Source organism: Chlorocebus sabaeus, chromosome X (genome assembly GCF_047675955.1).
Source record: "Chlorocebus sabaeus isolate Y175 chromosome X, mChlSab1.0.hap1, whole genome shotgun sequence".
NCBI lineage: Eukaryota > Metazoa > Chordata > Mammalia > Primates > Cercopithecidae > Chlorocebus > Chlorocebus sabaeus.
The window spans coordinates 67,625,051-67,761,633 of NC_132933.1; the positions used below are offsets into that span (position 1 = coordinate 67,625,051).

The following is a 136,583-nucleotide window of genomic DNA, read 5'->3' on the forward strand; positions in this document are numbered from 1 at the left end:
TAAATTCACATCTGCTCTACCTGGGCTGACATTTTCTAAGCCCAATATACATATAGAAGAAAATCCATATACTTTTCTCTAGCTCCACTGTAACCATGACAACTAGAATAACCTCTTAACATGGCTGCATCGTTCAGCTCCTCTACATTTCTTAGAGCCTCCAGAGTGATTTTCAAAACATGTAACAGTATTCTTTTCCTTAACTTTTCCCAAGGACTTGCCGTTTCAAACTTCTCATAGGTCTCATCTTATTTTTTATTTTTATTTTTTTTTGAGATGGAGTTTCACTCTTGTCACCCAGGCTGGAGTGTGATGGCGCAATCTTGGATCACTGCAACCATCTCTTATCACTCTCCCTTGCTAACGATTGTCCAGCCAAAGCTTGTTGTATCTCAGGTTGTTTGCATCTGCAGGTTTCTCTGCCTTGCTCTTCCACAAGATCTGGCTGGCTGCTTCTTACCACTCATATCTCAGCTTTAATGTCATGTCCTCAGTAAGAATTCCCTCTGTCCACTCACCCACAACTATCTGTTTAGGCATAGTAATTAACATGTGCCAGAATTACAGCAGGTGCTTTTATCTACCACCTTATTACTCATATGGTGGCAACACCTGGGAACTTAATAGGAATGCAGAATTGTAGGCCCACACCAAATCTATTGAATCAGAATATGCATTTCAGCAAGTTCCCTAGGTGATCTCTATAGACGTTAGATTTAAGAAGCACTGATCTAACATGTGAGGCTGATACTTCTTTTTCTGCTAGTGATTAATAATAATTAATAATTCAATTGACAAAGAGTCTTAACTAACCATGCCATATATATAGAATTCTATGAAATGCTCACTGGTTTGAACATAGAAAGTTATTTTTATGCTCATTTGTAGAAATCTTTGCCAAATACACACATCAATACTTTTCCTTTTGAATGTATATTGGGGAACATAATTAGATGTATTCACTGCTCAGGATTGTATCATTTAAGCAAGTTAAGAACTTTTAGTTTTCTCTATAATATGAAATCTAAGATCTTAAAATGGACACTTTTATTTATAGTATTTCATTATGATTTTAGCAGATAACATACATTCTTAAGAAATATGCATTACACAGTCATCATAACTGTTTAAATTCCTAGTTCATGTTGTTGTTAATGAACAAAATTCAGCAAGACATTAAAGAAAGGACCAATCTGCCTAAGATAAATCGGAAGTGAAGTATTTTAATACAAAATATTGCAACTTTAAATAAACTCATAAAACCATGAAGTGCAATAAATGCTTTTTATTGTATGCTCATTTCAATGAGTAACATTTAGAAATAATAATCCCACATAACAGTAGCGATCTTATTTTACAGCGTGTACATCATTTACAGCCACATAACACACAATTTTAGTAGATATTCCAAATTTAATATTCTGAAGTTAAGAAAGATAAAAAATTTATTCTCAAGGAACTGATTCTTATCTGGTGCAAAAACAGAAAGGTGAACATTATTTGAAACACAAAGCCACAATATAGCATGAAGTAAAATTACATTTTAATTATGGTAAACAGCTGAATGTAAACATGAAGCAACTAAAACTTAAAAGTACATATCATATGCATTACATTTATGAACAGGATTTTCATAAAATTTCCCTAAACCAGTTTTTAATATTAAGTGCCATTTTGATTTGCAGCATGCTAACACAAAGCGTTGTTAAAGGGATGCATATTTTAAGTTTATACACTGTAAACTAAATATCCACCTCCAAACTCTATTGGCAGCATATTGCTCTGTTTAAATACTGCATAAACACTGCCTCGTATTGAAAATGCATGTTAATAATATGGTATATAGATTTTAAAAATCAATTTCAATAATGGCATAAAATTGCACCTTTAAACATTAGAGCAAGTAAGACTAGAACAATCATACTTGCTAAGACTGTCCTAAAAAAACTCTAGACATTATAATATTTAAGAAAACTGTGTTCTCTCAATTTAATCTTTAGATCATTAAGAAATATAGTGCTGATTTTGTTTGCAACGCTAATGTTGCATCCAGTTTCGAAAGCCACATTTGACTCAAATATACTTTTGTCATATATGCCATACTGAACAACAATCAACTTGAACATCAGAAAAAAAGGGAACTTTAATCTTTATAGACTTCACCTTAGACCTCAGCACAGAATGCTATATTTTAATTATCCTATCCTGTGATAAAATATTAACAGCTCTGAATTCTTTTTTAATAGTACTGAATTAATCTAACCTGCTTTCCAGTTAGTTTTCTTTTAATGAATACACAAAACTTTTGTTGTTTCTGGAATTTAATTTCCAGGTACAATATAAAAGGCTCAATGACTAAGTGACTGATGAATGACCACATTTTGTCTCCCCGCCCCATTTCTAAAATTGCATAAAAGTGGGTTTGCTTGCTATAGCAAAGCATCGCTAAACTCAATTATGTATTCTCTTTTCAGAAACATTTGTATCTAACATAATCAGCCAAATAAAGTATTTGTCTTTGCTTTTCCCCTCTGTAGTTTAAGTATGCATATAATACTATTACATAGATACTTAAGAAGTTTTTCTGTGACCACTATAGTGCTTCTTAAATTCTTTAAGTAATTTTCAAAGGGCTATGGGATCCCCCATGAATTCAAATATTTTAAGATCTTTAATACAAAGAATGTAAAGTCATGGTTTAGTATCAAGCTTTGAAACCTGGTGAGACAGTTAGTGAGAGTTTTCTCCCAAGTAGCATATCATATCTCCTAAATAGCTTCTTTCTTTATATTGATCTTATTACATAAGAGCCTCTTTGTGGTGCCTCATAATATGTTGATTTTTTTCTGATGGTCTTCGGAATCCCTTCTTGCAGAATTCACACCTGTGTGGATAGTCTTTTGTATGTATCGATATCACATGTCGTTTGAAGCCAGATGCATCTGTAGTGCTGTATTCACAATACTCACATTGGTAAATCTTCCTTCCAGTATGGGTCTTCATATGTTTTTTGAGCTCATTTTGTTGTCTGAATCCTCTCTTGCACCTTTTACATTTCAATGGCTGATCTTTAGTATGAACTGAAAGGATATGGCCACTAAGAATAAATGGATCGGATGTTTTAAAGTCACAGTGCCTACACTGATGAATCTTCCTACCCTTATGGATATCACTGTGCTTTTTGAGCTCAGAAGGACGATGAAAACCTTTATCACAGACCTCACATTTGTGAGGAAAATCCTTAGTATGAACAGATATGATGTGCCGCTTAAGGTCACTTGAATTGGTGCTCTTATGGTCACAATGAGGACACTGGTGTGTCTTATGTCCTTGAAACAAATCCAGATGACGTTGAAGCTCCCTCTCATCACCAAATGCTTGGGGACAATGCTCACATTTATATGGCAAATTGTTACCATGTTTAGACTTAATGTGAGTTTTCAGATTTGATTGATCTGCACACCTGAAAATACAATACTGACACTGATATGGCTTCTCACCAGTATGGGTTCTCATATGTTTCTTGAGTTCAGAAGGATGTCGAAAACCCTTCCCACACTCAACACAAACATGAGGAAAATTCTTGCTGTGAACGGCCAACAAATGTCTGTTTAACAGTCCTTGTTCTGCAGTTTCATAGTCACAGTATTTGCACTTGTGCATCTTCGGCTCCTTGTCTCTTAAAATAAGTTTATTGGAACTCAGTGGACTAGCCTCTCTGTATCTTCGTGTGTATTCTGTAAATTCATGGGTTTTGTCGACTTTGTTTATAAGCTTATGGCTTTCTAAGTGGTTATGGAAACTCACTTTCTTGTTAGTTGTAAAGTCACAATCTGTACACTGATATTTTTTTCTCATTAAATGATCAGGATGATTCTTCATGTGTCTTTTTAAGAATCCCCTGGATTTAAACTTTTTTGTGCAAATATGGCAAGGGTACACTGTGAGGGGCTGTCCATCAGGACCTATTATAACAGCTAGATAAAGAAAAGAGAAAGTTGTGACATTTGGTCAGACTGTTTTAAAGGATTTTATAACAGAAGTGCCAAAACTAGTTGGCATTCACTATGTGAAAACTATACTAGTTGAATAAAATTCTGTAATATAACAAATACATAATAAAAGCAATTTATGCAAAGTAGCTCACTAAAATGTAATGAGCAGCACTCTACTATGAACCACTCACATGTCAAAATGCAGTATCATATATATTTTGAATACCAAAAACAGGTACCCTTTATTGTTAAACCAACATGAAAATTCTCTGTAAAAGTATCTTTGGAATAAAGAGCAAACAACCATAGTTTTATTAAGTACCAGTCACACAATATGAAAAACAAAAACCAATTATCTATAGCATACACAAACAGGTACGTGGAGAGTAGAACTGCCGTGTAAACCACAGATATTTTTCTTTGGTGACAAAAAAATACTTCCACATCTCAAATAATTATAATATTCATACAGCAAAGTATTTACCTGTTTGCCACTGCCTGGTTTCTCCCCTTCTCCTCTTCTTGGCTTTTTGTTTAAGTACTTTATTTGTATTAATGCTGTCACAAATTTGAAGGTACTGTGCTGCTGTACTACTTCTGCTTTCTAATGCTGAGTCCAAAGTATTTCCTGGAAAAAAATTGAAACATTATTAAATTACATACATTTATACTTTTTTGGTTCTGTTGGATGAGTTACTATAGATGACATGACACCAAGTTACCACTGTGGTAGTAAATTTCACAAAGTATATCCATCTTATGATTCTCTTTCTCTCTCTCACTCTTGCTCTCTCTCACTCACAAGTAAAGACATATATGTGTAAACACTTTGAATAAGATATCATGTGAAATTAACTTTAAAATATCTCAGTCTGATCATCAATTAAATTTAAAATATCTCAATTTTATCAGGAATAAACTGATAAGATGAATGTAACATAAGAAACTGGATTTGGGCTGGGCATGATGGCCCACACCTGTAATCCCAGCACTTTGGGAGGCTGAAGCAGGAGGATTGCTTGAGGTCAGGAATTTCAATCCACCCTAGGCAATATAATAAGATCCTGTCTCTACAAAAAAACAAATTAGCCAGGCATGGTGGCATGCACCTGTAGTCCCAGCTACTTAGGAGCCTGAGATGGGAGGACTGCTTGAGCCCAGGAGTTCAAGGTTGCAGTGAGCTATGATTGTGCTACAGGACACCAGCCTGGGTAACAGAGCAAGACCCTCTCTCTTCAAAAAAAAAAAAAAAAAGAAGAAGAAGAAGAAAAGAAACTGAATTTGAAACAAAATCTTGGCATCAGACCAATTTTTTTTTTTTTAAACCAATGAAGGCTGATGAAATTAATTGAAAAAGAAATGTAGATATATTAGTGAACCATTATAGTTATGGTGACTATGTGTAATGCATAAAAAAAAACAGATCTCTTATAGATATGCTTCAGAATAATGTACTTGATATAAAGAGTACTACATATTAATATTGATTTTAGGGGTTAACATATGGTAGGCAATTTATTGCAATTTCAGTATGATCAGTGCATACATTAAAAAGTACTTAATAAAATCCCAGTTCTCAAAAATCCGTTGTGGTTTTATGCAATTTAGCTAAAAAATGTAGACCTACAAAACTGTCAGGTTAACTTATATGCTGTGATCTATACATCTCATCAATTTCTCGAAATCAACACTTAAGTTTAGAGAGTCAAACACTCCCCAAGGGTAGAAACAGAACAATGACACGTTACCATAAGAAAGTATCTCCTTGCTTAAGAAAACTTAACAAGAAGATCAACTAGAGAATAACACTATATAGAGTCTATTAAAACTAAAACAAAATTAAGCTGACACATGGGTTTTATATAACAGTTATATATAAATGCACTGGTTGCCATAGAAATTAAGAAAACAGTTCTGCCCCGAAAAGAACACTAACAAGGGGTTGATATCATGAATAATTGTTACTTTTCTGTCCAAATAATTTCTATTTTATTTTTTCCATAGCAACCTGTTATGGTCCATGTGGTAAACTGCCTGATGCTTGAAGTTTGAGGGAAATCTAAATTGAACTGCATTTACAGATTAACACACATTATGTCCACATATAAATTAATTCCTCAAAGAGGCAAACTCCTATTTAACTAACTAGATTAGGTATGACTAAGCAAGTAAGAGTCCAACAAATGTGTCTGTAGACACAAACTTGTTACTTACCAAGCAGTATATAAAGTCAGACCTTTAACTCACATCTCATATACAATGCTCTCTCACCTGATGCTTGACAATCTTCATATCTTCGGGAGACTCTTCTTTCATCTCCTTAAAAAAAAAAGACTAATTAAAAACTGATATGCTAATTATAATGACTACTAGTGGATCACATCTTAATCTACAGAATCTTACTTTGCCCACCATTCCTTGGGTTAAAAAAAAATTGTTGCGTTTTTCCACTCCCATAGGTTAGATAATGTCACATACTGAAAATAAGGGCTGCTGTCAGCATCCTTGGAATTGTCAACATCTAGAACAATTTTACTTTTTAAATGAAAACTGGGTAGATATTTCTGCAGTGTACCCCCAACTTTGAAGATGCTCAATAAATGACTGTTGAATGAATGAACCTTTGGAAGAACCAAGTTTAGATAAATTAATGCATTTGAACATCAAAATTTTTCAAAGTAAAAAGTATACCTGGACCATCTTGTACATTACATAGGAATGAAATAAAATAAGACTGAAAGGGAAAAAATAAGTTGATAAATTTACCTTTCATTATATACTTTCTAAAAGAGCATACCTGGGTTTCTGTTTCTTTTTCAAAACCCCAAAACCTTATCATCTGTAGAGTTAATAAATGAAATAAGTTTTTCCAAAAGAGGAAGGATCGATTTTCAAAGGATATTCCTATTTTAGAAAAATAAAATTTTTTATGGCACTCACTTATACAGGTAGGATTTAAAATAGATCATACTGAAAAACATAATGCATTAAGCAAGATTCATTTTAAATAGTACAAGGTGTGTGGTAGGAAAATCATCTAAAGTAACTAGAGATGAATCAGTCCACAGTGTAAAACATTTTATTATATTAGCCAATTCATGGTGGCGTTCACACAGCTTATTTAATGGCCTATAGGCTGAGTAAATACATGTTATGTACTTATCAGGTGAAAAAATGCCAGTATCCTACCATATGCCGCAGCCCAGACAACAGGGACAACTGTTTTATTAACATCAGAGTCCTCAAGCTGAATCTCAGGGAGAGAAGTTCCTTCCTCTTCCCCTACAATGACTTCCATGTAAACTTCATCTGCTATTTCAGCGCAACCTAAATTTTAGAAATAATTGCTTGTTTATAACCCCAAATATTTAATAAATGGGTAAAAATTCCAAACAATGTAAATCTTTCAACTTTCAAATTTCAGTTTGGTTAATTTAAAAATTTATAAATTTAATTTCAATTTATATTAGGCACTTTTGGAGGCTAGTGCCACTAGGAGACAATCATTTACCAAAATTCTTATTCTTCTCTTAGAACCAAGTCCTATGGAAATGGCTTTTAAAAATTTTATAAAAACATGTGCGCTTGAAATATATGGAATGATCATACATTCTATCAGGCATTATACATTTATTTGCCTGACAGTCTTCTGGGACTCAGAAAATATTTCTCATAGAAATAATACTAGAAAGTGGTCCATACTATCTCATATACTATATTATAAATGAAATGCAGTACTATACATGTAATAAAAAAATCATCAAAAATACTAATTGAAAAAAATTTAAAATTAAAATTATACATGTATATAATGCTAGTGATCAAGAATATGTGGACACTCTTCAATAGGCCAGATTTTAAGAGATTCTACTGAGGAGAGAAAGCATTAATGAGTTTCATTTAACAAAACAATATTGCGGTAAGAAAAAAAATATTTAAACCTAGAGAGCCACAATATACTTTATATAAAATAATCTGTTTACATTTAACCTGTTAAATAGAAAATTGTCTTGAATTTTTGCTTTTCCTTTGATTCACATACTGGGATCCTGGATGACTACAGAAGAAATGTGGGGGAAAATATGGGAAAAAAGTATCCCTCTTCTCCCAAGTTTGTCTTCTCTCTATTAACCAAAAACAGACACTGGTCTAAGTTTCCCACATTCCCACAGAATTCTGGTATAAGTTAAGTTAAACCTCAATCTCTCATCTCCTACTGTGCCTCTTTCCTTACCAATGAATAAAAAAATAAAGAATTTAGAGACCAAATAGAAATTATTTGATTAAACTATTTTCCTATCCATCAGAATCTTCTCCACTCATTTGTTCTGGTATTTTCAGTTGTAATATATTACTCATGTTTGGGGGTGGAATTCAGCACCCTATGACTTCTAGGGAAGGAAACTTGGAGTAGGTATCAGAGTGCAGCACAGGTAAAGCCCAATATTGTCAAGTTAATGCAGTGAAATGGAGGCTCTTACCCTTCTAGGGCAAGGCAACATTGTGTTTTTCTCAGCATAGTAAGAAGACAGGAATAGCCTTAGGAAAGGGCTGCATTCCTATACTGAGGTGAGGAGAAAGTAGGCAGAGAGTAAAATGTCTTTATAAGGAAACATGTAGTATGTCAGGAAAGGAAACCTGAGGAGGTTTGATCGTCCTGTGGTACTTAGCCCCACAAAACCTTAAGCAGCAACTGCTTGGAGACCATCAACAGCATAAGAAATCAAACTCCTGGCAGCTTGGCTTGGAAGCATACTTACATAAGATAACCCCTTAGTGACAGGAGAACAAACCATCAGCCCTTCCATTGCTAAATCCAGAGAGAAGCCAACAGTGCCCACTGCCATGTGGAAAGAACACTGGCAGTGGAGTTAGATAACCATTAAAATCCTGCCCTTCACACTTAATATTGGAATGATCTTGGATAAACTGTTTTCCCTGAATCTTTTTTTTCCTTCCATAAGACAGAGAAAATATCACCTATCTCAGATATGAGTGGTAAGAATTAAATGAGATAACATCTTGCAACATATTCAGTAACGCACAGAAAGTAGGTACTCAATAATTACATATTCGTGAGCTTCACTGACGTCAGGAGCTGTATGTTGCTCATCTCTGTATTTCTAGTATAGTATATTAAGATATATTATCTAACGTTTGGTGATTTGAACAATACATGTACAAATGAATGGTCAAAAGGACCCTTCTCTTTTAAATTATTTACAGCAAAGGGTCAAAGGGTCAGGCTTATTTTATTGAACTTTGTTCCTATACAGTGCTTGTATCTCTGAGATTTTTTTTTAAAGAATGCATGATGGCTACTGATAAGTCACTACAGTGCCCTTATTTTCTTACTGATATCATCTTCTTCTTGAGAAGAATCTTTAACTGCCATGTAAACCATCTTCTCCCGCTGCATTCGGCTCTGGTCAAGCACTCCAGCTACTGAATGTCCACTGGTGTATTCACTCTCTGTGACAATTTCTGTTCCACCTTAAAAATTAAAACACATATTAAAATAGAGAAGTATCATGGAATAATCACCTAAATTAATAAGGAGAATATATAGAAATATTTCCCTTTAGAAAAAAATAAATTCCAAAATAAATTTCAAAGTGCCAAGAACATTTTCCTATAAATTACACTTTAAATTTTCAGCTATCACTGAGATAGCTGTTCATCCTTACATCAAACTTATATGCCAAGCAGTATATAAGTCTTTTATATGTATTTACCCATTTAACCCTCACAACAGCCTTACTAGGTAGCTGTTATTATTACGGGCATTTTATGGATGAGGAAACAGACAGAAGGGGGTTAAGTAACTTATCAAAGGTCACTTAGCTAAGTGGCAGGACCTATTTAAAACCCAAGCAGCCTGCCTCTAGAATCCATGCTCGTAAACACTCATTATAGTTTCTTAATCTAAACCAAATCCTCTCCAATCATTTGTTTTTGATATTTTCTGCTGTAATATTCTACTCATGTTTGAAAGAATCGAAGAATGACATATTCTGCATTCCTGCTTTACATTCATATACAATTTTTAAAAGTAGATTATCCCCAAAGAAACATATAATAAAAAACTATGCTTTGAGAATGTTTTTAAACTAGTCCTCAGAAAACAGAATAAATTATAACTCCTATTAGAGCAATAAATTAAAATTAGTATTTGTACCTATTTCAACATCATCTTCAGCCTCTGCTTTAAATATATACACTTTTATTACTTCTGAACCAAACCCATCTTCTTTAACATCTTCTTGTGAACCATCACTGCCAATTTTTAATGGTGTATTCCCCATATGCTCTAATTTCTCTCCAACATCATCCACTATAAAATATAAACAAAATTAATTCAGTCAAAAAGTACCATTGACAAAAAACAAAAGAAGAAAAATTACCACTGACATTTACTGGGTGTTAAGCTGAAAGTGTAACGTGAAATAATGTTAACCACCTACCTATTGTATTCACTTAATAACCTATTATGAAGCCATTAAAAGTGTTATGGTTCATGAATAATAGACATTGGGGACTTCAAAAAGGCGGGGGGAGGGGAGATTGTGAGGGTTGAAAATTTATCTATTGGGTACAATGTTCACTATTCAGGTGATAGGTACACTAGAAGCCCAAACCCCACCACTACACAATATTACATCCATGTAATAAACCTGTACATGTGCAACATAAATCTATAACAATAAAATTATTTTTAAAAATTAAAAAAGTGTCAAGGTTCATGAGAAACAGTATACATGATCAGTTATATTACATAATCACCATTATATAAAAACCTATTTATAGATTTCAATTAATAGATACAAAATACTTAACCATATAGCTTTAATTAAAATGGCTTCATATTTCATCACTTTCAACATTTTCAGGTAAATCCTAACACCAAATTTAATAACAGAAAAATTAAGAACATAAAACATATATTACTCATAAAATGAGTTCACATAAACAACAGGTCCCAAATTAAATAGTGGTTGTTTCTAAAACAAATTAGCATACAAGATCTAGGATTAAAAAAATAAACACAAAGAACACCTAAATGACTATAAAAAGGGCTTTTCATAAATCATGGAAATAAAATCTGAGTAAATACTCTAATTTCTGCAGGGTCAATGGAAGACAACTTCAAGCCATAAATTTTGTATATATCTAGATTTTGCAATGTATGCTTTACTTCAAAATTATATGTAAGGGAAATAAATGGGTATTTCCCCCTCTTTTGCCTTCTTAAAAGTAAATCATATATAAAGATAAGGCAACAGTATTTGGGCCTATTTCTTACATTTTAAATATACTTAAAATTTTTGATTCTCCACTATATAGTCTTTTAGGATAACACTTAAGTTTACATGAATATTATGCATGAACTATGCAATGACTAGATTAATAAACTCTGTCCTCTGACCATAAATAATATTCAAACAATATATTCCTCCTAAATATTATATGCCTATAATTTTTTATTTTAATGCTGTTCCTATAAAAACACAAATGTAATCTAAATTGAAAATCTACTCCTCATTATATATATCACAGTACTAAATATGAAACATCAAATTGTGAAGCCCCTACATACATCTAACAATTCTAGAACCATTAAAAACAGAATAAAGTGGCATTAAAAAGCTATTAATTCAGCACTCCTAAAAACAATTTTAGCAAGGTCTAAATGGGTCAAAGTCTAGATTTTCCTTACTTCAGTTTCAAACTTGATACATACAACTTCAAAAATATTCCTTAGGCCTTTCAACATAGTGGAAAACAACACATATCAAAATTTATTTTTACATTGCAGAGTTACTTTAACTTTGTGATTAAATATAAATGATTCTATCCTATTTACAAATTTTAATAGCTTATTGTCTATGAAAGAAAGCATCCAAATGATCAAAATAAAGACTACATATTTTCATTCCATCACAGCTCCTAATTATATTACTAAACTTTTGGCAACGTTTTTGACAATGGGACAAATTAAAATAAAAAAAATGATTAAGTATTTGATATCACCGGCTTAACAGCTTCTCTTATAAAATAATGTTGAATAAAAATGACATTATAGAAAAAATTATCATTAAGTTTTCAGAAAAAAACTATATTCTCATTCTTTAATTAAAAACAGATTAAAAAAACTTCAAAAAGTGTTCAAAATACAAACTTTTAGGCTGAAATAACTTATGGTAGATTAATAAAATAATAAAAATACTCTCATTTTATAAATTCTGCTTTATTATACATGAATAGTTTAAAGTGATCGCAGTTCCTTCTGGGATAAGCTGAGTTAAAACTATTATTCACAAAATTAAAGTTCATGAAATGAAAGTCACATTTTTTTCACCACTTCTCAATAGTTTTGTACCATAATTTTAGCATTAAGTATGAAATTACTAATACTATTCTCTCTGATTCTATTTCTACCTTTTCTTAAGGTTCATACTTCTAAGTTTAATGCATTAATTTTTACTTAGATTCCTCAGAATGAGAAATTTTGAAATGTACTAACTGAACTTATTCTATATTTTAAGTTCACAGAAGATGATAAAATTATTAAAGATGTTGGCATGCAGTTTTAAGAGGTAAACTATCAACTTGAACAAGATTTATTCTATATTCTTTGTTATGGAAAGTACGAAATTAACAAAGACTTAATAGGCAATCAACTGACTTTAGAAATAAATCCCCAAAGGCCCTTCTTAATGCAGATAATACTCAAAGAACTTTAAATTCAAGCTTAACTTTTTTGCTTGTTGTAAGGTATGCAACATTCAAGTCCAATAGTGTTATTTCTCAATCCAGCAATAAATGAGTAATAAAATACCCACCACAGAATTCTTCTGGTACTAAATATAATATAAGAAAGTGAGGTGCATTGTTTGCCAACACTGCAAAGTTTGATAACATTCAATTTTTTTTTTATGGCCCACTCGCACAATTTAATTAAAATTTCATTTTAGTAAAATGTACAATATAACATTCCTTTTTAAAAGTTAGGTAGGCTTTTTATTTTACTTGTTGTATGTTAGTTACATCTACCAAAATTATATGGTGAGTATGGTAAAAAAAACAAAACAAAACAAAACAAGAAACTATACAGTATACTGATATACCACAGCAATGGGATTAGGCAATATACAAAGGATCTGTATTTCACAATAGTGAAAAAGTTACCTTTATATTTCAGAGGTATGCCACTCCCAGGTATATACTCAAGAAAACTAAAAATATGTACCTACACAAAAACTTGTACACAAATGTTCATGGAGCATTATTCATAATAGCCAAAAAGTGGAAACAACCTAAATGTCCATTAACTGATGGATGAATGGATAAACAAAACGTGATAATACCCATATAATGGAACGTTATTAGTAATACTGAATGAAGTACAGTTGACCCTTGAATAACATAGGTTTGAATTGTGCAGATCCACTTATCCATGAATTTTCTTCTGCTCTGCTACCTCTGAGACACCAACCCTTCTTCTTCTCCCTCCACAGACTACTCAATGTGAAGACAATAAGGATGAGGACCTTTATGATGACCCACTTCCACTTAATGAATAGTAAATATATTTTCTTTTCCTTATGATTTTAACATTTTCTTTCCTCCAACTTACTTTATTGTAAAAATACAGTATATAATACATATAACATACAAAACTGCTACTGGTAAGGCTTCTGGTCAACAGTAGGCTGTTAGTAGTTATGTTTTTGGTAAGCTGAAAGTTACATATGGCTTTTCAACTGTGTGTATGTCGGCGGGGGGGTGGGGTTCAGCACCCCTAACCCCTGCATTGTTCAAGAGTCAAATGTACTGATATATGTGATGACATGAATGACCCTTGAAAACATTATGTGAAGTAAAAAAAGCCAGACATAAAATGCCACATATTGTATAACTCCATTTATATGAAATGTCCAGGATAGGCAAATCTATAGAGGCAACTCTGTGAATATACAAAAAACCACTTATTTGCACACTTCAAATGGGTAAATAAAATGATGTGTAAATTATATCTCAAAAAAACCACTATAGTTTCTAAAATTATAAAGGCGTTAACTTTTTTTACCCCTGAAATTAGAGAAGTTTGAATGAGATTTCCCATCATGATGTTAACAAGATATTTTGCTTCATACAAAATTATGTTCCTTAAGCAAAAATCCTCAAGAAAATACCAGTAAACTAAATTCAACAGCACATCAAAAACTTAAAACACCATGATCAACTAGGTTTCATTCCAAGGATGAAAGGTTGGTTCAACATATGCAAATCAACAAATGTGATTCACCACACAAACAGAATTAAAAGCAAAAACCATGTGATTATTGCAATAGATATGGGAAAAGCTTTTGATAAAATCAAAATGTATTAGCCCTTCATGATAAAAACTCTCAAGAAACTAGGCATCAAAGGAACGTATCTCAAAATAATAACAGCCATTTATGACAAAACCACAGCCAATATCAAACTGAATGAGCAAAAACCGGAAGCATTCTTCTTGAGAACTGGAATAAGACAAGGATGCCTACTCTCATCACTACTCTTCAGCATAGTATTAGAAATCCTAACCAGAGCAATCAGGCAAGAGAAAGAAATAAAAGACACCCAAACAGTAAAATAAGTCAAACTATCTCTCTTTGCTGATAATATGATTCTATACTTAGAAACCCTAACGACTCTGCCAAAAGGCTATTAGAAGTGATAAACAATTTTATCAAGGTTTCAGGATACAAAATCAATGTACAAAAATCTGTAGCGTTTCTACACACCAACAACATCCAAGCTGAGAGCCATATCAAGAATGCAATTACATGTACAATAGCCTCAAAAAATACCCAGGAATATATTTAACCAAGTAGGTGAAAAACCTCTACCAGGAGTACTATAAAACACTAATAAATGAAATCATAGATGACACAAACAAAGGAAAAACATACCATGCTCAGGAATTGGAAGAATCAATATCATTAAAATGGACATACCACCCAAAGCAATCTACAGATTCAATGCTATTCCTATCAAACTACTAACGTCATTTTCACAGAACTGGAAAAAACTACACTAAAATTCGTATGGAAGCAAGAAAGAAATAGCCAAAATAACCCTAAGCAAAAAGAACAAAGCCAGAGGCATCAATTACGCAACTTGAAACTACACTACAAGGCTACAGTGACATAAACAGCATGTTACTAGTACAAAAACAAACACATAGACCAAAGGAACAGAAAAGAGAACCCAGAAACAAAGCCACATAACTACAACCTACTAATCTTTGGCAAAATCAACAAGAGTAAGCAATGAGAAAGGACTCCCTATTCAATAAATGGTGCTGGGATAGCCGGGAAGCCATATCCAGAAGAATGAAACTGGACCCCTACGTTTTACCATACAAAATTTAGCCAAGACGGATCAAAGATTTAAAGATAAATCCTCTAGCCATAAGAATCCTAGAAGAAAACCTAGTAAACACTATTCTGGATATTGGCCTTGAGAAAGAATTTATGACTAAGTCCCTAAAACCAATTGCAACAAAAGCAAAAGTTGACAAGTGGGAACTAATTAAACTAAAGAGCTTCTGCACAGCAAAAGAAACTATCAACGGAGTAAACAGACATCCTACAGAATAGGAGAAAAATATCCACAAACTATGCAACTGACAAAGGTCTAATACCCAGAATCTACAAAGAACTTAAACAAATCAGCAAATAGAAAACAAGTAACTCCAATAAAAATGGGGAAAAGGCAGGAACAGACACTTCCCAAAAGAAAACATACAAGTAGTCAACAAACATAGGGAAAAATGTTCCACATCACTAATCATCAGAGAAATGCAAATGAAAACCACAATGAGACATCACCTCACACCAGTGAGAATGACATTATTATTATTATTATTATTATTATTATTATTATGCCTGTTCATACTGACAAAGCTATTTTTTAAAATGTTTTTATTTCAATAGCTTTTTGGGGAATAGGTGGTGTTTGGTTACATGAATAAGTTATTTAGTGGTGATTTATGAGATTTTAGTGCACCCATAACCCAAGCAGCATACACTGTACCCAATGTTTACTCTTTTGTCCTTCACCACCCCCAACCCTTTCTCCCAAGTCCCCAAAGTCTAACGTATCATTCTTATGCTTTGCATCCTCATAGCTTAGCTCCCATATATGAGAGAGAACATATGATACTTAGTTTTCTGTTCCTGAGTTACTTCACTTATAACAGTCTCCAATTCCATCTAGTTTGCTGCAAATGCCATTATTTCATTCCTTTTTATGGCTGAGTAGTGTTCCATAGTGTATATATACCACATTTTCTTTATTCACTCGTTGATTGATGGGCATTTGGGCTGGTTCCATATTTTTTTTGCAATTGCAAATTGTGCTGCTATAAACATGCATGTGAAAGTATCTTTTTTGTATAATGACTTATTTTCCTCTGGGTAGATGCCTAGTAGTGGGATTGCTGTATCAAACAGTAGATCTACTTTTAGTTCCTTAAGCGATCTCCACACTGTTTTCCATAATGGTTGTACTAGTTTACATTCCCACCAACAGTGTAAAAATGTTCCCTTTTCACTGCATCCATGCCAACATCTACTATTTTTTTTTTTTTATTATGGCCAGAATGGCCATTACTAAAATGTCAAAAAAAAAAGGAAAAAAAAGATATTGGTAAGGCTGTGGAGAAAAGGGGACACTTAAACACTGTTGGTGGGATGTAAATTAGTTCAGCCACTGTGGAAAGCAGTTTAGAAATTTATCAGAGAACTTAAAACAGAACTACCATTCAACTCAGCAATGCCATTCTGGGTATATATCCAAAGGAAAACAAATAATTCTACCATGAAGACATATGCACTTGTGTGTTCATCACAGCATTATTTACAATAGCAAAGACAGGGAATCAACCTAGGTGCCCATCAACAGTGGACTGGATAAAGGAAACATGATATATATACACCACAGAATACTATGCAGCAATAAGAAAAGGAGAAATCACATCCTTTGTAGTAATATGGATGCTGCTGTGGGCCATTATTCTAAGCAAATTAATGCAAGAATGGAAAATCAAATACTGCATGTTCTCACTTATAAGTGGGGTCTAAACATGGGGTCCTCATGGACATAAAGATGGCAACAACAGACATTGGGGACCCCTAGAGGTGGGAGGGAGGGAGTGGGGCGAGGACTGAAAAACTGTTGGGTACTATGCTCAGTACCTGGGAGATGGGATCATTATACCCATACAAATCTAAAATAAAAGTTGAAACCAAACAAACGAAAAAAAATAAAATTATATTCCTCAAAGGAGTCCTTATATTTGATACATGAGGTAGTTATCAAAATAATTATTCTAACTTAGAATATTCCAGAAACTTTTTAAAAAATCTTTTGCAGAATTAAATCATAGAAGATAACACAAGGTATGACTATTCACAATACATGACATCTAAATTTTGGACTACTTTAATATCAAACAGTTTAAATTAATGAATACTCTTTCAAAGACATACTGAATTTATTTTAGTATAGACTACCAACTTTTGCCACATCATTTTATATGATAACCATAACTATGTCTTTTAAAAAATGCCACATTAAGATGTAAATATGGAGTTGCTTTAGTAATCTATATCTATTTAAAAATAGGTAACAATATTTGCAGTCTTTTAGTGACTTACATCATTCTCTTAAAAACAATGTAAAAATTCACCTTCAAAAGTGTTTATATAAGAAAAAAGTTAACATGCTAAACTTCAGAATTAAATTTATAAATTAAAGAAATCTAGTTTATTTTCAGCTTTAAATTCTCTGACACACATATGCATACAATCACTTTATACACACATAACACACACACTCTACCTGGCTATTAACTTCCCAGTCAACCATTTTTGTATTTTAAAAATAAAAGAATAAAAATCTTCCCTGGAAAAGTAAAAAAAAAATTGTCTAATCTTTACTACTTGTAGCATGATCCCTTCAAATTTAATAACTAATATACCTACTCCTTTAAGCTCCATCAATAACTTATCAAGATATTTTCTATTTTTGTTGCTGCTCTCATAAACCCATCATTTAAAATGAGAACAAAATATTTCTATCTTCCCGCTTCAGATAGAATGTTTTAAGAATCTTGCAAAGCAGTCTAAAATAAACATGTTAAATGGTTTTGCATAAAATATACATGCACATATTTAGGCAAATGCAATATAAACACAGGGAGAACTGTAGGACATTATCTGAGTTTATGATTTACTTTTCAAGTATTTAATTTAAAAATCAATACAACATTTCTTAACATATTATGCTTAAGTTCCCAAGAAAAACTTAATTGACAATTCCAGTGCCTGTCATATTAAAAAAAAAAGCAGTGGCTACATAAGAAAGTTCCCATGTTGAAATATATATATTTGTCATTAAAATTTTGTATCAATGTTCTTCTTGTTGCCAAATCTATACTTCTATTTTAAGATACTAATAAACTGCATTCTTTTACTTCATTTCAGGTATGAATTTTCATTGAGTAAATTAAAAACATGAGTAAACTCAAAAGAGCATCTTAATGACACCACTTCAAAAAATTATTTTTCAAAAAGATTCCCCCATAACTTTGATTATCCCTCATCCCAGAAAACTTTTCCATATTACATAAATCAATCTCCTGAGTAATTATGGGCTTTATGTTTCACTTACAAGATATCATTAAGTAGTCTTCAGAAGTGCTCTTGACATCATCATCATCATCATCTTCGGTTTTTATAGTAACTGTAGAACCAGGAACACCTCCAGCTGCTTGAATCACAGTTTCTGTATCTGAATTAGTTACAAGAACCTCCTCTGATACCATTGTGGGAGAGTCGACTCCTGAAACACAATCTTGGACCACATGTTCTAGGTGTCCATTAGGACCAGTAACAAGGTCAGCCACGAAAACCTGCTCTGGTACCCTAACGGTTTCTGTAATTAGTTCAGAAGTCAAGATGTGATCACCATCATCTTCCTCTAAATCCTCTTCAATGGCAACATCAGCTTCAAGTACCGCTTCAGGAACAATCACACCTTCTGTTACTACATCAGTCTCTGTGATGATGTCAGGTCCATGGACAACTTCAGCTGCAAGGCCATGATCAAGAGTTATCCCATCATCTGTGACAACATCAGAAACTAATACAGCTTCAGGAACTGAAACAACGATATGGTCTCCATCGATATGTGCAGTACCAGCCATTCCAGCCACTATAATACAAACAATTATCCAAAAAAGGTAAAGTTATTTTATTAATTAGAGTACTGTATTTAATAAATCAAATGCTATAAATATTTCTGAAATATTAAGTAATCTTGGCCAAATAAATCATTTTTTTAAAATCACTGACAATTTAACTGCAATTAAAACCACCAACAAGTAGGAATTGGGTTAGAGTTGGGTGAAAACAATGTTAGTAAAATCTACATGAAGACCTTAAAATAATATACTTTATTTTCAAGTAAAACATAAAAGCCATAATGAGATATCACTACACCCCAATTAAAACAGTTAACATAAAAAACAGTGATACCACCACAGGCTGGTGAGGATGTGGAGAAACTGGATTTCTCGACTGTTACTAGTGCAAACGTAAAATAGTAGCAGCCACTCTAGAAAATAGTTTGGCGATTTCTTACGAAACTAAATATGCACTTACTATACAATCCAAACATTGCAATCTCGGGCATTTTTCCCCAGAAAAATGAAAATATGTTTATACCAAAAACTGTACAGAAATATTCCTAACAGCTCACTGTAGCTATTACTCATAGTAGCAAAAAATTAAACACAACCCAAGTGTCCTTTAGCAGGTTAATGGCTGGTTCCACCAACTCTGGCACATCCCTACTATGGAATACTACTCAGCAATAAAAATGAACACACTATTGATAAATTCAACAACCTGAATTTCCTCCAGAAAATTTTGCTGAGGGAAAAAAAGACAATCACCAAAGGTTACGATACTGTATAATGTATAAATGGAATAATTTATATAATCTCAAAACAATAAAACTGGAGAGATGGAGAACAGATTATTGGTTGCCAAGGGTGTGTGTGTGTGTGTGTGTGTCTGTGAACACACAGGGATAGCATATATATAGTGATAGAACAGCTCTGCATCTTCATTGTGGTGGTATTTACACAAATCTATATGTGGGATAAAACTGCATAGACTGTATACACTCACACACACACACACACAAATGTATGTTAAAAATGGTGAAAACTGAATTAGGTCTGTAGTCTAGTTAACAGTAATGAGTGAATGTTAATTTCCTGGTTTTTGTATTGTACTACAGTTATGTAAGATGCCACCATTACAGGAAGGTAAGTAAAGGGTACACGGAGTCTATGTACTCCTTTCCTCTATTGCTTGTGAGTCTACAATTGTTTCAAAAAATTAAAACAAAAAGGCACAAAAACATAAAAGAATACTAATATGTTAAGTAGGTTAATAAAATGTTTTACTATAAAATGTGTATTATAAACATGAAAGTGTCTGAACTTCTTTAACTTACAAGAATTACTATATCCAAAATTGGAAGGCATCTTTCAACACCTGATTTAGGGAGAAAAACTCTCTACTCATCTTAGACTAAGATTTGGTTTGATAATAGTAAATCTGTAGGAACAAAGCTTTAACATTTTTCTTGAGCAGCATGGTAAACACCAACTCCTACCTGCCCTGTAAATATTGTACGAGTGTAAAATCCCTTCACGAGGAATTCTGCTAAGTTCTGCTCCCTGAGGTGGTACAAACACAAATTAAGAGGGTTTGTGGATCTGGTTATAATAAATTATCTACAATAAATCATCTAGTACAAAACCTTTTGATCATTTTCTATAAAGTAGTACCTGAAAGAGTGTTATTTGTCATATAGTGTTCATTATTTTAAATCAATTCATTATGGAAGTTAGTTACCAAGTTAGGATGGAGACCAGTGGACACCATCAATACCCTAACACATCAAAGAACAAGGTGAAAAGGGAAAGCTGTGCTTTCAACAGAGTTTTGGGGATACTTTCCTTTCAACCCTTTTAAATCCTTCTCGCCATTCTCAAACTTTCACCTAAACCACTAAATTACCCCAAAAGGACACAGTCACAATCCTGGAAGTCTGGTACACGAAGAGAGTATGTATAAAACAAGTATTTTTAATTCAGTTGTCACTCCACTGGGCATTTCAGAGATGGGGATGAGGTGGGGGTTCAAATTTAGCATTTAATCAGACTGGAAATGTGGTTTATTAGTAAGGAAAAAATTAAAATATTAATCCTGTAAAATTAACTATACTGGAATTCTATATATCTAAACAATAAAATTACTAATTCACAAAAATCTTCTCACAAACCAAAGATTTAAAATATGGGAAATTCCATTTATTTTAGAACACTGCTGAAGATTAGTCTGGTTCCTGAAAGTAGATCATAGGGAAGGAAAGAAGGGTAGAATAATGCTAGTGCTGACCTGGGTTCAGATCAACCTGGTTGGGTGGATTCTAAGAAGATAGACTGAAGGAGCAGTGCTAGTTCACCCAGCCTCTAGCAGGAACTTACAAGTCAAAATAGATCAGATCTAAAAAAGTAAATAAATAAATCCAAATATTTTTTTTTTATCCTGAACCAAATGCTCTCAAGGATCCTAGAACAAGAACTGATTAGTCCCTCACAGGGTACCAGCAGATTACTTAAACCAAGATCCAAGATATCTCTAATTAAATTTTGCTTGTTCCTCTTATCAGTTCATCTGTTACATTCCACTGACTTTCTAAACAGTCACTTAGCTATAGATTAGCTATATTTATTGTGTACTGACTATCCAACAAGCAACCTACTAATACAAGTATCATCTCATTTAATCCTCAGAACAACTATATAAGGTGAGTGCGAGTATCCTCATTTCAAATAAGGAGGAACTATGGTTTACAGATGTTATATAAGGTTTCCACAAGGTCCTAGCTGGAAACTGAACTCATTGTTTGACTCCAGGCTACCTGTTTTCTACTTGCCTGGGAAGAGGTTAGAGTATATTTACCCTAAATACTATTTTTTAAAGAGATGGGTAAGATTAAGTGAAGCACAGCTAGAGGAATAGCTTGAGATAAAGAGTAAAATGGCCTATCACGTGGTCATTCATTTAAATTTTAAATCATTTAGTAAACAGCATTAAATTGCATTAATAATTTATCTTACTAGCTTAGAAAATTATAAACAATAAGAAAAAAATCATTTAAAAAGTATAAAATTAAATACTCAGGCAACAGTAAGAAACATGTCCTGATTTCAAGTATTTCCCATTTTATTAAAGTTATTTCATTTAAATATGAATACTTGGAACATCACCAGAATGACAGCATAAAATCTATTACATGTCAGGTCTGTCTTGGGCCACTATCTAAGGGTATTTTGCTATTTATATCCCAAAACAACACAGGCTTTTTGCAGCATTAAAATCTTAAACAACAATTAAATTCAATCTCACACTTCAAGAACAGCTATTATACTGAGACACCAGTAAGGTTATTGAACAAAGTTGTAAATTTCTAAGTCTCATACATTCTTCAAAATAAATTGGTCCAATGAATTCTGCATTAAATTAATGTTTTAGATTTTCTGTATTGTACCATCCAAGAACCTTACAGATTTTGAAGATCTTATGCCACAGTGTTCTTATTTGGTTAGCTCTGTGTATGTTAAACTCTAAGTTTCACAGATGTCAATAATTTATGGGGTTGCAAATATCTAAGTTTTGATGCTAACAGAATTTAAAGAGAATGTATCTAATTTCTAATGAAATTTTAGAATTTAGAAATTTTAACAAGGAGGTAAAATAAGCATGGGGGGCTGCTTTCAGAAGAAATCTAAGTTATCAGGGCAAAAATTTCCAAAAGTCCCCCAATAAAGTTCTTTTTAGGTTTAGGTCTGTTTGACAACCTTTGCATTTCACAAAATATCATACAAAAAATGAAAATGCCTATAAATGAAATTGTGCTTGGAACTGCATATCAAAAATAGAGTGAGAGTTACTGCCTTTTAAGAGTTCAGAATTTACCAAGGACAAATGGCAACTTAACATATTTTAGGGCAACATTATCTCTAAGCACAAATGAGTGAGCATTACCCATATTAGTTATTCTTTATCTAATAGCAAATTCAGAAAAATAGTCTCCCCAAAATGCAAAGTAATTTAATTCCCATTGATTTATATACCTTAAGAGAGCATAAAAATAAGAATGCATCATTTGAAAAAACCACTAACTCAAAATACTACCAGACAGCTAAATCATAAACAGGTATATAACAACAACAACAACAACAACAAAAAGTGCCTTTAAACTTTTTTCTGATATAAATCGGTTTACTCTATTAAATTCATTTTAGAGGGCTTTAAATGATAATATGAAAATACCAATTAAAAATTAGAAGCAGTTTGCAAACCTTTCAATTTTATTATTTCTAAAAAGGGAGAGGATAGTGAATAAAAATCTTACTTTCTACATATTTATGTGGTTATAACTGTGTATAGGTATATGTGTGTATATATATTCTCCTCGATTCAAATAAAAAAAAATTCCAAGAGGCTGTGCTATTTATTTTGCGGTTTCAGGTATGCCTTCGCATACTGTCACATGCCTCCAAAGGCACTCATACTCCAATCTAAGATGCAAAGTTTATTTTGTCAAACACAAAATATTTCTAGTGGATTAAAAATATTTCAAGAACCCAAATATCTATCAACTGATAAACCAAATGTGGTGTACTCATACAATAGAATATCATTGGCAGTGAAAATGAATGAAGTATATACTGATACATGCTATAACATGGATGACACTTAAAAACATGCTAAGTGAAAGAAGCCAGACACAACGACCATTTATTATATGATTCCACTTATACAAAATGTTCAGAATAATTAAATCCATAGACAGAAAGATTAGTGGCTGCCTAGGGCTGGTGGGGAGAGACAGAATGGGGAAGGACTGCTAATGGGTATGAGGTGTCTTTTTTTAGGATAAGAAAATGTTCTAAAACTAGGTACTAGTGATGGGTATACAATTTTGTGAATATGCTAAAAACCAGTGAGTTGTATACTTTATAAAATGGGTGAGTGGAATGGTATGTGAATTATATCTGAATAAAAAGTGAAGAAGAAAAAACACATATGTTAAGTATTTCAATATGCATATTCTAGTCCCCTAACAACTAAAAGAAAAAAAGTAGTAGATGTAATAAAGGAGTAATCAATCCTAAAGACAATGAGGATAAACAATGGAAAGGAAGGTTAAGAGGAACATTATGTAAATATTCACCAGTACCTATCAGATATTTTTTTCATCTTTTGAAAGGAATCACACTTTAGTAGCTAATAGGCAACCTCTTCAGGAATGAAGTGAGTTTTGGCACTTCATCAAATGGTATAGGAGAGGTAATACTTTGTATTAAATGGAGAAACTACTATATTACTTCCATTTTTAAAAATATCTTATTTTAAAAGGTAAAAAAGTAAAGTTGACATTTCAACCAAAATTTATTTACCATATTGAAATTCCAGTGTTCCATTATTCTAAAAACTATCAACTCTCCACTAAAGAATTCATGGGAACATCTTTAATCTCTTACTCTCTGGCCCTATTATCCTTCCTCTAGAATTTATTGATGAGTTTTTTTCACCCAAAGTCATTTCTAAATCATCCGTAGTCAACACAATTCACTTAAGCTTTCACAAGAATATATCCACGATTTCTTTATATTTCATCAATTAACTCACATCCAATCTTGGACTACTCAACTTTATTCATCAGAAAGAAATGTCAAAGAAATCTATAACTGGAGAGGACCTTAACTGTTATCTAGTGCAATCATTATAAAAGGGAATTCAGTAATTTATCCAAGTTTACACAGCTAGTTAACAGCACTGCCATGACTAGAATATGGCTTTACTGACTTCTGTTACTGTGGGATTTACTACAGGGGACCAAATGATACATTCAATCATATTATCAAGGAACAGTAGTAGCATTTTCTTAACTTAGCAAAGTATCACAGTTCTATTCCCTCATCACTAATTTCAGGTTCAACAATTCCGTATTACCTCGTTTCCTGTTCTTTTATCGCAGTTCACCATTTGTCTTTTCTGCTTTCACTCCAATCTTATCTTCAACTCTTCTGATCTCATCCCTGCCTTTTATACTTCAAATAGCTCTATCTCCTCTGTAATTCAGACTATCCCTGCCCAAATTCAATTTGTTTGTTGAATGTCAATGGGGTCTTGGCATCTTCATCAAAATGACTACTGTTAAGAGGCTACTTACAAAAAAACCTGGCCACAAGAGTAAGGAGTCTTTTCTTTTTCTTTTTCTTTTTTTTTTTTTTTTGAGACGGAGTCTCATTCTGTCACCAGGCTGAAGTGCAGTGGCACCATCTCAGCTCAGCTCACTGCAACCTCCGCCTCCCGGGCTCAAACAATCCTCCTGCCTCAGCCTCCTGAGTAGCTGGGACTACAGGCACGCTCCACCACGCTCGGCTAATTATTTGTACTTTTAGTAGAGACGGGGTTTCACCATGCTGGCCAGAATGATCTCGATCTCTTGACCTTGTGATCCGCCCGCCTCGGCCTCCCAAAGTGCTGGGATTACAGGCGTGAGCCACCAAGCCCGGCCTCTTTTTTTTTTTTTTTTTAAAAAAAAAAAAAAAAAAAAGAAAGAAATAAAAATGTATTCTAATGGTAACAACTTTTTGGGGAAATAGCATCACAATATAATTAATCACCTAGTACATTATTTTGCATATTGCTATATAAGCATCTTATTTTTTTAGTTGATGTAAGCACTTTCTTCCCCAACTTTATTAACAATGCAACTTAAAATGTATTTTAGAAAGCCAGTTTAACATTTCCTTCACGTGAGAGCTGATATATACTATCAGAACAGAATGTGATATAATCATGCAGTTATTTATGTAAATTGAGTTTTTCATTTCCAGTAACATATTACCACTATATTTCAAGTGTCCTTAACACAACCTTCCCCTAAATTATGAGTGATTTTAAGTAGCCCATTGATACACAGCTTTATGAGAATAAGCTCTACAAATGTATTTTCCTAGTAAAAGAACAAGTTTTCATTGTAATTCTCCCCTTCCTTAACTTATTTTTGATTTTTATTATCCCCTTACTTTTAAAAAAGAAAAAAAATACAACAAAGAAAATGCTTTACCAAAATCTTGCATAATCATGGTATGGGCCATTCTAGAGTCTGGCGTGTGCAATCCAAGACTTCCACCACCTGAATCCATACTTAGCAAAGTTCATTCACCAATATCTGCAAAAGAAATGGCTTTTAAAATAGTTTTAATATGTTTAGCCCAAAGTTAGTTGTTTTGAGAAAAAAAAAATGCAACTGACAATATGCCTTTCAACCAAGTGTGGAAAGCTCATTACAAAAGAAAGCAAAACAAAGAAAAATCATGGTTAGATGCTTTATGTGACAACTATAAATAAAAGAAGTGCCAAGTGGAAGTAAACCAAAAAATAATGGAGACGAAGGCACAGTCAAGCTGATGAGCCATAGGGAAGTGGTAGAAGAAAGCAAAACAACAAAACTGCAGTGCTAAAGTTCCAGTTAAAACATAGGTTATAAAAGAAGAACGAGATGACAACAAACAATAGTTAGGATATTTATACATTACTAGAGGACTCAGATGTCTAGTATTAGTGAATTTCATCCACTGGCTCTCATCCATTTCTTCCAGACCCAGATCAGCCCTGCAGCGGAGCTCTGCAGATAAACTTGCATTCACCTCTGGCTCCCAGGGTTCTACTTATAATGTAAAATGTTCTATCCCAGTTTCCCCGGAGTTCTTTGAACCAGTAAGGACTTCTGGCCTCACTCTACTACATTTTCTTGTCTCAGTTTTGAGGACTCATGAAACATGACTGCTTCCTAAATATGGTAAAAATAAGATCAATCACATATAAACATTTAGCAAATTACTTATCATATCATTTACTTGTAATTGTACAACTGATTTTTTATTAGTGATTAATAAAATTATGCTAGCTTCATGGTGGTTTTGAAAACAAGGGCTTAATCTATTTCATTTCAAATGACTTATCCTATATTTAAGATTATTTGATAGTATGGAACATAAAGTCAGATGCTGTCACTCAATATATTTCTTAGAAATATATATGTGCATTTTCTCTTCAAACATAAGATTCTAAGTAAATCAACAAAAACCTGTCTGTTTTATAAGGCATCTATCTCTTTTTCACGTAGGAGTGTTTAATAAATTGTACCGTATTGGACAACAGATAAAGCTGCATCCTTAATGAAAGTTTTAGAAAGGTGCCATGTAATACAACTTAATATATTCTTAAATAAATGGGATGGCTAAATTGGTATTCAAGGGGCAGGAGAGTCTCACAGAGTAACCCCTATCAATATTTCAGGTGTATACATAAATATGCTACAGAAGGTGACATTTCTATATATCAAACGATTCAGACAGAATTACTTTATGTACGAGCAAAACTTCACATTTTTAGAAAATTTTAGTTGTGTTTTATGTTTTTTCAAATGCCACATTGTTTTCTGCTTTGCTGTTATGCAAAATGAGGTCCAGAGGCCAAGACAGTTCACAATAAACTACCTGTGTGTTAACAAAATAAATCTGAAAGGGATTTGTTCTTAACATTTAAAACTGTGTACTATTCGGATTTTAATTAGAGCAATTACTTTCTTTACCACATAACTAATAGAACAACTACAAATGTCTTAAAATGTTTTTAAAAACTTAATTTTATTAAACTGTTAAATAAGATAAAACAGTAAGTAATTGGTTAATCACCTTTATATGAGTGTCTCGAAGAAATTGTAGATTTTCTTACATAAAGTAAAATCTGCAGTAATTTCTTTTTATTTTTCCTTCTGTGCTATGTTATTTTCTTTGGGAAAACGCTCTCTTTACCTATTATAAAAATACATTCAAAATCAGATACTTTAAAACATTTTAAACTAAGTTTCTTACACAACTTAATATTTTTCTTTACACTGAACTTGCATAGCGAGGCTGGGAAGGGTTCATATGCTCAAATCTGTAGTAATCTTAAAAGCAACCAAATGGATTCCAACAAAAACAACTACTGACTACATTAGCAATGTTTTTATACTTAGAATGCTACCACTTGATTAAACCAAAATCTTCTCTAAAGCACATCTTAAAAATCACAAACAACACCTTATTTTAGAAAGTGAAAGAGAACCAAGGGCAAGCTTTATCCTTGCCAAATCCATACTGAAAAGTCTGCACTAGCACTCAATGAAGTGTAAAAATTACAACACATAGTGCAACTATTATAAAAGTATTACACTGTGTGAATACCAAATAAATAAACTGGAGTATCTTTCCCCACATAGGAAGTTTCAATAAAATCAATAATAAATGAGGTATGAAAACAGCAGTGTGTTAAGTATTTAATAACCATTGGAGATAGCTAGGCTTCTTGGTCTTCTCCAGAGTGTATCTCACATCCTTACTGAATGGAGATAACCCACCAAGTACGTTTCAAGTAAACATCTTTCCATTAATGCATGGGGAGCAGAAATCACAAAAAGAAAATCTGTCTCTTCTAACATAGCTCATTCAGGACCTAGCTTCTCAGTGATGTCAATAGGGTGACGGATAGATGAGAAATGGTAAGGCGGCAGAACAAGAGAATGCGAAAGTAGTATTTGCAGAGATGGGAGACAAAGGAGCCCTGGCAAGTAGCAGTATTGCAGCTTTGGACGCAGCCCTCTTCCCGCATAAGTCTCCTTTTCCCACGACCATGCCAAGTTTTAATCGTTTCGAGCAGAATGCACACACGTGCCCTCTGAGGTATTACCCATCTGACTAGATCTCAAACCTAAGAGAACCTTCGCAGTAGAAAGGAAGAGACCGATGAGACAAGAATACCCTTTCCCCTCCTCCCTCCTCTCACTTGGTGCAGCGGTCGCCACCGCTGCTACCCACGCCGTGCTTCCCAGCCCCTCAGCCTCCTCCAGCTTCCTCTGCCCCGCTACGTGGGAGACGGTTGGGAACCAAAATGGTGGTGTTTTAGTGTAGGCGACAGTTGTCGCACACGCCTCCCCCCTCCCCCCAACTCCCAGGCTCTGACGGCTCCCAGTCCCCTAAAATGCCGATTCGGTGCCACTTCCTCGCACACGCCGCCATCCCTCGCGCATTCCAAAGGTTACTATTAGCTCGGTCAGGGGGCGGGGGCGAGGCGACGGGGGCGCCAGTGAAAGGAATATCGGGTGGAGGGATAGCTGAGAGAAAATGCCAGGGGGACGCTGCATTCTTCACTTCACCGTTTTGTTTTCCGCCATTTTCCCGTCACCCTAAACCACCGACGGTCTCAACGACGGCTCTAGCTCCCTGGGGCTCTGGCCTAGGGAAAGAAGAGGTTGGCTAAGGGGGAAAACCCTTACTTTCCTCAATTCCTCCAGCCCCCGGCAACGGCTGAAGAGGAAAACTCCGCCCGAGGCGGGAGGAAAGCTCAGGGACTGGACGCCACTTCCATTGTTCCCTTCGCCCTACGCTACACGCTGGGTGTGAGCCTCTCCTCCCTTCAGACAAGAGACACTGAACACGGTGGATCCACGTCCCTCTAGTTTCTCCTCAGGAGTCTCCTTACCTGCTCCTGCTGCTGCAGCTGCAGCTGCCGCTGCCGCCGCCGCTGCCGCCGCCTCCGTGCCGCCAGTCGGACTGTGACCGCGCTCTGGATGGCTGCGGGGGGCGGCAGCTGTGGATCCCTTAAGGTCCTCACATTCGGGTTTCCGAGGTTCCGCAGCCAGAGCCAATCACAATCTACTCTGCGTCTGGGAGGCGCGCCGCCTAGTTCTCCTTTATATTGCTGCTGACATGCTGAGGTTGCATTACGTCACGCTACCCTTGCTGCAGGGTAGGGGGCCAAAGGGGGGTCTCGCGCACGCGCGCGCGCGGGAGATCGAGGCGCCCGCGCTAGGTTAGTGCGAGACCCCGCCGGCTTGAGGCGGGGGCTGAGCGCGGGCCAAGTCCAAGTGCGCAAGCCCAGATCTTGGCGCGCCCCTGAGGAGTTTCTGTGGGAAGATTTTCTGTTTTCCAGGTTTCCCAAGGGAAACGAAGAAAGAGAGTGGGAGAATCGATGACTGGACCTCTAATAGATGTTGGACGACTCAAAAAAAAAAAAAAAAAGTATCGGCCCTACCCTCGAGGATTTGACAAATTAAGCTGGCCAGAGTGATAAGAGGTATGCCTCTCCCCAATAAAACCTGTGTGTGTGTATTGCAGTTTCCCTTCCTCCCTCCCTTCATTTCTTTTCTATTTTGTAATGGTAGACAATTCGATGAAGAAAGTAAAGGAGAATGAAGAAAGGTATAGAAAGGAAAAGATGAACAAGGGACCTCAATGAAGTGGACACTAAATATCTCATGAATGTGTCACTTTCAGCTTCTGTCTGCAAAAAGTGGGAGGACAGGGAGAAATTCATTGGGTGAGGGGTGGGGAAAAGAGTGATGAGATGTGATGAAAGGTAGGTGGGGACTAGATTTCGTAAGCAAAGGGTCTTAGGTTTTGCGATTTTAGCTTTAATTCTATAAGCATTTGGAATCAATAGCAGTGTTTAAGCAGGGAAAGGATAGGATCTTAAAGAAAGTAACTGTCTTTGCAAATCATTTGATTATTTACAAATAAAACATATTATTATTCTAGATTCTAGATACATTCTTCAGGTCTCTATAACCTGATATACCACTAAAAGTTTTGATAAAATTATAGAAGATGTGAAAGTCCTAGCACAGTACCTGGCTCATAGTAGACCAGGAGTCGGCAAACTTTCTCTATAAAGGGCCAGATAGTAAATATTTTATTTTTGTAAATAAATAGTAGTAAGCAAAATATTTTTTGAGGGCTATAGCATCTCTGTCACAACTACTCTGCTCTGCCATTGTAGCCCCAAAGTGGCCATAGACACGTTCAGCAGAATGAGGTGATGTAATTTCCAAGCTTGAAAAGGGTGAAATTCAGTTATTACTAAAACGTGAAGTGTGATAGATAGATAGATAGATAAGAGGTTGGTAAATTACCTTCCAGTGTGAGGTTCAAAGTTTCTCTGCAAGAAATGCAATTTCTGCAGAACCCATACACAGTGGGCAAAGAGAAGGAGCATGCTCGTGAGCACGCATTTGGTGTGTGTGTGTGTGTGCATGTGTAATGATGGTAAAATATTTGTTTTCCTTACTCTTGAGTTCCAGGGAGAGATAAGTGAGCATGGCTGTGTTCCAGTACAACTTTATTTATGAATACTGACGTTTGAATTTTATTTCATCTTAATGCGTAGTGAAAAATTATTATTCTTTGATTTTTTTCAACTATTAAAAATGTAAAAATCACTCTGAGTCATAGGCCATAGAATAACAGGCAGCAGTCCAGATTTGGCTTGTGGGCCATAGTTTGCCTCCCTCTGTAGGTTTCATTTACTTAAGCTTTTATTTTCCATTCTAGAAGAAGAAAGATATTTTTATGAGTATGTCCTCATACATGACATTTTTCTATATTGGATAGCCTGGCAAATACTACTTGTAGTCTTGTCCCAGTGGTAATTTCAACAGGACACTCAAAGAAGAAAGCTGAGAAAGATGTGGGGTTTTTATATCAATCACCTTTGTGAATGGTACACTGTGGGAGATAATTTTTAAAACCTGAAGGCCATCCTTGCTCTTCCCTCTTTCTCCAAACATCTAGTCAATGAAAATATCCTGAGAATTCTTCCACCTTAATATCCATGAAATTAATCCCCTTTTTACCTAACATCATTACCTTGTTCAGGTTCACATGCCTTCTTAACTGGATTATTGCAACACCTTGCTAACTAGTTCCTCTGTGTCCATTTACTCGCCAGATTCTCAAATCAAAAGTGACAAAATCAGAAAAATATATCACATTGATTCTCCCCATTCCATTTTCACTTCAGTTGAGGCCCTCACCAATGGGACAGTAGTAATAGTCTTCTGACTTATTTCTCTGATCCACTTGATATCTTTTACAGTGTAGAGTCTACATCATCACTGAATTCACTTGCAAACAAAACAAACAAAACTGATTATCTTACTCCCCTGCTTAAACATTACTATCAATTTCCACTAAAAGTCAAGGATAACACCCAGACGAGTACAGAAAGAGAATTATGGGAATCCCAGCTGGGGAACAATGGGGAGACCATCCAACATATGTCCTTTAGATAGTTGGCCAATACTTATTTAAAGGAAGAAACTGACTAATATATGGGGAAAAAAAAAAAACTGTTAGATCTGGCTGTTTATGCTATTTTGGAAAATAGTATTGTTTTATATGCATGCATTAGCATTTTTGAAGTTTCATGTTAGTCTCAAGACCAATAATATTAATTAGGTGCTATAAACTGTGTAATTTGTAGCTTCTTTGTTATGTAGGTGGCTCACTTCCCTCCCTCTACTAGCCTTGGTAATCCTGGCCAACTAATAGTGTTTTGCTATGGTACATTTAAAAATTGCTGTCCGTTCTGCCTCTGGACTCACAATTTGCTGTCAACTATATTATCTTCAATCTTAACCTCATCTAGGAAAACTCATACCCTGCTTTCACTGTAACCTGGGCAACTCCCAAGGAGATAATCTAAAGTAAATTAACATGAACATAATCTGGGTTATCTAGAAAACCTCCTTATAACTAAATACTGTCATACATTATCAACACTCACATTTGTATTTGTATTTACAGCACATTAACACCAGATAGTAATATTTTAATTGTTTTGAGGCGATTTGAAGTGAAGGCATCATACTTTGTTTTTAAATTATCTGGTTCTATCAGGTTCACTATACATAATACAATTTCTTGGTAGTTAGAATAGAGTGGTGGGGGAAGTGAGTCAGCCCATAGTGTACAATAAGGCAAACCACATTCAATATGCCAGTGCAGAGTCATATTCATGTTGTGAACTGCAACTTAATTTCAGCAAAACAATATAATTCATAACATTAAATTAATGCTGTTAAATTATTGATTTTGTTGTTTATTGTGTGGTTTTATAATTATATAAGCATCATAAGCTCAAAGCATTCATTTTTTTCTATTTTATTTTAAAATTTCAACTTTTATTTTATAAATTCAGGGGTTACATGTGGAGACTTATTACATGGGTATATTGCGTGATGCTGAAGTTTGGTGTATAAATGATCCCATCACTCAGGTAGTGAACATAGTACCCAACAGGTAGTTTTTTAGCACTTGCCCACCCTCCTTCTCTCCCCTCTCCAGTAGTCCTCAGTGTCTGTTTCCATGTTTCTGTCCATGTGTACCCAATCAAAGCATTCATATATATATTGCTCTACTGTTGTTCATATTTAAGTAACATTATAATAAAACTACCATAATTTAAATGAACATTGAGAGCACAATTTTTCCTTTCAAATAGTCTAATAAAAAATACAAAATGACATACAAAAAGTCTGTAAATACTATGCCACGTAAAAGGTACCAGGACTCCTTGGGGGGAATAGCAAATTCCAAGTTTGAGATAAAATAAAAAACGAGATGAGATTGTGACATATTGTGTCAGAGAGCAGGGGTACCTTCAAAGTCTAATGTCAAAAGTACACAGGAGGCCGGGCGCAGTGGCTCACGCCTGTAATCCCAGCACTTTGGGAAGCTGAGGTGGGCGGATCACAAGGTTAGGAGATCGAGACCACCCTGGCTAATACGGTGAAACCCCGTCTCTACTAAAAATCAAAAAAAAAAAAAAAAAAAAAAAAAATACACAGGAGCGTCAAACAATAATAGTAACTTTGATGAAAACACATTGACTATATAAAAATTCATGAGTTGATTAATGATACCGATAGACAGGGATCTCCCTGCTCCCAAAGAATGAAACCTCATTGAATACCATTTAAGGTAAATAGAACATCGATTCCTTATTCTGACAATTAGCTGTCAAAAGAAAAAAAATCAGTATTTTATTCTGCTTTTTCTGTACAAACTTTCAGAACAACCAGAAAGCCCTAGTTTGATAAGAGAAAGTTCTTTTTGCAAGAAATACAGTTAGTAAATGTTGAAAAAAAATCCAGAAATAAATGTAGAAAATCACTATTTTACAATCTCCAATGATGTAACAGATCCAGGCAAGGATCGTCAGTGGGTGAAACATGAGATGGAAAAGTTTATAAAAGAGTTCAGGCCGTCTTCACCTGAACCCTGTAAAAATTTTATCGTTGACAGCATTTGGTATTGTCATTATTCTTTATTTCAGCTGATCAGATAGTTGTATAGTGATATCTCATTGTATGACAGTTAATAATTTGTCTAATAACTAATAATTAACATCTGTTTGTGTCCTTATTTGCCATAACTTCTTTGATGAAGCATCTATTTAAGTTCTTTGCCCATCTTTTAATGCGGTTGTTTCCTTACTATTGAGTTTTCAGAGTTTAAAAAAAATACATTTTCTGGATAGTAGTCCTTTATCAGATAGTGATTTGAAAATGTTTTCTGTACATCATTACTGGGTCTTTTCATTCACTTTACAGTGCCTGGGGCAGAAAAAAAGTTTTCAAATTTGATGAAGTCGAATTTGTCATTTTATTTTCCTTGCATGCGTTGTGCTTTGGTGTCAGTTTTAAGGTTTCTTTCCCTAAAAGTTTAACGTTTTAGTTTTTACATTTACATATATTATTTATTTTGAGTTGGTCTTTATATAAAGTGTGAAATTTAGGTTAAGGTTCATTTTCAAAGGTTCTAGCAATATTTGCTCAAAAGACAACCCTTTCTCCACTGAATTGCCTGTGTATCTTTGTAAAAATATCAAACGGCCATATTCATGTAGGTGCATAGCTGTCCTATTTTTTAGTTTCCATTGATTTTTGTATCTGTCCCTTTATAAACACTACTCTGACTTTATTACTTCAACTTTATAGTAACTTTTAAAATTAAGTAGTGTGATTCCTCTAACTTTGTTTTTCTCTGTCAAAATGTAATGAACTATTCTAGTTCTTGTGTCTTTACCTGTAAATTTGAATATTAGCTTGTCTATATCTATACAAATTTCTGCTGAGATTTTGTTTGATATTGTGTTAATCTATAGATCTCTTTGAGGGAGAATTGACATTATTACTATAATGATTGTTCTATTCATAAACACAGTATGTCCATTTATTTAGGTCTTCTTGGATTTCTTTAATCAGTGTTTTGTCATTTTCAGTATATACATTCTATGCATGCTTTGTTAGGCTTATATGAAACATTTTCAGTTTTAGGAGCTATTGTAAATGGCATTTTTAAAATTACAGTTTCAAATTTTTCTCTGTATTTAGGTATAAGCAGTTTGAATATAATATGTCTGGGCTTGGACTTTTTTGTGTTTATCCTGTTTAGGGTTCACTCAGCTTATTTTATTTTATTTTATTTTATTTTATTTTATTTATCGTGGTAAGAACACTTAACATGATATCAACCCTTTCAACAAATATTTAATTGTACAATGCAGTATTGTTAATTAAAGGCACAATATTGTACAGCGTATTTGTAGATATTAATCACTTGAGTACTGAAACTTTATATACATTAAAACCAATTGCACATTTCCCAGTCCCCCAGCCCCTAAGAATCACCACTTTACTCTTTCATTCTATGAGTTTGACAATTTTATTGTATTTTTTGTATTTAATATTTATGGGTACATAGTAGGTATATATATTTCTGGAATACAGGAGAGAGTTTAATACAGACATACAATGTGTAATAAACACGTCTCAGGGAAAATGTGGTATCTCTCATCCCAAGCATTTATCATTTCTTTGTGTGACAATCCAATTATATTTTTTTAGTTATTTCTAAATGTGCAATAAGTTATTGTTGACTGTAGTCACACTACTGTGCTACCAGACACCAGATCTTTTTCATTCTATTGAACTATATTTTTTGTGCCTATTCACTATCCCCACTTCCCCCAACCTCCCACTACATGTCCCAGCCTCTAGTAACCATAATTCTGGTCTCTATTTCCATGAGTTCAATTGTTTTAATTTTTAGCTCCAACAAATAAGTGAGAGCATGCAAAGTTTGTGTTTCTGTGCCTGGCTTACTTCACTTAATAGAATGACCTCCAGTTCCATCCATGTTGTTGCAAATGACAGGATGTCATTCTTTTCTATGCCTGAGTAGTACTCCATTGTGTATATGTACCACATTTTATTTATCCATTCATTTGTTGATGGACACTTAAGTTGCTTCCAAATCTTAGCTATTGTGAGCAAGGAAATGCAGATACCTCTTCAATATACTGAATTCCTTTCTTTGGGGTATATATGTAGCAGTGGGATTGCTAGATTATATGGTAGCTCTACTTTTAGTTTTTTGAGGAACCTCCAAACTGTTCTTTATAGTGGTTGTACTAATTTACATTCCCACCAACTGTGTGCAAGAGTTCTGTTTCCTCCACATACTCACCAGCATTTGTTATTGCCTGTCTTTCGGATAAAATCCATTTTTTTCTGGGGTGAGATAATATCTCACTATAATTTTGATTTGCATTTCTCTGATTATCAATTATGTTGTGCACGTTTTTATACACCCGTTTGCAATTTGTATGCTTTCTATTGAGAAATGTCTACTCAGATATTTGGCCCATTTTTAAATTGAATTACTAGATTTTTTTTCGTATTGTTTGAGCTCCGTATATGTTCTGGTTATTAATCCCTTGTCAGATGGGTAGTTTGTAAATATATTCTCCCATTTTGTGAATTGTCTGTACATTTTGTTGATTATTTCCTTTGCTGTGCATAAGCTGTTTAACTTGATATGATCCTATTTGTCCATTTTTCCTTTGGTCCTGTGCTTCTGGGGTATTACTTAAGAAATCTTTGCCCAGAAAAATGTACTGGAGAGTTTCCCCCAATGTTTTCTATTAGTAGTTTATTAGCTTGAAGTCTTATATTTAAGTACTTAATCTATTTGGATTTGCTTTTTGTATATGGTGAGGAATAGGGATCTAGTTTCATTCTCTGCATATACAAATCCAGTTTTCCCAGCACCATTTATTGAAGAGACTGTCTTTACCCCAGTGTATGTTCTTGGCACCTTTGTTGAAAATGAATTCAGTGTAGGTGTGTGGATTTGTTTCTCGATATTGATTTGGAATTGGTTCTCTATTCTGTTCCATTAATTAATGTGTCTGTTTTAATGCCAAGACCATGCTGCTTTGTTTACTATAGCTCTGTAGTGTAATTTGAAGTCAGGTAATGTGATTCCTCCAGTTTTGTTCTTTTTGCTTAAGATAGCTTTAGCTATTCTGCATCTTTTGTGCTTCTGTATAAATTTTAGGATTGCTAATTGTAGCAATCCTAACAAACATGGATTATCTTTTCAGTTTTTTGTCCTATTCAATCTATTTCATCAGTGTTTTATAGTTTTAATTATATAGACCTTTAATTTATTTCATTAATTCATAGGCACTTAATTTTATGTGTGGATATTTTAAATGGGATTTTTAAAAATTTCTTTTTCAGATTGTTCACTGTTGGCATATAGAAACACTACTGATTTCGTATCCTGTAATGTTACTGAATTTGTTTACCAGTTCTCATAGTTTTTGTGTGAAGTCTTTAGATTTTTTCCAAATATAAGATCATAGCATCTGCAAACAAGGATAATTTGGCTTCTTCCTTTTAAATTCAGATGCCCTTTATTTCTTCTGTCTGATTGGTCTAAGTAGGACTTCCAGTACCACGTTGAATGATATTCATGAAAGTGGGCATCCTTGTCATGTTCCGTATCTTAAAGGAAAGGCTTTCAGTATTTCCCCATTCATTATGATACTAGCTGTGAGTCTGTCATATATGACTTTTACTGTGTTGTGGTACATTCCTTCTATTACTAGTTTTTTGAGGGTTTTTATCATGAAGGATTGTTGAGCTTTATCAAATGCCTATTCAGCATCAATTGAAATCATCATATGTTTTTTGTCCTACATTTTGTTAGTATGATGTATCACATCGATTGATTTTTATGTGTTGAACCATAATTACATTCCTGGGATAACCTCACTTGGTTCATGAAGAATAATATTTTTAATGTGTTGCTGAATTCAGTTTACTAGAATTTTGAGGATTTTTGCATCAATTTTCATTAGGAATATTAACCTGTAGCGTTACTTTTCTGATATGTCTTTGGTTTTTGCATCATGGTAATATTGGTTTCATAGAAGGAGTTCAGAAGCATTCATTCCCTCCTCTTCCTCTATTTTTCAGAATAGTTTGAATAGGATTGGTATTAATTCCTTAAATGTTTGGTAAAGTTCATCAGTGAAGCCATCGAGTCCCAGAATTTTTGTTACTGGAGACTTTATTACAGCTTCAATCTCGTTACTTGTTACTGGTTTGTTCAGCTTTTGAATTTCTTCATGGTTCAATCTTGGTAGGTTTTACGTGTGTAGGAATTTATCAATTTCTTCTAGGTTTTCCAATTTATTAGTATATAGTTGCCCATAGTAGTCTCTAATGATTCTTTTAATTCCTGTGGAATTAGTGGTAATGTCTTGTTTTTCATCTCTAATTTTATTTATTTGTGTCTTCTCTCTTTTTATCTTCATTAGTCTGGCTAAAAGTTGGTCTATTTTTAAAATCTGTTTTAAAAACCAACTTCTTATTTCATCAATCTTTTTATTGTATTTTTGTTTAAATTTCATTTATTTCTGCTCTGATCTTTATTATTATTTTTTCTACTATTTTCGGGTTTGGTTTGTTTTTGCTTTAGTAGTTCTTTAAATTGCATCATTAGGTTGTTTATTTAAAGTTCTTCTACTTTTTTGATGTAGGTGCTTATAGCTATACAATTTCCTTTTAGTACTGCTTTGGCTATATCCCATAGATTTTAGTATGTTGTGTTTCCATTTTCATTTGTTTCAATACATTTTTCAGCTTCCTTCTTCATTTCTTCATTGCCCCACTGATCATTCAGAAGCATGTTGTTTCATTTCTGCCTGTTTGTATAGTTTCCAGAATTATTGTAATTAATTTCTAGTTTTATTCTATTGTGGTCAGAAAAGATACTTGATGTAATTTTACTTTTTTAAATTTCTTAAGACTTATATTGTCTTATCTTGGAGAAAAATTCATGTGCTAAGGAGAAAAATGTGTATTCTGTAACTTTTGGATGAAGTGTTCTGTAAATATCTATTAGGTTCATTTGGTCGATAGTGCAGATTAAGTATTATTATGTTTCTTTGTTGATTTTCTGTACGGATGATCTGTCTCATGCTAAAATGGGAGGTCTCCATCTATTACTTTATTGTGGTGTGTCTCTCTCTTAGCAACAATAATATTTACTTTGTGTATCTGGGTGCTCTAGTGTTGGTTGCACATATAATTGTTATAACCTCTTTCTGAATTGACGCTTTTATCATTATGAAACCTTCTTTGTTTCTTTTTATAGTTTTTGTCTTAAAATCTATTTTGTCTCAAGTAAGTCTACTTACTCTTGCTCTTTTTCGGTTTTATTTGCATGGAACGTATTTTTTCATCCCTTTATTTTCAGTCTATGTGCGTCTTTATGGGTGAAGTGTGATTCTTATAAGCAGCAGATTGTTGGGTCTTCTTTTTTTTAATCTATTCAGCCATTCTATGTCTTTCCATTGGAGAGTTAAGTCTATTTACATTCAGTGTCATTATTAATATGTAAGGATTTACTCCTGCCATTTTATTTTTTGTTTTCTGGTTGTTTTGTTTTGTTTTGTTTTTCTGGTAGCATGATTTAGTTTCTTGCTTTTTAGTTTTTATAAATCTGTAGTGTGTTTTTTGATTTGAAGTTAACATGAGGCTTGCAAAGAATGTCTTGTAATCCATTACTTTAAACTGAAGGCAGCCTAATACTAATTGCATAAACAAACTAATAAACGAAAAGAAAACTAATGAAAAGTACACTTTAACTTTGTGTCCCATTTTAACTTTTTGTCATTTCTATTTATGTCCTAATGTACTGTCTTATGTGTTGAAAAGTTGTAGTTATTATTTTTGATCAATTTATCTTTTAGTCTTTCTATTTAAGATATGAGTAGTTTATACATTCATAATTACAGTGCTATAATATTCTGTGCTTTTCTGTGTATTTACCACTATCAGTGAATTTTGTACCTTCAGGTGATTTCTTATCACTCACTAACACCCTTTTCTTTCAGACTGATGAACTGCTTTTAGCATTTCTTGTAGGACAGACCTGGCGTTGCTGAAATCCCTCAGCTTTTGTTGGTCTGGAAAGTCTTTATTTTTCTTTCATGTTCAAAGTATAATATCACTGGGTATGCTATTCCAGGGTAAAAGGTTTTTTTTTTTTTCCTTCAGCACTTTAAATATGTCATGCCACTCTCTCCTGGCCTGTAAAGTTTCCACTGAAAAGTCTTCTGACAGACATATTGTAGTGTTTTTGCATGTTCATTTATTTTATCTTGCTGTGTTTAGTATCCTTTCTTTATCCTTGACCTTTGGAAATTTGATTATTAGATATTTTAAGGTAGTGTCATTTAGGTTACATTTGCTTGGTGTTTTATAACCTCCTTGTACTTGAATATTGGCATCTTTCTCTAAGTTTGGTACGTTCTCTGTTATTATCCCTTTGAACAAGCTGTCTATCCTGATCTCTATCTCTCTACCTCCTCTTTAAGACCAATAAGTCTTAGATTTGCCCTTATTGAGGCTATTTTCTAGATCTTGTATGCATGTTTTATTAATTTTATTCCTTTTGTTTTTGTCTCTTCTCCCTGAGTATTTTCAAATGACCTATCTCAAAGTTCAATAATTCTTTTTTCTGCTTGATCAATTATGCAGTTAAGAAAGTGATGCATTCTTCTGCATGTCCATCACATTTTTGGATTCCAGAGTTTCTGCTTCGTTCTTTTTAATTATTTCAACCTCTTTGTTAAATTTATCTGATAGGAGTCTGAATTCCTTCTTTGTGTTATCTTGAATTTCTTTGAGTTTCCTCAACACAGCTATTTTGAATTATTTGTCTGAAAGGTCACATATCTCTGTCACTCTGGGATTGGTCACTCATGCCTTGTTTAGTTTGTTTGGTGAGGTCGTGTTTTCCTAGGTGGATGTTTGTGAATGTTCATTGGTGTGTGGACACTGAAGAGTTAAGTATTTCTTGTAATCTTCACAGTCTGGGCTTGTTTGAAGCCTTTCTTCTTGGGAAGGCTTTCCAGGTATTTGAAGGGACTGCAGTGTTCTAAGTTTTTGTTCACTGCAGTCATATCTTCATTAGGAGATACCCCAAGACCACTAACACTGTGGTTCTACTGACTTGGTTGTTTTGGTTAAGATCTGGAAGAATTCTCTGGATTACCAGGCAGAGATTCTTTTTCTCTTCCCGTACTTTCTCCCAAATAAATGGAATCTGTCTCTCTGTACTGAGCTGCCTGGAGCTGAGGGAAGGGTGACACAAGCAACCCTGTGGCCACCACCACTGACACTGTGCTGGATCAAACCTAAAGCCAATAGGTTAAGGAGGTCTCACTTAAGGCCTGCGGTAACCACTACCTGACTACTGCCTATATTTACTCAAGGCCCTATGGCTCTACAATCTGAATGTTGTGAAGCCAGCCAGGTTTGTGTTTTTCCCTTCAGGATCGCAAGTTTCCCCTGTCCACAGGTAGGTCCAGAGATGTCATCCAGGAACCAGGCCCTGGAGTTAGAAACCTTAGAAATGTACCTGGTGCTGTATTTTAGTGTGGCTGAGCTGGGACCCAAGCCACAAGTCAAAGTCCTTTACACTCTTCCTTTTTCTTTTCACAAGCAGAGGAGTTGCTTCCTATGGCCACAAATATCCCAGAACCATGGCGAGCACTGCCTAGATAACGCCAATGTTCACTCAAGGCCCAAGGGCTATTCATGCTGTTGTGGTGAATTCTGCCAGGCCTGGGACTCTCCCTACAGGATAGTGGACTTTTCTCTATCCCAATGTAAGTCTGGAAATGACATCCAAGAGCCAAGACCTGGATTCAGGGATCCCAAGAGTTTACTTGGTGCTCTTGTTCACTGTGGCTGAACTGGTAGCCATGCTGCAAGGCAAAGTCCCCTTTACACATTCCTTTTCTTTTCTCAAACAAAAGGAATCTCTCTCCATAGCCAAACCAGCTGGGAATGTGCTGGATTAAGCCAGCACTCACCACCTTAAGCCAGCACATCTCTGAGTATCACCCAAAACCCACACTGAGTGTTGCCTGGGTACCATTCAGGGCCCAAGCGCTCTTTATTCAGCAGATGATTAATCTTGCCAGGACTGGGTTTTTCCCTTTAAACTTGTGAGTTCTGTTCTGGCCCAGGTTGTGTCTAGATTTGTTGTCTGGGAGCCAGGGTTTGTAATGGGGGCCTCACAATTTGGCTCAGTACTCTCTGCTACTGTGGGTGAGCTGGTATCCAAGTTGCAAGACAAAGTCTTCTTTACTCTTCTCTCTCCTTTCTTCAAGCAGAAGAAAGGAGTTTCTTTCAGAGCTGTGAGCTGTGTGCCTGGGGTTGTGGGATTGGTGGTGCAGGCACTCCCTTGGCTGCCCCAGCTAGTGTCTCATTAGGTTGCATGTCTCCCAAGTCCACTAACTCTGAGCCTAGCACAGCAGGAGTACTTGCATAGGAATTGCAGTCCTTATGGCCTAGACTGCCTTTCAAGTTTATTTAGATCCACACAGCACTTTAGCCCACAGTGGCAAGGCTTTCTGGAACCCAGGTTGCAAGTACTGGGATGGCCTTCTGGCAAGAGCTAGTCTAAATATTCCCTCTTTGGGCACCAGCTGAGTTCTGGCGGATGTCACTTTTCACTGTGGCAAGAGAGCACTGATTTCTAATGCAAAGTCTCACAGTCCTTGCACTCTGCCTCCCAAAAGCACACAGGTTCTCTCTTTGCACTACTCTGCCACTGCCCTGGCATGGAGGAGTAGTGGCATTGGAAATTGAAGACTGCTTTTCCTACCTTTTTCAGTGCCTCTTTCAGTGATATGAAGTTAAATCTAGTACTGTGATCACTTACTTGATTTTTGGTTCTAATGAAGGTACTTTTTTGTGTGGGTAGTTGTTGAATTTGGTGTTCCCACAGGGAGGATGATTACTGGAGTTTTCTATTTGGCCATCTTACTCCACCTCCCCCTGAGTTTGAGTATTTTAGATACTGCCTTTAAGTGGAATCATGAAAAATTTATCCTTCTGTGAGTAGTTTATTCCTTTTAGCATAATGTCCTCCAACTTCATCCATATTAATCTAAGTGGCAGGATGTCCTTTGTATTCAAGGTTGAATAGTATTCTTTTGTGTGTATATACCACATTTTCTTTATCCATTCATTTGTGGGTAGAAATGTAGCTTGTTTCCATCTCTTGGCTACTATGAATAATGTTTCAGTGAACATGGGAGTGCAGGTATCTCTTTGAGATCCTTATTTCAATTATTTTGGATATATACCCAGAAGTGGGGTTGCTGCATTATATGGTAGCTCTACTTTTAGTTTTTAAAGGAACTTTCGTACTTTTTCCATAATGGCCATACCAATATACATTCCCACCAGCAATGTACAAGACTTGCCAACATTTGTTGTGTTTTTATTTTTTAATAGTAAACATTCTAACATATGTGATGTTACTTCTTACTGTGGTTTTGATACACATTTCCTGATAACTAAGGATATCGACCATCATTTCATATATTTATTGGTTATATGTGTGTCTTCTGTGGAGAAATATCTATTCAAGTCCTTTGCCTATTTTTTAATTGAATTATTTTGTTCTTTTGCTTTGTTTTGTTTGCTTTTTATTTGTAAGAGTTTGTTATATATTTCAGATATTAAACCTTTATCAGATTTGGAAATATTTTCTCTCATTCCATAGTTTGTCATTTCACTCTGTGGACTGTTTCCTGTGCTGTGTAGAAGCTTTTTAGTTTGATGTAGTCCCACTCGTCTATCTTGGCTTTTGTTGTTGCTTCTGCTTTTTGTCTCATATTCAAGAAATAAATGCCAAGACAAATATCATAAAGCTTTTCTCATATGTTTTCTCATAGGAGTTTTACAGTTTTAGGCCTTGTGTTTAAATCTTTAATTCATTTATGGTTGATTTTTGTGTATGACATAAAGAAATGATCAGTTTCATTATTTTGCATGCGTATATCTAGTTTTCCCAACACCTCTTCTTGAAGAGATTATCATTTTCCCATTGTGTATTCATGGCATCCTTATTGAAGATCAATTGGTTGTATATGCACGGTTTTATTTCTGCGATATCTATTCTGTTCCGTTGGTCTATATGTCTGATTTTATGCCAGCGCATATTGTTTTCATTACTATAGCTTTGTAATATATATTGAAGTCAGGAAATGTAATGCCTCCAGCTTTGTCGTTTCTCAAGATTGTTTTGGCCTTTTGGGTTCTTTTTGTGGTTCCGTATGAATTTTAGGATTGTATTTTTTATTTGTGTAAAAAATGTCATTGGGATTTTGATAAGGATTGTATTGAATTCATAGATCTCTTTGGGTAGCATGAATATTTTAACAATATTAAGTTTTCCAACTCATGAACATAGGATGCCTTTCTATGTATTTATGTCTTTAATTTTTTCATTAGTGTTTTGAAGTTTTCAGTTTAGAAGTCTTTCACCTACTTTAAGTTTATATTCAAATATTTTATTATTTTAGATGCTATTGTAATTGGAATTATTTCCTTTTCGAATAGTTCACTTTTACTGTATATAAACACAACTGTTTTTGTATGTTAAATCTGTATCCTACAACTTTACTGAATCAGTTTATTAGTTTGAACAATTGTTTTGTGGAATCTTTACAGTTTTCTAGATATGAGGTTATGTCAAGGTAAATTTCTTCTATAACTGATTTGTTGAGTTTTTTAAAAATTCTCAATGGGTGTTGAATTCTGTCAAATGCTTTTCCTGCTTCTATTGAGATTATAATGTGGTTTTTATACTTATGTTAATGTGCTATATTACATTAAGTGATTTGCATATGTTGAACCATCCTTGCATATGAGGGATGAATCCCACTTAGTTGTGGTGTATGATACTTTTAATATGCTATTGAATTTGATTTGCTAGTATTTTGTTGTGAGTTTTTGCCTCTTTGTTAATCAAGGATTAATTGCTCTTCAGTTTTCTTTTCTTGGAGTGTCTTTGTATGTCTCTGGTATCAGGGTAATGCTAACCTCATAAAATGAATTTGGAAGTATTTCCTCCTCTTCCGATTTTCGAAAGTATGAGAAGGACTGGTGTTAATTCTTTTTTTAGATGTTTGGTAGAATTCACCCGTTGAAGGCATCTGGTCCTGGACTTCTCTTTGCTGGGAGTAGTTGATTAATGATCTAGTGTCTTTCCTGTTTCAGTTTAGTGCCTTTTCATTGTGACTTGAAAAATTCTATTTAGCATTTCACTGGTAGATTGGATGTGGAGTAGAGGTAAAGAGAAAAGTCAGGGATGACTCCAAAGTTTTCAACCTGAGCAAGTGGAAGGATAGAGTTGCTGCCATCTGAAAGGTGGAAGTCTATAAAAGCTGAGCAAATTTTTAGTGAGTTCAGCTGTGGATCTAAGTTCACGATGTTTGTTAAATATTCAAGTGGAGTTGGATTTCAGGGGAGAAGTCCAGGATAGAAATACAAAATTTGGAGATCATCAAGAAAGAGCATATATTTAGAAAAGAAGGACTGAACTCTGGAGAATTGTTAGAAATCATAAAAATAATAATAAACCAGCAAATAACACTGAGAAGAAGAGAACAATAAGGTAGGAGGAAAACTAGAAGAGTATGGTGTTTTGGAAGACTAATGAAGACAGTGTTTTGAGAAGAACGTGAGCAGCTGCATGGAATGCTACTGGTAGTTCAAATAAGATGGGGACTGAGAATTGACCATTGGATTTTGCAACGTTGAGGTCATTGGTGACCTTGACAAGAGCAATTTCAGTGGAGTGGTAAGTGTAAAAGCCTAGCTGTAATGAGTTCTGTAAAGAATGGGATAAATGGAATTGGAAACTAGAAATCAAGAAAACTCCTTTGAGAAATCTTCTTCTAAAAGAGGCAGAGAAATTGGGCAATAGCTAGAGGGGACTACAGGGACATCAATAGACATTTTTTTTTTTAATCTGAGAAATTATAGCACATTTCTATGCTGAATGGAACTGATCCAGTAGAGAAGGGGAAATTAATAAGGCAGGTAAGAAAAGAATTACTAGAATGGCATCATTGAATAGGGAGAAGGTATGTGTTCTGGTGCACAAATGAAGGAGTCGACCTTACTTAGGAGTATGGATAATGACAAGAGCAGAGGCAGTATATGTGTGCATTCTTGAAGTTATGTCAGTTGGAAGTTCTTCTGATGCTCGTAGAAAAATCTCTGCTTTAAGAAATTCATCATTATGGAAGTACCAAAAATTTATGAAAGTAGAGAGAATAGATTAATGAACCCAATAGATTAATGAACCTCCATGCTCTCATCACCCAACTTTAACAACTATCTCTTCATGACCTGTATTGTTTTGTTCTATAGCCCCATCTACACTCTTTCCCTTACCCAGATTATTTTGAAGTAAATCCCATGTATCATATTATTACAACTCTAAGTATTTTATTATATGCCTCTGAAAATGGTGCTTTAAAAGCTATAACCACATCACCATACCTAAAATATTAACAATAATTCCTTAATATTATAATATATCCCGTCCATGTTCCAAATTCCCCAGTTGTCTTTTTATAATGTTTGTTTGAATTGTGGTCCACATAAAGACCACGTATTGTGATTGATGTGTCTCTTATGTCACTTTCAATTTATAGATGCTCTTTTCATCTACATTACCCAATTTATTTCTTGATAAAACTGAACTGTTTGTCCTGTAGAGTCTCCCACAGTCTGTATTTTGCTGATTACATCCCCATGGTGACTTTTAACATGTTCTTCTGTTCTCTGTAATTCCTCATTCAGAGGCTTGATGAGATCTGGGTTTAATGTTTGCAAGAATACTTTATAAATGGTGTTGTATACTTCTATCAAGAGACACATAATGTCCAGTTGTTTCCCTTGTTGGGATGTTAACAGCCTTTGATAATTTTTGTTTAGATCTATTAATTGATTGGGTGTTTCTGGAATTAGCAGGAATACTTGTAAAAAGAGAAGCATTTCCTCTTTTCTTTTAAGTTATACTTTTGTGCAGTTCAAAGTTTTGTTTGGATTGCTTTAATTTCCTCAGTGAAGTAGTAAGTAAGGGTATCAGATAGAATGAAGAGAGACAGGAAATATTAGAGATTTTAGGAAGAGAAGGTGTGAAATAGACATCTAAGTGAGAAACAGCATGACTAGACTACAGAGATTTAGTATGATTGCTAGGTAGCAATAAGAGCACAGATGAGGTTCGTGGTCAAGAATTTAACTAAGATCATTAAGTGTGGTTGTATGCTTTTTTAAAATCACCTTCACCTGTATGGAGGTAGATTAAAGTAGAGAAAGGATTGGCTTTAAGCAGGCTTCGGTTTTGGCCCCTGAACTCAAGCAAGAAAAAGGCAAGAATATTCAGGACATATATACCAGGGAATGATTATGTAATTTGCATTAGGTAGAGGGGAAAGGGGACATGAGAATGATAAGGAACTGTAAAAAACTGATAGGGTCCAAAGAATGCGTATCTTGTAAAGGTTGAAGAATTATAAAAGTCAGGGTGCTAAAAGCAGTGTGATGGAGAGATGAAAGGTGCTGATTAGATAGTGGAATGCTTAAAATTGAGATTATAGACAGGGAATGAATATAAGAGTGGCTGAGGAAAAGTGGTAGATAGCTCCCTGGAAGAGAGGAGATCAAGGAAATGAGAACCCAATAAATCTGAAAATTTATTAATATATATTGATCATCAAGTATTATGACAGTCACTAGGCCAGAATTTAAACTCCTCTAGTAATGAGTAGTATAACTTAATTATAAGGAATCGTAAAATATAAGCTCCATGTGGACAGGGAATTTTGTCCAGTTTTATCATTGTATCCCTAACCCTTAGAATAATAACTGGCATATAGTAGAGTGTTCAATACATGATTGCTTTATGAATGAACAACTAAATGACTGAATGACTTGAAATTCAAAGCTGGGGGACGTTTAAGGAAGACAGAAGGATAATGGCTTGGAAGTGGTAATGAGGTGCAAATAGGTTGTCTAACCCAACTTTAGGACCATTGATTTGAGGAGTATGGGAAAAAAAACAGTTGCCATTTGGGCTTTAGGGGAAGCAGTGTCTTCATTGGAAAACTAGAGTTCTTAGAGCAAGTAGGTGAAAGGAATATTTAGAAAAGAGGTTGAGGATATAAATACTTTTTCTGGTGATGGACTGTAAGTTCTAGTAGACACTGCAGGAGAGTTTCAGGAAATGGGGAAGGATGGGAAATAGGGTCAAAAAATAATGTGCAGAGTTGCATGGGGAATAAAGTGTAGGAATTTGGGATTTCTAGACTTCTTTCGTTGACTGAAGTAAACAGAGATAAAGGACATAATTATATAATTCTAATAATATCAAAGCAGGTAATGGTTGTGAGACTATGAGTGTGGGGGTTGGGGGAGAGAGAGATGGGGGTCCTGCAAGGAACACAGAAAGCTATGAGGCCAGTTCTTCGTTCGTGTAATATAAAGATCAAGACAAGGGAACAGGGGATGGCTCCCTCCTAATTCCTGGAGCACAAGGGACTGTGGATTCCTTTTGATTCCTGTGTATCATAGGGTTGCATGTCAGAAATCTCTTTTGACTACTACTAAAGGAGAACATTGGAGAAAAAGAGATATTTCTTGTATATGAACTTTGTGCTTCAGCCATACTTGAATTACTTGCAGTTCCCTCAGTACACCATGTTCTCTTATATCTCTTTGCCTGCTGGTCCCTCTTCCTGGTTTATTGCCCATCCATCCCCCATCTATCCAGAATGCTTCTACTCATTCTTCAAGACTTAGCTTAAGTATTTCTTCCATGCAGTCTTTCTGCCTTTGCATATTTAAGGAAAATTTAGGGACTTCTTCCTGTTGTATTCCTTAGTATTCCATAAATATATCATCATCTTGACATTTAATTTTTATTGAATTTTTACTGAGATAATGTGGATTCACATGCAGTTTTAAGACATAATACAGAAATATTCCATGTACCATTTGCCCAGTTTCCCCCAGTGGAACATCTTGTAGAACTTTAGTTCAGTATTACAATCAGATTGACATTGACACAATTCACTCATGTTATTCCAATTTCCCTAGTTTTATTTGTAGTTGTGTGTGTGTATTTGTTCTATAAAATGTTATATGTGTAAGTTCATGTATCCACTACCACAGTCAAGATACAGAACAATTTCATCACTACAAGGATCCGTTTTGTTGTCCTTTTGTAACCACACCTACTTTTCTCCCACCTCCCTAACTCAATCTCTGACAACCACTAATCTGTCCTTTTTGTCTAAAATTTAGTCATTTCAAAGTATTATAAAAATGGAGTTACAGTATGGAACCTTTGGGGATTGTCTTTTTTTCACTTAGCATAATCCTTGGGGATCCATTCAGGTTGTTGCATGTATTTATAGCTCATTCCTTTTATTGCTGAGCTGTGTTACATTGTATGGATGTATCATGGTTTGTTTATCCATTCACTAGTTGAAGGAAAAGTGGCTTCTTTCCAGTTTTTGGCTGTTACAAAGAAATCTTCTATTTATATACAGTGCAGGTTTTTGTGTGAATGTAAGTTTTCCTCTTTTTTTTTTTTTTTTTTTTGATATATACTCAGGAGTGGAATTGCTGAATATAGTGGAAGGACCAGGGACTTAAAGGGTAAGTCCATCTCGTCTTATCAGGAAGGCAAAAACTTTCCTGAAATCCTCTCACTATCACACTTCCCCTTCAATCTCATTGACCAGAACTAGTGGCAATGGAGGCTGTAAAAAGGGAACACGCTTAGATATTTCAAACAAAATTTGGATTCTGTTAGCAAAGATTAAAGGGATATTTGTTATGAAATTAACAGTGCCTGCTAAAATGTCAATGTCTGAGAACGAAAGAAGCTGAATAGAAAATAATTTCATCATAGGAATTATAGTAGGCTGAATGGTGGTTCTCAAAAAGATATGTCCATGCTCTCATTCTTGGGATCTGTGAACATTACTTATGTGACAAAATATGTCATTAAGTTAAATAAAGATCTTGCTTATCTGTTAAGATACAGGCAGAAGAGGAGACATAGAGGGGAAGGTGACATGAAAAGGGAGGCAGAGATCACAGTGATGTGGCTATAAGCCAAGGAATACCAAAGCCATCAGAAGCTGGAAGAGGTAAGGAATGGATTTTCCCCTACAGCCTCGGGAGGGAGCGTGACCCTGCTGACACCTTGATTTAAAACTTCTGGCCTCCAGAACCATGAGAGAATAAGTAGCTACTGTTTTGTGTAACCCAATTTGTGGTAATTTGTTATGGCAGCCTCAGGTAACTAATACAATAGTTAAGAGCACTGACATTAGAGTCAGATCTAAATTCAAGGTCTTCCTTTGCCACTTACCGGAACTAGGAGTGTTCCTTTTGATCTCCTCCTCAACTCCTGATAAAAATAATTGCTCTGATGGTCATTATCTAGAAGTACTTTTTCCCTGCTCCCCTAGTCCATTACTTCAAACAGTCACTCCTATTTTTGTCCCATAGATTCAAGCCTTGCCCACATGTTGAAAACTATTGTGAGTTACTCTGGGCAGGAAACCTGTAGAAAGCTCCTGCATGTAAAGGAGTTTGGCACAGTACCAGCCTTCTCTCTTGCTGCTGATCCCTATGCCTATCACACAGATCCCATAATTACATAGCAACCTTTTGTGACCTTGACGTTGGTCTAGGATTTTGTTCCCAGTCAGCAAGCCTCGATTTCTTGTCTCTGCTAATTGTCCTCCTAGATCTGACCCACTTTCTGGACCTAGGCTTCTTATCTTGGCTCATCATCCAGGATTCGGATGATGCAATATCATTTCTGGAAGGGAACTGAGAGGTCATCTAATCTAACCCCTTCACTTTAGAGACAGAAACTGAAAACTTGACCTCATCTTTCTTCTTGGTCCTATCATATCTTCCGGCTTCTCTTGGCCTTCACATCTTTTTTGAGGTCATATGAGAAAAAAAAATTCTGCTATACTCATATCCTTTTCCAGTTTAATGAAATTCCCGGCCAGGCACTTACCCAATCCTACCAAGTCTCTAAATTACAAGTGTCAGTAGCAAAAACTTTGTGATCAAGGAAATGGGATAATTCCTAACAAAACATTCTTACTGTGACAGTATCCCAACCAGATGATATAAAAGCACAAACTTTGGACACCGATACTGGGCCAGTCATAACTAAATATACAGTATGCTGAAAACATCTATTAAACTAAAAGCTTAGCAGTAGAAGGAAGAGGGAAAATTCCTCTGAAACTGTTAAAAATCTCAGAAGAGATGGATGTTCCTTCAGAAAACAGCTTGAACAACTTTGTATACAAGACTATAACATTGTAGCTATATCAAGGCCATTCTAAAAGAAAAGTTATTGTGTATAAACTTACAATCTTAGCTGCTAGTGACTTCTAGTTAGAAGAGTAAAGCCAAGTGGAATATTTCATTTTTAAGAGTTCAGTAAAAAGATTGTCTCCTGGTGGAGAAGAACCTATTTATGGGAGTACTTACCATCTTAGCATATTGTCATCTTTGCTACTACCTTTTGTCACTCTCCTCTACTTGTAAGAAGCAAAGGATATAAGGACTTATGATTGTTGCTTGGCAGTGTCAGAAAGGCAAACCAAACACATCTTTGAGCTTAGCAGGAAGCAATTAAAATCAAAATTACCATTGTCACTATGAGATAGATGTAGGAATCAACAAACAGACTTGATTGTAATTAGGTGGTTAGATCAGGCAGTCCAGGTGGCATACATCAGCGGAGTAGACAGGATTGGAAAGAATAAATTCTCTCTCTCTCTCTCTCTCTAAATATATATATTTCAAATATATATATATAGGGCAAAGTTTGGAAAAGTCAGGTAAGAAAGGTATATTCAAACATACACTATAAGTTCAAACATGAGATTTGTTCCTTGGAGTGCAGAGAGCACCTACAGAAGAAACCTTTGTCCACTTTAGCCTTATTCCTGTACTAGGCTATAACAGACAATAGTTATGATTTCTTGACTAATCACTATTTGCTGGGCACTGTTTCAAGTGCTTTACATGTCTAATTTAATCCTTATGACAGCCCTATGGAGTACATACTGTTATTCTCACTTTAGAGAAGATGAAACAGAGATAAAGGATAAGTCACTTGGCCAATGTCCCACAGCTAGGAAGTGTGGAATCTGGAATTTCAATGCAGCAGGCTCACTACAGAGTTGTTTAAGTTGTTAACCACTGTGCTAGATTATCTCCTGTATATAACTACGCCTTTGACCATCCTCGGTCTTCTCCTACTCTGACTCTAGCACGTACAATAGCAGCCTCTGACAATTTATGAAGTTTTCAGTGCATACAAACAAAATCTCTAACCACCCAGATCCTGTTCTTAGGCCAGCCTCAGCATCAAGAGGCTAAAACTCTGAACACTCAATGTCTATTCCTGCTTAGACTGATAAGAGTCAGTTAGAGCCTGGTCTTGTGTCGTATTAAACACCTACAGAAGTCCTACCACCCAGGGTCTGGCCCTACATGATTCTCAGTATGAGTAAAGGAATCTTTCAACAACTGGAAGCTTGTTTCTATTCTGGACTATGTGACATTCACAGAAAACTTTCAACCAACCAGGAACTCTTTCATGGTTAAAAATCTCTAAGCCTAACTTAGAGGTTTTTTTCTCTGAGATAGCCACATCTTCCATAGAAATGTCTGAATTTCAAGGACTTATTTCTGATCAGGTTATCCAGGCAGAGAGAACGACATGTAGGAAGGCCCTAAAAGAGAAACCGAAAGTCGAGTATAACTAGAGCACATAGCAAGATGGAGAGTGGTAAGTGAAGAAATTGGAAAAAATATACTGTTTCTAGTTACATAGTTTTGAATCAGGCTGATTGTGTTTGAATCCTGGGCTCTGACACTAATTATATGGGTTTGCACAAGTTAATAAACTACTTAAAGCCTCGATTTCCTCATTTGTACATGGGAAAAATAATACTACCTACCTCATAGTGATGGGAGGATGGCATAAGATTGCATGTAAAGTATTTTGTACTTACATCATAGTAAGTATTCTTATAAATATTACACAGTAACACGCAAACACATACATGATGTAGATGTAGATATAGATGTAAATCTAGATAGAAAGAGACAGAAAGACGAAGTGACAGAGACCTGATATCTTGGGGTCTTAGAGTGCCTTGTGATCCATGGTGAGAACTTGAAATTTTATTCTAAGGTAATTGGAAACTGTTGAAGAGGTTTAAGGAGAAATATAACAAGACTAGGTGTGTATATTAAAATATTACCCTAGCTGTACTGTGGCAAAAGGATTGGACTGAGGCAATTGTAATATATGGGAGACCAATTGCGTGTCAGTTACAATTGTCCAGGGAAAAGATGGTGGTGTTTCAGACGATGATGGTGTCAGAATGAATAGAGAAATGGTAGGAAGAGGGACATATTTGAGATCTATTAGGAAGTAGAAGGGACAGTGACTGGTGAGCACTTAACAATTTCTTTTTCTCTTTTTTCTTTTCTTAATTTCCCCTTTTCCACCCCAGAGAATTAAGGAGAGATGGCTGAAGAACAGGACCAATAGTTGACAGATTAGTGTAGGACACTTTGTGATGCATCTTAGATCCAGGAGAGTTTTTTTTTAACACAGAAGGACAATATATTAATTTTGGTGAAGAAATGTGTTCAAATTTAGATATTGTAAAGAAGAACTAGCTCCATTTCAGCCTAGACTAGAAGTCCTCTATATTTTCTACCCCACTTCTCCATCCATAGACTCTAAGCAAATGCTACATTCAATACTCTAGGCCTGGGAAATTTGCAAAACTCCAAAAGAGTCTTAAGACTTGATCATTACTGTAGGGCTCTTCATAAGAAAGACTGTACTCAGAAAGTTTGCCAGGAAGGGAAGGGATAAAAAGGAAAAGAGGTGCTGGAAGACTAGATATAGTGAGAAAGTGTGGAAATTAAGAGACAGGGAGAAATAGAGAGAATGAGTGATTCAGGAATGAGAGTGGTCCATTTGGTCCATTTGGTTCATTCTCCAAAAGTTTAGTGAGTAAATACATGCTCCCCCCTTTTCCACAAAGGACTTGGGTGTTGTGAACTAAGCTGTATCTGCTTCAGAGAGCACCCCAACCAAGCTCAGTGGTTCTTGCACACTCCTAGATACTGCCTTATTAGTCTTGGAGAAGATCCAGGAGAATTTTCTGGATTACCAGGCAGAGAATCTTGTATGCTTCTCTTACTTTCTCCCAAATGTACAGAGTGTCTCCCTCTCTGTGTTCTGAGCCACCCAAAAGTGGGAGTGGAGTGATGCAAGCACCCCGTGGCCACCACCACTCTGACTGCTCTGGGTTCAGACCTGAAGCCAGTACAGCACTGTGTCTCCCCCAAGGCCTGCTATCATTACTCCCTGGCTACTGCCTATGTTTTTTCAAGGGGCTCTGCAATCAGCAGGTGGCAAAGCCACCCAGTCCTGTCTCCTTCCGTTCAGGGCAGCAAGAACCGCCAGTCTCCAGGTGGATCCAAAAGTACCATCAGGAGTCAGGTCCTAGGGTCAAAAACTTAGAATTCTGCTTTGTGTTCTATTGTACTACAACTGAACTGGCAATCATACCACAAGATGCAATCCCTCTAACTCTTCCATTCCCTTTCCAAAGGCAGAGGGGCCTCACTCTATAGCCACCACCACCACAGACCGTAGGGAGTACTGCCAGACTACTGCAAGTGAGACCCTGGGTCCTAAGGTCCCAGGGCTCTTCAGTGAGCATATGATGAATGCCGCCTGGCCTTGGACTCACCCTTCAGGATAGTAGTTTCCTTTCTGGCCCAGGGCAGGTAGAGATGATATCTAAGAATCAGTCCTAGAATCAGAGACCCACTTGATGCCCTACCCCACTGTGGCCATGTTGATACCCAAGGTGCAAGATAAAGTCCCCTCAATATTCCCTCTGTTTTTCTTAAGCAGAAAGAGTTTCACCCTGTATCCACCACAGCTGGCAGTATGATAGTCTTACCTGAAGCCAGCAAGTCTTAGCATCTCACTCAAGGCCCTTGATGGTAGTACCTGGGTATTGCTACTGGTTATTCAGGGCCAAAGGGCTCTTCAGTTAGTAGGTGATGAATGCTGTCAGGACTGTGTTCTTTCCTTCAAGGCAGCAAGTTCCCTTCTGGCCCAGGGTATGTCTAGAAGTGCTGCCTGGAAGCTAAGGCCTGGAACAGGGTCCTCATGACTCTGACCTGTGCCCTATCCTGCTGTGGCTGAGCTGGTATCCAAAATGCAAGACAGAGTCCTCCACTTCTTCCCTCTCTTCACCTCAAGAGGAAGAAAGGGGTCTCTTTTGGAGCCAAAAGCTGTACAGCCGAGAGTTTAGGGGAGGGGTGATGCCAGCACTCCCTTAGCTGCTCCCACTGATATCTCAGTGGGTCACATGCACCCTCAGACCACTGTTTCTGGGCCCAGTTCAACACTAGGACTTAAGAGTTGTAGTCCTTGTGGCCTAGACTGCCTATCAAATTTGCTTAGAAATCCAGAGCACTTTGGCCCTGGGTGGCAAGGTCTGCACGAACTCAAGTTCCACCCACTGGGATCCAAGATTCCCCTCTGCCTAGGACTGGTTTAAATGCTCCCTCTGTGGGTGGATGTCAGCTGAGTTTTATTCTGTTTTCCTTTCTGCTGTAACAGGACAGCACTGAATTTGTGCCTCACAATTGTTGTGCTGTCCCTTCCCCAATGCCCAGAGATGCTCCACTCCACACTGCTGCTGGGGAGTTGGGGAGAGGTAGTGTCAGTGATTCAAGGTGAGTTTTTTTTTTTCTATCTCTTCAGTATTTCTTTCAGTAATGTGGAGTTAAAACCAGGTACTATAAGGGCTCACCTGAATTTTGGTTCTTATATGGTTGTTTTTTTCTGTGTAGATAGTTGTTAAATTGGTGTCCTTGCTGGGGGTGATGTGCAGTGATTGGTGGAGGCTTCTATTCCACCATCTTGCTCCTCTCTGGATACCCTTTAAATAAAGGAGAGATAAAGGAAGAGAAGAAGGAATGAAGGAAGAAAGGAAAGAAGGAGTCAGGGGCCCAGGTCATGGGATCATTCTACAGCTCCAGTCCGTTTACAGAAATCATTTAGCAATTCTTAGTTTATTTTATGGAATTTATTCATAATGAAATTACATATTTCAAATGAAATTCCTTATTTAGATATGATGCTTTTGTGTAACTCCTTAGTTTTAGCCAGTAACTAATAAAGTACTCAGTATTCTCTTTGACCAATTTGCAATCAATCGTTTATGCATTTCACTGAGCACTTTATAAAGATGCATGTCATAAACCAGTATGCAAGTGTTATGCTGCATTCTGGTGATAATAAACATTTGCCATCCCTTCTTAGTTAATGAAGCTGGATATTGGAAATGAAAATTTTGTTCAGGAGTCATAGAGTGAGAGAGGGGTAAAGAAAAAGTTCAAGGTATAAAGGGATAAGAAGTGATGGCATAAACGCAGAAAGAGAAGTAAAGTGTTTAGAGCATAGATAATTCATACTCATAGTGTTTTCTTAAAGTATTCTGAGTATGCTTTTAAAATGATCAGATGGCCATATAGTACACATATACGTTTTTTTTCCACAGAAGACTTAATAGTTAGATTTCAATTGCACATGTTCTATCCTATAAGGAATGTCTGACTCTTCATAATGTGAGTATCCAGTGTGTTGTTTCTCTCTTTGAATGTAGCTTGACTTTGGAACTCCTGGTGTAGAAAAACTCTGCAAATAAGTGAAAAATATCAAATGTAATTAAATGACATTTAATAAAATTTTTATTCTCATTCAGATATGCTTATATTTAGTTATTTTAGAAATCTATTTAATCACTCTCAGAAATCTGTAGTGATGTAAAACAACACATGAAAATATCTTATTTTAGTAAAATAATCTCTGGCTGATTTTAAATAACCATTAAATACTTGTAAAATAGTTCCTTCATACTGGTTTAGATATTGGGCAATCCAGTTTCCATACTAAAGTAAAAAGCAAACGTTACAGGAGAAAATTTACGTAAGAAAAGCAAATATTTATTTTTTTATCATACTATAGTACGAAGTTCCACACTCTAGTATTACACAATTATGAATGTTAGTACTGTATTAACACAAAATTAAATTTGTTGCATTTATGAAATATTCCATTTGTCTTTTTTGTATGATCATATACACACATTTTAAAATACATGACTAATTGTTTTCACAACATATGTTATCATAACATTATTTATGTCACATAACCAGAGTTTCGTCTCGGCACAGAATTGTTTTACGATAGAGGTTCATGCTAAAACTTAATTTCCCCAACATAACGTTACTTTTTGACAATTAAAAATCTCCATTCATAAATTTACTTTTCCAAGGACCATAAGGAAACATGTCCATGAACATTTAAAAATGTCATTTTAAAACAGATCTGAGAAAATATGAATACTGTAGGCCTTTATTTTAAGATTTTTTTTTTTTTTTTTTTTTTTTTTTTTACTGAATGGAAGATTTTATTTTTTTAAGTTTAATTTTAAGTTCAGGGTTATATGTGAAGGTTTGTTATATAGGTAAACTGTGTGTTACAGCGGTTTGGTGTACAGATTATTTAGTCACCCAGGTAATAAGCATAGTACCCAATTGGTGGGGGGTTTGTATCTTCTCTCTTCTCCTACTCTCCACTCTAAAGTGATCCCCAATGTCTGTTGTTCTCCTCCTTGTGTCCATGTGTTCTGATTGTTTACCTCTCACTTGAGTGAGAACATGTGGTATTTGTTTTTATATTCCTGCATTAGTTTGCTTAGGATAATGGTGAGAATTTTTTATGTTTACTGAAAAACATTATACTGGCTGTCTTCTCCATTCATACAAGAATGGTTCAAAAATTTAAAATATATATATTTGTTGTCCACCACTTTGTGGCAGGCACTGCCTCTGATTAGAGATTAGAAGGTGTTTCAGAAGGAGTTTAGGGAATTATAGTCAGAGAGATAGGCAGACCACTAGGAGAGTATTACCCTGGAAGTGTTCAGGAAGCATTAAGTATTAAATGTCTATAGAGAGATCAGATAAGGTGAAGTCTTAAAATAGGGTTTTGGATTTGATATCTAACATATTACTGGGACACTCAGTGAGAGCAACTTTAACAATGTGCTTTAACAGAATGCTGAGCTTGGTTACCATGTATCCTTGAAATAAAAGTACAGTGAGAGCTTTCTTGGGGAAAAGTTTAATTTCTTAGCAGAGACAGATAAACCTTTTCCACGCCTTTTCCTAAGGAACTTTAGGCATGCTCTTTCTTGTCTTGGGCACTATCTTTCCCTTACCAATATCCATGTCACTTCAACTTTTTGTCTTATTTTGCCTCTTCCACCTCCGATCCTGCCCCTACTTCTTGGAAATTACTACCACCTATTTGTCTTATTTTGCCTCTTACTTACTACCACTTATTTGTCTTATTTTGCCTCTTCCACCTCCAATCCTGCCCCTACTTCTTGGAAATTACTACCACTACTTTTTGACTGACTTTTTGACTGCTCTGACCCACTTCTCTTTTGAGTCTCTTATCCACCTCTTGCACCATTATTGCTTTTCTTTTGGTGGCTATAATTAAGGGTAATACTGATACACACACTGCACCACAGGTGATTGCATCACCCTTGTCATTCTCTCTCACTACCCTCTGAGCTTTTATTTTGTAGTACTTATCACAATTTTTAATTATATACATATCGACCTGTTTAATGTATGTTTCCCTCCACTGTAATATAGTTCCATAGGTCAAGACAATAACGTTTTTCATCATTGTTTAAATACCACAGGTCTTGGCACATACTAGGCACCAGTAGGTTTAACCAATTGGTTGAATGAATGAAAAGGTTACATTCCTCAATTAGTTTCATTCAGTTTTAAAAGATTATCTGTCCCAGGCTTTCTATAACCTTTAAGGGTCATCATTTTTTCCCTGTTCACCTTGTCTTCCAGGAAAAAAGCTGAGCTGTTCAATTTTAGTCCTCTTTAAAGGGTAAATTGTTGATTATGTGGACACACATTGAATGATACCTTCAATGAGGTACATTGATTGCAGAAACCCCTTCTCTGGAGCATAGGAAGAACCTGTGACTTGCTTCTGGCCAATATGGAGAAAATGATAGGGAATATCAATACAATAGTTACTCTCTTGAATACATTGTTATTTAGGACTCCATCCTAGCAGAATGGAGCTAGCCATTCTTCTGCTGGCCTTGAAGAGGTGAACTGCAATGTTGTGAGAGGGTCTATCAGAGGGCCATGTGGCAACCGCAAGTGGCCTCTAGGAACTGACAGTGGCCTTTAGATGACAGCTAGCAAGGAAAGGGGTAGGAAAGAGAATGAAGTTCTATAGTTGCAAGGAAGTGGATTCTCCCAACAAATGCATGAGCTTGGGAGAGGACCCAAACTCCAGATGACAATGCAGTCTGCCTGACACCTTAATCACAGCATTGAAAGACCCTGAGTGGAGGACCCAGATAAGCAATATTCAGATTCCTGACTCATGGTGCTATAGTTTCGATAACCGACCCCTCCAAATCTCATGTTGAGATTTGATCCCCAGTGTGGGAGGTGAGGCCTAGTGGGAAGTGTTTGGGTCATGGGAGCAGATTCCTCATGAATGATTTGGTGCCATTCTCTCAGTAGTGAGTTCTCAGTCCATTAATTCCCATGACCACTGGCTGTTAAAAAGAGCCTGTCACCTCCCTGCTCTTGCTTCCTTTCTTACCATGTGATTTATGTACATGCCAGCATCCCTTCATTTTCTGCCATTAGTGGAAACAGATTGAGGCTTTCACCAGACTCCCAGTCATCTAGCCTGCAGAATCATGAGCCAAATAAACCTCTTTTCTTAATATAACCTAGCTTTAGGTATTCCTTTATAGCAAAACAAAAACAGACCAAGACAGAAAGTTGGTACCGGGGTGGGGCATTGCTATAAAGATACCTGAAAATGTGAAAGCAGCTTGGGAACTGGCTAATGGGCAGAAGTTAGAAAAGTTTGGAGCACTCAGAAGAAGACTGTGAGATAGGTGAAAGTTTGGAACTTCCTAAAGATTGGTTGTGGTTGTGAGCAAAATGCTGATAGAAATATAGACAGTAAAAGCCATGCTGATGAGGTCTTAAATGGAAATGAGCAACTTAATGGTAACTGGAGAAAGGTCAGTGTGACACTGTAGCAAAGAACTTGGCTGCATTGTGTCCATGCCCTAGGGCTTTGTGGAAGGTTGAACTTAAGAGTGATGACCTAGGGTATCTGGTGAAAGAAATTTCTAAGCAGCAAGGCATTCAAGAATGGCATGGCTACTTTTAACAACTTACAATATTATCTGGGAGTAAAGGGATGACCTAAAGTTGAAATTTATGATTAGAAAGGAAACAGAGTGTAAAAATCTAGAAAATTTGCTGCCTGGCCATGTGATAGAGAAGAAAAGAGTGTTTTCAGGAGAGGAATCCAAGGATGTTGTGGAACTACCACTTGCTAAAGAGATTACTATGACTAATGGAAGCCAGGCACTAATAGTCAAGACTATGGGTAAAAGACCCAATCACAGGCACAGAGGCCTACGAAGACAGAATGGTTTTGGGAGCCAGGCCCAGGTTCTGCTGTCCTGTGCTGTCTCAGGATGTTCCTTCCTACATCCCCACTGCTTCGGCTCCAGCTGTGGCTCAAAGGGCCCCAGGTACTGCTCAGGCTACTGCTCCAGAGGGTGCAAGCTGTAAGCCTTGGTAGCACGCATATGGTGTTATATCCACAGGTGCTCAGAATGCAATAGGGGTTGGAGCCGCCACAAATGGTGCCTACTAGGGCAGTGCCACCACCCTCCAGACTCCAGAATTACAGAGCCCCTGGAAGTGTGCAACTGCAGCCTAGTAAAACTGTAAGCATTGGACTGTAACCCATGAGAGTAGCCACATGGGTGCACCTGGCGGAACAATGGGAGTGGGGCTTCTTGAGGTCTTCAGAGCCCACCCTGCTTACCAGTGTGCCCAGGATGCAGGACATGGAGTCAAAGTAGATTATTTTGGAGCTTTAAGATTTGATGTCTGCTCTGCTGGGTTTTGGAATTGTGTAGGGCTTTTTCTCCCTTTCTTTTGGCCAATTTCTCCCTTTGGGAATGGGAATATTTACTGAATGCCTGTACCACCATTGTGCCTTGGAGTTAAATAACTTATTTTTTTTTATTATACAGGCCCCCAGTTGTAAGTAAATTGCCTTGAGTCTCAGATAGGACTTTTAACTTTGGATTTCTGAGTTGACGCTGGAACAAGTTAAAGTTTTTGGGAACTATTGGGATAAAATTATTGTATTTTGCATGTGCGAAGGACATGATACTTGAGGGTTCAGGAGTAGAATGCTATAGTTTGGATATTTGACTCTTCCAAATCTCATGTTGAAATGTGATTCCCAGTTGTGGAGATGAAGCCTAGTGTGTCGTGGTGGATTCCTTCTGAATGACTTGGAGTCACTCTCTCAGTAGTAAGTGACTTCTTCCTCTATTAGTTCTCATGAGAGCTGATTGTTAAAAAGACCCTGGAAACCTCCTTGTATCCTCTCTTGCTATGTGATCTCTGCACATGCCAGCTCCTTTTTGCCTTCCATTGTGAGTGGAAGCAGCCTAAAGTCCTCACCAGAAATAGATGCTGGTGCCATGCTTCTTTTACAACCTGCAGAACCATGAGACAAATAAACTTTCCATTTTTATAAATTACTCAGCCCCAGGTTTTTTTATAGTAACACAAAATGGACTGAGAAGCATAGAAACTGTGAGATAATAAATATGTGTTTTTATAAGTTACCAAGTCTGATAATTTGTTATGCAGCAATAGGGAACTAATACACAGATCAAAACTGATTCTGAAGCCACCTACATTTAAGCCCGGCCAGTTTCCCCTCTATATTCTTAATATCACCCTTTCCTCTTTTCTTACTGAGGTTTTCTTTTTGAGTTTCCACATGTATTGACCCACAATGAGTTCAGTGCCATTCTCTCTTATTTAATTCTCTTAATGATTTTACATGTCCCATGAAAGTTCTTTTTTTTAGTTCTGTTTTTCATCACTTGTCCTCATAGATGATATATGTTTCCTAATATATGCTAAGTACATTAGAAAAACCTGTTTTTATTCAATCACACAGCTGACATTTTGTCTTACTGCATAATCAAAATCCTTAAAACTACTAATCTGTTTATATAAGTTTATATAAGTTTTAAATAAGTTTCCTTAATTTATCACTGTGAGGTCACTCATTAATTCACAGTGTGGTTTTTTGGGGGAATGTTATTTTGCTATGTGGTCAACCAAAGATATCCCTCTCTCAAAAGAACCACAACTTATTATGTTAACAAATACCAGTTACCCATTTTTGGTGAACTAGCTCCAATTTTCTATAATTCATTGCACTTATCAAGAAAATTCATAAAGATAACTTTCTGCTGATCATCTGTTTCACTGTTTTCTGATTGTTTTTAAACACTTCTACAAGGAAATACTTTGCATTCTATGTTATTTGTTAACATGTCTTATAGCTAGTGATCAGTAATTAGCTAGTGTTCAACATTAGCTTGAGCAATATACTATTTAATGTATTATTTAAGTGGACTAAAACACAAAATAGCAGTTGCATTGCTAAATTATGGTAATTTAATGACTTCAAAAACATTAAGACCTGTCTCGTCTCTGGGTTAACCAGTCTAATGGCATTTAATCAGTTTTCATTTGATCTGAAATCTCCTTCTAAAGATTCAAATTTAAATATAGATTATGCATACTTATATATGTCTGTTAATACATATTAAGTATTATATATACTTTACATTTGGTTCATATTTCCTAATCCCATTTTACAAAATAAAATAGTAGTGACAGTGAGTCATATAAACTAAATTTCCTGAACATTTGTCTTGAAGTTTGTCTAATTCTACCTGACATAATTTGTCTAATTCTATCATACCATTTTGCTATAGTGAGATCTTAGTATTTATTATATTACCTTTACTTGAATTATTACGTTGATAACCATATATAGAGATTGAGATGCATAATACATACAAAGAGTGGCTTCATTTGCATGATTGATAAATGCTTGTTCCCTTAATTTGCTTAGGTTTTTTGTTCCTTGAGAACCACATCAGTTATAAGATGGATAGATGTAAAGACTGTCCTCTTTGGACTCATGAATCATAAGGCTATTTTAAATGAAAAAAATAAAATAAATATTATAGGACTCTTTAAAAAGTCAATCATAAACTGTTACGTGTTATGATGAAATCGAATGTTATGACGATAATCTGTGGAAAGCAAATAAACGAAGTCTTTCGGAAGTTACGTTAGATTGACATAGCAGACATAAAATAATGGCATTCTCATAAAACTGAAAGAATGAAACAATTCTCCTTTTATTCTGTTTCTCACTCAAACTAGGGTTCTTGTTAGGGAATATTTTCTGTGGTTCTTTCTTGGAATGTCTGAGAAATTACTATGATACTTAAATAAATGAAGTACAATTTTTTAAATCTTGCAGATTAATTTTAGTACTGACATTTTTTCTTAGGAAATGTGTAAAAGAGCAATCTTCTGTTCCAATATAAATACAATTATGTAGATATTCACAGTTAGAAACATTGTTATCTCTATGTTCCGTTCCCTGAAACCCTACCTTCTACCAAAAGATAAATACATAAAACTATCTACTAAAATTATTCCCAAATAAGATTCTGCTTTCTCTCTTTTTAGTATTTACATGCTTTAACATCCCTTTTAAGATAACTTACTTGTAATTTATTCCAGAGAACCGAGGTAGTGGAGATACAGTTCTTCTGGGAAGGAACCTCTGAAGGGATGAGTTCCAGAGATTCTGCACATTGATTTTTTGAGGGAAGAGAAGAAATAGCCATGATTTTAGGGAAATTTGAAATATAATATATAATAGCTCACATTTATTCTACATTCTAATATTTAAATATCAAGATAGTTCCAGGACTAATCTTTAGAAATGACAAATAAACAAAGGTAATTGCTACAGGGAAAATGTTTATATATTATATTTACTGTATAGCAAGTCTCTTTCTATTTCTATCTTTCTGTCTATTGTTTGTCTATCTATCTGTCTGTCTATCTATCTATCTATCTATCTATCATCTTCATCGCCATCATCATTTATCTATATAGGGATATCAAATGGCCCACTGAAGAGTAAGTGCAAATTGAAGATACATTTCAGCCACCACTCTAAGCAGTAAGTGACCTTTCCATCCAAAAGGGTTAAATTTAAATCCCCCTTCCCATTGTCATAGTTTGAAAAACACATATCTCCAGAGGAAACACAAAAGACAAAAATAACTCAGGCAGCAAATACTTAGGTTGAATACAGAGACCTGCAATGTCAAACAGCCACGACATATTCTAAAGGGTTTTGGAGGGAAGCTAATCCATAGAAATCAACTGATAAAGACTTGGTACTTAAAGACCATACTCTGAGTAAGTACATAAGTAAAGACTAAATTGCAGGAATATGAGCATTGAAGCAAAAATTTGGCTTTAAAACAGACATGAGGCATATAATATTGGATCAAAACAAGATCTACACAGAACCTATTCTTGTAGCCACACCAGTTGAGAGTATGTACATATACAATATGTATTGTATGTATGTCTATGCATATACATATTATGACATGATCATTTTGATTGAATGATTTTGAAATCAAATGTATTTTTGCTAGCCACTTTGATAGTTATTTTTACATGAGGAAGTTTGATGCAGTCTATAAAATAATTCATTGCCCTTTGTTTTAAAAAGATTAAATAGTTTGTGAAATATATACCATGAACTACTCCTAAGTTTCATCTAATGCCCACAACCACCTTTGAGGGGTAGAGATTCTTAGATTGGTAATAATATCGAGGGTAAGATAGAGGTTAAATATCATATGAAAAGACAAACTGATAGAAACAGGAAAAATAAGACACACCCAGTATTCGTCCTCTGTTGTTTAGATACTCTTTTTTGGTCTTTCATCTCTCCTTCTCTGCCTCTTTTCTGCAATCTTCTTTATAATAAGACAGAAAACCACGATAAAACAAAGAAAGAAAACCATGATTTTTGAAGTGTGAGTTCAACGAAGACTGGCAAGAAAGCTTCACTTGTGCCTATGGCCAGTCGCTCTGACCTTTGCTTCGTGCTGTCATAGTGGGCAGAATCAAGGGTTCCAGACCATTCCATGTTCTTAAAGGGGCCACCTTTCCTTCCAGGGTGGGCTTAATTTCATTGGTCTAGGCTTCTTTCTCTTATCAGGCAAGAAAGAGTAGTATATCTGATGGGATGAAAAGAGGCCTATATAAAATTTGGATTTGGGGGCCCTAAACACAGATTCTTTAACTTTGGCAGTGTGGATGTGTTAGGGAGGATTCCTTTGGAAGCAGTAAGGGTCTCTAGATGTAGAGGGATGCCTGTGTGCCTCTTTTTTTTTTTTTTTTTTACCGGTTTGGACCAAATTTAAACTTATTAATTCAAACCCAGTCCTCGATCCAACTAGGCAGATATAGAAAATTGTTTGAAGCAAAACTTAAAGAGTAGAAAATTATGAAGTAGATAGCAGGGCCAAAGAGTAACAGCAATGATGAGATTATTTTTGAGATCAGGTCTCAGAAATAGTGGTGGTAGTAGTGGCTGTAAGAGTGTGGCACTCCACTCATATGTGCACATGAGGGTTCAGAAAAAAACAGCAGCTGGTTAGTGAAGGCAGGTTTCTCTGAAAGTAGTGACCATATCAAACTCTGGAAGTAGGGTGACATATAATTTCTTGTCCAAACCAGAACACTTATGAGAGTGGCAGTGACAGCTGTTAAGGTTTACTTTAAAATAACAGGCAGAAGTGTGTAGAGGGAAATTTATAGCACTAAATGCCCTCAAGAGAAAGCAGGAAAGATCTAAAATTGACACCCTAACATCACAATTAAAAGAACTAGAGAAGCAAGAGCAAACACATTCAAAAGCTAGCAGAAGGCAAGAAATAACTAAAATCAGTGCAGAACTGAAAGAGATAGAGACACAAAAAAAATCTTCAAAAAATCAATGAATCTAGAAGCTGGTTTTTTGAAAAGACTGACAAAATTTATAGACCACTAGCAAGACTAATAAAGAACAAAACAGAGAAGAATCAAATAGACATAATAAAAAAAATGATAAAGAGGATATCATCACCGATCCCACAGAAATATAAACTACCATCAGAGAATACTATAAACACCTCTACACAAATAAACTAGAAAATCTAGAAGAAATGGATAAATTCCTGGACACAGACACCCTCCCAAAACTAAACCAGGAAGAAGTTGAATGTCTGAATAGACCAATAACAGGCTCTGAAATTGTGGCAATAATTAATAGCCTACCAACCAAAAAAAATCCAGGACCAGATCCAGATGGATTCACAGCTGAATTCTACCAGAGGTACAAAGAAGAGCTGGTAACATTCCTTCTGAAATTATTCCAGTCAATAGAAAAAGAGGGAATCCTCCCTAACTCATTTTATGAGGCCAGCATCATCCTGATACCAAAGCCTGGCAGAGACAACAAAAACAGAGAATTTTAGACCAATATCCCTGATGAACATCGATGTGAAAATCCTCAATAAAATACTGGCAAACCAAATCCAGCAGCACATCAAAAAGCTTATCCACCATGATCAAGTCAGCTTCATCCCTGGGATGCAAGGCTGGTTCAACATATGCAAATCAGTAAATGAAATCCATCACATAAACAGAACCAACGATAAAAACCACATGATTTATCTCAATAGATAAAGAAAAGGCCTTTGAAAAAATTCAACAGCCCTTCATGCTAAAAACTCTCAGTAAACTAGTTACTGATGGGATGTATCTCAAAATAATAAGAGGCATTTATGATAAACCCACAGCCAATATCATACTGAATGGGCAAAAACTGGAAGCATTCCCTTTGCAAACCGGCACAAGACAGGGATGCCCTCTCTCACTACTCCTATTCAACATAGTGTTGGAAGTTCTGGCCAGGGCAATCAGGCAAGAGAAAGAAATAAAGGTATTCAATTAGGAAATGAGGAAGTCAAATTGTCCCTGTTCTCAGATGACATGATTGTATATTTAGAAAACCCCATCATCTCAGCCCAAAATCTCCTTAAGCCGATAAGCAACTTCAGCGAAGTCTCAGGATACAAAATAAATGTGCAAAAATCACAAGCATTCCTATACACAAATAACAGACAAACAGCCAAACCATGAGTGAACTCCCATTCACAATTGCTACAAAGAGAATAAAATACCTAGGAATCCAACTTACAAGGGATGTGAAGGACCTCTTCAAGGAGAACTACAAACCGCTGCTCAAGGAAATAAAAGAAGACACAAACAAATGGAAGAATATTCCATGCTCATGGATAGCAAGAATCAATATCGTGAAAATGGCCATACTGCCCGAGGTAATTTATAGATTCAATGCCATCCCCATTAAGCTACCAATGACTTTCTTCATAGAATTGGATAAAGCTACTTTAAAGTTCATATGGAACCAAAAAAGAGCCTGCATTGCCAAGACAGTCGTAAGCCAAAAGAACAAACCTGGAGGCATCACGCTACCTGACTTCAAACTATACTAAAAGGCTGCAGTAACCAAAACAACGTGGTACTGGTACCAAAATGTAGATATAGACCAATGGAACAGAACAGAGACCTCAGAAATAACACCACATATCTGCAACCATCTGTTCTTTGACAAACCTGACAAAAACAAGAAATGGGGAAAGGATTCCCTTTTTAATAAATGGTACTGGGAAAACTGGCTAGCCATATGTGGAAAACTGAAACTGGATCCCTTCCTTACATCTTATACAAAAATTAATTCAAGATGGATTAAAGACTTAAATGTTAGACCTAAAACCATAAAAACCCTAGAGGAAAACTTAGACAATACCATTCAGGCCATAGGCATGGGCAAGGACTTCATGACTAAAACACCAAAAGCAATGGCAACAAAAGCCAGAATTGACAAATGGGATCTAATTAAACTAAAGAGCTTCTGCACAGCAAAAGAAACTACCATCAGAGTGAACAGGCAACCTACAGAATGGGAAAAAATTTTTACAATCTACCCATCCGACAGAGGGCTAATATCAAGAATCTACAAAGAACTCAAACAAATTTACAAGAAAAAAACAACCCCTTCAAAAAGTGGGCAAAGGATATAAACAGACACTTCTCAAAAGAAGACGTCTATGCAGCCAACAGACACATGAAAAGATGCTCATCATCACTGGTCATCAGAGAAATGCAAATCAAAACCGCAATGAGATACCATCTCACGCCAGTTAGAATGGCAATCATTAAAAAGTCAGGAAACAACATATGCTGGACAGGATGTGAAGAAATAGGAATGCTTTTACATTGTTGGTGGGAGTGTAAATTAGTTCAACCATTGTGGAAGACAGTGTGGCGATTCCTCAAGGATCTAAAATAGAATTACCGTTTGGCCCAGCAATCCTATTACTGGGTATATACCCAAAGGATTATAAATCATGCTACTATGAAGACATGCACACATATGTTTATTGCAGCACTATTCACAATAGCAAAGACTTGGAACCAACCCAAATGTCCATCAGTGATAGACTGGATTAAGAAAATATGGCACATATACACCATGGAATACTATACAGTCATAAAAAAGGATGAGTTCATGTCGTTTGTAGCGAAATGGATGCAGCTGGAAACCATTTTTCTGAGCAGACTATCACAAGGACAGAAAACCAAACACCGCATGTTCTCACTCATAGGTGGGAATTGATCAATGAGATCACTTGGACACAGGGTGGGGAACATCACACACCGGGGCCTGTTGGGGGTGGGAGGCTGGGGCAGTGATAGCATTAGGAGAAACACCTAATGTAAATGATGAGTTGATGGGTGCCGCAAACCAACATGGCACATGTATACCTATGTATCAAACCTACACGTTGTGCACATGTACCCTAGAACTTAAAGTATAATTTAAAAAAATAATAATAACAGGCAGATACTGGGAGTGTCCTGGTCACCCTACCTTGAAGTCACAATTGGCGGACCCAAAGCTGAGCCTCCCCGTGTTCTCCAGAAACATAGTCAATGTGGCTTCCACTTTCTTCATCAATAGAAATTTAACTTCCATGTCTTATTTCAAAAACCTTTGACACACCCTTTTGGTTATTTTATAGTATAGGTACAATCAGGGATTCCATTTTTCCACAGCCACAGTGAGGGGGATGCTATGAGAATCTGGGGCAGATGTGTCCAATGCACCATTAAGCCATGGTTCAGCTTGCAAATTTCAAAGTATAAATATGAAGTAATGTGGGGGGGGGCTCATTAAGACATAAGTGTAGGAAAGTGAGCAGATTTCCCATTTAAATTTATGATCAAATTGCAAAACATAATCTGCAGGCTGGGGAAAGTAACTAAATGAAGAGAAGTTTGTGGGACTCACTGATGACATTCCAAAGATCAAAAATATTGTGCACAGAAAGATATGAAGGTACATCTAATCTATGTGGAACAGCCTGAGTAGGAGCCCTGTGTATTTGAAGTAACAGACAAAGGAGTTGCACTGTTCATTCTCCTCCCTAATGCCAATGACATTTTTCCAGTTGTTACAGAATAAAGACTCTATCTAGGGAAGCAATGCTCAGAACGAGGAGTACACTGAGCAATGGAAGGCTAGATCTGGGCTTCTCAGATGAATTGAAGGCTTTAAAATTTCTGATAAAGAATGTCCTGAAGTTCAACATCACTGCTCAGCCTATCCTACAATTCCCTAACAATTTTTCTACTCTCTGAGACAAATATTTCACTATATTCTCTCTCTTCAAACTTCCAACTTCTCCATGTTGTTTATTCCCAGATAACCTCACTTCTTATTTCACAAATAATATAAAAACAATCAGAAGAGAACTATTTCATCTTCTCACCACCAAATTTACCAACCTATCTGCATCTGTATTAATACACTCTGCTGTGAATAAACTTTCTCTGCTTGTATAAAAGACAAACCCTTCCAAATGTTCTCAGGATTCCTCTTCTTCTTGCCTCCCCAGGGACTTTACTCATGCAATAATTTTCATTTTGTCCTATATTAACACTTTCTTCTTTTCTATTGGATCATTTCTATTAACATATAGATGTGAATTCCATAAAAACCATTAATTCCACATTTTCTCTTAGCCACTGCCTCATTTTTCTGCTGCCTATCATTATAAAACATCTCAAAAAAAAGTTGCCTACCCTAATTTTCAACACTCCTTCACCAGTCTTTCACTTTTCAATTTATTTCAGGCTTGCTTCTGTTCCCACCTCTTTGCTGAAAGTGCTTTTGTCAAGGTTATCAACCACCTCCATGTTGCCGAATCTAATAGTAATTGCTCTGTCCTCCTTTGATTTGATCTCTCAGTAGCACTTAATACAGTAGACCTTTCTGTATTTCTTGAAATACTTGCTTCTTTCTCTTTTCTGGTATGCCACCACATTCTCTGGGTTTTTCTCTTATTGCTATTTCTGATTTACCCTAATTCCTCTCACCAACCCAGCTACTCTTTCACTACCTGATCTCTAAATGTTGAAGCATCTAAGGGCTTGTTACTAAGCTCTTTTTTCCTCTGAATCTATACTCTGGCCGTAAGTCCATTAACATGACTTTAAATAGCACCCATATCCTGATAACAAATTTATATTTTTCAGCCCATGCTTGTCTCCTGAGATCTGTATTCACATATCCAATTGTCTATTCACTATTTCCACTTGGATGTCTGATAGGCAGCTCCAGTTAAACATGTCAAAACCAAAATTTTGTATCCTTTCTCTCCAACAGCCCCAAACCTGCTCCACCTCTCAAGTTCCTTACCCATCCAGTTACTCAAACCAAAATATTTATGGTCATGCTTGATATCTCTCATTCCTTCATGCCCCATGTTCAACCAATCAGCAAGTTTTGTTTGTTCTATTTATAAAATAGACCTTGAAGCCCACTTCTCTCTATCTCCATCATCACCACTCTAGTTCAAGACATCATTTCTTTCTTAGACTTATATCAGATTCTGGACTCTTCCTGCTTATAGTCATGGCTCCCTCCAAACCATTCTCTGTACAACATTTAGAATTATTGCCATAGAGGCAGTCCTCCTGTATGACTTGACAACAAAACCAAATATCTTACTGTATCCTACAAAGCCCAGCATGACACATCTACCTTATCAACATTTCAGCCATGTTGAATTTCTTTCTTTGAAAACATCAAGTCTATTTTTGGAAGAATTTTTGTACTAGTTCTTCTCTCTGCTTAGAAAGTTGTTTCCCTTTTTATATGGAAAGGTTTTTCTCAGCCTTTAGTCTCAATTCAAATATCGGGTCTCTTCAAAGTCTTCCCTAGCTTTTCCATTTAATGTTGCCCACTCCCAAGTCACTGTTACATCACCCTGTTTTATTTTTATTTATAGAATTTATCACAATCTGAAATTATTTTATTTACTTGCTTATTTGTTTATTGTCTGCCTTCTTTCCCTTCGTCAATGTGAATACTATGAGGACAAGACTCAATATTGAGATACCACTGTTTCACCAATGTATAGAATAATTTTAGGCATATAGTAGGCATTCAGTAAATTTTGTTGAATGAATCAATGAATGATATCTACTGAACAGTGATGAGTGCATTTTTATGCTAAAGACCAAAAAGAATAACATTGGTTCCTTCTCCTATCGAGTCTGTAATCTCAATGCTGTGACCCTATAATGGTCTCCTGAAATATCCAAGATAATGCCAAGCACAGATGAGGAGTAATCTGAGCAATAAATAAGGCAAAGTGAGCTCTCAATCAGAACCAGTTTACTATCCAGGATCCTTTAATTTTCCATCCTTCTGGCTAACTGCCTTTTGTTATCTTTGTGCCCTCATAAGAAAAATAAGAACAAGAAATACAATTTGTTACTCAAACTAATCAATTTGGCTTCTATTATCAGCTTTAGTCCAAAGTTGGTAGAAGAAAATGTTCTAAAAGGAAATTGGATTATTTTTTTTTGTTTGAAGATTTAATACATACATATTTCCTTTAGTCTCACTTCTTGATCAGAACTAAAGATAATTAAGCATTGGGTATTTAAGATCTGGTGAATGAATATTCACAGGGGATAAGTGAGTCAAGGAAATAAAGGAATGTCAAAGAGGTAATTAGTCTTCAACCCCCACTCTAGGATTACTCCAACCATTTGAAAGGAATTGTTTCTTTTCCTGTCTTTGCTCCAAATAATAGCCTTATCCAAAACCATAGTGACTCACAGAACCCTTTGAGCTCTTGTGGATCAGCTGTGAAGTGAATTTTAACTTTCTCAATGTTCTTTAATGCATGCCAGATAGGCTTGTGAAACGAAAAGAAAAGTTTCACACCCAGGATTGAACAAAAAAGTCATAAATGTATAGCAAGTATATATAAATGGGAGGAGTGGCCAAGATGGCTGACTAGAAGCAGCTAGTGTGCGTGGCTGTCATGGAGAGGAACAGAAGCAGTGATAAATATAACACCTTCAACTGAAACATCCAGGTACTCACATTGGGATTAATCAAGGAAACAACTTGATGCACAGAGAATGAAGAAAAGCAAGACAGCACAACAACCCACCTGGGAGCAACGGGGAGCCAGGGGATCCTCCCCAACTGAGGGAAGTGGTAAGTGAATGAATGACCCTGGGAAACTACACTTCTCCCACAGATCTTTGCAACCGTTAAGTCAGGAGATCTCCTTGTGAACCCACTCAGCCAGAGCCTTCAGTCTTTAGTCTGACAGATAGAGCTACATGGAGTCCTGGCAGAGCAACTGCTCAGGCATGCCTGGAGGCCTTGAAGACAAATACTCAGGCTTTCCAGCAAAAGTAGCTGCAGCTTTGCAAAGTGAAAAGTTACACTCCTGTACTTACTCCTAGGAAAAAGACTGAATCCATGGGGTTGAGCAGCAACAGCCCACAAGCCCCGCTTCCACGGCACTACACAAGACCCACTGGCTTGAAATTCCAGCCGGCTACCAGTGGCGGCATTGCACCTCACTAAGAAGGAGCTCCAGGGTAAAGGGGTGGGCCGCCATCTTTGCTGTTCAGGTACCTTAGCCATTCCAGCCTTCAGGCTTTGGAGAGTCTGAGCTGACTCGGGACAAAAGGGATCCTCCAGCACAGCACAACTACTCTACCAAAATGTGGTCAGACTGCTGCTTTAAGCAAGTACCTGGTCCTGATCCACCTCACTGGGCAGGATCTCCCACCTGTGGTCTCCGGCCTTCCCCAGCAGAGCTCTCCACCTGACAGAGATCTGAATTCTCCCTGGGATGGTACTCCCAGAGAGAGGGATGGGATGCCATCTTTGCTGTTTGGATGACTTAGCCATTCCAGCCTTTGGCCTTCACAGCTCTTTGCTCTTTGAGTGACTTCGCTATTCCAGCCTTTGGCCTTCAAAGTGTGTGAGGTGACAGGGGGCTGAAGTGGACCCCTAGCACAGCAAGGCTGCTCTACCAAAATGTAGCCAGACTGCTTTTTTAAGTGGGTCCCTTTCCCATTCCTCCTCACTGGGTGGGACCTCTCAACTGGGGTCTCCAGCCACTTCCTGCAGGTGCTTTTGGTCCAGCAACAGATCTGTGTCTCCCTGGGACAAAGCTCCCACAGGGAAGGACAGGCTGCCATCTTTGCTATTTTGCAGGCTTCACTGGTGACCACCTCCAGGTTCTGGAAAATCCAAGGTGACTAGGGACTGGAACAGGCCCCAAGCATACCGCAGCAGCACTATGGAAAAGTGGCCAGACTGTTACGTGGGTGCCCATTCCCATATCTCCTCACTGGGCAGGTCCTCCAGTCCTGGGCCTCCAGCCACCCCCCGCCAAAGCTACTAAGCCAGTACCAAATCAGTAACTCTCTGGACAGAGGCCCCAGGGGCAACTGACAGCCACTTGGCCACTACCTCTACAGTGGAACTGCCCTTGTCACCCTTGGACTAATGAAGGAGCAAAGACCCTAAGTGCCTTATCCACCCCTCCAACAAGCTGAAGTTGACCCAAGGAGAGGAGGCCAGTCCATCTCCCATAGGCCCCACACACCCTCCATGGCTCATCACCAGAAAGAGAATGCCTGACTTTGGCCCATAGCACAAACCCTCCATCTTGGGCTGACTGCACTGAGTGATTGCTGACCTGCATCGCTATGGATTGAAACCTCTAGGAATCAAGCGAAGGACCCTTGGCCACACCCCTACTAGGATTTCTTTCTCTGCTGCCTCTAAGCTGGGAAAAGAACATAAACACTGAGACTGCCCCAGAGCTGCAGTGCCCAGCATTGGAGTGCCAAGTCACAAACTACAGCCAGCACTCAAGAGGGCTTAGGGAGAGGAACCCACACTTTCAGAGCACTGAGAGGGAACAGAGCTTCAACTCTGAGGAAACATAGGGGAGCCACATAACCAAGCAAAAGCCTACCAAAGACATAAAGACAGAAATACCATTCAAAGACACAAAGGCCAATTGCAACAAAAGCAAAAATTGGCAAATGGGATATAATTAAACTTTGAAGCTTCTGCACACTATCAACAGAGTAAACAGCCTACAGAATGGTAGAAAATATTTGCAAACTATCTGTCTGACAAAGGTCTAATGTCCAGCATCTATAGGAAACTTAAGAGAGATACCATCTCACACCAGTCAGAATAGCTATTATTAAAAAGTCAAAAAATAACAGATGCTGGTGAGGTTGTGGAGAAAAGGGAACCCTTATACACTGTGGTAGGAGTGTAAATTAGTTCAACCATTGTGGAAAGTAGTGTGGCGATTCCCCAAAGAGGTAAAAACAGAAGTACCATTCAACCCATCAATGCGATTACCAGGTGTATAGCCAGAGGAATGTAAAGCATTCTACCATAAAGACATACGTACACAAATGTTCATTGCAGCACTATTCACAATAGCAAAGACATGAAATCAACCTAAATGCCCATCAATGACAGACTACATAAAGAAAATGTGGTACATATACACCATGCAATATTATACAGCCATAAAAGAATGAGGTCATTTCTTTTGTGGAACATGGATGGACCTGGAGGCTATCATCCTTAGCAAACTTAACACAAGAACAGAAAACCAAATGCTGCATGCTCTCTCTTATAAGTGGGAGTTCAATGATAAAAATTTATGAACACAAAGAAGGAAGCAGTAGACACTGGAATCTACTTGGAAGGAAGGGTGGAAGGAGGGAGAGGAGCAGAAAAGATAACTATTGGGTACAGAGTTTAATACATGGGTGATGTAATAATATGTACAACTAAGTCCTGTGACACGTTTATCTATGTAACAAACCTTCACATGTACCCCTAAACCTAAAATTAAAATCCAAAAAAGAAAGTATATATAAATGGAGTTTAAAAAAACTCATTGAAAGCATAACTTACAATAGATCAGGGTATACAATGGCACACGATACAATCTTAAAAATAGGCCTTAAAAGCCAGCAAAATGAGCCAGAATCTCTATTAAAATTATTGCTGATTAACAGTCCCGTATCCTATGTTTAAATTCTCTATTGCACAGAAATGTAATGAAATTAAGTATTTTAAATCTCTAAGTGAAACATTTCCCTACTTCTGATCTAAGTCACCCCCACACACATGCATGAGTGCACACACACATGCACAAAGGCACACACGAATATACATTTATATGAATGTGCTGGAAGCTGCATTAAAATTCAGTCACCTTCCTTGAGCTCTATTTAACACCATTAAATAGTACCCTGAGGTACTGTAGACAAGAAAGAGTGAATGCATCTGCTAAAGGTGCACGTTTTACAACTACAGAGTAATTTAAATCCTGAGAGAATCTGACACATGTTCCTCACAGATTTCTTCATTGGCACTACACCTAATAGAGACCATATGTTTTAAGTTTTTATAGGGACAGCACTGATTTTATGTAACATTTTTTTCAATAAATGTTAATTATATAATATTATATATAATAAATTGCTAACGGTATTACCTAAATATGTTATGCCTGTGTAAAACTTTTAATGTAAATCAATGGATTTTAAAAAAACTTTTTATACCATACGTCCTCATTTTTAGATCAGAAAATATAATTACTCTAGATGTATCACCTCTCATTTTAAAGAAATTTCTTTGTGAATTAGTGATGAGTAAGTGAACACAAAATTTAGTGGAATAAGACTGAGGATTATGGTCAAGTTTCTAGTATCTGTCCCTTTATTTTAAATCCGTGTGCTCTCCTTGGGTTATCACGTATACTGACAGGGTTTCAGTACCAGCTCTACATTTTTGAACCTATTGGAGCCTTAGGTTCCTTAGTTTTTAATTGGAACTAATAATAACAATGTCTGCCTCATAGTTTTCTGTTACAAATGCTAAATGAGATAATATGTATGCAGTGCTCAGTCCAGTGATTGGCAAGGTATATCTACTTATTGTTTGTCTTAAAGAAAATCTTCAATAAAGGATGTAACTTCTTCAATTATTCATGTCATTTTTTATTGAACACTTTCTATGTGTTAAGAATCTGGACACAGAGATACACAAGACATAGATGTTATAGTTCGGGGGGAAGGGAAGACAGACAAGTCAATAGTCTTTGTCTCTAAAGAATGATGAGAGAATTTTTTCATGTGTCTGTTGGCTGTATGAATATCTTCTTTTGAGAAATGTCTGTTCATATCCTTTGCCCACTTTTTGATGGGGTTGTTTGTTTTTTTCTTGTAAATTTGTTTGAGTTCTTTGTAGGTTCTGGATATTAGCCCTTTGTCAGATGAGTAGATTGCAAAAATTTTCTCCCATTCTGTAGGTTGCCTGTTCACTCTGATGGTAGTTTCTTTTGCTGTGCAGAAGCTCTTTAGTTTAATGAGATCCCGTTTGTCAATTTTGGCTTTTGCTGCCGTTGCTTTTGGTGTTTTAGACATGAAGTCCTTGCCCATGCCTATGTCCTGAATGGTACTACCTAGGTTTTCCTCTAGGGTTTTTTATGGTATTAGGTCTAACATTTAAGTCTCTAATCCATCTTGAATTAATTTTCGTATAAGGAGTAAGGAAAGGATCCAGTTTCAGCTTTCTACTTATGGCTAGCCAATTTTCCCAGCACCCTTTATTAAATAGGGAATCCTTTCCCCATTTCTTGTTTCTCTCAGGTTTGTCAAAGATCAGATGGCTGTAGATGTGTGGTATTATTTCTGAGGACTCTGTTCTGTTCCATTGGTCTATATCTCTGTTTTGGTACCAGTACCATGCTGTTTTGGTTACTGTAGCCTTGAGGTATAGTTTGAAGTCAGGTAGCGTGATGCCTCCAGCTTTGTTCTTTTGACTTAGGATTGTCTTGGAGATGTGGGCTCTTTTTTGGTTCCATATGAACTTTAAAGCAATTTTTTCCAATTCTGTGAAGAAACTCATTGGTAGCTTGATGGGGATGGCATTGAATCTACAATGGCCATCAGAGAAATGCAAATCAAAACCAAAATGAGATACCATCTCACACCAGTTAGAATGGCGATCATTAAAAAGTCAGGAAACAACGGGTGCTGGAGAGGATATGGAGAAATAGGAACACTTTTACACTGTTGGTGGGATTGTAAACTAGTTCAACCATTATGGAAAACAGTATGGCGATTCCTCAAGGATCTAGAACTAGATGTACCATATGACCCAGCCATCCCATTACTGGGTATATACCCAAAGGAATATAAATCATGCTGCTATAAAGACACATGCACACGTATGTTTATTGCAGCACTATTCACAATAGCAAAGACTTGGAATCAACCCAAATGTCCATCAGTGACAGACTGGATTAAGAAAATGTGGCACATATACACCATGGAATACCATGCAGCCATAAAAAAGGATGAGTTTGTGTCCTTTGTAGGGACATGGATGCAGCTGGAAACCATCATTCTTAGCAAACTATCGTAAGAACAGAAAACCAAACACTGCATGTTCTCACTCATAGGTGGGAACTGAACAATGAGATCACTTGGACTCGGGATGGGGAACATCACACATCGGGGCCTATCATGGGGAGGGGGGAGGGGGGAGGGATTGCATTGGGAGTTATACCTGATGTAAATGAAGAGTTGATCGGTGCTGATAAGTTGATGGGTGCAGCACAGCAACATGGCACAAGTATACATATGTAACAAACCTGCACGTTATGCACATGTACCCTAGAACTTAAAGTATAAAAAAAAAAAAAAAAAAAGAATGATGAGAGGAACAAGTGAGAGAACACATGTGAATTACTTTTAAAATGAGTTTTAAAAGTGAGGGATTTCTGCTCATTTATACTTATTCATTTTTAATTTTTAATTTCTGTAGGTACAGAGTAGGTGTATATATTTATGGAGTAAGTGATATATTTTGATATAGGCATACAACGTGTAATAATCACATCAGGGTAAATAGGGTATCCATCACCTCAAGCATTTATCCTTTCTTTGTGTAAGGAACATTCAAGTTATAATCTTTTAATTATTTTAAAATCTACAATAAATTATTGTTGACTGTAGTCACCTGGTTGTGCTATCAAATATTCGATCTTATTCATTATGTCTAACTAAATTGTACACCCATTAATCATTTCCAATCCCCCAACCACTACCTTTTACAGCCTCTGACAACGTTATTCTACACCCTATCTCCATGAGTTCAAGCGTTTTGATTTTTAGCTCTCACGAATGAATGAGAACATGTGAAGTTTGTCTTTCTGTGCCTGGTTTATTTCACTTAACATAATGATATCGAGTTCCACCCATGTTGTTGCAAATGACAGGATCTCATTCTTTTTATGGCTAAGTCGTACTTCACTGTGTATAGGTACGACACTTGCTTTCTCCATTCGTCTGTTGACAGATACTTATGTTACTTCCAAATCTTGGCTATTGTAAACACTGTTACAATAAACATGGGAATGCAGATATCCCTTCCATATACTGCTTTTCTTTCTTTGGGGTATATACCCAGCAGTGGGATTGGATCATATGGTAGCTCTACTTTTAGTTTTTTGAGGAGCCTCCAAACCGTTCTCCGTAGTGATACACTAATTTACATACCCACCAACAGTGTATGAGGGTTCCCTTTTCTCCACATCCTTGCTAGCAAACTTAATATGTTCTTACTAATTTGTGGGACCTGAAAATCAAAAGAATTGAACTCATGGAGGCAGAGAGCAGAGGAATGGTTACCAGACACTGCTAAGGATAGTGGGGGGAGGGTGGGGAGGTGGGGATGGTTAATGGGTACAAAAATATGGAAAGAATGAATAAGCCTGTAATCCCAGCACTTTGGGAGGCTGAGGCGGGCTGATCACGAGGTCAGAAGATCGAGACCATCCTGGCCAACATGGTGAAACCCCATCTCTACTAAAAATTACAAAAAAATTATATGGGCATAGTGGTGCGTGCCTGTAGTCCTAGCTACTCAGAGGCTGAGGCAGGAGAATCGCTCGAAACAGGGAGGTGGAGGTTGCAGTGAACCGAGATCGTGTCACTATGCTCCAGCCTGGTGACAGAGCAAGACTCCATCTCAAAAAAAAAAAAAAAAAAAATCATAAGATCTAGTATTTGATAGGACAACAGGGTGATTATAATCAGTAATAATTTAATTGTACATTTTAAAATAACTAAAAGAATATTATTGAATTGTTTGTAACACAAAGGATACATGCTTGAGGGGATGGATACCCCATTTTTACATGATGTGATTATTACATATTCCATGCCTGTATCAAAACATTTGATGCCCCATACCTATTATGTACCCACAAAAATTAAAATAAAAAAAATTTTTAAAGGTTCTCAGCATCATTGACCATCAGAGAAATGCATATCATAACTACAATGTTACAGCATCTCACTTGAGTTAAAATGACTTTTATTCAAAAGACAGGCAAATGCTGGCGAAGACATGGAGAAAAGGGAACCCTCTATGCTGTTAGTGGGAATGTAAATTAGTACAACCACTATGGAGAACAGTTTGGAAGTTCCTCAAAAAACTAAAAATAGAAGTACTATAGGATCCAGTCATCCTGCTAGCTATATACCCAAAAGTAAGGAAATCAAGATATCCAAGAGTTGTCTGCATTCTCAAGTCTATTGCAGCAATATTCACAATAGCCAAGATTTGGAAGCAGCCTAAATGTCCATCAACAGAATAGAGAAAGAAAATGTAGTACATATGCACAATGGAATACTATTTAGCGATTAAAAAGAATGACATTCAGTTATGCACAACAACACAGATGGAACCGGAGGACATTATGTTAAGTAAAATAAGCCAGGCACAAAAAGTCAGATTTTACATGTTTTCACTTATTTGTGGGAACTAAAAATTAAAACACTTGAACTCATGGTAATATAAAGTAGAGTGATGGCTGCCAGAGGCTGAGAAGAATAGTGGCAGGGCAAGGGGTGGGGATTTTTAATGGGTTCAAAAATATAATTAGATAGAACGAATAAGATCTAGTATTTGGTAGCATAACAGAGTGACTACAGCCAACAATCATTTATTGTGCTTTTAAAAATAACTAAAAGGGTGTTAATAACTAAAAGGATGTTTTGTAACACAAAGAAAAGATAAATTATTGAAGTGATGTATACCCCACTTACATTGATGTGATTATTATGCATTGCATGCCTGTATTAAAATAACTCATATACTCCATACATATATACACCCACTATGTACCCAGAAAAATTAAAAATTAAGATAAAAAAATTAAAATGAGAGAAATGTCTATTCGTATACTTTGACAAATATTTAATTGGGTTATTTGTCCTTTTACTTTTGAGTTGTAGGAGCTCTTCAATATATTCTCGATGCAAGTCCTTTAGCAGACATATGACTTACTAACATTTTCTCTCACTCTCTTACTGTCTTTTTACTTGCTTGGTGATGTCCTTTGAACACAAAATTTTAAAGTTTGATCATTTCCAGTCTACTGATTTTTTTCTTTTATCAGTTATGCCTTTGGTGTCTTATCTAAGAAACCATTGCTTATCCCAAGGTCACAAAGATTTGCACTTGCTTTCTTCTAAGAGTTGTATAGTTTTAGCTCCCTACATTTAGGTTTTTGATCTGTTTTTAGTTAATTTTATATATCGTGTGAAGTAGATGTCCAGTTTCATTATTTTGTATATGGATATCCAGTTGTCCCAGGATGATTTTCTTGAGAAGACAAATCTTGCTGTCATTGGATTTTATTGGCACCCTTGTAAAAAAATCACTTGACAATAAATGTGAGGGTTTATTTTTGAACTCTCAGTTCTACTCCATTGATCAATATGTCTATTCTTATATCAGCACCTCACTGTCTTTTTTTGAAATCAGCCTACCTCATGCTTTGAAGTGCTTCACTGTCTTGATTACATCCTTTGTAGTGATGTATGCATCCTCCATTTTTGTTCCTCTTTTTCAAAATTGTTTTGGCTGTTCTGGCACTCTGGTATTTGCATATGAATTTTAGAGTCACAGTGTACTGCAAAAAAATGCAGTTGGGATTTTCATAGGGCTTGCATATTGTATCTGTATGTCAATTTGGGTAGTATTGTCATCTTAACAATATTAAGTCTTTTAATCCATAAACACAGGATGTCTTTTCATTTATTACGGTCTTCTTTACTTTATTTCGACAATTTTATTTGACTTTATTTCTTCCTTAATTTATTTCAATGTTTTGTAGTTTGTAGCTTGTACTTTTTTGTTAAATTTATTTCTAAGTAGTTAATTCATTTTGATACCATTGTAAATGAATCTATTTTTAAATTTCATTTTAGGATTCTTCATTGTTAGTGTATAGAACTAATTTTTTTTTTATCTTGATCTTGTATCCTGCTCAATTTCAACCACAGGCTCAGTATAAACTGAGGTTACATTCAACTCCATGGCTGGTGTGGATTTATAGGAATGTGTTTTGGTGTGCTCTGTTTCTTCCTTTAAGAGCTGAAACCTTGGTATTTCCCCCCAGCCTTGAGGAATGCACACACTTATGAATTAATTCAACCTCCAATTCAATTGTCACATATTGTCATAGTGATCTTTTGTCAAATGCAGTTCTGAAGTGCTCTAAATGTTTTGAATCCCCATAGACAAAATTATTATTATTATTATTATCATTATTATTATTATTAAAGACGGAATCTTGCTCTTGTCGCCCAGGCAATTTTGGCTCACTGCACCCTCCACCTCCTGGGTTCAAGCAATTCTCCTGCCTCAGCCTCCTGAATAGCTAGGATTATAAGCGCCCGCCACCACACCCAGCTAATTTTTGTATTTTCAGTAGAGACGAGGTTTCACCATGCTGGCCAGACTGGTCTTGAACCCCTGACCTCAGGTGATCCACCCACCTCAGCCTCCCAAAGTGCTGGGATTACAGGCGTGAGCCACTGCGCCCAGCCTATTTTTATCCAGATTACTTCTTCATTGTTTGTTTCCAGTTCTAATCCAAAATATGTCCTTCTTTTTGAGTCCCACCTCCCCTCAACAACTCTTTGATTGTAAATTTTCTCCATCAATAACTCTCTTTTGGGGACTCTTCACACTGTTCACACATCTTCTAAAAATGTGAACTACACTACTTCCACTTTTTTACCACCCACTCTCTTCCCAGTCTACCACTGCCTGCTTTCTGTCCTCCACCACTCCACTGAAAATATGTGCTCAGTCTTAGTCTAGAGCCCAGAAAAAAAGTCTTGACCAAAAGCAGAGATTTGAGAGTTATTTACTCCCATGGTTTTAACTACCATTTCTATGATGATATCTTCTAAGTGAGTATTTATAGCTAAGGCCTTTTTCCTAAGCTGCAGACCTACTGTATGTCTCCACCTACCTACTGTATGTCTCCATCCTTATGATACACAAGTCCTCCAAACAGGGTCAAAACTGTTGTGTGTGTGTGTGTGTATATGTGTGTGTGTATATATGTGTGTGTGTGTGTGTGTATATATATATATATATATATATATGCTTTAAGATCTGGAGTACATGTGCAGAACGTGCAGTTTTGTTACATAGGTATACACGTGCCATGGGGGTTTGCTGTACCCGTCAACTCATCAACTACATTAGGTATTTCTCCTAATGCTATCCCTCCCCTACCCCCCTCCACCCCCTGATAGGCCCCAGTATGTGATGTTCCCCTCCCTGTGTCCATGTGTTCTCATTGTTCAACTCCCACTTACGAGTGAGAACATGCAGTGTTTGGTTTTCTGTTCTTGTGATAGTTTGCTGAGGATGATGGTTTCCAGCTTCATCCATGTCCCTGCAAAGGACATGAACTCATCCTTTTTTATGGCTGCATAGTATTCCATGGTGTATATGTGCCTCATCTTCTTTATCCAGTCTATAATTGATGGACATTTGGGTTGGTTCCAAGTCTTTGTTGTTGTGAATATTGTCCTCTTCTTTTTTTTTTTTTTTTGATCTTATAAATTTATTTCTGAAAGTTACAAAAATTTTTAAAAGATAGGTGAAATAATGTGTTATACTGAGACATAAATCTAATGTAGAGTCAGAAGAATCAGAAAGCCAGCATTTAAAGAAAGAAGGTTTATGTTAACATGCCCTCAAGAAAACAAATGTTATTTTTGATAAAATATTTAAGTTTTAAATCTGTGATTTCTTAAGACATGCCCAGACATAGTGAGTGGTATTACCAAACTACCCAGTAATCCAAATCAGAGAACTAAGACTGTATTCTGGACACCCCTCTACACAGTCTCTCATACCTGTCAATTCTATATTTTAAATACATTTTTTCACCTCTGTTACTACTGAGTTATTACTACTGGGCCGTGATCACATCTTGCCTTGACTGTAACTGGTGTCTGTGTCTCCAATCTTGTGAACTGTTTCCTCCACTTCCATACATTTTGTACAAGTTAACCAGTGATATTTCTAAAATGCAGATCTGATCACAGCACTCTTCTTTTCAAAATCCTTCAATTCTCCTCTCCAACTGCCTACCACCTGCCACTGTCTTCAGAATAAAATTTCTTATCATGACTTAGAAAAGTCTTTGAAATAACAGATGCTGGAAAGGTTGTAGAGAAAAGGGAACACTTATATACTGTTGGTGGAAGTGTAAATTAGTTCAACCATTGTGGAAAGAAGTATGGTTATTCCTCAAAGAGCACTACCATTTGACCTACCAGTCCCATTTCTGGCTATATACCCAGAAGAATATAAATCATCCTACCATAAAGACCCATGCACACAAACGTTTATTGCAACATTGTTCACAATAGCAAAGACATAGAATCAACTTAAATGCCCACCAATGACAGATTGTATAAAGAAAATGTGGCATATATACACCATGGAATACTATGCAGTAATAAAAAGATTGAGATTTGTCTTTTGTGGGAACATGGATGGAGCTGAAGGCCATTATTCTTAGCAAACTAATGCAAGAACAGAAAGCCAAAGACCACATATTCTCACTTATAAGTGGGAGCTAAATGATGATAACCTATGAACACAAAGAAGGGAACAACAGATACTGAATTCTAGTTAAGGGTGGAGGCTGGGAGGACAGAGAGGAGCAGAAAAGATAACGATTGAGTGCTGGACTTAGTACCTGGGTGATGAAATAATCTATACAACAAACCATCATGACACAAGTTCACCTATGTAACAAACCTTCACAGGTACCTCTGAACCTAAAATATAAGCTTAAAAAAAATGTGTTTGACTGGACCATGCCCTCTATGTTCTAGATGTGTTGAAACATGAATATATATAGTGGGCAGTCTTCAAATAAGACACACTTGCACTCACTTTAATGGGTTTTCACAGACTCTTGCCATTGCCTGGATTATCTATCCTTCTTCTTCGCCTGGGTAGCTGATACTTATATTTGAAATGCCTTCCTTAACATTTCCTGGGTTAGGCACATATGAATTCACATAGCATCCTGTGACTTACCCTCTTACAGTGTTGAACACATTGTACTGTCATCATTTTTTCTTCCCATTAGACTATGAGTTTGAGTACTATGATATAATCATATATTTTTTATCTCTAGCAATTTGTACAGTAACAGGAATCAATTAGGTAAACAATATCTGTTGAATGAATGAAATGGAATATATAGTACCATTATTCCCTGATATTTGCATATCTTAACCTGCACGTTATGTACATGTACCCTAGAACTTAAAGTATAATTAAAAAAAAGTACTTAACTCCCATTATAGACACAACCACAACTTTCATTTAACTAAAACTGTTGTAGTATTTCTAGCTTTGATTTTTCCACTTTTAGAGAGCAATAATCAAGAGTAGAGTGAGATTAAACACTTAAGATTAAAACTTCTGTATGTGATTTTTAAAATACACATAAATGTTTTATTTCTGGTATATTATCTGTAATTCATTTACCAAATGTCATCTATAAGTAGTCAAATAATGTATGCTTTTTGAGACCTTATTAGATATTAGGCAGTCTGCTAAATACTAGGGATAAAGAAAAGAATATAACACAGTTTCTGCCCTTAAATAGCTCAAAAACTAATGGGGAATATGGATTTACATATTTTTATAATTCAATGTACTATGCAGTATTGGGGGGAGTGAGTGTATATGAGGTGCTGTGGAAGCAAGTGGACAAAGCAAATGACTGCTTGACTTCATCAGTGAAATATTCTACAAAGGATGTGTTTTTTTATCTAAGCTTGGAAGAACAAATATGAGTTTTTCAGGTATGTGGGAGTAGGGACCAAAGGAAAGTGAGGGCATAAAGGCAGAAAAAAGAACATGTGTAAAATATGGAAAGTGTGAAAATGTAGGGAGTGTTTTTGGAACTCCAAGTACCTTGAAATGATTAGAATACAGGATATTGGGGGGCGAAGAGAAGGCATGGAAAATGAGGTTGGCAAAGAAGGCAGGGGGCAAGCAGGAAAGGCTTTATGAGACACGCCAAAAAATACAGTTTTCATCCTATAGGTTACTGAGCACAATTAAAAAGTTTTTACTCACGGAAGTAACAAGATTCTATTTATGTTTTGGAAAAGTCATGCTGGATCCACCATGGAGAATGAATGGTGAAACTTGAGACAGGACAAAACCAGAAATTTATAGTCCACCTAAAAGGCTGTGGTAATAGACAAGGGAAAAGATGAAGGGTGATTGAGCTAAGACGGTAGCAGTAGAGATGGAGACAATTGATGGATTTAAGAAATATGAAGAGCTAACAGATGGGATGTGATAATTGATACACCAAGTGAGGAAGAGAGAATACTCAAGGATCAAGTCCATGTTTCTGTCTTGTATAACTTGGGTGGGTAATGGTCTCTTTTACTGAGACAGATTAGGTTTTCAGTGGATTAAACTGTTAAGTATTTATAGTAAATATACAGTTGAACCTTGAACAATTCTGGTTTGAACTGTGCCTGTCCACTTTTACACAGATTTTCTTCCACCTCTGCCATCTCTGAGACAACAAGACCAACCCCTTCTCTTCCTCCTCCTCAGCCTACTCAACATGAAGACAAGGATGAAGATCTTTATGATGATCCATTTCCACTTAATGAGTAGTAAATACATTTTATCTTCCTTATGATTTTCTTGATAACATTTTTTTTCTCTAGCTTACTTTACTGTAAGAATACAGTATATAACACATATAACATGGAATATGTGTTAATCAACTGTTTATGTTATCAGCAAGGCTTCTAGTCAACAGTAGGCTATTAGTAGTTAAGTTTTTGAGAAATCAAAAGTTATACACAGATTTTCTATTGCACATGGTGTCAGTGCTCATAACCCCCACATTGTTAAAGGGTCAACTGTAACTACAAAAGAGGATTCTGAATGTTCTCATCACAAAGAAATGATCATTGTTACATCTGTGTAGTGTGGGAACAAAGAAAAAAAAGAAATGATAATTGTTTGAGGTGATGGATAAGCTAAGTACCCTGATTTGATCATATACAGTGTATGCATGTATCACAATATCAAAATGTACCCATTAAATATGCACAGTTATTATGTGTCAATTTAAAATGAAATAAAACTTTGAGAAAATAAATGTCAGATTGATTTAAATATTATGTGTATAGAAGTATTGTCTTCTAGAATACACGATATTACACAATTGCATAAGTAATAGACTTTTTAAATTTTTTTTTTTTTAATTATACTTTAAGGTCTAGGATACATGTGCACAACGTGCAGGTTTGTTACATATGTATACACGTGCCATGTTGGTGTGCTGCACCCATTAACTTGTCATTTACATTAGGTATATCTCCTAATGCTATCCCTCCCGCCTCCCTCAACCCCACCACAGGCCCCGGTGTGTGATGTTCCCCATCCTGTGTCCAAGTGTTCTCATTTTGTTTAATTCGCACCTATGAGTGAGAACATGCAGTGTTTGGTTTTCTCTCCTTGCGATAGTTTGCTCAGAATGATGGTTTCCAGCTTCATCCATGTCCCTGCAAAGGACATGAACTCATCCTTTATAACACTGTTTACATCAACTCTTTACTACAGTCACAATAGGACTGTGATAATAACATAATGAAGCTAATTTTTTTTGTTTACCTTATAAGAATTGGCCTCGTTATTTTATAGAACTGTGAATTTCCTTATCTTTTGAATGATTGACAGGTCTGGTGACAACACAAGTAGAACTGCTAGCTGAATAAGTCCTATTTTATTTAGTAGAAGGATAGCTGTTTTAACATCTATCTTTGAGTGGGTATTATCTAAGATATTCTGCCTTCGATGTTGATAGTTTTTTGATAATACATTTGCCAGTGATTAATCTTAACACAATTATTTTGCCATTTGGTGAAAAAAAAAAAGCGATATTGAGTTCCTTGAAAAATAGGACCATAGCCTTTATCTAGCTGAGTTAGACGCCAAAGTGTGTGGATTAACCATCTGTAGATAATCATGAGTTTCTAGCATTATTACTATTGCTATTTTATTTTTATGTCAGATGACTATGACTTTATCTTATTCAAACAGGATAGATCCTATTGGATAAGGACATTATTTATTAGAATAAAACTTTCTAATAAATTTTATTAGAGAAAAAACATTTTTGATATACTGATTTTTATTTCTAGTTTTTCAAATTTTGTGTATCCTATAGCCTACATTATTTTGTCCTAAGCTTATTATAACAAATGTAGGCAGTATGGGTCAAATGTAGCTGTGTTATAACCATAAATTCAAATAAATACATTTTGAAATAATTTTATTAAATATCAAACTGCAATAACTATACATACTGAGAAAGTATATTATAAAAGAATATGTTTAAGCATGAATTAATGCTCAAATTTTTAAGCTTTTATATTTCTAAAAAGGAGCTTGGCAATCATATTTTTCAATTTAGTAATAGATTAGTACGGGAATAAATTAGAACTCACTAGCAAAGAAATGATTAAAGAAGAGACAAGAAGTTTCTTTTTCTGTGCATTTACTTATTGAATGCGCCCATTAGCCATTCTGACCATGCTGTATTCCTAGCAGTTGTCTCACTCCAATTGTGAAATATCCATATTAGCGCAATGAATACCAACTGAATATCAAATCTTGCCAAGTAGTATTCATAGTCTTATGTTACAGATGTCTTGCTATGCATGATTCTGAAAACTCCATATATTATTCAAGTGGATATTAGCATCAATTTCACAGAGAATTTATATCTGAGAGGGGAGGTTTTAAAATAGTAGATTCACAAGGTGGCTCCCTTTTGGGATGCCACATAGCTGTTAGGAAATCTTATGTGATTACGTTTAAGCCTTTAACTGTGGAGAAGCCGAAAACTGTTCCACACGTACTCAGAATTCACCATGTTACAATACTGGAATGTGGAGGTAGACTTTTTAATACAACCATATTGCCACATCAAAATTTTGTCTGCTTCAAACAGGGACCTTCTCTGCAACAAGTTTTTTGGGAGTCATGCTCATAGAACCAGGGATAGCCTGGCATAGTGGCACGTACCTGTAGTCTCAGCTACTGGGGAGGATGAGGTAGGAGGATCAATTGAGCCCAGGAGTTTGACTGTTGATATGGAAACATAGTAAGAAACACATCTCTTAAAACAAAAATAAAATAACCAGGGATAGAAGAAAGTTTTAAGAGAATATTCCAGCAAATTTAACAAATAAAACTTCACAGTTCCTGTGTTGGGCATATATAACTAAAAATTTGCAGCATGAAAGAATTTAGTATAAGTTGATAACTTTAATGGCTAAATTACACTTCTGTATGGGTGAGCTAATTGAGTGATCAAAAATTTATTTTGTTCATTGAAATACAAAATCCAAGAATATTGTGGCCAATTTGGTAGCCACATATCAATGTAGATAATGCTTTGTCTTTAATTCAGTATGAGAACTAGAAGTGAGAACGGAAAAGAAGCACTGCTTACTAGATACAACTGCTTTTTCATTCGATGATATTAATTGAGCATTCACAAGGTGCATAGCACTCATACAAGGATGAAGAAATATCAAGATGAATGTATCCTGATTAAGAAATTTGCAATCCACATAGAAAATTAATGAAGATATTTTTTGCAAATATTTTAGATCTCTTTTTTCAAAAATATGGCTTTGGGTATGCAGTTTTTTTTAGAGAGAGATGAAGTATTTCTCTGTTGCCCAGACTGGAGTGCAGTGGTGCAATCATAGCTCCCTATAGCCTCAGACACCTGGGCTCAAGTGATCCTCTCACCTCAGCCCCCCAAGTAGCTGGGACTACAGATACAAGCCACTGCACCCAGGTGCAAACATTTTTAAGAAAGCTATCTCTACATAAAACAGTTGTAGCTAACTGATATTATGATTATTTTTCTCTAGAGATTTCCTTTAATAGATTTAACTATTCTTACTTCTTACCATCACTTAACACACACACACACCACACACCTTTTCCCAACTTTTTTAAGTCCTCACATGTCTGCACATCTCACCTCACTCATACATGTCTAAAAGGACCCTTAAACTCCATATTAGCTTGAAAGTTAGCAGTTAATTATTTTTATGGAAAGTAAAAACAAACAGGGTAACATATTTCCACCCAGCTAAAATATTTTTTTTGAATTTTCATTTGTATGCTATGGCCAATTATCTTATGTACAGCATAAGATATTTTTAGATGAACATAGAAACTTTTTGATTTCTGTGCTAATTTGTTTACTTTTTACAATTATAGAGTAGGGATGAGAGGCTTCCAGGAGAATTTAAAAGGTTTAGAACTTAAAAAAAAAAACATTAAAGAGAAATTAATGAAAATTCTTCTCATACTATTCCCCAAACATTTTTTTACAAGGCAGGAACTCTTCCTAACTGATTTTACGAGGCCAGCATAACTCTGATACCAAACCAGACAAGAACACAACAACAACAACAACAACAAAACTGCAAGCCAATATTTCTGATGAACATAGATGCAAAAGTCCTCAAGAAAATACCAACAAATGAAAACCAACAACATATCAAAAAGATAATACACTGTGATCAAATGGAATTTATCCCAGGAATGTGAAGATGGTTCAAGATATGCAAATCAATAAATGCGACATATTACATTATCAGAATTAAGGACAAAAACCATATGATCATCTCAATAGCTGCAGAAAAGGCATTTTCTAAAGATCAGCATCCTTTTATGATAAAAACTGTCAATAAATTGGTTATAGAAAGAAAGTACCTCAACACAATGAAGGCTATATATGATAAACCCACTGCTCAGAATGGGGAAAAACTGAAATCTTTTTGTCTAAGAACTGGAACAAGGTAAGAATACCCACTCTCACCACTCTCATTCTACATAATACTGGAAGTTCTAACCAGAGCAATTTTAGGCAAGAGAAAAAAAATAAGGACATCCAAATTGGAAAGCCTGTATTTGCAGATGACATGGTCTTATATAGAGAGAAACCTAAAGAATCCACTAAAAAATGTTAGAATGAATAAAATAATATACAGTAAAGTAGCAGTATACAAAATCAAAACTCAAAAAGTTGTAAGTGTTTCTGCACACAAACAATGAACTAGCTGAAAAAGAAATCAATTCAGTCCCATTTACAATAGCTACAAGAATTATTTAGGAATAAACCAAAACTACAAAACACTGATGAAAGAAACTGTGAAGAGGATACAAACAAATGGAAAAATAGCCCATGTCCATGGATGAGAAAACTTAATATTGTTAAAATGGCCATACTACCTAAGGCGATCTATATAATCAAATTAATCTATATCAAACTACATGTGACAGAAAAAGGTGGAGCAAGATGGCTGAGTAGATACACACCAGAACATCAAATTGAACAACTATCCACAAACACAAAAAGCACCTTCCTAACACCCAGAAATCAGATGAGCAATCACACTACCTGGTTTTAACATCATATTAAGGAAAGAGGCACTAAAGAGGGTAAGAAAGACAGTCTTGAATATCCTGCACCACACATCCAGAATTCCTGCAGCAGCTACCACATGCTGAAGAAAGAAAATCTGTTTACTTGGGGGAAAGAGACCACAGTGATTGTGGGACTTCCTACTGGAATTTAGTGTTGCCCTGTCACAGCAGGAAGCACCACGGTGCCTGCAGAGTGAGCATTTTGAGCAGCCCTAGACAGAGGTGAATTGTCCATCCCAACCACGTAAAAGCCTGAGTTCCAGCAAGCTACAACACCATGGGCCAAAGTGCTCTGGGGGCCTAAATAAACTTGAAAGGCAGTCTAGGCCAAAAGGACTGCAATTCCCGGTCAAATCCTGGTGCTGGGCTGGGTTCGGAGCCTTTAGACTTGGGGTGCACGTGACCTAGTGAGACAACAGCTGGGGCAGCCAAGGGAGTACTTGCATCACCCCTTCCTCAACACCAGGCAGCACGGTGCACAGGTCTGGGAGAGACTCCTTCCTTTTGCTTGAGGAGAGGACAGGGTAGAGTAAAGAGGACTGTATCTTGCAACTTGGATACTAGCTCAGCCTCAGTAGATTAGGGCACCAGGCAGAGTGCTGGGGGGCCCCCATTCCAAGCCCCAGCTCTGGGATGACATTTCCAAACATGCCTAGGGCCAGAAGTGAAACTGCTACCTTGAAGGAAAGGACCCAGTCCTGGCGGAATCTATCACCTGCTAACTAAAGAATTCTTTTAACCAGCAGTGGTAACCAGGTGGTACTCACCGTGGGCCTTGGGTAAGACCCAGAACTAGGCTAGCTTCAGGTGTAACCCAGCACATTCCCAGCTATAATGGTCATGAGAAGAGATTCCTGCTTGAGGAGAGGAGAGGAAAGAGTAAAGGGGACTTTGTCTTGCAACTTAGTACCACCTTAGCCACAAGAGGGTAGAGTACCAAGTGGGCTCCTGGCATCCATGATTCAAGGCCTTGGCTTCTGGATGGAATTTCTGATCCTGCCCTGGACCAGAAGGGAGCCCATTACCATGAAGGGAAAGACTCAGGCCTGATAGTACTTAATAAACTAGAAGCTGACTGAAGAGCCCTTAAGACCTGAGGGAACATCAGTGGTAGCCAGGCAGTACTTGCCACAGGCCTGGGGTAGTGATAGCCATAGGGAGAGACTGTTCTGCTTGAGGAAAAGTGAGGGAATGTAGGAAGGACTTTGTCTTGTGGCTTGGGTGGCAGATCGGCTACAGTAGGTTAGATCACCAGGTAGATTCCTAAGATTCCCTACCTCAGGCCCTGGCTATTGGATGGCATCTCTGGACCCACAGGCTCACTGCCCTGAAGGTGAGGGCACAAGCCTGGCTGGCTTTGCCACCTGCTGATTGTAGAGCCATAGGTCCTTGAGTGAAAATAGGCAGTTTCCAGGCAGTGGTCACCGTGAGCCTTGAGTGAAATACAGTGCTGGCTTCAGGTCTGACCCTGCAGAGTACCAGTGATGGTGGCCACAGGGGTTCTTGTGTTACCCATCCCCCAGCTCCAGGCAGTTCCACACAAAGAGAGAGACTGTTTGAGGGAAATGTAAGAGAAGAGATAAAAGAGTGTCTGCCTGGTAATCCAGGAGAATCTCCTGGATTTTACCCAAGACCAACAAGGTACCACTATGGGGCTGCAAGATCCACAATGTTATGGGCCTGGGGTGATTCCTAATGCAGATATAGGTGCAGTGACCATAGGCTTAGATCACAACATCTAAGTCCCTTCAAATACCTGGAAAATCTTGCCAAAAAGGATGGGTACAAACAAGCCCAGACTGTGAACATTGCAATAAATACCTAACTCTTCAATACCCAGACACCAACAAACATACACATGCAGAGACCATTCAGGTAAAGAAGACTTCACCAGATGAACCAAATAAGGCACCAGTGACCAATTATGGGAAGTTAGAAATATGTCACCTTTCAGACAGAGAATTCAAAATATCCATGTTGAGGAAACACAACGAAATTCATATTCCTATCACATAAATTTAACAAAGTGATTGAAAACATTTAAAAGAATCAAGCAGATATTCTGGATCTGGAAAATGCAATTGACACACTGAAGAATGCATCAGAGTCTCTTAACTTCAGAATTCATTCAGCAAAAAAAGAATTATTGAGCTTGAAGACAGACTATTTGAAAATATGTTGTCAGAGGAGATAGAAAAATAAATAGAAAAGAATGAAGCACACCTGCACAATCTACAAAATAGTCTCAATAGGACAAATCTAAGAGTTACTAGCCTTAAAGAAGAAGTAGAGAGAGAGATAGGGGTAGAAAGTTTATTCAAAAGGATAATAACAAAGAACTTCCCAAACCTAGAGAAAGTTATCAATATTCAAGTACAAGAAGACTATAGCATACCAAGAAGATTTAACTCAAAATAAGGCTATCCCAAGAAACAGTGATCAAGCCCCTAAAGGTCAAGGATAAATAAAAGATCCTAAAAGTAGCAGACTTTTTGGTGGAAACTTTATAGGTTTGGAAGCAACCTAAGTGTCGATCAACAGACAAATGGAGAAAGTAAATGTGGCACCTATACTCAATGGAAAACTATTCAGCCATAAAAATATTGAGATCCTCTCTTTTGCAACAACATAGATGGAACTGGAGGGCATTAAGTGAAATAAGCCAGGAACAGAAAGACAAACTTCACATGTTCTCACTTATTTGTGAAAACTAAAAATTAAAATAGCTGAACTCATGATGATAGAACACAGAATGGCAGTTACTGGAGCCTGGGAAAGGTAGTGGGGTGGGGGAAGAGAAGATGACCAATGGATTTAAAAATATACTTAGATAGAATGAATAAGATCTAGTATTTGATAGCATAGCAGGATGGCTACAGTCAACAATAACTTATTGGATATTTTTAAATAACAAAAAGATATAATTGGATTGTTTATCACAAAGAAAGGATCAATAATTGAGGTGATGGATAACCCAATTTATTCTGTTGTGATTATTATGCATTGTGTGCCTGTATCAAAATATCACTTGTACTCCATAATTATATACTCCTACTGTGTGCCACAAAACTTCTTTTAAAAAAGGAAAAATAAAAAAAAAAAAATACTCGTGGCATTCTTCACATTTTTTTTTTTTTTTTTTACATCTTATAATTTGTATGGTGGCACAAACGACCCCAAGTAGCCAAAGAAGTTCTGAGCAAAAATAACAGAGCTTTCAGGTATCACACTACCAAATTTCAAAATATACTACAAAGCCTTAGTAACCAGAACAGCATAATACTAGTATAAACACAGATACATATGCCAGTGGTATAGAAAAGAGAGCCCAGAAATTAATCCATGTATCTACAACCAATTGATTTTTGACAAAGGCGCCCAGAACATTGGGGAAAGGACAGTTTCTTCAATGAAGGTACTGGGGAAACTGGATATTCATATGCACAAGAATGAAAGTAGATCCTCACCTCTCAACCTATACAAAAATCAACTCAAAATGGATGAGAGACCTAAATATAAAACCCAAAACTGTAAAAATACTAGTTAAAAATTAAGGGAAATCCTTCAAGACATTAGTCTGGGAAAACTATGATTAAGACCTCAAAAGCATAGGCAACAAAAGCAAAAATGAACAAATGGGATCAAACTGAAAATCTTCTGCACAGCAAAGGAAACAATCAATAGAATAAAAACAACCTGAAGAATAGGAGAAATATTTGCAACATATTCATCTAACAAGAGATTAATATCCAAAATGCACAAGGAACTCAAGCATCTCAACAAAAACAAGCAATCCAATTTAAAAATGGGCAGTTGGTCTAAACAGATATTTTTGAAAAGCAGACATACAAATGGCCAACAAATACATGAAAAAATGCTCAACATCACTAATCATCAGGGAAATTGATATCAAAACCACAATGAGGTATCCTGTCACCCTGGTTAAGATGCATATGATCAACAAGACAAAAAAGTAACAAATGCTGGTGAGGAGGTGGAGAAAAGATACTCATACACTGTTGGTGGGAATGTAAATTAGTACAGCCATTATGGAGAAACAGTAGGGAAGTTCCTAAGAAAACTAAAAATAGAACTAACATGATTTAGCAATTCTGCTACCATGCAAGGAAAGGAAATAAAAGGATATCAAAGAGGTTATCTGCACCACCATGTTTACAGAAGCACTATTCATGGTAGCTATGATATAGATTCAACCAAGGTGTGAAACAACAGATGAATGGATAAAGAAAATGTGGTATGTATGCACAATGGAATACTATTCAGCCATAAAACAGAATGAAATCCTGTCATTCCTGGCAACATGGATGGAACTGGAGAACATTATGTTAATGAAATAAGCCAGGAATATAAATATAAATAGTGCATGTTCTCACTTACATTTAGAAGCAGAATAAGGTAACCTCATAAAAGTAGAAGAATTATGGTTATTAGGGATTGGGAAGGGTAGGGAAAAGTGGAGGATAGGGAAATATTTATTAAAGGATACAAAATTACAGCTAGATAGGAAGATTAATTTCCAGTGTTCTGTACCACTGTAGGATGACTATAGTTAACAACAATATATAGTTTCAAATAGATAAAAGAGGATATCTCAGTTTCCCTTGGCTAGGAAAAGGAATTCCCTTCCCCCTTGTGCTTCCCAGGTGAAGCGATGCCTCGCCCTGCTTCAGCTCTTGCTGGTTGGGCTGCACCCACTGACCAGCACTGACTGTCCAACATGCCCCAGTGAGATGAATCCGGTACCTCAGTTGAAAATGCAGAAATCACTCGTCGTCTTTGTCGCTCACGCTGGGAGCTGGAGTCTGGAGCTGTTCCTATTCTACCATTTTGGGCACCCCCCAGACATTTATACAGCCAACAGACACATGAAAAAATGCTCATCATCACTCGCCATCAGAGAAATACAAATAAAAACCACAATGAAATACCATCTCATACCAGTTAGAATGGCAATCATTAAAAAGTCAGGAAACAACAGGTGCTGGAGAGGATGTGGAGAAATAGGAACATTTTCTGTTCTTGTGATAGTTTGCTAAGAATGATGGTTTCCAGCTGCATCCATGTCCCTACAAAGGACACAAGAACAGAAAACCAAACACCGCATGTTCTCACTCATAGGTGGGAACTGAACAATGAGATCACTTGGACTCGGAAGGGGAACATCACACACCGGGACATATCATGGGGAGGGGGGAGGGGAGAGGGATTGCATTGGGAGTTATACCTGATGTAAATGACGAGTTGATGGGTGCAGCACACCAACATGGCACAAGTATACGTATGTAACAAACCTGCACGTTATGCACATGTACCCTACAACTTAAAGTATAATAATAATAAATAAAAATAAATTTAAAAAAAAGAAAAGAAATAGGAACATTTTTACACTGTTGGTGGGACTGTAAACTAGTTCAACCATTGTGGAAAACAGTGTGGTGATTCCTCAAGGATTTAGAACTAGAAATACCATTTGACTCAGCCATCCCATTACTGGGTATATACCCAAAGGAATATAAATCATGCTGCTATAAAGACACATGCACATGTATGTTTATTGTGGCACTATTCACAATAGCAAAGACTTGAAATCAACCCAAATATCCATCAGTGACAGTCTGTATTAAGAAAATGTGGCACACGTACACCATGAAATACTATGCAGCTGTAAAAAGGATGAGTTCGTGTCCTTTGTAGGGACATGGATGCAGCTGGAAACCATCATTCTCAGCAAACTATCGCAAGAACAGAAAACCAAACACCGCATGCTCACTCATAGGTGGGAACTGAACAATGAGATCACTTGGACACAGGAAGGGGAACATCACACACCGGGGCCTATTGTGGGGAGGGGGGAGGGAGAAGGAATAGCATTAGGAGATATACATAATGTAAATGACGAGTTAATGGGTGCAGCACACCAACATGGCACATGTACACATATGTAACAAACCTGCACGTTGTTCACAGGTACCCTAGAACTTAAAGTATAATTTAAAAAAAGAGAATATCAAAAATTTTCAATACAAAGAAATGATAAATGTTTGATATGGTGGATGTGCTAATTACCCTGATCTGATTACTATATATTATACGTATAACAATATCACTGTGTACTCTATAAATATGTGTAACTATTTTGTGTCCATTTAAAATTTTTTAAATTAAAAATCTTGCTTTAAGAGGTATATGTTTCAAATGTACAAAAAATCCAGAAAAATGTACACATTATTTTAGTACTTCATGCTGAAAAGAATTTGCATCTTTCCCTTTAATAATGTATTAGTTTGTATTACAATTTTGGTATTTAAAGCACTTTACCTTTAAGTAGTTAAAACAGCCCTACAAGAGAGAGATGGCTCATATTCCAATTTTTTCTTCTTTTTTGGTGGTGAGAAAACAAATATAAAGAGTTGTGATTTGACTGTGAGCACTAGCCAAACCCATAGATGTATGCTCTTTCTGAGAGATAAGGACCTTTGAAATTATTTGAGTATGATTTTGCAGATTACATTCAGGTTTTGCTTTTAGAGTTAAAGGAGAGAGACTGGTGACTAACACTCAGAAAAATCTGACTCCTACCCATCCACACCCCACCAGCAAGTTGGATTTGAGTCTTCTCTGAGGTAGTCTGGAATGCTCCCAGAGATTTTGATCCATACTGAATCCCCAGTTCCTCTCAAAAGAAAACTGAAATACTAGGTTAATCTGGAATCTGCCTCACGTCTCTCGGAGTAGGCATTTTGAATTGCTCTAGACTTTAGATAATCCTCTGGGTCCTCCTTAGACTGAATCAGAAATGGACTACCAAAAAGAAAGAGAGGAAAGCAGTATTTCCATGGACATTCACTTATATGAATTTTTCTCAATATTTGGTTCCAAAAGGGAAATATGTGTGTGTGTATATATATATATGTGTGTGTGTATGAGTATGTATATATACTCTGTCACACACATATATACACACACACACATTACATTCAATTGTTTTTCACTTATGTTTTTCACGTTGAGCTTTTTTATCAAATGACACATTTTATCTTGTTAAATAATTTTTATAACCTTGGCCAGCAGCAGTTCTCTTCTTTCCACTTAGATTGTACTTAATGTCTCCTGAAGCAAGGAAGAGAAATTAAAATAAGGAGAATAAGGAAATTAACTATGCACTTCTTGAAAATATATACCATTACATTTTTGTATGTTATAAAAAAGTCAAAATCTGAAATGTGTGAGACAAGGTAGAATAGCTAAGTTATGAAAAAAGGTGGAAAAAATTGAATCAGGCGCTTATAAACTAGAAGCAATTGCTCTGCTGTTAACTTTGAGTCCAGTCTTAATTTTAAGCACATTCCACCCTGACTCTGCCTACTCCAATAAAATTGGAATACAATTTGTAACAGGAATCAAATTTGCAATAAATGAAAATTATTTATCACTAACTTGATTTTCAGATTGAATATCCTTTGATAAATTACAGTCGTTTGCCACATAAGGGCATTTCTGTCAATGATGGATGGCATATATGATGCTGGTTCCATAAGATTATAACACCATATAAACAGTATGTTTAGATACACAAATACCATTGTGTTGGTTGCCTACAGTATTCAGTATAGTCACATACTGTACATGTGTGTAGCCTAGGAACAATAGGCTATACCATATAACCTAGATATGTAGTAGGCTATATCATCTAGGTTTGTGTAAGTACACTCTATGATGTTCTCATAATAACAGAAGTGCCTAATGGTGCATTCTCAGAACATACCTCCATTGCTTTAGAGCATATAGAAAGTGAACAGGGGAGGGACGGGATATGAAAAGAATGAAAGAAGAAAATACTTTCAAAGACAGTGATCTGCCTACTCTGTCCCAACCTAGCACAGTACTTCGAACATGGTAGAAGAGCTGACTATTTAAATCCTTTTTGACCTCGCTAAAGCATTTGACTCCGCTAACTTAAAGTTATTTAACCTGTGTTTTATAGTTTCTTATCTGTAAATCTCATTCCTGTGAGTTTTGAGGATGTTGTGAGGATTAAATGGTAATGTATATAAAGTACGCAGCATACATCCTGGCACATGAATACTCAAACTATACTAGGTATTATTGTTTTTGTTTTTTTTTTTTTAATTATTCAGGAGTCAGCTGTGGTTTAGTGAAAAGAAGATTGAACTTCTAGTTCAAAGACCTGGTTTTGAATCCTGGTTCTGTTGCTTAGTCCCATGGCCCTGTGCAGTCTCTTAACCTTTCTTGCCCTTGATTTCCTTGTTTGTAAAAATAGAGGTAGTAAGACTATGCAGGGCAGTGTTGAAAATTAAAAGAGAAATCCTATTTTATAGATACCCTATATATAGGAAAATATGATATATGGTAGATGCTCAATATATGTTAGTTCTTCTCTACTCCATTACCTTATTCCTATTTCTATTCTTATTCCTATTACATCCCAGATTACCTAACTCACAGTAAAGGCTAATGAATATTGAATGGACAGTTGATTGGGAAAAGAAAAACATTAGAACTACTTGATTATTGTGATTCTGATCTGATTCAATAAATCAAATAAATGAAAAAATCAAGATCACTGAACAATTTCTCAGATGCTGATCACATGCTTCCAAACTCGGAGCTTAGTACACTATAACCCAAAGTGGAAAATGAGGAAACAGAAACAAAAACCATTCTGATATTTTTTAAAAAAATTAGATAACAGGCTACATGAATTATAAATTCATTGGTTTTTACTGAGGAAAATATTAAGAATAGCACTTGTCTCAAAAGGTTTAGTAAATCAAATATGTCAGAGGTATTGTGTAAATTATTTTAAATGTGTAGAATGGTCTGTATCTGTTCTGTCCAATATAGTAGCCACTAGCCACATGTGGCTATTTACATATAAATTTGAGTTTAATAAAATGAAAATTCTAAAAATCTGTTCCTTAGTTTTACTTGCCACATTTCAAGTCCACAATAGCCACATGTGCCTAGTGGGTAACATCCTGTGTAGCACAGATTTATAGAACATTTACATCATCACAGAAAGTTCTATTTGAAATCATTGGACAAGATTTAATCAATTTACTAGGTATAGGAGAATTATAAGGGCCAGAGAGCATCTTCTGAAGAGCCTGAAAGTAAAAGTTGAAATGTGGGACAAATGACCAAGAAGTGTTGCATTTTGTTATAAATGATCACAGCGTTAACTACATTCCATAAAGATAGAATAATGAGAACTATAGATCAACAATTCTTGTTCTTTCATGGTGAGTGAGGTGGTAGATTAACAAAGATCATCAAATGCTTAAGAAAACATAACCTAAAAGGTAAAAATAATCATGATTTCTGTAAAGAAAAATTATGACTGACTAAATCAACTAGAGGATTTATTTATTTATTTATTTATTTATTTATTTATTTATTTATGAGCATTTCTTGTGGGCTGAAGTGGTTATAATTCATTTAGACCTTCAAAAACTTTTGATAAAAGCCAGGCACTTGTGGTGCACTACTAGAATTCCAGCTACTTGGAAGGCTGAGGCAGGAGAATCAGTTGAGTCCAAGAGTTCAAGACCTGCCTGGGAAGCATAGGGAGGCTGTTTCTAAAACAAAAACATAAACAAAACCTTTGACAGATTTCAATACCAAAGAACCTTTAAAATTTATGTCAGCATGGAGCTAGAGAGAGTATCTGTAATTAAATAGGCGGTCTCCAAAATTTCTTCCAGACTAATATTTGCTGTTGGTGTTCTTGGGAATGAACTGTCAAATTGACGAGGATAATCTACGTAGGGATCTGCCAAGGCTGAATGAGAGGTAGAACTGAAACAGATAATCTTCTGTGAGCTAAATGTTATTTATTAGAAAATAGGCTTCAAAGGGTAACCTTGACATATGACATACTGAGATCACAGAGTTAAAGGATGGCCAAAAAAAGCTCCTTTGATTTTTCAAATATGAAGGAAGCTTAAGGAAATTTAAAATATGATATGCTGAAAAGGATACAGAATCTTACACTGGAATATCATATAATCTTAGCTGACCTCTAGTCTGCTTTCCCATCTGAAAATGCTCCTTATTCTGGAGTGCTTGCAAGTTTGAGTTTTTTTTTTTTTTTTTTTTTTTTTTTAGGTGTGAACCACCTCACTGGAACAATCCATTTAATTATTTATTGACCCAGTTGTTAGAAACTAAATGCATTACATTGAGCTGAAATTTACCCCGCTGTAATCTCCACCATTAGTTTTGGTTCTGCCTTTTGGAACTGTGCAAAATTAGTATAATTGCTCTTCCACATAAATATCGTATCTAAATTTTAGGACATAAATCATGTACAATATGTACAGAGCATTTTTCCTGCTCCTATTACACTTCGAGTCTAGAAGGAAAGCAAACGTTTAAAAAATAACCACCCAAGTGGATATATAGTTGCACAGTGAGATGTGTTACAAAAGAGAGAAACATCTTCCTACAAGAGTGTATAACAGAAGAACCTGACCTAGATTTGCCCATTGTTTCATGGATTTCTGTCATATCCCGGATATCAAGAATAATGATGTTTGTCTGTATTCCACACATGTCCCAGCAAAGGACTGGGAACCTGAGAGGTTTGCAACAAATGTTTATTTTAAGTTTGATATAATTTGACCTACAAAAAAGTTGCAAAAATAGTACAATGAGTTCTCATATTACTTTGACTCCGCTTCTCCTAGTTCTCATACCTTATGTAACCATAGTACATTATCAAAATCAGGAAAATAGCAAAGGCATAGTATTAACTAAACTCTAGATCTTATGTGAATTTCAACAGCTTTCCCACTAATGTAATTTTCCTGGTCTCGGATCTAATTCAGAATTCCACATTGTACATATCTCTCAGTCTCTTCAACTCTGTTTAGAGACACCCAGTCTTTCTTTGTTTTACATGACCTTGACACACTTGAATAATGCTAGTCAGTTATTTTGTAGAATGTCCCTTCAACGAGTTTGATGCTTTCTCATGATTACATTGAGGCCACTCATTTTTGGCAAGAAAACCACAGAAATGACCTGCCCTTCATAGTGCATCGTATTAGGGATTACATGATGTTGGTATATCTTATTACTAGTAATGTTAACCTTGGTTTACATAGTTAAGGTGGTGTCTGCCAGATTGTTTTTAAAACATAGTTTTATTTATTCCATTATTAAAAGCAAAACACTGAAAAATTTCTGAATGAGCACTAATTTAAACAGTGAAATTTTTTTTCCGACTTATCTTCTCCAACCTCTCAGTTCCCAACCTCTGACCCCCTAAACAGCAATCAATTTTATGGTTGCTTGTGTAGAATTTATTTATGTAAATGTAAGCAAATATGTACATATATTGTAATTTCCTCGCCTTTCATACAGAAAAGCAAACAGACTATACATACTCTTTTGCGCATTGTTTTGTTCACTTAGCATATCTTGGAGAGCTTTTCGGATCAGTACAGAGATAACTTTATTCTTCTTTTGTAAAGCTCCATAGCATTCCATTGTACAGATGTACGATAGATTTATTTAACCAGGCTCTCTTAGTAGGCATTTATCTGGTTTCCAGTCCTTTTCTATTGCAATTTATACTTCAATAAAAGTTGTGTAAATACATCAGTTTGTACCTGTGGTAATATATTCTATAGGTAGACTACCAGAAGTGATATAGCTGAGTCAAATGATATATGCATTTGTAATTGCCAAACTGCTTTTTCACCAGCCATTTTCCTTGCAGTCTTACCAATAGAATATATTATCACACTTTCATATCTTTACCAAAATGGTAGGCAAAAATGGTACCTCAGTGTGATTATAGTCACATTTCTCTTATTATGAGTGAAGTATTTTTATATGTTTAAGATCCATTTCAGTTTCCTTTTCAGTAACTGTTCATCTAATTTGCTCATTTAAAAAAGTAAATTGTTGATCCTTTACTTCAAGATTTTGAAGATATATTTATATCTTACGGAAAATTAGCCCTTCGTAGTATTTATCCTGGATATCTTCTGTTTCCTGCTTTAGATGTAATCTCTATCTTTGCTCTCCCTGCTCTCTGCCCTCCGAATGCTGACCCATATAATTATCAATGGGCTCCCTTGGCCTCTGGTTTCTGATTGAGTTTGGTCAATAGGAAGTACTATCAGGAGATAAGAGTGAGGGAGGAGAGTGAGATTGAAGTGTTTATTCCTCCAGCTCCATCTTTACCAGGTTGCCTTGCAATGACTGCCCGCCTTGACAAAAGTGATCTTCTCCATAAAATTATTTCTTCCCAGGTTCCAGTAACCATTCCCTCTCCTCATTTTTTTAAGCCAAGGGGTGTCAAAAGCCTTAATACTTCTAGCTCTGGGGTATTACATTATTCTTGTGGTTCCTTTATTTAATCTGTTCACACCTTTCCAACTGTCCTTTAATTAATCTGACTTCCTGTGCCATCTGTTTCTTCCTGGGATTCTGGTTAATACAATATGAGTTGCAAATGTTTTATTACAGTTTCCTCATGTCTTTTCTCAGGGTGATTTGACAATTTAGAAGTGTTTTGTTTTGTTTCCAATGTGGTAAAATTTTATTAGTAATTTTTATGGTTGCTGTATTTTGAGTCATATTGGAAAGAACTTTCCCACTCCAATGTTATAAAAGATTTCTATTTTCTTCTAGTAGTTATATGGTTTCAATTCTTTATAGGTAAATATTTGATTCATTTTGAATTACTCTGGTGTGTAGAGTAAGGCAGGTGGTCTAAAACTTGAGCATGCATTCAAATCACCTAGAGAACTTTTTAAAATAGATTGCTGGGGTGTGCCTTCCCTAGAGGTTCTAATTCACTAAGTCTGGAGAGGGGTCCAACAAATTTCATTACTAGCAAGTTCCATGGTTGATGCTGATGCACTGGTTTGAACCACACTGAAAATCATTTCCGTAAGGAATAGATCCAATATTAATTTTTTTCTAAATTGCTTCCTGATTGTCACAACACGAGTTAATTATTCCAACTCTCCTTCATATCTACAGTATACTAAATTCTGATGTCTAGTCAATGCCTAGATTCTTTTTTTGCTTTGTTGGCTTGTTTATTAATGCCCCCGTGCCATATAGGTTTTGTTATTAAAGCCTTATAATATATTTTAATATCTGATAAGACTGGTATCTTCTCATTGTATTTTTCAGTTTCATTCTCTGTTTTTCATATGAAATTTAGAATCAGTTCATCTAGTTAAAAAAATATTACAAATCTATTATATTTTTACTGGAATCATGGGAATGTTATTAGTTAAGTGAGAGAAAATTTACAATATTTGATTTTGATTTTGATTGTCCATGAAAATGGCATGTCTTTCCCCATCTGTTCAGTTATTCTCTTAGATTTCTGGTGTTTAAAAGATTTATCCGCCAGATGCAGTGGCTTACACCTGTAATCTCACCACTTTGGTAGGCTGAGGCAGGCAGATCACCTGAGGTCAGGAGTTCAAAACCAGTCTGACTAATATGGTGAAACCCCATCTCTATTAAAAATGCAAATTGTATCCAGGTGTAGTGGTGGTCGCCTGCTATCCCAAATACTCGGGAGGCTGAAACAGGAGAATCACCTGAACCCAGGAAGCAGAGGTTGCAGTGAGCCAAGATTATGCCATTGCACTCCAGTCTGGGCAACAAGAGTGAGACTCCATCTCAAAAAACAAAGTTTTATCCATACAGATCTTATACTTTTATTATTAAGTATACACTTAGGTATTTGGTCTTTTTTATTGGTGCTGTAAAGAAACATGTGCATGTATGTTTATTGCGGCACTATTCACAGTAGCAAAAACTTGGAACCAACCCAAATGTCCATCAATGATAGACTGGATTAAGAAAATATGGTACATGTACACCATGGAATACTATGCAGCCATAAAAAAGGATGAGTTCATGTCCTTTGTGGGGACATTGATGAAGCTGGAAACCATCATTCTAAGTAAACTATCACAAGGACAGAAAACCAAACACTGCATGTTCTCACTCATAGGTGGGAATTGAACAATGGGAACACTTGGACACAAGGTGGGGAACATCACACACGGGAGCCTGTCGTGGGGTTGGGGCATTGGGGAGGGATAACATTAGGAGATATACCTAATGTAAATGACGAGTTAATGGGTGCAGCACACCAACATGGTACATGTATACATATGTAACAAACCTGCACGTTGTGCACATGTACCCTAGAACTTAAATAATAATAATAATAATAATAATAATAATAATAATAAAAAGACTTCTGGAGGCAATTTGAGAGATTGTGAAAACATAGGACATATAGATCGAATGCATGTTTACACTTAAAAGCTTACAATTATTTTATTGTATGTGTTTAAGTGTTTGAAATGCTTTCCTCTAAAAGTTATATCTCCTAATTTGGAAAGTTGCATATGAGTAGAAGAGGAAAAACTTCAAAATTATAATCGCTTTGAAAATCTGTCAATTTTAATCTGCAACTTAAAAATGTATATTAGAAAATAAAACATTTAGTTACCATTAAAAAAAGAAACCTATGGGAAAATTTCAATAATAGAGATAAAAAGACCTGAAGTCTCCCACATAAAGAAAAATGTGGTCCATATTTTGGTAAATTTATTTCTTTAATTTATGTATACATTAGAAAAAAGGATAGTTCTATACCACACATCTACAGCCATCTGATCTTTGACAAACCTGAGAGAAACAAGAAATGGGGAAAGGATTCCCTATTTAATAAATGGTGCTGGGAAAATTGGCTAGCCATAAGTAGAAAGCTGAAACTGGATCCTTTCCTTACTCCTTATACGAAAATTAATTCAAGATGGATTAGAGACTTAAATGTTAGACCTAATACCATAAAAAACCCTAGAGGAAAACCTAGGTAGTACCATTCAGGACATAGGAATGGGCAAAGACTTCATGTCTAAAACACCAAAAGCAACTGCAGCAAAAGCCAAAATTGACAAATGGGATCTCATTAAACTAAAGAGCTTCTGCACAGCCAAAGAAACTACCATCAGAGTGAACAGGCAACCTACAGAATGGGAGAAAATTTTTGCAATCTACTCATCTGACAAAGGACTAATATCCAGAACCTACAAAGAACTCAAACAAATTTACAAGAAAAAAACAAACAACCCCATCAAAAAGTGGGCAAAGGATATGAACAGACATTTCTCAAAAGAAGACATTCATACAGCCAACAGACACATGAAAAAATGCTCATCATCACTGGCCATCAGAGAAATGCAAATCAAAACCACAATGAGATACCATCTCACACCAGTTAGAATGGCGATCATTAAAAAGTCAGGAAACAACGGGTGCTGGAGAGGATGTGGAGAAATAGGAACACTTTTACACTGTTGGTGGGATTGTAAACTAGTTCAACCATTCTGGAAAACAGTATGGCGATTCCTCAAGGATCTAGAACTAGATGTACCATATGACCCAGCCATCCCATTACTGGGTATATACCCAAAGGATTATAAATCATGCTACTATAAAGACACATGTACACGTATGTTTATTGCGGCACTATTCACAATAGCAAAGACTTGGAATCAACCCAAATGTCTATCAGTGACAGACTGGATTAAGAAAATGTGGCACATATACACCATGGAATACTATGCAGCCATAAAAAAGGATGAGTTTGTGTCCTTTGTAGGGACATGGATGCAGCTGGAAACCATCATTCTTAGCAAACTATCACAAGAACTGAAAACCAAACACCGCGTGTTCTCACTCATAGGTGGGAACTGAACAATGAGATCACTTGGACTCGGGAAGGGGAACATCACACACCGGGGCCTATCATGGGGAGGGGGGAGGGGGGGAGGGGGGAGGGACTGCATTGGGAGTTATACCTGATGTAAATAACGAGTTGATGGGTGCTGACGAGTTGATGGGTGCAGCACAGCAACATGGCACAAGTATACATATGTAACAAACCTGCACGTTATGCACATGTACCCTAGAACTTAAAGTATAATAATAATAATAATAATAATAAAAGACAAAAAAAAAAGAAAAAAAGAAAAAAGGATAGTTCTGATCCTTCAACATCTACAGTTTCATATTTTCCTGTTTTTTACTTGATGGAGTCTTGTTTTAAAATGCCTTTAATATAATGCAAATCACTTAAAATTTTACGAAAATCAGCATAATCTGATACTACTTGTACAGTTCAGTAAATAATTTGGCCCTGGGTCCTTAACTACAAGTTTTATTCTTTTGAGTTTTCACAGAAGAGGCTCCTCCTCAAAGACATGGAAAACATGAACAATGGTATAAAAGTGAATCACTGCCATCACCATCTACTCTTAAAAATGGAGAATTTCATCTAGTGACTTTTTCTCATGGCATGAGTATTTGTCTATAAAAACATATTTTAAAAATAATTCTAGAAAATTTGAGGGCATCATAATATTAACTAATATGGCAAAAAAATATCAGCATAAAACTTAAGAAATTGTAGGACTTTAGTCAAAACATAACATTCTTCCTCTTGGCTTTACTTTTTAATATAGATGCTCATCTTATAGAGGTACAAAACAACCTAATCTTATGGCTCCCAAATCTAATAACCCTGTAACCAGATTTCTATTTGTTTGTTTTTGTTTTCTTTGTAAGTAGAACTTTTAGGATTCCTGTTATCTATGATGCCATACAATCTAGGCAATATATTATCAGTAGCTTAACACAAGGTAGTGGTTAAAAGTTGTATTTTAATTATCTATTTTTAAAATTGTTGATCCATGTATTTATGTACTTATTATTGCATAAGACATGCCTATATGAGCCCTAAGTTAAGACAGTCTGTCAAAGAAGCATAGCGAACAGAAGGAAAGATGAACGAATGGTAGAATATTTGAGGTATAGAATAAAGGAAAGCATTTTCCTTTACCTCTGGTCTAGTATTCATACTACTTGAACTCTCTTAGCACCACATTGTCTTCCTTCTAAACACTTCTCACAGTAACAATTTCACATTTATTTGTATGAATATTTCATGTATAGTAACCTTTTTTACTAGAATAGAAGCACTATGATAGGCAAAACTGTTTGTGTTATTTGACATTACATCTCCAGTATCAAATAGAGTGTCTAACATGTCGTAGGTACTCAACAAACATTTTTAGTAAATGTCTATGTAAATGAACGTTATGGTTAACCACTTTACAGACATTCCCCACATACATGCATATATCCTCTTTATGTAAATATCCACATGAATCCTTCCTTTTTCTCCCAGTAAAAGTTCCAGAGGGTTTGAAGGAAAGAAGATATAAGATAATTGGTTGATAACATCCCTTTCTTGCTTTTAATGTCTTTGTGAAGAATTCAGGAAATTGTGGCCACAGTGATCACTTCAAAAGCAGTGTGAGTGACATGATTTCAGAGGGAAACAAATTATGTATTGAATTATATCTCCTGTCATCCTGCCATGGCGCTACTGGAAGTTGTCATTAGTCGAACAATTTCTTTGACTTGGCATTCTCTTTAAATCATTCCTGCAATCTAGACATTAATGCTCGTAAACACATGAGAGAAGATTTGTTCACTTGATGCAATCCACTTTTGAGCAGAGTATGCAGAAATACTTACAAGGGGCTTTACCCTTCATTTCATTAACTAGAGAATGCTAGCTATAGCCTCATACAGTGAATGATTTGTTGCTATATATAGTTCCCACAAGGTGGGTAAGTTCTGTCCCCATTTTTTAGAAACTAGACAAAGAGTAATGTCTTTTCTAATGACCCACTCGATTCAGGAGTATTTAGCAAGGACAAAGTTCCTGAATGTGAGAGACACTTTATATCTTCTCTTTTCAGGCTGAGGGTATTTACACTCATGTTAATAGGAAAAGAAAGCTAGATTTTCTCATCATAATTTGAACAGAAACAGAAAGGGGGAGATTTTCTAAACATGAAAACATTTGAATGATATTACAGATTACAATTATGTATTCATTAAGTGTACTTCAATAACATAATTGAAATAATGATACAAGAAAGTACAGTTCTTAGAGTGTTGATGCTATTATAAAAATAAATATTCACGGTTAAGTTTTAATATTCCATGGATTCAATCTTATGAGATTCCAAAAGTAAACAGCAAACAATAAACATTTAGTTCTAACTAGATCACTAGTGCACCTAAAACAGACTTTTGCCTTGTGATCACAATACAGGAATGAGAATAAGTTTGCCCTGATTTATGCCGGTTCTCATATCTGCTCTCTTGTAATCAGTGGCTGGCATTTATGGCCTATGACCATATTATTCCATTAGTATTTCTTACTTGTAAATTACCAGTTATGCAAGATTTTCTTGACTCTACAGGTAACCTTTTTAGTGATCAGATCATCCAGATATGACACACATTTTATTTTATGAAAATTTATTCACATAGTAAAATAAAACTCATGAGAACATTTGTTCATTCAGGCATTAATTCATGTGTTCAAGCATTTATATAATTTCTGTTGTATGTCCCATGCTTATACCAGATAATGTTAATAACTGGATGAAAAATATAAAATTCACAAATGATCCTTTGTCTAGACCTCTAATAAAAGAGCTAACTTCTTTCCTTTTGTCTTATATATTGTTTCTTCATTAAAGACTACTATTGTTTTAAGCACACTTGCATTTCATTTATCCAAATCAATGTTTGACTTACACAGGTTTTTCCACTAGAATCCAAACTCAGTTAACACATTTATATGGAAATTCCTGATTTTCTCAAACCATGAAACATGGCTGTATACAAACCAAAAGACAGACTTTTAAGTGAAAGTAAAAACAGAGAGATAATTGATGATTTTGCTAATTGTTCTTTCCTGCTGTGGACATTAGTCTAAGACTGTAAGACATACTGTTTGCTTTTCATCGGTACATAGATTGCTTTGAATCATCTTTTAAGCCAATTAAACTAATATTTTCCATATATCACTGTTGATCTGAGAAAGGCAAAATAAAATGTTGCTGGAAAAAATACTCCTGTTCAATTACTGAGATTCCTTTAGTGTTTCTGGACAAGTAAATATTTTTATTATTTTTCTTATATTTTAAACTTTTATTTTAAGTTCACAGGTACATGTGCAGGTTTGTTATAGAGGAAAACTCTTCTCATGGGGGTTTGTTGTACAGATTATTTTGTCACGCAGGTATTAAGCCTAGTACCCGTTAGTTATTTTTTCTGATCCTCTCCCTCCTCTCACCCTCCACCCTTAGGTAGGCCCCAGTATCTATTGTTCCTCTCTATGTGTCCATGTGTTCTCATCATTTAGCTCCCACTCATAAGTGAGAACATGTGGTATTTGTTTTTTTGTTGTTGTTTTTGTTGTTCTTGCATTAGTTTGCTAAGGATAATGACCTCCAGCTCTATCCACGTTCCTGGACGATGATCTCATTCTTTTTTATAGCTGCATAGTATTCCATGCTTTACATGTATCACATTTTCTTTATGCAGTCTACCATTGATGGGCATTTAGGTTGATTTCATGTCTTTGCCATTGTGAATAGTGCTACAATGAACATACATGTGCATGTGTCTTTGTGACAGAACAATTTGTATTCCTTTAAGTATTTACCTAGTAATGGGATTGCTGAGTCTAATGGTAGTTTTTTCAGCTATTTGAGGTATGACAACACTAGTTTCCACAATTGTTGAACTAATTCACCCTCCAACCAACAGTGTATAAGCATTCCTTTTTCTCCACAATCTCACCAGCATCTGTTACTTTTTGACTTAATAATAGACATTCTCAGTGGTGTGATAGTGTCTCATTGTGGTTTTGATTTGCATTTCTCCAATGATCAACGACGTTGAGCTTTTTTGCATATGCTTGTTGGCTGCATGTGTGTTTTCTTTTGAAAAATGTCTTTTCATGTCTTTTGCCCACTTCTTAATGGGATTGCTTGTTGTTTTTTTTTTTTTCTTGTAAATTTGTTAAAGTTCCTTATAGATGCTGGATATTAGACCTTTGTCAGATGTAGCTTACAAATATTTTCACCCATTCTATAGGTCATCTGCTTACTTTGTTGATAGTTTCTTTTGCTGTGCAGATGCTCTTTACTTTAATTACATCCTATTTGTCAATTTTTGCTTTTGTTGCAGTTGGTTCTAGCATCTTTGTCATGAAATATTTGCCCATTCCTATGTCCAGAATGGTATTGCTTAGGTTGTCTTCCAGGGTTTCTATACTTTTGGGTTTTACATTTAAGTCTTTACTCCATCTTGAGTTTATTTTTGTGTATTGTATAAGAATGGGGTCCAGTTAGTCTTCTGCATATGGCTAGCCACTTAACCCAGCACCATTTATTGAAGAGGGACTCTTTTTTCCATTTTTTGTTTTTGTCACCTTTGCCAAAGATCGGATGGTTATAGGTGTATGGCCTTATTTCTGGGCTCTCTATTCTGTTCTATTGGTCTATGAGTCTGTTTTTGTACAAGTAGTATGCTGTTTTGGTTACTGTAGCCCTGTAATATAGTTTGAAGTTGGGTAATGTGATATCTCCAGCTTTGTTCTTTCTGCTTAGGATTGTTGTGGCTATTCGAGCTCATTTTTGGTTCCACTTGAATTTTAAAATAGTTTTCTTTTTTTCTAGTTCTGTGAAGAAAATAATTGCTAGGTTGCTGGGAATAGCATTGAATCTATAAATTGCTTTGAGAAGTATAGCCATTTTAACAATATTGATTTTTTATATCCATGAGCATGAAATGTTTTTCCATTTCTTTGTGTCATCTCTGATTTCTTTGAACTGTGTTTTGTAGTTCTCACTGTAGAAATATTTCACATCCCTGGTTAGCTGTATTCCTACATATTCTTTTTGTGGCAATTGTAAATGGAGGTTCATTCCTGATTTGGCTCTCAGCTTGACCATTTTTGGTGTATAGGAATGCTAACGACTTTTGTACATTGATTTTGTATCCTGAGACTTTGCTGAAGTTGTTTATCAGTTTAATGAGCTTTCTGGCTGGGACTATGGAACTTTATAGATATAGGATCATGTCGTGTGCAAACAAGGATAGTTTGACTTCCTCTCTTCCTATTTGAATCTCCTTTATTTCTTATCTTGCCTTATTGCTCAGGACAGGACTTCTGATACTATGTTGAATAGGAGTGGTGAGAGAGGGCATCCTTGTCTGATTTTCAAGGGGAATGCTTCCAGCTTTTGCCCATTCAGTATCATGTTGACTGTGGGTTTGTTATAGACGGCTCTTATTATTTTGAGGTATATTCCTTCAATAGCTAGTTTATTGAGAGTTTTTAATAGGAAGGGGTGTTGAATTTTATCAAAAGCCTTTCTGTATCTATTGAGACAATCATATGTTTTTCGTTCTTATTTCTATTTAAGTGATTAATCACATTTATTGATTTGTGTATGTTGAACCAGTCTTGTATCCCAGGGATAAAGCCTACTTGATCGTGATGGACAAGTAGGCTTTGATATGCTGCTCAATTAGGCTTGCCAGTATTTTGTTGAGGATTTTTCTATTGATGTTCAAGGATATAGGCCTGGAGTTTTCTGGTTTTGTTGTATCTCTGCCAAGTTTTGGTAGCAGGGTGATGCTGGCCTCATTGAATGAGTCCCTCTTCCTTAACTTTTTGGAATAATTTCAATAGGAGTGGTACCAGCTCTTCTTTGAACATCTGGTAAAATTCGGGTGTGACTCCATCTGATCCTGGGCTTTTTTCTTGTTTTTGCTAAGCTATTTATTACTGCCTCAATTTCAGAACTCGTTATTGGTCGTTTTGGGGATTCAGTTTCTTCCTGGTTCAGTCTTGGGAGGATGTATGTGTCCAGGAATTTATCCATTTCCTCTAAATTTTCTAGTTTGTGTGCATAGATGTGTTCATAATATTCTCTGATGGCTATTTGTATATCTGTAGCGTCAGTGGTAATATCCCATTTATCAATTTTAATTATGTTTATTTTTATTTCCATTTTATTATTATTATTTCAATAGTTTTTGGGGAACAAGTGGTGTTTGGCTACATGTACAAGCTATTTAGTGGTGATAACTGAGATTTTGGTGCACCCATCACCTGAGCAAGTGTACACTGTACCCACTGTGTAGTCTTTTATCTCTCATCACCCCACCCATCTCCCTGACTCCCCAGAGTTCATTGTATCATCCTTATGCTTTTGTGTCCTCACAGCTTAGCTCTGGCTTATAAGTGAAAACATATGAAGTTTGGTTTTCTATTCTTGAGTTACTTCACATAGAATAATGGTCTCCAACTCCACCTAGGTAGCTGAGAATGCCATTATTTTGTTCCTTTTTATGGCTGAGTAGTATTACATGATATGTGTATATATACACACACATATAAACCACATATATACACACATCTGTATACTGTGTGTGTGTGTATATATATACCACACACACAGACATATATATATATGCCACATTTTCTTTATTCACTCGTTGGCTGATGGTCACTTAGACTGGTTCCATATTTTTGCAATTGTGAATTGTGCTGGTATAAATATGCATGTGTAGGTATCTTTTTCATATAGTGACTTCTTTTCCTCCGAGTAGATACCCAGCAGTGGGATTGCTGGATCAAATTGTAGTTCACTTTTAGTTCTTTAAGGAGTCTCCATACTGTTTTCCATAGTGGTTGTACTAGTTTACATTTCCACTAGCAGTGTAAAAGTGTTCCCTTTTCACCACATCCACACCAACATTTATTATTTTTTGATTTTTTAGTTATGGCCATTCTTGTAGGAGTAAGGTGGTATCACATTGTGGTTTTGATTTGTATTTCTCTGATAATTAGTGATTTGGGGCACTTTTTAATATATTCATTGGCCATTTGTATATCTTCTTTTGAGAATTGTCTATCCATGTCCTTAGCTCACTTGTGATGGAATTATTTGAATTTTTTCTTGATTATTTGTTTGAGTTCCTTGTAGGTTCTGGATATTAGTCTTTTGTTGGATGCCCAGTTTGTGAAAATTTTCTCCCACTCTGTGGCTTGTCTGTTTGCTGATTATTTCTCTTGCTGTGCAGAAGCTTTTTAGTTTAGTTAAGTCCCAGCTATATATCTTTTTTTGTGTGTTGTTGCATATATCTTTGTGTTATTGGTCAGTATTTCTTTGCCTAAGCCAATGTCCAGAAGAGTTTTTTTGGTATTATCTTCTAGAAATGTTGTGGTTTGGGATCTTAGATTTAAGTCTTTGATCCATCTTGAGTTGATTTTTTAATAAGGTGAGAGTAAGGATCTAGTTTCATTTTTCTACATGTGGCTTGCCAATTATCCCAGCACCATTTATTACATAGGGTATCCTTTCCCCACTTATTGTTTTTGTATGTCTTGTTGAAGATCAGTTGGCTATAAATATTTGGCTTTATTTTTTGGTTTTCTATTCTGTTCCATTGATCTGCTTGCCTACTGTTATACCAATACCATGCTGCTTTGGTAACTATAGGCTGGTAGTATAGTACTCAGGTAATGTGGTGCCTCTAGATTTGGTTTTTTTGCTTTGTCTTGCTTTGGCTATGAGGGCTCTTTTTTGGTTTCATAAGAATTTCAGAATTATTTATTTTCAAAGGGGGATAGCACCATATCAAAGGATCACCCATGGGACAAAATAATCTGAAAAGCAGCCATTGAGTTTCAGATAATTCCACTGAAACAGTCTACCCAAATGAGAAGAAACCAGAAAAGTAATTCTGGTAATATGAAGAAACAGGGTCCTATAACACTGCCCAAAGATTACACTAGGTCTTCAGCAATGGATCCAAACCAACAAGACATCTCTAAAATGCCGATAAAGAATTCAGAAGGTTGATTATTAAGCTATTCAATTAGGTACCAGAGAAAGGTGAAAATCAACTTAAAAAAATTAGAAAAAAAAAAATAACAGCATATGGCTGAAAAAGTCTCCAGAGAAATAGAGATCATAAATTAAAAAAAAAAAATCACAGCTTCTGGAAATGAAAGACACACTTAGAGAAATACAAAATTCAGTGGAAAGTTCCAACAATAAGCTAGAACAAGTAGAAGAAAGAACTTCAGAGTTTGAAGACAAGGCTTTCAAATTAACCTAATCCGACCAAGACAAACAAAAAAGAATTTTAAAAAAATGAACAAAGCCTCCAAGAAACTGAGGATTATATTAAATGACTAGACATAAGAATAATTAGTTTTCCTGAGGGAGAAGAGAAATCTAAATGTCTGGAAAACTTATTTGAGGGAATAATCAAGGAAAACTTCCCTGGCCTTGTTAGAGATCTAGACATCCAAACACAAGAAGCTCAAAAAACACCCAGGAAATTTATTACAAAAAGATCAGGCCAGGCTCCGTGGCTCATGCCTGCAATCCCAGCACTTTGGGAGGCCGAGGCGGGCAGATCACCTGAGGTTGGGAGTTCAAGGCCAGCCTGACCAACATGGAGAAACCCCATCTCTCTTAAAAATACAAAATTAGCCAGGCGTGGTGGTGTGCACCTGTAATCCCAGCTACTCGGGAGGCTGAGGCAGGAGAATCGCTTGAACCCGGGAGGCGGAGGTTGCAGTGAGCCGAGATGCAGCCTGGGCCACAAGAGTGAAACTCCATAGTCATTAGGTTATCTGAAGTCAAGACTAAGGAAAGAATCTTAAGATCTCTGAGGCAAAAGCATCAGGTAACCAAAAAGAAAAACCTATCAGATTAACAGCAGATTTCTCAGCAGAAACCCCACAAGCTAGAAGAGATTGGGGTCCTATCTTAAACCTCTTTAAATAAAATAATTATCAACCAAGAATTTTATATCCAGCAAAAAACAAATGCTGAGAGGATTCACCACTACCAAGCCAGCACTACAAGAGTTATTAAAAGCAGTTCTAAATCTTGAAACCGAACCTCAAAATACACCAAAATACAACCTCCTTAAAGCATAAATCTCACAAGGCCTATACAATAATAACACAATTAAAAAACAAGGTATTCAGGCAAAAACTAGCACAATGAATAGAACAGTACCTCACATCTCAATACTAATGTTGAACGTAAATGGCCTAAATGTTGTACATAAAAGATACAGAATGGCAGAATGGATAAAAATCCACCAACCAAGTATTTGCTGAGACTCACTTAACACATAAGGACTCACATAAATTGAAAGTAAGGGAATGGAAAAAAATATTCCATGCACATGTACACCAAAAGCAAACAGGATTCTCATATCAGACAAAACAGACTTTAAAACAGCAACAGTTTAAAAAGACAAAGAGGGACATTATATAATGATAAAAGGACTAGTCCCACAGGAAAATATCACAATCCTAAATATATATTCACCTAACACTGGAGCTCCCAGATTATAAAACGATTACTACTAGACTTAAGAAATGAGACAGACTGCAACACAATAATAGTGGGGGACTTCAATACTCCACTGACAGCATTAGACAGGTCATTAAGACAGAAAGTCAACAAAGAAACAATGGACTTAAACTATACCCCAGAACAAATGGACTTAATATATATTTACAGAACATTCTGCCCAACAACTACAGAATATGCATTCTTTTCATCAGCACATGGAACATTCTCCTAGACCATATTGTAGGCCACAAAACAAGTCTCAATAAATTTAATACAACCTAAAATATATGAAGTACTCTCTTAGACCAGAGTGGAACAAAATTGGAAATTAACTCCAAAAGAAACCCTCAAAACTATACAAATGCATGTAAATTAAATAATCTGCTTCTGAATGAATTTTGGGTCAGCAATGAAATAAAGATGGAAATTAAAAATTAATTGAACTTCACGATAATAATGACACAACCTATCAAAACCTCTGGGATACAGCAAAAGTAGTGCTGAGAGAAAAATTCATAGCCTTAAATGCCTACATCAAAAAGTCTAAAAGAGCACAAATAGAAAATCTGAGCTCACATGCAAAGGAATTAGGGAAACAAGAATAAACTATACCCAAACCCAGCAGAAGAAGAGATTAAACCAGGAAGAAACAGAAAGACTGAACAGAACCATAACAAGGAGTAAGACTGAAACAGTAATTAAGAAATTGCCAACAACAACAACAAAAGAAACTCCACGACCAGATGGATTCACAGCTGAATTCCATCAGACATTAAAAGAAGAATTGGTACCAATCCTACTGAAACTGTTCCAAAAGACAGAGAAAGAGGGAATCCTCCGTAAATCATTCTATGAAGTCAGTATCACCCAAATACCAAAACCAGGAAAGGACATAACAAAAAAAAAAAAAGAAAGAAAACTACAGACCAATACCTCTGTTGAATATAGATGCAAAAATCCTCAACAAAATACAAGCTAACTGAATCCAACAGCATATCAAAATGATAATACACCATGGTCAAGTAGGTTTCATACCAGGGATGCAGGAATGGTTTAACATATGCAAGTCAGCAAATGTGATACCCCACATAAACAGAATTAAAACCAAAAATCATATGATCATCTCAATGGAAGCAGAAAAAGTATTTGAAAAAATCCTGGATCCCTTCATGAGGAAAACCTTCAGCAAAATTGGCATAGAAGGGACAGACCTCAAGATAATAAAAGCCATTTATGACAAACCCGCAGCCAGTATCATACTCAATGGGGAAAAATTGAAAGCATTCCCAATAAGAACTGAAACAAGACAAGTATAACCACTTTCACCACTTCTATTCAACATAGTACTTGAAAGTCCTAGCCAGAGAAATCAAACAAGAGAAAGAAATAAAGGATACCCAAATCAGAAAAGAGGAAGTCAACCTGTTGCTGTTCACCAGTGATATGATAGTATACCTACAAAACTCTAAGGACTCATCCAAAAAGCTCCTAAATTTGATAAATGAATTCAGTAAAATTTCAGGATACAAAATCACTGTACACAAATCAGTAGCACTGATTGATCTTTTGAATGGTTTTCATGTCAGTCTCCTTCAGTTCACCTCTGGTTTTGGTTATTTCCTGTTTTCTGCTAGCTTTGGGGTTGGTTTGCTCCTGGTTCTCTTTTTAGTTGTGATGTTAGGTTTTTAACATGAGACCTTTCTAACTTTTTATCATTGGCATTTAGTGCTATAATTTCTTTCTTAACACTGCCTTAGATGTATGTCAGAGATTCTGGTATGTTGTATCTTTGTTCTCATTAGTTTCAAATAACTTTCTGATTTTTGCCTTAATTTCATTACTGACCCAAAAGCCATTCAGGAGGAGATTATTCAACTTCCACATAACTATATGGGTTCAAGATTTTTCTTAGTCTCGATTTCTAATTTTATCACGCTCTGGTCTGGGAGAGTGGCTGGTATGATATCAGTTCTTTTACATTTGCTGAGGATTGTTTTATGCCCAATGGTGTGGTCAATTTTACAGAATGTGACATGTGGCGATTAGAAAAATATATATTCTGTTAGTTTTGGATGGAGAGTTCTGTAGATGTCTTTGAGTTCTATTTGGTCCAGTGCTGAATTCAGGTCCTGAATATCCAATTTTCTGCCTCAATTATCTGTCTAATTCTGTCAGTAGGTATTGTAGTCTCCCATTATTATTATGTGGGAGTTTAAGTCTCTTTGTAGGTCTCTAAGAACTTGCTTTATGAATCTGGATGCTCCTGTGTTGGCTGCATATATATTTAGGATAGTTAGGTCTTCTTCTTGAATTGAACCTTTACTGTTATGTAGTGCCCTTCTTTGTCTGTTTTGATCTCTGTTGGTTTAAAATCTGTTTTGTCTGACATTAGGATTGCAGCCCCTGCTTTTTCCTGTTTTTTATTTGCCTGGTAGATTTTTTCCATCGCTTTATTTGAGCCTGTGTGTGTCATTGTATGTGAGATGGGTCTCTGGAGGACGGCATACCATTGGGTCTTGCTTCTTTATTGAGCTTGCCACTCTGTGCCTTTTAAATCGGGGCATTTAGCCCATTTGCATTGAAGGTTAGTATTGATATGTGTGGATTTGATCCTGTCATCATGATGTGTTAGATATTATTATGCAGATTTGTTCGTGTGGTTCCTTTATAGTGTCACTGGTCTGTGTATTTCAGTGTGTTTTTGTAGTGGCTGGTAATGGTCTTTCCTTTCCATACTTACTGCTTCCCTCAGGAGCTCTTCTAAGGAAGGTCTGGTGGTAAGAAATTTCCTCAGTATTTGCTTATCTGAAAGGAATCTTATTTTTCCTTTTCTTATTAAGCTTAGTTTGGTCATATATGAGATTTTGGGTTGTTATTACTTTTCTTTAGGAATGTTGAATATTGTCCCCCAATCTCTTCTGGCTTGTAGGGTTTCTGCTGAGAGTTCCACTGTTAGTCTGATGTACATGGCCTGACCTTTCTCTCAAGCCGCCTTTAAGATTTTTTTCTTTCATTTCAACCTTGGAAAAGCTGATGATGTGTGTCTTGGGTAGATCTTGTGAAGTACCTTACTGAGGTTCTCTGCATTTCCTGAATTTCAGTATTAGCCTCTCTTGCTAGGTTGAGGAAGTTCTCATGGATAATATCCTGAAATAAGTTTTCCAAGTTGCTTCCATTCTTGCCATCTTTCAGGGACACCAATGAGTCATAGATTTGGTCATTTTACATAATATCATATTTCTCGGAGGTTTTATTTGTTCCTTTTCATTCTTTTTTCTCTATTCTTGTCTGACTGTCTTATTTCAGAAAGCCGGTCTTCAAGCTCTGGAATTCCTTCTTCAGCTTAGTTTATTCTGGTATTCTACTTGGGATTGCATTATGACATTATTGTAGTGTGTTTTTCAGCTCTATCAGGTCAGTTTCATTCATTTCTATACTGGCTATATTTTCTGTCAGCTCCTGTATCGTTTTACTGTGATCCTTAGTTTCCTTGAATTGGGTTTCAATTTACTGCTGCACCTCGATGATCTTTGTTCCTATCCATATTCTGAATTCTATTTCTGTAATTTCAGCCATCTCATACCAGGTCAGAACTCTTGCTAGAGAGCTAGTGTGGTTGTTTGGAGGAAAGAAGGCATTTTGGCCTTTTGAGTTGTCAGAGACCTTGCACTGATTATTTCTCATGTTTATGGGCTGATATTCCTTCCATCTTTAAAGTTGCTGTCCTCTAGATGTTTTTTTTTTTTTTTCTTTTCTTCTATTTGATGACCTTGAGAGTTTGATTGTGGTGTAAGGTGGGTTCAGTCAACTGACTTCATTTCTGGAAGATTATAGCGGGGCAAGGCTCAGCTCACAACTCCTGAACTGCATGCTCCAAATCTGGGGGACTGATATTGAGCCCCGACTTTGTTTACTGACTCTTCAAGTTTAAGAACCCACTGTGATGGTGGGGGCCTATGTGCTCCTGACCTGCTGGTCCCAGAACACCAATGGGTGGTACCAGTCAAGGTGTTTTGTAGGGTGGTGGCAGCAGGATACATCCTTGTTCACATGTCACAGCAGCAGCAGCAGTAGTGGCAGCATTTCAGGGTTCACACTTATCAGCTACAGCAGGATGCTAGCAGGTGCCAGGTTGCTGGCTTTCATGTGGGCATTCGCAGAGGCAGCATGACTTGGTGGGGGGGACCCTCTAGCAACTGCATGCAGTTGTGTTCATGGTGGTGTTACCATGGGGGCTAATATTTTTTTAAAGCAAAACATTGTATTATTTATTTTGAAAAAAAAAATCATGGTAAAATATGTTATTTCTACCTTTCTTATTTCCAGTACACTTTAGATTGGCGATCCCCAGCCTTTTTGGCACCAGGGACCAGTTTCCTGGAAGACAATATTTCTATGTATGGGGGGGTCGGACAGACAGGTGGGGATTGTTTCAGGATGAAACTGCTCCACCTCAGATCATCAGGCATTAGATTCTCATAAGGAGCGTGCAACTTCGATCCCTCACATGTGTAGTTCACAATAGGGTTTGCATGCTTATGAGAATCTATTGCTGCCACTAATCTGACAGGAGGCAGAACTCAGGCGTTAATGCCCCCTCAGTATGGGTCCATGACCAGGAGGATGGGGACCCCTGCTGTATATAACTGGTTGTCTAAAAATATTCATTTCATGAATTACATAAGTGATATGACATAGTGATTTAACCATGCAAATATGCACAGTCATAAAGCTGTGACTGACTAACCATGTACTTATAGGGTGGAGTTAATCTTGTACTTATCCAGTGATATTGCATATTGAAATTATAGTGAAGGGCTGGAGATTATCACAATTTGTACAGTGTTGTCTGTTGTGGAGTGCTTGATAATATTTAACTATTTGAAGATGGTATGAACAACTTCAAATGATAAATTATTTAAGTTATGATAATACTCTCAGGTATGTAAAGAATACTTTAAATAATTAGATATTATTTTCATATTATTATTTAGGAATAATAATTTCCTGGATTTAAAAACTTGATAATTTAAAGCTTAGCTTGTCTCCTCCTACTTTCAATTTATTCCATTTGAAAATATAACAAAGTCAACAATTTGGTAAGTTTGTGATTATCACTGCCACATTTAGAAAATCAGATCATTATTCAGTGTTCTTCCTTTTCAGTGAGCATTTATCCATATTTGTTGCTTCTATTATATGGCTTGGCCTTCTTTTTATGCTCATTAAGCCACACCAGTATTTATTTCTATACTCTTAATAATATGCCCATGGCTGAGTACGGTGGCTCATGCCTATAATCCCAGCACTCTGGGAGGCCGAGGCGGTCGGATCACGAGGTCAGGAGATCGAGACCATCCAGCTAACATGGTGAAACCCCGTCTCTACTTTTAAAAATACCAAAAATTAGCCAGGCGTGGTGGCGGGCGCCTGTAGTCCCAGCTACTCGGGAGGCTGAGGCAGGAGAATGGCGTGAACCTGGGAGGCGGAGCTTGCACTGAGCCGAGATCTCGCCACTGCACCTCCAGCCTGGGCGGCAGAGTGAGACTCCGTCTCAAAAAAAAAAAAAAAAAAAAAAAAAGAATATGCCCATTAGCTGGATCTCTAGGAAATGTAGGGGTTTTTCCTCTAATATAATTGCTGCGTATTTTCACAAGGTGAAAGTAATTCAAGCATATTCCTTTCCTATGGAAAAGGCTGAACTATAAAAGCTTTGTTTTAAAGGTAGATAAATTTTTAAAAAGTATTTATGATGAGAACAACAATGAAAAATAACCAACAAAGGCAATGGTGAATTCTTTTCACATGACTAAACTATGCAGCACCCCTTTCTGTCAAAGATTTACAGAATATGTTAGGATTTCTAATTATATACTCACGCTAGAATTGTACCAACTTTGAAAGCTATAAGCTACTTTGTGTTAAACGTAAAAGTGGAGGTGGGGATGGAGTGAAGAGGTAGCAAATATGTAGTCTCACCTCTACTCACTCAAATCTAGTTGCTAAATCAATTAGAAAAGGTTAATATAGACAATTCAAGAATGAATTCAACCTCTGCTTATTAGTTCCTGGTTGTGTGTGTGAGCTAGCTGAATTTAAAAAAATAGTGATGAATTTGCATGAAAAAGCATTAATTCTGTGGAAACTTCATCTGAGCCTTAGCTTCTGAGAAGTCATTACTTGCAGAAGTCAATATTTCAAATGTACGTTCAGAGCAAAGTGCATCTGAACACCTTTCTAACTAGTTTAAGTTGGTTTAAAAGTCTCTTAGTTTTCTATTAAGTTGTTAACCTGTAGTCCATTTCTGCTTCCTAATTCCCCAGACTTTGGGAAACAATCTGAAAGAGAAGAACATGTAGATTGGGACAAGTACAGTAGTTCGCTTATGGCTTTCCTGGACAAGGAAAGTTTAGGAAATGGTTAAAGCGTTGAATAAAAAGTATCCATAAGTATTCATATTTAACAAGAACTATAGCAGAGATTTAGCCATAGGAAATTTGAGACAGGGAAAGGGAGGTGACATTTATTGAACATAACCTAAGTGATGGGCATTATACTTGGCTTTCCTACTGAATTTTATCCACAATTAGAGCTTGTATAGCGTTAAGTTAAAAAGAGAGATTATTATACAGGAGAAAAGATGAGACTGTCAACTCGGAGATTTGAAAAACAGGTGGGTGACAGAAGTAACTAGAGACTAAGAAAAAGTGAATCCTTAGAAAAAGAAAGGTACCTCCTGCCTGCACGGTTCTCTAACTTAGAAAATAATTTGGAAAAACAGGCAACCAAAGTCATTTCACAGCTCTAGAGTTTAACCTTTTGGAGACATCAACAATAATCATAGTAGGATATTCACCTAGAGTACTTTTACCTTCTTTTTTGAAAAATACTATAGATTATAACAAACCCTACATACTATAATTTGTTTCAATATTTAATTTTTTTGACTTCAACCAGAAAGTATCTTGCCACTCTCCTTGATTCATCAACCCTTTAATTTAATCTTTTTATGAGTTTCAGTGTTTAACTGGCCTTGATGTTACTAAGACAGAGCCATATCAGAAACATATGTAGAATTACTTCCTTAAATATAGCGATCATAATTGGGCATATTCTAGGACTTAGTATGCCATAACAAAAAAAGATGATTTTGTAGTGTTTTATGTATGATTTGTTCGATTTAAAACAATAAAAGCATTACTGCCCTTTCTGATACTTGTGGCCTAATATGACATGCATACCCCTTTTACTCTTTATTCAGAGCTGCTCCTAAAGCACAATGAAATGAATTGAAGAGATTCCCACAAGTCTGTGTTAGACAATCTGTGCTACTAAGAACATTAGATGAGAAGAGATTTTATATATATATATATATATAGTGTGTGTGTGTACAGTGTGTGTGTGTGTATGTGTGTGTGTGTGTGTGTGTGTGTGTATATATATATATATATCTCCCCACATGGTTCAAATCCTTGTACTGTATCTTTCTGGCCCTCTTTTAGGGACTTCTTTGGCTCTTTAATATGTTTTAACTTTCCCCAAGGCTGCCTTAGATATGTGTTTTAAATTGATGTTACCTGGAAACAATTGATGGGGAGGAATAGTAGATAGCACTCCCAGTGTAAATGCTTCAGGCCTGGCCTGTACTCTACTGATCATCAACCTGTACTCTATCTGTCATCAACCGTCCCATATTTGTGCAATTTGATCTTCTGATTACATATCATTTTGTTGTCTCTCACTACTTCTTTGATCTCAAAAGGTTCTTTTGGTTTCTGTGAGGCATTTCTGTTTATGGTGCCTTCTGTAAACTTAGTTTATCTGGCAAATGAGTTCCAGTGTTTACCTGGACTTGATCAGGTTGAGGAGGCCTCATATCAGTATCAAAATCATATGTAGAATTCTGCTAAGGTTGCAGTCCTGATGAACGCCTCTGTTCTCTGGCACATTTGAAAAAAAACAACAACAACATAGGATAGAGCATTTGCTTAGCTGGTTACAAATCTTTTTCTTTGATGAACCGTTTTGTGACAATACAGAATGCATGCTCCCATTTTCAGACTATACCCAAGAGAAAGCAATAAGAATGGCGACCTTTTTTAATGTTTTCCATGTTCACAGTGGTTTACTTAAGATTGTCTGATTCATCCAACATTTTATTATAAAAATGCTCAAACATACAGCAAAGCTGAAAGAATTTTACAGTTAATTCCCATGTATATACCAACTTAATTATACCATTACAATTTTAATATACTTGCTTTAACGTATATCTGTCCATCTCTTAATTCCTTTATCCATTAGTACACCTTATTTTTTGAAACACTCGAAAGTAAATTGCAGGTATCAGTGTATTTCACAAAAATATTACATTATTTTATTTAAATATTTACAAAAAACTTGCAAGGTAGGTAATTTTAACTTCATTTTGTAGATAAGCAACCCAGCTCTAAGAAATTTTAAGAAAGTTCCCCTAGGCCACATAGTCAGTGATTTATGGGGCAGGGAATTGAATCTCATTCTGTCTGGCACCATGGCCCCTATTTTTTTCACTACACTAAAGAATCTCCCAGAGTATATTTAAAGTTACTTTGTCAATTCACAAATCAGGAAATGGCAGAGGGGGAATAAAAAGGAGCTCAAACTAAACTGCATTTTAATTGGAAGAAAATAAAACAGCTTAATTATTTACCCAAAAAGGATGTAAATAACCCCAAGTGCTTGTGATTTATAATAAATCTTTCTGTTTTGCCTTTGCTTCTCAATACAATTTTTCGTTAATTATTTCATTTGAATCTCACAAGTATAGGGAAGTAGAATATATATTACCCTTCTCCCTACTTCTAAAGGAGGAAGTAGGGGCTAAGTGATCACCTCAAAGTTATACCCAATTAGAGGAAGAAAAAGATTGGAATACAAATCCAGTGTTCTAGAAAACCTTGGAGTAGGAAAGCTATGGAGAATAGTTCAAAAATGACATATTTACAGGTGTGATTTCTAATCATAATTATTCTTTAACATTTCAGGGGGTTTCCAACCTCTGTCAAATGGTGATATGAAATTCTCCACAGTAAATTTTAAAAATTAATGTTTAGCATTGATTTTATACCTATATATACATTTATACCACATGATGCTTTAAAGGATATGGAATTATGGTGCAAAGTTTAGAATTTTGAAATAACAAAAAGGTTGAGGCCGGGCGCGGTGGCTCAAGCCTGTAATCCCAGCACTTTGGGAGGCCGAGACGGGCGGATCACGAGGTCAGGAGATCGAGACCATCCTGGCGAACACGGTGAAACCCCGTCTCTACTAAAAATACAAAAAACTAGCCGGGCGAGGTGGCGGGCGCCTGTAGTCCCAGCTACTCCCGAGGCTGAGGCAGGAGAATGGCGTAAACCCGGGAGGCGGAGCTTGCAGTGAGCTGAGATCCGGCCACTGCACTCCAGCCTGGGCGACAGAGCCAGACTCCGTCTCAAAAAAAAAAAAAAAAAAAAAAAAAAAAAAAAAAACAACAACAACAACAACAACAAAAAAAAACAAAAAGGTTGGAGAGTTTATCTCACTCTTCTCAGAGACTAATATCTGAGGCTGTTCAAATTGCTGATTTTATTACTATTTATAAGTCCATTGTTAGGAGTATGCAGCTCACAGTATCAGCCACTTCCAATTTAATGTAATATTTCAAACTACCTTTATACTGCATAGAGGGTAACATTATCTTTTCACTGCGGAATTATAATTTAATGTAGATGCTAATTTGAATTTACTGATATAAAATTTATGAGATTTTACTGTACTGTTATTTACCCCTCATACCTCTCATTCAGAGACAGTGCAAAGTATAAAGGATACAGTTTGCTTTTAAACAAATAAATGAAGGGAATATAGCATGACTTTACAGCTTTCTAAGCACTATTTTATCTCATTAGATTCCATTAGCATAGCCTGGAATTAAGAGTTTAGGTCCTAGTGGCCAGACTGCCTGGGTTCAGAGTTAGGCCTGTAACCTTGGCTAAGTTATTTGATCTCTTTGTGCCTCAGTAATCTCATCAGGACTTTATAGGATGGTGAGTATTAAATGAGTTGATAGGTGTGAAACATTTATAATTCAGCCTGACACACCTAATAAACTCTCAATAAACAATTGCTGCTATAAGTATCATTTCACCATCTCTGTGAGGTGGGTAGATCTGATTATAACAATTTCTATATTATAGATTAGGAACATGAAGCCCAATGAGGTGACGAAATTTACCCAAGGCAGACTCAGATTAGAGCAAGTCTATTGAATTCCTCTTTCCATTTATCTGGCATTGTTGCTGGGATTAGGGAGTGAGTGGGAGGTAATTGTACACCGCCCCGCCCCTGACCAACACATACTATTAAGACAGTATATGGGGGTGCACACAAATACTGACCCTTGGTAGGAAGGCAAACACTGAAGTAGGACAGTTATTTTGTTAATTACACTTGACTTCTGTCTGGAGAAGTGACTTTCCAATTTTTGCTTTATCCAAATCCTGAACAAAATGTCTGGTGTGGCAGTGTTAATCTGACTTTTGTTAGAATTTGATTACAATGATGATGAATGTGAAAGAGAACATACCACCTGTATGTAATATGCATGACAAATTATATTCATGATTTCTGGATTCATTTGCTGATCTCACAAGAGATTTGCCATCATTCTCAAGGTATTTAGAAATTTCTTACTAGTAGTGGTCAGCTATATTCTTCTTTGACTTCTTTTTACAGTAGCAAATAGTCTGGATTGTTACACTAACTATTAAAGCCAATCGTATTCCAGGCAATGCTGCGACTAAAATCAGATCCAGAGTACTCCAGAGTTGGTCACATTTGGTACCCATGTACCAATAATTTTTCCACTGACTTCTGAAATTTGGACATCTACACAGAGAGAAATAGAAAAAGCTCACATATCAGGAAAAAACAAACGGTCTGCCTTGAAGGCGTCAAACATTTCATTGTTACTCATCCATGACACTTCTCCTTAAGGACTTCAAGAGTTTTACGTTGTCCCATTTTCCACTTGAGCAAACACTCTAAAGCCTACAGGTTTGAACACACTGAGTCAGCATGCAGAAGGCTGTCAAGATTTCCCAATCATTAGGTAATGAAGATGTGGCACGTATAATGAAAAAATAAAAAATAAAGCTCATCCACAATGGCTGTCTCAAGACTATTTTTTAAATTATCAGCATTTTGCCTGTATTCGCTTTGGCTACACTAGTTCTATCACTGCTCTGAAGAAGTCAAAGCCGCCTAGGCTCCCAGTTCCATACTTGCAATCTGAGTGTTTACCCCCACCTACTCCTACAGCAATGAATGTAGGTTAACAGACTAACTTGGCCACTCTGTAGCAAAGGCAAGAAGAAACATGAGAAGATGAGAAAAGACTGCCAGCAAAATCTACCTGCCCCCATCTTTCCCATGATTCCAGATTTTCCTCCTCTATTTTATAGAAAAAAATGACTCATATATGAACTTCTAGTGTTTTTATAAAACCTTGAGACCCTGCCAAATAATGTGAATGTGGTTCTCTGAGGCATATACTGAAAACTGAGATGGCATACATCACATAGAAATGTCGATGCATTTATGGAGAGGGAGAATATGACTTTCCCCAATTCCCCAATAGGAGTGACTACTGGCAAGGATTGTTCATATAGTATCTTTAGAGAGTGCTTCATTGCCTTCTGCAGAATCGTTATCAGGTTACCCCATCAAACAGTAAATGTCAGATCCTAAGTCAGATACTCCTAGTATGTGCTATTCCAATACACAGAAGTCCCCACTTATTCACAGGTTATACATTCCAGGACTCCTAGTGGATACTTGAAATTGCAGATACTACTGAACCCTATATGCACTATGATTTTTCTTATACATACATACATATGATAAAGTTTATTTTTCTATTTTTAATTTTTGTGGGCACATAGTAGCTGTATGTATTTATAGGGTACATGAGCTATTCTGATACAGGCATGCAATGCATACTCATCATATCAGGGTAAATGGGGTGTCCATCACCTCAAGCATTTATCCTTTCTTTGTGTTACCAATAACCTAATTATACTCTTAATTATTTTTAACTGGACAATAAATTATCATTGGCTGTAGTCATCCTGTTAATTTATAAATTGGACATAGCAAGAGATTAACAAGAATAACAAGTGGCAAAATAGAGTAATTATAAGAATATGCTGTAATAAAAGTTATGTGAATGTGGTCTCTTACAAAATATCTTACCGTATGTACTATTCTCAGATCATGGTACCACAGGTAACTGAAACAACAGAAAGTGAAACTGCAAATAAGGGGGACTACTATATTAAGGCATCCTGTCATAGCTGACATAAAAAGATTGGTTAGGTGATTATTATAATCTTTCATAGCTATGATTGTCTAGGATTCTCTGAGAAAATGCATCTACCAGCTTCAAATAGGTGGTACTCTACTTAAAAGGTTGTGGCTTTTAATATGTAACACACTGTCATTTATTGGAGGTCAAAGTATATTTTTCAAATATATCTTATTCATACTCATAGATTTCTTCCTGGAAAAGGACTTTCACAGGAGTATATTTCTCGTTTAGCCTAGGAATGAATCACAAAAAAATGGCCTATTATACAATAATATTTCACTCATTCAACAAGATTTATTGTGTACCTAGTATGTGCCAAGTACTATTCCAGGCATTTAATATGTAATCATGGATAAAACAAAGATCTACACTTTTAAATAGCTTACAGTATACAAGAGAAAAGCAGACATAAAAATAACCATAATTAGTAAATTTGACAAGATGCACAGTACCCAAAGATAGGGTCAACATAAATACTGGGTTGCTAGGACATTTCCAGTTTATGCCTGTTGTCCCAAAATAATTATTAATAATGTTCTCTCCACTCCCAATGTGCACTAATTTAGACAGATAAATTAAATAGTCACCCTACTAGTAGACCACTAGGGGTAGCAGCCACATCTCTCTCTCTCTCTCTTTTTTTTTTTTTTTTTTTTTTTTTTTTTTTTTTTTTTTTGAGACAAAGCCTAGCTCCGTCACCCAGGCTGGATTGCAATGGTGCAATCACGGCTCATGCAGCATCTACCTCCCAGATTCAAGTGATCCTCCCACCTCAGCCCCCCAAATACCTGGGATTATAGTTGTGCTCCGCCACACTTGGCTCTTTTATTATTATTATTATTTCATATTTTGAAGACACTGGGTCTCACTGTGTTGCCCAGGCTGGTCTTGAACTTCTGAGCTCAAGAGACCTTCCCATCTCAGCCTCCCAAGTAGCTGGGATTACAGGCACATGCCACTGCACCCAGATAGTGCCAACTCTTAATGATGTTTTGACAATTCCAAGAAAACCGTGGAGAGTCATTTTGCCCAGGATATGGCTGCAGTATCTCCTCCACAATCTGAACTGAGAAAAAGCTTTCTAATGTCTGAAACTCAGTAAGAACGTTTCTTACGAGTCAAATCACAGGACCTATAAACATGCACAGAAACTGCAATTCCAAGTCAAGGAAAACTATTTTAACCTTCCTCCAGCCTAAACACAAAGAAGAGATTCCATGGAGTCAGAGTTCAGATTGTCTGAATCCCAGGTCTCTGAGCATCTAAGTATGTTTGGGGATGGAGGTGATAGGCAAGAAGGGGAAATTTCTTTGATGAGATTAGGTACATAGAATCCAAAAGGAAGCTGTTTGCCCTTTGTAGAGCGTATTTTTTCCTTATGTAAAATATGACACACTGATTCTACTACATAAACATATTGCTAAAAGGAGTGAAAGGGCACGCAGTTGTTAGGTAAAAACATAGTAGAGTACTTTAAAAGTTTCACTTACACCTTTAAATATGGAAACAAGTTCAGTGGGCCAGAATGCTCCACTGAACATCCAACTACCCAACATTCCAAAAGTGCCCACCAGAATTAGTATGTCAAATGGTGCTGTTTAGAGAGATTTAAGTCACATCTGTTTTCAATAGCCAATATTTAGAAAAAAAGCTGTACTTCTTGGCTTGGCAAAGATTTTATGCTGTTTCATAGACAGGTATGATTATACCACTTATTTCTTTGGCCATATCTTTCCTTTTACATAGATCACATGGTTTTTATTATACCAAATAAGTACACGTTTGTATTGAACACATTGCAGATTGAAATATAGTACAACCTTTAGATATTCTAAGAAACATAGTGTTAAATATAAGTAGCCTAAAACAGTTACTAATATTGACACAAGTAAAAATTTTAGTTACTGGTTCACAGAATTTTTCATAGTTATCTCAGAGATCGGAGACAAACATGTTATCTTTAAGAGAAAATAATTATTTATCTCTTCTAAAAATAATCACCTTTTAAAAAAACATAATTTCAAGTTTGTGAATTTTAAACAACAGAACCTTTGCTTGTAATACTGTCTAGTTCCTTAGCCTTAGACACTACAAAGCATTGATTCCCTCTCTAATTAAAGCATACTTAATTATTTATATCTTTAACCTATAGAAATAAAGCAATTAAAATTTTTCTTACTTTGTTCACCATATACAGTCAGAAAACACCAAGAGATGAACAGACTTCAAATCAGTATAAACATGTGATCCACCATCATGAGCGTAAGACAGAAGAAGGCAGTCCTGACAACTACATTTAAAGACTGCTGCAATTATGAGAGGCAATCAGCAGATAGAGATTGTGAATGGCTTATACAGGAGATAAGGGACCATGGATTTTGAACTTGTTCCTTACAGTATGTATAAATTACTAGTTAACTTTTTGGTTGTACACTTGTCAGTTCCCCATATCTATACTTCCTGTATATGGAACATGCATGAATTGTGCATGAGATGTATACTGCTTGAGTTTAGTCATAGCCATTTATTATTTTCAAGAACTATTTGTTCATCTTTGTACTAAGATTCATGTTTTATTATTTGCCAAAGTTAAATCTTTGCTTGAAACATATTGCAACTAATGCATTTTCCAACCCTGCTCATAACCAGAGATCTGTGACCTTACAGCCACCAGGAATGCTGAACAATCATCTGAGGACATCATTGGGTATCATTGGCAAAGAGTAGAGATGAAGAAAAGATAAGAAAAGGAAATGAAAGTGGAAGAGGGCAGAAAGAGAGAAACAAAAATAAGGAGAGTTTTCAGGAGGAGAAAATAAAGAGAAGACAGAAAAGGAAGTGTCAGGCAAGGAAGCAAATACAGATGTAATCCAGTTGGGATACTAGGCTTTCATTAGGATATTCTCTCTCTTTTTCTCCTCAGATCCACATTTGTCAGGATGCCAGTTCACCTAATCATATCTGCCATATATTTTCCATCTAAGTCACCTTGACAAGCTATCATTAACCTTGTAGCCCCTGTGTGTCTCAGAATCCACTCTTCTCCCCACCTACTGGCATGCATATTTATTTTTATGTAATTTGTCTATTATTGTACTTTATTCACCCTTCTTCCTTTCTTGCCACTAATAAAATTGCAGTTTCATGGAAGTTTCAGGTTGAACCTTCATTCCACCTGTTAATACAGATAATTTTTTATCTACCCAGCTTACCTTGACCTGGTATAATTTGTTTGCTCTCAACAACTCTACTTCAATTTTTAAAAAATGATCACCTTGTTTTGTAATACCATAGCAATAAAGTATGTACTTAATATTATTAGGTTGGTGCCAAAGTAATGGCGGCTTTTGCAATTATTTTTAATGGCAAAACAGAAATTACTTTTGCACTAACCTAATATTAGTACAATATTATGAAAATATACATGCACATTTTTGGAAAACAGGCATTTTTGTTTATTTGTTTTTATTATGGTAACAGGTAATTATTTGGGTATTTAGTAAGAAATAAGATACAAAGGGTTATAAATCATAGATGAAGTCTAATTCTTTATCTAAGTTCTACATGAATTCCCTCTACAAAAATCCATTGGTTTTTGACAGGAGGCTATCTCTTGATTCAGAATTTATACATCATTATTGTAATTTTTATTGTTATTATTATAAACTGAAGCACTCTACTTAAACATTTTGGTGATATGTGTTTCAAACCTTCTGGAAACAACCAGCTCTGTCAGAAATATCTTTCTTTCTATTAAGCCAAATTCTATTTTCCTGAAACTTCCAGCCAATATGGAACAAATTCACTGTGACACACTTAGGAAGTCCTACCATATGGTAAGACTTCAGAAATACAGTAGCATCAAGACTATGAGACTGACAAGTTGTAGGAAGGCAACATTTCAGCTTACACATCCAATATACTATGGGTGTAGTTAATATCGCCTTTCTTCATCTATATCCTTTCTAAGACATTAAGCTTAGCTGTAAATTATCTATGTGAAGCCCATAATGGTGGTTACCTATCTAACAACATATTGCCCAATAAAAACCTTTCTTCTCCCAAGAGAGGCTGGGAGTGTTAATTATTGTTATCTCAGCCCGTCTAACAGCTAGGAGTGGCCACATGGAACAATTCTAGCCAATAACACATGAGGGGAAGTTTGCTGGGGCTTCTCAGAAAGTTTCTTCTCTAAAAAAGGAAAGGGCAGCTTTCCTTTGTAGCCCCCTTTCTTCCTGCTTTGCATACAGCTTTGTCATGATGTGATGCTTGGAATGGCTGCAATCGTCTTGCAACCCTGAGAAGAATCATCCTAATAAACTGGAGGTTCCAGAGCGGAAAGATGAGGGGAAAAATAGGGTCCTTGATAACCTCAGTGAACTAATGAATCAAGCCTGGGACTGCCTAACCTAAGACTTCTTGTTATGTGAGATTTATTAATAAATCTTTGTTTAAAATATGTTTAGTTGGGTGTTCTCTTACTTGCAGCCAAAAGTATTCTAACTGACAAACCATGTTAATCAAAGGGACAATAATATGGATCAACCAAAATGCCTTTGAAAAAAATTCTAGGGATATAAAGTAAATATTCTACATTCTACACATTGGGAACAGTAGCTAGCAACCTGTTAATCTGATGAATGAAACAGGACACAGTTAAACCCAAGAAAGTTAACAATGAATTCTAAATGTTGAATTGATTGTATAAGGGGGAATTCAGTGTGGATTGCAATTAAAGTATAATCAGATATAATAGATATGTGTACTTAAATAATTCATTAAAATTAATCTTATAATAACAAGAGTGCATCTAGATGAACTAGGATATATTTGTCTGATCTACATATGGCCAAACGTATTTCAAAAGGAGAAAAAAATTACCTTAATTCTGCCATTTGCTAACTGTGTGGCCTTGGGAAAGTTACCTAATCTCTCTGCACTTTAGTTTCCTGTTTTGAAAAGTAGAATTTAAAATAATAATATCACCCTCTTAGGGTTGTTCATGGGGATTAGACAAGTAAAACACTTACCTGGCACATAGTAGGTTCTCCATAAGTGTGGCTACTGTTATTATTTATTATTTTATGACATAAAAGTAGTTCAAATAAAAACTCAGAACAAAATGTGGTCATTTAGGTGAGCAGGATATGATGCAATTTTAGCTTTCATCCTTGAATGAGTTGGAAAAACTCAGGCAAGAAATGTATAGATTGTTAATGGAAGTAGGGGTTAATTTAAAAGTATTAGATTGATGCAAACATAATTGTGGTTTTGCTTTTAAAAACAATGGAAAAAAACCACAATTACTTTTATACCAATCTAATAGTTTGGATTTAAGTTCAGAAACATAAAAAAAACTAATAATAATTAGCTTTGGGAGGATAGTGACTGAGAGTTGGCAAGAAGGGGACACTGGGGTGCTAATAATATTCTGGTTCTTGATCTAGTTACTAGTTACATGGGCTTGCTCACTGTGTGAAGGTTTATCTAACTGTGTGTTTATGATACTTTTCTGAATGTAATACTGTAGTAAATAATATTTTTAAAAGGCAGGTTGGGGTGTTCATAGAAATAGTGTAAATCTACTGTAAAATAAAGTCAGATTCTTTATCTTGAAAAAGGCATATTATACTTTACCTATTTATGGACAAAGACAAATTCATAAATAATGAGCCATAAGAAAATGAGATTAATCTGAGAGGTCTTTCTGAGATTTATGAAGATTTCTCAGGACACTGTAATGAGGAACTAAGCTTGTGTTCCTCTCTTCAGAGACTGAACTAAGCTCAGTGAACCTTGACATTATCATCAGGGCCTTAAATGAATTCTTGCTCAGAAAAGGAAAAGATTTATGGTGGGGTTAAGTATAAAGACTCCAGAGCCCAAGACTTTGGGTTCATATCTCTTGGCTCTCCCATTTACTAGCTGTGTATTTCAGTTTCTCCATCTGTAAAATGAGAATAACAGAGCATATACCTCAGCGGGTTACTGTGATAATAAGATGAGTTATATATATCAACTCATTTCTTTATCACAATAACCCAATGAGGTTGTGTATACACATGTACCCAATTTATGTATATGATAAATACATATACATATATATGTATGTATTTGCCACAGTGCTTGGCACATAAGTGCTATAAAAGTATTAGCTATTATCATAGATTCTAGGCTCCCCTCCCTTTAAAAACTTTATCCCAAATGTTGAGGGACTCTGGTAGGATTAAGATTCCATCCTGGCCTCCAAACTGTGATTTATCGAAGTGAAAGGCTCGTTATGATGGTGGTTGGCAAACGGCTAGAAAATTCTGCATGGAACAGTAGAAACAGATTCACATGAATCAGGCAAGACAAAGATCATTTGAACATTTGTACTGAAAGGAATAATAGTAAAAAAGTAACACTAATATTGTTAATGATAATAATAACTTGTACATTGGCTCCCATCTCATTTCTTCTTGCCTACTTAAGGACTTTGCTTCAGAAACTCTTCATTTCTCTCCTGTATTAGAATTTTTGGCTTTCCATTGGATCATTCCCATCAACAAATATGCTCTGATTTCCTTAATCTCCAAAACAAACAAAAAATATTTGCCCCATATCTTCCTTCAGCTATTTTTCTTTTCTCTACTCCCATTCACAGCAAAACTCCTCAAAGGAAATGCTGTTTCCAATATTTCTTCCGTATTCTATCTTGAACCCACTTCAGCCAAACTTTTTCCTTACCAATGTGCTCCTGTTATGCAGAGAAATAAAAGTCCAGATTAACTTAGCTGGAGCAGAAACCACTGGAGTCAATAACTGGTAGGAACACCTAAATGGTGATTGACAAATTGCTATAAGCTGAGAATGAACCTGCTTGGGAGTTTAAAAAAAAGAAAAAATTCCGAGTCACATTCTTAGGGGCACTCTCACACTTTCAATACCTTACTACCAAATCAACAGGGCTGCAGTATATTAATAGTGGATTGCAGCTGTGAGAGCTGCAAGACTCAGACTCTATT

The 136,583-nt window shown here is 36.1% G+C and overlaps 1 protein-coding gene and 2 long non-coding RNA genes across 13 annotated transcripts; 1 reads left to right on the forward strand and 2 right to left on the reverse strand.

Annotated features, from left to right (window-relative positions):
* Positions 1–1,270: 1,270 nt before the first annotated feature.
* Positions 1,271–30,052, reverse strand: ZNF711 (zinc finger protein 711). Of its 9 annotated transcripts, none has more exons than XM_037989471.2 (11): positions 29,735–30,052; positions 27,907–28,026; positions 26,746–26,999; positions 26,274–26,378; positions 18,720–19,262; positions 10,174–10,329; positions 9,351–9,488; positions 7,185–7,322; positions 6,267–6,314; positions 4,480–4,623; positions 1,271–3,977 (listed from the first exon to the last, which is right to left on the reverse strand). In XM_037989471.2, exons 4-11 carry the CDS (start codon positions 26,350–26,352, stop codon positions 2,800–2,802), a joined length of 2,424 nt encoding a protein of 807 aa, XP_037845399.1. In that variant the 5' UTR covers positions 26,353–26,378; positions 26,746–26,999; positions 27,907–28,026; positions 29,735–30,052; the 3' UTR covers positions 1,271–2,799. The 9 variants fall into 9 exon arrangements, with proteins under 9 accessions (XP_037845399.1, XP_037845401.1, XP_037845404.1 ...); XM_037989473.2 differs by having other exon boundaries at positions 26,741–26,999; XM_037989476.2 differs by lacking the exon at positions 7,185–7,322.
* On the forward strand, positions 29,930–87,483 carry LOC119621114 (uncharacterized). 3 transcript variants are annotated; one of them, XR_012091937.1, is made up of 4 exons: positions 29,930–30,001; positions 30,185–30,328; positions 50,317–50,428; positions 86,847–87,483. It is a non-coding gene; the product is annotated as an uncharacterized lncRNA (long non-coding RNA). The 3 variants fall into 3 exon arrangements; XR_005237629.2 differs by adding an exon at positions 55,984–56,099 and having other exon boundaries at positions 29,998–30,328; XR_005237630.2 differs by lacking the exon at positions 29,930–30,001 and having other exon boundaries at positions 30,020–30,328.
* On the reverse strand, positions 56,831–65,539 carry LOC103232285 (uncharacterized). Its single transcript, XR_005237631.2, has 4 exons — positions 65,333–65,539; positions 64,133–64,215; positions 63,352–63,547; positions 56,831–57,063 (listed from the first exon to the last, which is right to left on the reverse strand). It is a non-coding gene; the product is annotated as an uncharacterized lncRNA (long non-coding RNA).
* Positions 87,484–136,583: the final 49,100 nt, after the last annotated feature.

Excerpts from the sequence above, each read along its gene's own strand:
- ZNF711 (XM_037989471.2), bottom strand. The coding sequence starts at position 26,352 with ATGGATTCAGGTGGTGGAAGTCTTGGATTGCACACGCCAGACTCTAGA. Across the intron at positions 19,263-26,273 it reads CATGATTATGCAAGATTTTG|TGGCTGGAATGGCTGGTACT; the intron begins GTAAAGCATTTT and ends TTTGTATTATAG. Across the intron at positions 3,978-4,479 it reads AACCAGGCAGTGGCAAACAG|CTGTTATAATAGGTCCTGAT; the intron begins GTAAATACTTTG and ends TTCTTTATCTAG.